Source organism: Lytechinus pictus, chromosome 9, assembly GCF_037042905.1.
Source record: "Lytechinus pictus isolate F3 Inbred chromosome 9, Lp3.0, whole genome shotgun sequence".
Taxonomy (NCBI): domain Eukaryota; kingdom Metazoa; phylum Echinodermata; class Echinoidea; order Temnopleuroida; family Toxopneustidae; genus Lytechinus; species Lytechinus pictus.
This window is the reverse complement of record NC_087253.1, coordinates 19,585,410-19,729,588: the sequence shown is the minus strand read 5'-3', so window position 1 is coordinate 19,729,588 and position 144,179 is coordinate 19,585,410. Positions and strand designations below refer to the sequence as shown.

At 36.6% G+C, this 144,179-nt stretch overlaps 7 protein-coding genes across 9 annotated transcripts; 4 read left to right on the top strand and 3 right to left on the bottom strand.

Moving 5' to 3' along the window:
* Positions 1 to 16,212: 16,212 nt before the first annotated feature.
* LOC135155436 (mucin-2-like) lies at positions 16,213 to 30,126 on the bottom strand. The gene is made up of 4 exons (XM_064104390.1): positions 29,973 to 30,126; positions 28,406 to 28,428; positions 21,493 to 21,683; positions 16,213 to 20,068 (listed from the first exon to the last, which is right to left on the bottom strand). Exons 1-4 carry the CDS (start codon positions 30,124 to 30,126, stop codon positions 19,069 to 19,071), a joined length of 1,368 nt encoding a protein of 455 aa, XP_063960460.1. The 3' UTR covers positions 16,213 to 19,068.
* A 10,511-nt stretch (positions 30,127 to 40,637) lies between these two features.
* LOC129283892 (uncharacterized) lies at positions 40,638 to 57,085 on the top strand. Its single transcript, XM_064104389.1, has 8 exons — positions 40,638 to 40,865; positions 46,266 to 46,578; positions 49,525 to 49,691; positions 50,963 to 51,199; positions 51,466 to 51,663; positions 53,877 to 54,038; positions 54,787 to 55,091; positions 56,905 to 57,085. Exons 1-8 carry the CDS (start codon positions 40,638 to 40,640, stop codon positions 57,083 to 57,085), a joined length of 1,791 nt encoding a protein of 596 aa, XP_063960459.1.
* Positions 57,086 to 64,151: 7,066 nt separating this feature from the next.
* Positions 64,152 to 71,143, top strand: LOC135155525 (uncharacterized). The gene is made up of 5 exons (XM_064104890.1): positions 64,152 to 64,295; positions 64,965 to 65,237; positions 67,890 to 68,221; positions 68,760 to 69,162; positions 69,533 to 71,143. The coding sequence occupies exons 1-3, from the start codon at positions 64,260 to 64,262 to the stop codon at positions 68,049 to 68,051; spliced, it is 471 nt and encodes a 156-aa protein (XP_063960960.1). The 5' UTR covers positions 64,152 to 64,259; the 3' UTR covers positions 68,052 to 68,221; positions 68,760 to 69,162; positions 69,533 to 71,143.
* Positions 71,144 to 77,987: 6,844 nt separating this feature from the next.
* Positions 77,988 to 84,547, top strand: LOC135155435 (uncharacterized). Its single transcript, XM_064104388.1, has 5 exons — positions 77,988 to 78,167; positions 79,313 to 79,393; positions 81,556 to 81,628; positions 83,602 to 84,476; positions 84,533 to 84,547. The coding sequence occupies exons 1-5, from the start codon at positions 77,988 to 77,990 to the stop codon at positions 84,545 to 84,547; spliced, it is 1,224 nt and encodes a 407-aa protein (XP_063960458.1).
* Positions 84,544 to 87,223, bottom strand: LOC135155434 (mucin-2-like). The gene is made up of 4 exons (XM_064104387.1): positions 86,606 to 87,223; positions 85,950 to 86,508; positions 84,770 to 84,951; positions 84,544 to 84,687 (listed from the first exon to the last, which is right to left on the bottom strand). The coding sequence occupies exons 1-4, from the start codon at positions 87,221 to 87,223 to the stop codon at positions 84,544 to 84,546; spliced, it is 1,503 nt and encodes a 500-aa protein (XP_063960457.1).
* Positions 87,222 to 92,007, top strand: LOC135155433 (protein qua-1-like). Its single transcript, XM_064104386.1, has 2 exons — positions 87,222 to 88,008; positions 91,961 to 92,007. The coding sequence occupies exons 1-2, from the start codon at positions 87,222 to 87,224 to the stop codon at positions 92,005 to 92,007; spliced, it is 834 nt and encodes a 277-aa protein (XP_063960456.1).
* Positions 92,008 to 113,724: 21,717 nt separating this feature from the next.
* On the bottom strand, positions 113,725 to 127,792 carry LOC129268703 (RWD domain-containing protein 3-like). Of its 3 annotated transcripts, XR_010294674.1 has the most exons (6): positions 127,549 to 127,783; positions 118,449 to 118,757; positions 117,898 to 118,067; positions 116,202 to 116,311; positions 115,138 to 115,644; positions 113,881 to 115,076 (listed from the first exon to the last, which is right to left on the bottom strand). XR_010294674.1 is itself a non-coding variant. In XM_064104889.1 (5 exons), exons 1-5 carry the CDS (start codon positions 127,655 to 127,657, stop codon positions 115,506 to 115,508), a joined length of 837 nt encoding a protein of 278 aa, XP_063960959.1. In that variant the 5' UTR covers positions 127,658 to 127,792; the 3' UTR covers positions 113,725 to 115,505. The 3 variants fall into 3 exon arrangements, 2 of the variants coding, with proteins under 2 accessions (XP_063960959.1, XP_054762199.2); XM_064104889.1 differs by having other exon boundaries at positions 113,725 to 115,644; positions 127,549 to 127,792; XM_054906224.2 differs by having other exon boundaries at positions 114,335 to 115,644; positions 117,898 to 118,061; positions 127,549 to 127,775.
* Positions 127,793 to 144,179: the final 16,387 nt, after the last annotated feature.

Genomic DNA, 144,179 nt, shown 5'->3' with positions numbered 1-144,179 from the left:
ATTTCCAATGTTATCATGACAAACAATTTTAATGAGATAGTGGCATTGTAGAAAAAACAAATTTATAAGCACGAAATGGCACCAGATAAATCATCAAACATACAGCGCAGCGTTCGGGACTGGTGAGTGGTACGGCTCTCTTGGAGTTTTCGCCCCGACGAATTCGGCGAAAACGCTACCATTGCGCCGTGCGAATGTTCAATCTGCGGCTCTCAATCAGAGACTTGAATGTCTCTTTTTGCATTATCGAAAATGTATCATAGACTTTGTTTGATTTGTTTACAAGTAAGTTGCATATCCGTCGTGATAATTAGGACAATCCATGATGTCTTCTTCTAATTCTGTAAAAATTACCTCTTCAAAGTGCCTGTGTCAGAAAATTGCCGGAAATCGTAAAAACTTGCCTAAAATGTCTCTTTTTGAAAGTTCATCCATGGTCTGGAAAAAAATGTTATAATTTATGTAGACGTATACCGTAAACAAATACATCCTCGATCACTGAAATGAAGTGTTTGCTAAGCTTTTATATCTCAGACCGCGTTACCATGGCAACTTGGGAAAACCTTTATTTTTTACTAATAAAATTCTGGTTTTGAGGGTCATTTTAGGGACATAAAACTAACCATATTTTGAAGTATTGGGTTTAAATTTCACATAAAACTGAATTATCTATGTTTATACTTTCGTATATGAATATTCATATTTCTTGTAGAATCTTAGTTTTTGATTGGTCAATGTTTCAGTCATGGATAATAACTGAGCGTTAAAAAATCTGAAAATGCGCATTTTATCGGCAACCAACAAGCAAGATGGCGGAACACATTAAGTTGGCGCTATGCACGTACGTGTATGCTAGCCGGCCTACGTTTATTTCATGGCGTTGTAGAACGATGACTTCCGGCGTGCTATCGTAGCTCGGGTTCACACCGGCAGAGATAGCGCGATCTAGCGCGCGCTAGACCGCGCTATCTCTCGTGGACCACCCCCAAGAGGTGCTCCAGTGGCACGCCGTTTTGGCTCGCCGTGGCTCGCTGTTGGGCGGACCGAAACGACGTTGTACCTTCCACACCGCAGAGATAGCGCGATCTAGCGCGCGCTAGATCGCGCTATCTCTGCCGGTCTGAACAGGCTCTATGTAAGGCAAGAACTACTCTTCCATGTACTCCAATACATATTATGGCTAAAATGTCATTTTCCCCAAAAGTTTTACTTCAAATTATATTTTTCTTTCATGAGGACATTAAACAATATACTACCTGGGTTATATTTAGATTACTGCCCCAGGGGAATGGGTACTTGAGAGAAAACCACGAATCCCTGATAATAAAGTACATGGCCTATGGGAAAGTTGTCCTTGCCCCTTGTCATAATTTACTTACCCAGTTGCCAATTTGAAATGTACATACTATTAGTGATCCCAATTTTAAAGCAGCTATAACTTTCTTATTGCTTGTCCGATTTCTTTCAAACTTTCACCATTCTATTTAATTTATTTTTCTCCTTCCCAACAAAACATTTTATGGCCAAGGCTGGATTCCCCTTTAAGAACTCAGGCAGCGTCGATTTTTCTTGACTGGCGCCGATTTATAACCAAATGGCGCTGGTTATTCTTGATTGGCGCCAGTTATATGCAGGCAGCGCACTGCTGATTATTTTTAAGAGGCGAAGTTGTTGGAAAAGGGGTGTTAAAAGAAAAGATAAGGAAGATGATATGATTGTGCTTTGCTGGGGGATAGTCTTTCCTTTACTGTTGCTAATATTATATCAGTGTATAATTTTTTTAAGCGGCGCCTTTCTTTTCTTTCCTTTATTTTCATTTTTTTAAGCAGCGCCTTTTCTTTCTTTTACTTTTCTTTTATTTTTTTTTGAGCGGCGCCTTCCGCGAGGCGGAAATCCCAGGGGGGACAGGGGGGTCGCGTCCCCCCTACCCAAAATAGTAGGGGGGACATAATATCAAATGTCCCCCCTACTATTTTTGGTCTTTTATGATGGAGCAAAATACATCACTTTACAATCGAAATAATACATGTATTTTGGACTAAATGACCTTTTTTTTTTTGGTCCTCATCAGAGGTATTTATTACATTAAAATCAATAATCAAACACATACAATATATACTGTACAATTAGTTTCATATTTCACAACCTTTTGATTTCATTATACTGTTTTTCTGATATTTTTATCATGTTACTCTTTTACATTGAAATCAATAAACAAACACAAACAATACATACAATTAGTTTCACATTTCACAGGCTTTTGATTTCGTTGTACTGTTTTTCTGTTAGTTTTATCTTATTACTCTTTTCAAGAAATCTTAAATTAATGACTAATTCTCTCTTGAAATCTGACAACATAGAAAAATAGCTGAATTTTTTTGAAGTGAACTGAGCCAACATATAGACTCTATAAATCGTATATTGTGCGAAAACCAAAATTACATTAAGAAAAGCCATGTTTTCATTTTCAACATCGTGGCCAATCGATAATGTTTTCTCATTAATCTGAATATTCACATTAAACTGGATCTTGATGAAATACCGTAGTTTTTTGCCAAAATAAATTCACATGTGGGCAATGCAACAAAATATGATCTAGAGTTTCAATTTGTTTACAATGGTTACAAGTCATGTCTGATGTGATATTCCATCGAACTAAATTCTCTTTATACGGCAAAATCCGATGCAGCAATTTGAAATTATATTGTTTAACTCTGTTATTAAATAGTTTTCCAAACTTAAATTTTAGCAATTTGCTCCAATCATAATCTTCTGCAAGTGATAAACTGTCTTGCCAAAAATTTAACACCGTTGGGTGTAAATTCTTTTTTATATCTACAAAATATGTGTAGAATTGTTTTGTTTTTGATATTGTAATGTCAATTGAGTCACCGGTTTTAATTTGAATAAATTTATCGTTTTGCGTTCGTTGATCATCTTGATTTTCAAGCTGAGCAGTGTTCAACTTATCGAACCAATATTTTGGAAAAGCAGTTTTAATTTTAGCATATTGAAATAAGATACAAAGAGAATTCATCGACAGTAAGTCTGTAATACTTTTAGAGTTTTTCCATGAACCATTTTCAATTAAATGGTGTACTTTAACTATACCCTCATCGTACCATTTTCTGAAATACAGTAACTTGTTTTCATGTTTTATATTTGAATTATTCCATATGATTTCATTTTCAAATTGAGTTACTTCGAATATATTAAGATAGTGAAGTTCAGCCCATGAAGTTAGTAGGTCTGTATAAAATGTAGGTAATGAATATTTTTTGCATAATTTGATCATGTAAATGACCTTACATTTTGGGTGAAGACCTTTTTTTTTTTTTTTTTTTTTGCTTGTTAAATTTTCTAGGCCCTGGTCCCCCTACCTTTGGGGACAGATTTCCGCCCATGCCGCCTCGCATTCCTCACTTCCCCGGCGAAGAAAAAAATGTACCCTTTCGCACTGACATTTCTTCCCCGGCGAAAGTCAACGGGCGATTGCAGAACAAACGAAAGAAAATTGTAAACATGTCTTACCTATTACAAAAAGGTATCAAAAATTAATTACAACATATTTTGGAAGTATTACGATAAAAACAAACAATATCACCTTGTTTTTATATTTTAGCGCATTTTATACATGTAAAAAGTGCTTTTTAATAAATATTGTAGCAAAAAAAAATTATGTTCAAGGGTATCTACTTGGCCATAGCATTCAGCTGAGCTTGCAACTATCACGCGCGGAATCTCGGTACAGGGGACTTCGGGAGAAAAAAAAAATGACTTCTGACGTCATTAAAGAGGAGAAGTTCTCCGGTTTGCTTTCATACTGGCCTTTTCACCGGCGAACTTCGCCGGTGAAACAGTTTCGCCGGCGAAGTTCTCCACCTCTAGAGGTGGAGAAGTTCGCCGGCGAACTTCACCGGTGAAGTTCTCCTGTGTACCTTTCATACTGGACACTTTCCCCTTCGCTGGCGAACTCCGCCGGGGAAGTTCGCCGGTGAAAAGCGCAATATGAAAGGGGGGTATAAGCATGGACCTATTACGAATGGACATTCAACGAATCCCCTCCTTTGACACAAAGACCGTCGCCGCTAATCCTTTTATAAACAGAGCGCTGGCAGCTGACACCCATCAAGCCGGTCGTAAAAAACGCTCTCACCATGCTCTCACTGATGGACAGCGGAAATCAATTGTACGCTGCTCCTACACATTGCGATGTTGTTCGTTCACTTTATCAACAGCAACGCACAGCAGCGAACGTTAGCGCTATGAAAATGATAGCAGAAACAAGAAAACAGGCGTGCATAAACGTATTTTTTACGTACATCGCTAACAACCGGAAATGAAATGCATTGACATCACCTTGCAGATCCGTATATCTATGGCAAAAAAGCACTTGAAATTCGACGAAAAAATCTGCGGAAAAACGTTAAAATTTCATCTTTTTCGGACAGTATTGATGTCGATAGTAGCGCTTACCTTCGGTCAGAAGTTGATTTTCATTTGGGCATAAAATTCCACAGGATTGATGAAATTTAACAGGATTTTTTTGATGGACAGACGACAATCGCACATTATAGACAGCCTAAAATAATGTACTGAAAAACCGGATATGAATTGCGCATTGCATTCTAGGTAATGTAGGGACTTTCCCTTTTGGCAATCGGGGCTAAAACATGACCGCCTTTGGTCGAAAGAGGGCCAGTGATCGATCGGTGACGATCAATGGGCGAAAGGAGCTTGTGTAAACAATCGCCCCGGGCGGTGGTCGTAAAAACCGCGTAAAGAGAAAGTTAAGGGTTAGACAGCGATTTTGACAGCTGGAAACAGGTGGTGGTCATAAAATACTCTCGTTGAATGTCCATTCGTAATAGGTCCATGGTATAAGGGAGAGATCAGTGTGATTTCCCCGTCCTAATAACGTGTAGTCTCTCTTACGCAGACCCTTATTTCTACTTTCAATCGAAGTTGGATGTAATGTGTTATTTGTGACATGAATCACATGATAAAAATTACGTATTTCGTATGGTTAATATATTGTGTATTTATATCTGTATATTTTTGCACAGATGAGGTCTCATCAGGTCGGTAGATCATGGACTGTTCCTGGACGTGAAATATTGGAAGAAAGTCATTACCCTTGATGAATGAAATATAAGCATGGAGAATTGAAATGGATTATTAACCCACACCCTCCTCATTCCCCTCCATGTTATTTAGGCCTACTACATCATGACGTATTTAGTTTATCCCATTTAAACCATGGTTTAACTTTTGCTGTCAACATGTACCATTTATATAGTTTCGTATCAAGTATCACCACCGTATGCATATTATGACAGTGCTATTTGTTGTTTTATGTTTGGACATGTTTGCAATGAATGTAAACAATATATGTATACCCAAAAGACGTATGCGATATCCCGTTTGAAGGGAATGAAGAGCGCCATCTATGTCATAAACGTCAGTAATAACATGTGCTTTATTGATGATGGTATTCCTTTTTTATCATATATAATGGAGGTCGAGTAGCGGGATGATTTTGGAATGAAAAGGGGAAAGGTTATTCACCCCAATTGAATGGTTATCTGGAATGAAATAAATATTTTATTACGTTTTTTTCCGTTTACGACATAGAAGGACATAAGTAGTATTGTTTATATTTGATCAGGTATCCTGTGCTGGAAATAGTTTGGGGACACATAACATTAAATGTCCCACCTAATATTTATTTGAAGGGGTAGTCCATTAGCTGTATTCCTATAAATCAACATAAATATTTAATAATCTCATACGCCTTATATAAATAGTTCGAGCGCGAAGCGCGAGCTAATTTTGTATTTGAAATTTTAACATTCTGTGCAATGTTTGTGAGCCTGAACGAATCGTGTATATATGCAACTAAATAATTACTGCGAAGCGTGAACAGAAATTTTAAATATACGTTTTGATCTGATCGAAAAGGAACCATGCACCTGTCAAGGACGTCTTGCAGTTAGCCATGAATGCGTTGCATATTTCAACAATCAAATAGAAGTACATTTTTACCTAAAGAAGGGAAATTCTAAGCTTTTTTGTAAACGTAAACAGGATATGTATATCACTGAACTATTGATGCGAGGGCGAAGCGCGAGAGTAAAAAAAAGAGATTTAGACTAAAACGGGACACATCATTCATGTTTTGTAAATAATGAAAAGGATGAGTAATTTGGGATCTTTCTAGATTAATAACATGAATAATGCGAGCGCGGATCCAGGGCGAAGTTCCCGGGTCCCTCTAGGAGTGGGGAAAATAAAAAAAGGGAAAAGAGAGGAGAAAAAAAGGAGGAATAGAGGAGGAAGACAAATGAAAAAAATAAGGTGAGAAGAAGACTTGGAAAATACAAAAAAAATAAGAATCTTTCATATCACTATATGAATTTTTCGCTCGCACTTGCATGTTTGATATCGAGATACAAATAATCCTCAATGGGCTGATATGGAGCTTAAAATATCACGTTGCTTGATTTACAAATTGATTTTTTTTAATGTGCAGCCGTAGTCCGTTTATGGTCTGATCGAGTATCAATGCAGCTCGCGCTACGCGCTCGCATTATTTGTCAAGTACCCAATCTCTAGTCTTCGTATTTACAATAAATTCTCAAAATATTCTTATTCAGGTCTGATTGTCAAAACATATCAGCTCTGATTGTCAAAACCTATCAGCTAGCGCTGCGCGCTCACATTTCGATTGGTTAGTTATTTATCTCTATAACAAACTATTTAAAATCCCTTTTCATGACAATTTATTTAAAAAAAAATCGGTTCGTGATTTGCGCTCGCATTAATTGTTAAAGATATATCAACCAATGCCTTCTATTCATAAATAGAAAAATACTTAGAATATCCAGTTTTCAGAAATTGATATTAACAAATTTCTCGCTCTTATTGGGCTTATTAGAGTAATAAATAAGATAATAACAATAACATTTCATGAATTGCTAATAACTATATTGTCTTTTTTTATAATTGAAAGAATTTTCATCTCGCGCTTGGGGACACTTAATAGGTAGATAATTTCTATTTTCATATGACAAAATGTCCTTAGAATGTTCCCGTCCTAGGTCAGAATAATTTCCGAAAAATATCCGCTCGAGCTTCGCGCTTGAATCATTTATTGAGTGCGATCCACATCCAGTCAGTTTCATTTTCAGTGTTTGAAATAGTTTTCAGATTAGAATTCTGCTCGCACTTCCCGCTCGCATTACGTAGGAAGATGCCTAATTACCCATCTTCACGCCTTACAAAACGTGAACTAGTGTCCCGTTTTTAGCTCTAAATCTTAATTTTCCCCATCGCGCTTATCTATTCAGTTCAGGATTAATGCTTAGAATGTCAATTTTCTTGTTGGAATGTCAAAAATGTTCAGCCCGCACTTCGCGCTCGCATTATTCCATTCTTGAAATAGGCCATCATAATTATATAGGCCTATGTATCGTCTTCATGGCTACTACAATCAGAACAGGTCCCTTGTTTATCAGGCCAGAATATATATGAAAAAAAAATCTGCTCGTGCTTCGTATTTGCAGTATAGTTATTAGTTAGATGTTTTATTTTCAGGACAAAATATGACATTTACGAAAATTTTTAACTCGCGCATCACTCGCACTATATTGAATAGTACGTATAGGATTATACATTTCAAGGGTCGCGGAAGCGAGGGGGGGCTCCAGCCCCTGCTTTTTTCCATAACCGTGTTCAAAAAAGTAAAAATGACCATTTGATTGTGATTTTTTGCATGGTCACCCCCCCCCCCCAAAAAAAAACATTTGACTCAGCCCCCCTCACTTTGAAAACCATTCTGCGGCCCCTGCATTTATGTTGTTTTATAAGAATAAAGCTGACTGTTAGGTCTACACCTTCAAAGAAAGAAACAAACAAAAATCAACTCAGAGCGGTCGATCGTGGAAAATAATGGGTGAAAAATTCCCCCCCCCCCCATATATTCGTGATATTGGCCGCGAAATTGATCTGCCTCTGCTATCATGTTAGCTCGTTCCATTCTTATTTCCTGTTTCCCTTGCCTCATTTGTTCTTTCTTTTCCTTTACTTGTTATCCTCTTTTTTTTACCTTTCCCTTTCTTCTTTTCTCCCTTTTCCCACTTCCAAATTAATTTCCCTTCCCCAATGCATGCGCTGAAATATGACGTGAAAGACATGAACACATCGTACACGCAAAACTGTGTATGAACAGAATGCATAGAGTTGGATAAAGCGTGAGAGAATGTCAGGCCGAAGCGCCGAGCTGAGCGAGCGTGACCAATGTCCATCGCATCGCATCGCATGCAGCATGCAGTATAATGTATCTCGCAGTTTCAAGAACCATGAACCAATCTTGTCGCACGTGGAAATTTGTAGCCAAAATTTTGACAGACTCATCTCTAATACGTTTTCATGAACGTCAAAATAAACTACTGTAACATGTGAACTACAGGTTGGAGGGACAGCATAAGGGGTAAGTTAGTCCACATTTTTTTAAATAATTATGTAACCCATCTAACAAAAATTCAACGGTTTCCTGTGCTCCTCGCCGAACTCGCTGGGGGAGAAACTCGACGGAGGCCATGCTAAAACTAAGAACAATGATCGACGAGCGGGTACACGGAATTAGCAGACTACGCTCGCAGGGATATTTCGGTTTGCTAAAAGTGGAACGGCTAGTGATCAACTAACAGGGGGAAAAATCAGTCGTGGACGAAAGTGGGCGCTATATAAGTGCGCATAAATTCAGCGAACTGTCTTTGAAATTCAGCCGAGGAGAATGATTTTATTTCTCGGAGTTTATTTAAAATTTAATATTTCCAAGAAGAAATTCTGTCAATTTCGCATTGAATCATCATCAGCAATCGTTATTCAATAGGAAAGATCCATTCAACTGGAATTTTTGTATCCTTTACCAACACTATCCACGAGCTTTAATGTTCTGTGTTGATAAGAAATACGTCACTCAAAATCGGAGTAAAACATGTATATTTGGTTCATAAATTGTTTCGGTTTCTCAAATTTTGCGGTCCTTTTTGGAGAGATTTCCGCCCTTGGTAATCTGTATTTGACCTTGAGCGTTGTTATTATAAAAACGAATCGATAGTTGTTTCGGTTGCTGTAAGCATGACATAGAATTATTTATGTTTTGTGTAAGTTATATTGTTCTTCCATCTTAAATTGTATTTAATCAGGGCTTAATACATGGTTTATTGTCAATATATCCAAGACGTAATAAAATGATTGTCTTGTCCTACATCAGTAACCTTTATCAATGATAATGTCATTAGTTTCTGGTCTTTTTTTGTTGTTGAATTTATACCCCTTGCTCTAATGGGAATTATTATTGAAAATATGTAATATCTTTTATTTTTCCCATACTACAAAAAATATTTTTAATACATTTTTAATAAAATTTTATCCCTTCTCAAAAATGCTATTAATGCCCGGTATTAATGGAAGATATTGATTGCACTATGAACACGAGCAGGAATTGCTCTCGTACTTACTCTCAATAAAACGAGAGCCACTTCTCGCTAAAAAGTGTCTCATTTTTAACTATTTCTAACGGATTTTTATCTCAAAATTTTCGAGAGCAAAGTAAGTTTTTATGATCCTCCAGAAGGCCACACCTAGCATCTGTCTCAAATTTAATGGCCGTTTGGCCCTGAATGGCCCAAGCGAATCACTTCGCTGATGGGATTTACGATCCTACAGGGAATATCCGTTCCCTCTCGATTGTGGCCACTTATGCGCTTATTCTCAGTCCCAGCCTTTCACGAAAAAAATAAATACAGGCTTATAGTGAATTTTATATCTAGTTTTTTTAGTTTAAAAATAAAACAGAGCTTTTGGTAGAGCATGCGTTTTGGATGAAAAACGAGTTGACATGGCGGTGTTCTGTAACATTCTTTGGCAGTAAAGAAGGTGAACTATACAATTGGGATAATGATGTTAAATCATTAGTCCACAAAATGGAATTATGATATAGCTACATCGCATTTGTGTTTTTTTTCTGAAAGGCCCAGAATTATGTGACACTGTCAAACAGGAAAAAAGAAAGTGTTGATATAGTGACTGTTCCAACCTCATTATTTTTTTAATTAACTGGGAAAACTCCAACAGCATCTTCATCATAATTTTCTTCGAACCTATCACAGCATGACTTAAAAAATATTTTATAAATCTTAAAAGTTATCATAAATTTGTCACATTTAATATCTATACATATTGAAGTTTAAGTATGGATCACAGTAGTAGGCCTAATCCATGATTTTTACCTTTCCATTCATATTCCTGCATTCCATTCTTTTTTTACTTATAGTTAATGCAAAATTTGTTCAATTCAAATCAACATTTATTTTCGTCCATTTCATTACATCTTTCGGAAACATTAATTCATACAAAAATCAATTTGTTATGAAGAATATAAATATGTATATGTTGGGTTTAAAGAAGAAGGCGTATATACCCTAAACACTGAGACTTGTGGCGGGATAAGCCTATAGACAAAAATACAATAAACACACAATACAAATGAATGGGCAGAGAAAAGAAGAGAAGGAAAGGGAACAAGAGAGGGAGACGTGAGCGGGGAGGCGGGCATGAATTACTAAATAAAATAGAATGCTCAACAAATGTATCGGGGGGGGGGGGGCAAAGTATAATTGCCGCAACAATTGCCCATGGTTCATGATAATTAATGTCACAATACATTGTGACATAATGAGTGTATGTCACGTTTGTAATCCTTGCAAAATGATGAGGGACTTGGGACGATACTTGACGTTACTTATTGTTTCGATAACAGTACTGTTCTGTGCTATTTTTCACAGATCCCTGTAGAAAGCGTAATGGCAATAACGGGTTAAAAGCAACGTTACAGATGGTTTTTCTTCAGTTGCTGTATATTGGAAAAAATAGATAGAATGCAAAGTTAACCCAATGTAATGGTTTTGTTTTTGTTTCTAATGTGCAGACTGCATTCATCGCAATGGCTGAACACTCACCATTCGCAGCGAATTAAAGGAGAATGAAACTCTTGGAGCAATTTAGCTTTTGTGAAAGCAGAAAAATCAAAGAATAAGATCAACAACAGTTTGAGTAAAATAGGACTAGCAATAGAAGAGTTATGAGCATTTGAATGTCGAGATCACTAATGCTATGGAGATCCTCCCATTGGCAATGCGACCAAGATCTATGATGTCACAGATGAACAACTCTCCCCTTTTGGACACTGAAAATATACCCCAAAACATCTCTTTTTGCTCATTCTAATCATATGACAAACGATTCATCAATGATATAATGTTGTGAAACCTCTGTACTTGTCCTCTCATAAAGAGAACACCTCACCTTGTGATAGACTCTATAAAAGTGAGAATATAAGTGAAATAAGTACTAAAGTAATGAGGGAGTTGTACGTGTGTGACATCACAGATCTTGGTCGCATTGCCAATTGGAGGATCTACATGGCATTAGTGATCTCAATATTCAAATGCTCATAACTTTCTTATTCATTCAATCTTCCTCAAACTTTCAACAATACGTTTCTTTGATTTTTCTCTTTGATATGGATTCAGCTGGTTTCAAGGGTTTCATTCTCCTTTAAGTTGAAACGTGAAGAATAGATATGAAAAATGAAACTTTTAAACGAGACAACATTCTCCCAGACAACATCCTAAAGAATAATAATTCCTACTTTCACCTTTTCATTTTATTTTGCATTTCGAACATACAAATCAATTTTAAACAAAATCAACAAAATGAATGAGAGTACAGATGCAAATCATCGGGTTATAGCAAAGCAAACCAAATACAATAATCTTATATCACCATTTTCAAAAGGGAATGAAAGCGTTCAAAATGAGAGCAATATAAAAACAGCTAAGAAATAAACTGACTTTTAGAACACCAATCCCTCGAACTGAACGCGAATATGAAAGGAACCTAAATAGACTGTAAGCAGATAGTAAATGTCTGGTCATGGATAAATGGGGTGGGGGCTCCACTAAAGAGATAATATGATACATCAGAATAATCAGACAGCAATTATGAAATATGCCTAATCAAGGAGGCACAATCGCACAAGTCATACTTAAAAGATCTCTCTTTTACTGATAGGAAGGGAATATGGGGGGGGGGGGGTAGTGAGTGTAAAGAGCATGTGAAAGTGTTTTACGAGTTCTTGTCAGGTGATACATTTTCTAGAAATATATTGTTAAAAGCGTAGGGTAATTCTTGGTGGTTATACCTGAGTATACATCGCAAGATTCGATCGATAAATGCCCTTAATTTTAGGACATTGTTTCAATAAAAGAGACTGTTTGAAGAATGTCTAATATCAAACATACTTATGATCTGCACAGGTTTTTTTATATTTTTTTTTATTAATAATGATTTAACATACACGTTGCACTAATATTACGAGTATTAAGTAATGAGATGGAGTAGAACTGAGGATGAATATAGGCCAAATGATTTGTACGTGGGGGCGTAGTCCATTTGAGTTTGCTTATTACATGCATGTATACCAACACTTCTATTATGGAGGATCTATATCCCCATGAATATGGACACTAAAGGGGAATCCAGCCTTGGTCATAAAATGTCGCGGTAGAAAGGAGAAAATAAATTAAACAGAACGGTGAACGTTTGAAAGGAGTTGGAGAAGCAGTTCGTCCGCTATTCAACATGTTCAACTTTCACCTATATTTATTTTGGTTTGATTCCCCTTAAATACCAGTAGGATCCATAAATAGCGACATCAGTCAACTGGCGACTGCTTTATGAGATCAGATATTTAATAAAACCCTAGGTAAAGATAATCTTATCACTTCCTTTTAAGTCAATGAGTAGGCATGCTTCCCTAATAAGCCCTTTAGGTCATTATGTGTTATGATTAATTGAATTGAACATATCTACGCTTTGCTAATTTGTAATCATAATGTTTAAGGGTTTGCACCGAAAACTAGTCAATAATGTCACATTGTTAGTAACATATTACTTTTAAGGACAAGTCCATCCCAACAAAAAGTTAATTTGAATAAAAACAGAAAAATCCAACAAGCATAACACTGAAAATTTCATCAAAATCGGATGTAAAATAAGAAAGTTATGACATTTTAAAGTTTCGCTTTATAATTTCACAAAACAGTTATATGCACATCCTGGTTGGTATGCAAATAGAGACTGATGATGGCATCCACTCAGCATTTATTTTGTATTTTATTATATGAAATTTTCTAATTTTCTCATCGTCAAGTGAAACAATTATTAATTCCTCCCTGAACACATGGAATTAGCTTTGTGTAATACTGACTGGGCTTACTCTAAGCAAGTTAAGACTAACAACGTGACGTCTAACCATCCAAGAGTGATTTGTTCCTAAATCTTTTACCCCGATAATTGTATGGGTTCTTTTATGAGGAACGATGGGAAACGAATTGGGTATCCGCGAATTTTGGCATTTTTATAATCTTTTGACAAACGCAAACTCAAAATGCGTAAGGCCAGGAATTTTAGATATTCAGTGAAATGTAATAGTTCATTGCCCCGAAAACGATTTGAAAGAATAGGCGAGATGAAGAATGAAACAAACAATTACAGTTTTTTGGCAAAATATCATATGTGATAGCGAGGCACCCGCATGCTATAATATGCAACGGGCTAATGTCTGTCATTTTTACGTATATTATATACATATATTACATAGATTATGTAGGTTCGAATCAGTGATAGGTCAATACGCCATCACGTGATCATAGCTGCGAGGATCGCATTTTGTATATTCGATGTTTTGACGTCACCTCAGTGAATATAACTGCGTCGTATTTTCAATTGCGGCGTTATATTCACTAAGGTGACGTCACTCGCTGCTTACAAGTTGCGTAATCATGTAGTTTATTTGATGTACGCGCTAGTGTTAATGCGTCGATTGCATGAAGAACGCGCTTGATGTATTTTCCAATTTTTTTCTATTATGACGTAGACGGATCAGAGCTGTAGCAAGAATTTCGGGTTGGGGCCAGATGATGAAGGCAATCTCTGATGGCGAATCCATATAGACTATATAATATAACAGATATTGCCTGGTCTGTCGTTTTAATAAATTACATTTCATCTCCCCTCCGAAGCTATATTTTTCCCTCGGGAGAATATTTTCCCTCAGCGCTGCGCGCTTCGGGCAAAATATAATCCCTTGGGAAAAATATAACTCCGTCGGGGAGAGGAAATGTTATATTCAAACTCTAGGTAGGCAATATCTGTATAATATTTGGAGGGGTTGGGTGAGACAGGCCCCATATGGGCCAGATGTATAACCATCCCCCTTTCGTTCTTTTTTTCTTTTCTCCCCCCCCCCCTCCTCTCTCTTTCTCTCTCCCTCTCTCTATACTAATTGAGGCCATGGGTGCGATCTGCACCCGTTGGGCCGGTCATCATGAAGCTGTTCGTAAGCTAACTTAGTCTAGATTCTATCCTTTGGTGTGTAATACCCCTTTCATATTACCCTCTTCATTTTTCACCGGTGAACTTCACCGGCGAACTTCTCCGCCTCGCATTCCTCACTTCCCCGGCGAAGAAAAAAATGTACCCTTTCGCACTGACATTTCTTCCCCGGCGAAAGGTCAACGGGCGATTGCAGAACAAACGAAAGAAAATTGTAAACATTACTTCTAACCTATTACAAAAAGGTATCAAAAAAATTAATTACAACATATTTTGGAAGTATTACGATAAAAACAAACAATATCACCTTGTTTTTATATCTTAGCGCATTTTATACATGTAAAAAGTGCTTTTTAATAAATATTGTTAGTAAAAAAAAAAAATGTTCGAGGGAATCTACTTGGCCATAGCATTCAGCTGAGCTTGCAACTATCGCGCGCGGAATCTCGGTGCAGGGGACTTTGGGAGAGAAAAAAATTGACCTCTGACGTCATTAAAGAGGAGAAGTTCTCCGGTTTGCTTTCATACTGGCCTTTTCACCGGCGAACTTCACCGGTGAAACAGTTTCGCCGGCGAAGTTCTCCACCTCTAGAGGTGGAGAAGTTCACCGGCGAACTTCACCGGTGAAGTTCTCCTGTGTACCTTTCATACTGGACACTTTCCCCTTCGCTGGCGAACTTCGCCGGTGAAGTTCGCCGGTGAAAGGCGCAATATGAAAGGGGTATTATTTCTCTCCTCTTCCTCCTCTGCAGGCGCGCTATTCCCATTGATAGCGATATCCACTCTTACACATCCCCCAAAAGAGGGGATATTGCGATCAATGGGGGTACTGGGCTGCAGAGGAGGCAGATCACGGATAGATTCTAGGCTAAAGCTAACTTGAAATACTACCATGACGACTGGCGACAGTGTCAATCGTTCTTTGAGTAATAGTAAAATTCACAAAGCAAAATGCTGAAGATTTGATCAACAATCGGATAACAAATAACGAAGTTATTGAATTTTAAAGATTTGCATTATTTCGGTAGGCATGTCTTTATGAATATTCATTAGGTGGGCTGATGATGTCACATCCCCATTTGTTTTTTTTTGTATTTTATCATATCAAATTAGGTTTAGTCAATGTTTTCCTACCAAGAACTAAAATAATTGGATTGACAACTGATTAAGTGCATCAGTTATTTATTGCCACAACTTAATTCATCATAATGGAGACACATCATTGGCACATGAATGAAAAAATGAAACATTTATGATTTCATGTATTTTACGATAAGAAAAAGGAAAGTGGGGATGTGACGTCATCAGCCCACATGTGCATATAAGTGCTTCAATAACTTCGTTATTTGTTATCCGATTTTGATGAAAATTTTTCAGCATTTTGCTTTATGAATTTAACTTTATTTATTTAGATATAAATATTTTCAGCCCGGACCATCCCTTTAACCTACGAACAGCTTTATAAACACCAACCAGGTTTAAACTAAAAAATGATGAACACACAACAAGACCCCCAACAAACACTCGCACACACACTACCAAAACTACCACTTCCGACAACCGTCAAACGCTCTCCAACATCGATAAACCATGCATGGAAATGAGAGTTTCCCGGGAGAACAATAAAATTGATGCCACCAATTGGAAATTTAAATGTTCGGTCCATAGGATCACGAATCTTCATGGCACAATCATCATAATCATGGACTTATACACGGTACAGTAAAGGTCTACGAGCTTGGCATATTCAAAATATATACAAAGTTGGTTTTAATAATCGATCTTTCATTCATTACAATATCATTTGCGTTTGGTCTTTCTTTATAACAAAAAATCATGAACAAAAAATATGAATATCATGAACAATGAAAAGTTAAAAATAAATTGTAAAAAAATACAAAGATTTACATTTTCTTTCCTGATTGGCATTTTTGTTCTGTACCTGTTTAAATCACATGTACATGCATGTGGAATATAAAGGGAATCAGTGGTCTTGTGGTCTAAAAGCTGTCAGCTCTTCTTAACAAGCCCACCCTAACATTATCAAAAAAAAAACTATTCAGAGAACAAATCATAGAGGCATAATTCTGAAAATTTCAATCAGGTATAAAGTGAGACATTTATGAAATTTCAAATCTTATTTTACTTTCACATCCTGGCCAGTGACGTCACTCATTATTTGCTTGGCATTTTGTAACATGAAATATGGATTAATTCAAAGGGGAAGTTCAACCAGACAAACAATATTGTTAGAATATCAACAACAAAAAAAGAATACAAAATGTTGCTGATTTTTCGTAGACAAATCCATCAAAGTATCAAAAAATGTTATTAGAATTTTAGTCATTCGATTTGACGTCATGTGCGAGCAGCATTCCGGCAAGCGAATGGTAAAAAATCAATGAATGTCATTTTCTCAGAAAATTAAAAATGGTTTTCAGTGCACCTTTTGTATATCAATAGACAAATTATTTCACAATCATGAAAAGAAAACAAAAATATGCCATCAGGATACATTAAAAAAATGAAATTCATGCATTAGATATTAGATAACATGTGGGGCACCTTTTCGTTTAACGTTTTCGTAGAATAAAGAACGTACAATTGTAATAAACTTCTTAATCGTTAACAGATTTCCCTCAAACCTTCACCAATAGTCATTATGACTTTTATGCTATCTTTACAACAAACTTTTCTTCGGTTTGAACTTCCCCTTTCATTTGTTCTCACTGTGAAACAATCACTGATCGTAAATGTGCAATGGCCATTCGTAGCAACCAACCAACCTATATGATTAAATTTTTAGTTTTCGGATAAGAATACCAAAGGAATAGCCAATGTGTGTTATCCATTCAAATCAGCTTTTTGTTTGGTTTGACCAGTCCTATTAAGTACAATACTTTTAATCACTACCCGACATTACATATATCAGCTCTGTGCTCTTTTCATAAGAAAACGTTTGATTTGATTAATTATTTTTTTTCTGCATCAATAACAGTCGTATACATCTCAATTTTCATTACTTAGCAAACATAATGTGTTGGTAATTGATTTTGATATGAATCATAAAAAACTAAATAAAAGTCATTCTAAACAAATATGATCTACTACCAAAAATAAAAAAAATATAACATTTACAGTTTGCAGGAGAAGGATTGTCATTATAAGCAGATTGCTTGAAAAAATGAGAACCCCGGAATAAAACTCATTAAATTAATAAACACATTTATATAGCAGAATGGAAATGTTATTTTGTTCAGCGTGTATATAAACGCGACGCAAGATAATCCACCAGCCGAGTCTGCATCCGCTAGCGGGTCTGCACCGTGAGCCGATGCAGCGTGTGAACACAGTTAATAAAGTATAATTACGTATTATTTTTATGGAGTTGTCATCGCTTGACCCAGCAATTTTTTTTTAAATCTATTTTTCATTGGACCGAACTTAGCCTTAACAAAAAGTTGTTGTTCTGAATGAATAAGAGAAAAATTATGCAAATTTAATCGAAATCGGATGTAAAATGCGAAAATGTTGACGCTTTGAAATCTCACCTATGAACAAATAGACATTCATATGCACGTCCAGGTCAGTATGCAAATGTGAAACCAATGACATCAGCAAGTCACAATATTCATTTTGTTTATTTTATTGTGAGATATGTGGAATATCTTAATTTTCTCCTTGAATAATATACGGTGCGTATTATGTGCCATATAATATGTTTCCTAATTATGAAATCTGAAATATATGACAAGTACATATATACTTAAATGAAATACAAAAGAGAGTGTGTGATCTCACCGATTTCCTTAATTATTATTCTGATCTTAACGTGCAAACCATTATCAACAAATATGCAAGAAGATAAAAGTCCATAACCTTTTTCATTTTAATCCTATATTGCTTGACATTATTTTTCAATTCATTAACATAATTTTTGGGGGCTGGGAAAGAATTGTCTTTTAAAGCAAAAGCTTGTCATACGCAATTGACACAAAAGTTACTATATGAAATATTCTCATTTAGTTCAAGGTACATTTTTCTAAATCTTTAAAAACAAAACTAAATGATATCATTATTTACCCGACATGTCATACATAATTACACATGTCCAATAACAGCAACAAGAAAATAAATTAAAAAGAGAGAAGTAAGAAAACCCGAGAACAGCATAAACCGAAATTACAGTATACTATGCAATCATTAAAAAAGAAAACAACTTGATATGCAGTGATATTCTCTTGGTGTATACACAAACTAATCATTTACCACATGCTTGACAATTTAATTTTTAACATGATCTGAGCATGGAGCTATTGGATCATGTGGGTAGGGTTTTATGATCAGGGGCCCGCAACACAAAGCTTAGCAATGATCGTAGAACAGTTTTCTACGATTGATTGCATTGACTACAATGTACACATTCAATCTTGTAAATCGAGTGTAGGATTAATCGCTAACCTTTCTGTTACGGACCGATGTGATATTTCTTGATTAAAATTATGTGGGATACTATCTTTTCATAGGTCTAGACGTTTTTTGGGGAAGCGGATGCGCTTCCCTCCCTTTTCTTCAAATTTATTTTGGGGGGTCATGTCTTCCTCAGTGTATACCCAAAAGCGGGAGGCTGGGAGGAGAGGAGATGTTGGTGGGTCCGAAGACGGGGTGCCTGGTGAGGTTAGTTGGTGATATGGCGGGTGTGGAAGTAGTGCGTGAGCGTGGTGAGGTATGGGTGAATATACTGGTAGATAGGACGGGTGTGGAAGGAGTGCGTGAGCGTGGTGAGGTATGGGTGAGTGCACTGCGTGATATGGCGGATGTGGAAGGAGTGCGTGTGCGTGGTGAGGTATGCGTGAATGTACTGCGCGTTGCGACGGGTGTGGAAGGAGTGCGTGAGAGTGGTGAGGCATGGGTGAATGTATTGCGTGATGTCGCGATTGTGGAAGGAGTGTGTGTGCGTGGTGAAGTATGCGTGAATGTTCTGCGCGTTGCGGCGGGTGTGGAAGTAGTGCGTGAGCGCGGTGAGGTATGGGTGAATATACTGGTAGATAGGACGGGTGTGGATGGAGTGCGTACGGGTGTGCGTGGTGAGGTATGAGTGAACTTACTGCGTGATGTCGCGGGTGTGGAATGAGTGCGTGTGCGTGGTGAGGTATGCGTGAATGTACTGCGTGTTGCGGCGGGTGTGGAGGAAGTGTGTGATGACGTATGGGTGAATGAACTGCGTGCTGTGGTGGGTGTGGAAGGAGTGCGTGCGAGTGGTGGGGCATGGGTGAATGAAGTGGTTGATGAGACGGATGTGTAGGGGGTGCGATGTGGGGCGAATCTGGACTTTACCGGTGTTGAGGTTGTGGATGGATTGCGTGGTTGGGCGAGGTTAGAAGATATATGGTTGTATGTGAAGTGATCGCCGGACCAGGTAAATGACGAGGGGGAGAAAGGGGAGGCCGATGTGAAGGGAGCTCGAGCGGATTGATTCATTGATCCGTCCCATGTTGGTGAAGATTGGGTTGAGTTTCTGTTTGAAGCTCCATGATCATGATGATAATTCCTAGGATATGAATCCCGGGGCTGGTGCTCCTCTGACAACGGTCTTTTGGTTCTGCGTAATAATCGAAGGGGGAAAAAGACATCTTTTATTTGTTATCTTGCATAATAGACTTAATATACAAATTGAAAAAAGTAGCTTCACTCAAGGTCCCCTAAAGCTGTCATCTATTCTGAATCATGAGAGGTTGAACAAAAATGCCTCCACCGGTAATCGAACCTATAGACCACGGAGGCGGGACGCAAAGATGCGAGACCGAGTTCAATTAACCGCAGGCAAATTTCCAACCTTTTTATTTATTATATATTTTTTGGTGCAGATGAGTTAAATGAACAGCTAGTGAGAAGCTGCGTGCCAAAGTTAGATCCCAGCTAAAACAAGCCTGAATACATGCACAACATTCATCAGAAATCGGACATTACATTGAAGGAAATTAGATAAATGCAAACAACATGTGGCAACTCTGTCGTTAAATGGATCATTTCATATTTTACCTCATGAAGTATCTTATCAATTGCACTCATTAAAGTCCTTATTTGTGTAATATATGTACAGTGCGTCCCACAAAAAGGAAACCAGTTTTCAGAGACAGATTTCACAATTGATGTTTGTACTATGGATTTGATATTAAATGGTAAGAGTGGAATGTCATCTGCAATATGAGACCAACTTCTTAGCAAATCGTTTGCGCATGGCAGATAACTTACAATGATTATTGAGGCATGTCAGAAACGATTTGCGCGGAAACCGCTCTATAATAAATCCCAATACACTCTCATTTCAGGGATCAGTGATAGAAACTTTTCCAAACAAAAATACATGAGCCACTCGTCGAAAAAGCATGGTCGTCGTATCAAGAACCATTCTTGTTCAACATTTCTGCGCAACCTGATTTTGACATTAAAATTTCAAACTCGTCTTGCTCATTAATGCGTGAAGTGTTCTTATCATATTAGGTATAAAAAAGAGAAATAATTTGATTGTATGATGATGCAGATAAAACATCATAATTCATTTCCCTCTGAAGAAAAACAAAACATGGGAATCCCGGTTTTCTTGGACGCACTGTATATAAGTGTATTCAACTTTATGTTTGAAATAACATTTTCAAGTGGATATGTTTCCAAATTATTCACAAATTGAGTATTGACTGTTGGAATGCGTATAAATTCTTAACAATAAATGATCTGTTTAATTGGTACTTGGTAGGATTCACTCCCCTCAAGCAGTTGCATGAACTAAACCCCGTGTATAATTATTAAATTACCCTTGACAAGACTACACAGTAACAACGAGTAATATTAATTAAAATGGCAAGTCCAGCTGGAATAAAGTTGACTATAAACCTCAATTCATAAAGAAAAATCAAATTGGCGTATAATACTGCAAATTTCATAAAAAGCGAATTATCATATTTCAAATTTTCGCTTATTTCACAAAACAGTTTACCAAAACAATTGATAATTTGAAATACCCACCTTTCTCCCTTTCTGTTCGTAGTATACTTCTGATTAGTTACATGTTTTCGGACATCATTCGTGAGCTCTCTGTAAGCTGGTGTCCAAATCGAAATATGGAGATGCTCTGATAACTCATGAACAACATCGTTAAACGCAATTGTACCCGCTGTCTTTATACCTCGGTGTCTAACCACACGCCTTATAAGGCTCTGTAGAAATATATAGAAATGGGCACTTATTATTACAAGTGGCAGCTCTACAATCTACCTACCAAAAATGTCTACTTATTTACCGACAATTAGATGGGTGCTCCAGGCTGAAAATAATACGATAGATATCAAAGATCTATGAGAGAAAATCAGAGAAGCAAGATTCTTAAAAGTTTATCTAAATCGGATGAAGAATAATGAATTTTAAAGTTTTGCAATATTTTGAAGAGACAGTTCTATGCGTGTCCTGATGATACCATATATCCATACTTCTTATTTTGTAATATACAGTATAATAGGAAATTCTAACTACTAATTTTTCCTTTAATCATGGTAGTTCCAGCGTTACGGAAATAACATTTTTTTAGGGGGGTTGGGGACTGAAGCTCCCCCCCCCAAAAAAAAAGTCGACGACAAAGATAAAATATGTAGGCCCTATATGTATAGATTAATCCAGTATATCATTCATGTCCTGACGTCCTCTAGATTCAAAGTTCTTGAATTCGAAAATATTCTCGCTCGGTCGCTAAACGCTCCCTGGCAACACCCCCCCCCCCCATCTGAATACATCATACAATAGTGCTCAATTAAAGCGCGGGTATATGAATTCAAAGATCTCCTACAATACAGTGCGTATAAAAAAAACGGGACAGATTTGAAGTCTATACAATTTTTGTTTTAAAATTATGATGTCTATATTTTGGTGCTAATAGGTGCTCTGAAGTCTTATCTTTCAAATGTCATTTAAAAAAATGTAGTTTCGTTCATGCTTGAGCGAACACGGAATGTTTTTGTCTGGGGTTATAAAGGAGGCTTGCGCCAAATTGGCATAATTTCCTTGAATGCTTTAGCGCCTATATGGCCGCTCAGCTACAGCCGGTGTAATAATAATATACCAAGTATATTTTAGCGCCTTGAGCACATATCAATGTGGATTTGGCGCTTTAGAAATACTCTATATTATTATTATTGTAATAAAATGAGAAATATGATGATCGGACTTATTGCTAATCAGTAGATTTCCCCTTAACCTTTTCATTATCTTTGCCATAATTTTCAAATTATGCGGTCAAAAATAATTTTCACATCTATTTATTTGCTTAAATTGTCCTGTTGTTGTTTCTTTTTCATATGTTCTCTTTAGCTTTGAATATTCCTTCTTCAAGCAAAAATAATTTTTATTTACCGAAGTATGGAAGAGCATGTATTTTTTTTCGAATCCTTTCATTGTGTGCTACAAAGATTATGGTGCCTTTGAACAGTGCCATATAGATGGGCGGGGGCTCGGGGATGCTCCCCTCCTGCTCAATTAAAAAAAAATAATGACCAAAAAGTGGAAAGGAAATAAAAGGAAAGATAGAAAGTAAAATATATTATTTTCTGAATATTATGTCAAAATCTATCACAAAATTTGATATTGTAATAAAAAGTGGGAATATTTGCGTGCGCGCTTCGCTCGCTTACAACGTTTTAATACATTTCCCCCGATCTGCCACATCTAGCTCCTTCAAAATTGACTCAATACACCATTGCCATTGAAAGACATGAATCCCTTCCTGTTTGTCCTGTCAAGCATATTCAAACTTGTTCAAGGAATCAATAGCCCTTGAAAATGGATTTATGTCTTTTAAAGGTACCAAAACATAATTTGTTTCACATAATAAAAGGATTTGAATAATTACAAGTTTTCCCAATTATTAATGCAAATCTTCTTGCTCGGGTAAATAAATAAATTTGTAAATGCAATTTGACAGCATAATGAGAAAATTATGGCACAGATAATGAAAAGGTTAAGAGGAACTCATTAGCAAGAAGTCTGATCATCATATTACTTATATTCTGCCATTCTGGCGCAAGCCTCTTTTTGCACCCCCGACAAAAACGTCATGTGTTCACTCAAGCATGAACAAAATTACTTTTTTTAAATGGCATGTCAAAGATGAGATTTCAGAGCATCTATTTACATCAAATTATAGATATCATAATTTGAAATAAATTTTAATAGACTTTTAAAAATTGTCCCGTTTTTTTAATACGCACTGTATAGTAGACTGCCTACCATTTTTTTATTAACCTCCCTGTATATGTTGCCACCCACGAATATAACAATAATGCCATACACATAATAGATTTGAAGTTTTAACTCTAAACCTGACTGTTTTGTCAAAAGCGCTCCGATTTTTTTGTCATTCTTTGATAGTTTTGTTTTCATTAAATAGAAAATGGCCCTGTCGCTAAATACTCTTTGACTGACGCTAAACTCAATTAAGTCATAATAGTTTAGAGTCAGAAATGTCGATCTATGTTATGGAAAGTAAGAAGAGGTAAAAGCAGTGTTCTAAATATTTGAAAAATATTTTAATGCAGAATTTGGCATGTAAAGCACAGCGAAAAATTTAAAATTGTATATGTTCAAGATTTTTGATACAGGTTTTCCCTTCCAATTTAGTTGAAATTTCATCCGATTTAATGATGGAACGAATTAAATGACCTACAATATCAACGTTCAAAAAGTCAAATACTTAATTTAATTTAATTTCATTGGCCTACGATGTCATGGGTAACTTATACTGAAACATGTAAAAAGACCGATCCAATTCAAACAGCTCAAGTGTTTTCGAATTCGCACTGAAATCCTCTTTGCGAACGTTTAGGAATTCAAATTTATGAATATGCAATCATGTACAGGATATGGGCAGTGTTTTTCGTTGTTGGTTGTATTTTAACTGCATTCAAATCAATCATGATGATTGCGAAAATGTAATTTGCTTTATTTACCATTCATTTAAATTTATCATTTTGCCTGAGAAAATGTCATCGGAGAAAGTCTGTTAACCTCCATAAGTTTCGATAGTCTATGGTCAATATCATGTATCTAAACTACTTCTGCATATGAATTACAACTATTTTTCTTAAGAAAAATTAATTAAAATACCACCTTAAGTCGCCCATCACTCACCAATTACATATCAAGGGCCGCGGAAAAGGGGATGCATGGGTGCGGTGGGCTTCAGGCTTCCCCCTCACCCACTTACAAAACGGTTCCCCTGCATATCTTGTATGTATAGTATTTTTATTCCGGTTTGATGGTTTTATAGCGCTTTCAGATGTTTTGAAATTGATTCCTATTTTTTATTTTGCCGCATCTCCAATATTTTCATGGCGATCGCCCCCTGCCCCATGATAGAAGTAACATATAGAATGATTTGACTCTATTCTCTACAATACTCTAATGTGTAGACTTTTGTGTTATACAGGGCAGTGATCATTGGGTCACATTTTTGGCAGCCTATATGCATGCTGATTTAATATTTAAAATAAAAATATCTCAAAATGTAATACATTACAATTTTTGTGTACCCATTATTGCTTAACGTAACTCTCCACTAGTCATGCTAGTAAACAGCTTTTATTCTTAAGGACAGTAATATATATTGTTCATCATCGTGATCATGTTCATCGATCATTCAATCTGACTTATTGAACCATGATAGAACGTTTTCTTCCGCAGTTGGTCACGTAAAAAATAAATGCAGTCTTTACAAGTGTCAGAAATGTGTTTTCAGACATTTGATTTATTTATTTTGCTTCAAAGTCAGTTTCGAAGTAGTAGAAGCAGGTATAGCAGTGATGTGATTCAGCTTTATTTTTCAACGGACTTTTCTTCTTAATTTTACATACACAAGACAAACAATTGCGTGAATATACTGCTAAAGGTCAAATCCACCTAAAAATATGGGATTTAGCCAATAGAGAAATCACACCAACATTAATGCTAGAAATAAACTTTTTGTTGGGGTAGACTTGTCCTTTAAAAAAGATATCACGCACACATCAGTGTAGATGCTTCTTATTTGTGGAATAAAAATTGGAATACAATATGCATTTTTCATATTGCTAATGTCTTGAAAGTAAATATTCCAAATTGATGTTGAAGATGTACTCCAAGGTAGAAATGATATTATTTTAAGAGTAAAATCTCCTTAAAGTATACATGTACATTACTGTGTGTGTATATATATATATATATATATATACAGTGCGTCCCCCAAAAAAACTATACACTTTTGAAATGGCTGCCAAATAAAAGTATATCACTTTGGGGAGATAGACTTATATATATGGAAAGCCAATAAAGTCATATTCATGCTTGAGTGAGCACTATACCCACTTAAACAAAGGGTATGAAAATTAGGGTGGGCAAGAATTAGCCTTTTGGTTTCTTTCAGTTTTTGAGAGGCGAGTCCCTGCGAACTTGCAAACCGAGGGTGTTGTGATGAAGTAATGGTCATTCATCATCAATTTAAATTGTTAGAACAAATTTCATGAATTATCAAATTGATTGATTGATTTTATTCGTCAAGAATATCACAAAAGGTTACAATGAAATTGAAGAATACCTTGACAGGATAGCCCATGAAAGCCGAAAGGCTTATTTCCAATGGGGTCCTATAGTTAGTATAAAATATTAACATATTGTAACAAAAAGTATAAACTACAACAAGTACTGGAATATGGTTTAAAAAACACATACATACATATCCATCAGTCAAACAATATGCAAACATCTGAAGCAAACAACAATTTTCCTAATATGTGAAACAAGATTATATTTTAACATACCCTAATGTATACGTTATCTACAATACTAGAAACCAACTGTACAAAATGTTTGATTTTAATGTTAATAGTGCTCTCGAGTAGCTTCCAGTTTTAGGTGCTTCTTTAATGCACTCTTAGATTGAGAAAATATTTTAACTGCTTTTACTTTATTAGGAAGAGCATTCCAAGATTGGATGCCATTAAAATAAAAAGTGTTCCCTATATGTCCTTCACGTTTTGGTAACACAAAATTGAAATTACTATTTCGAGTACCGTACCTATGGATATTTGATACACGGGTGAAATTATTTGCTATATAATGATCTAATGTATCCGAATAGAATATTTTGTGCACGTGGTGTAGTACTAATTGTTGTGATCTGTGATCTACATGAAGTAATCCTGCCTTTTTCAAGTTCATTACATCCGACATGTGCTCTTGGTCCTAAAACATTTATGTATCTCACAATTTTATTTTGAATTATTCTTAGCTTTTTCTTATCCGTAACACCCAGACTACCGTACCAAGCCGCATTAGCATAGTCGAATAGACATTGTATTAAAGCAAAGCATAAAATACGTCTAGACTTCATATTCAAACAGGTTTGATATCTATACAAAAATTTCAAGCGCGAATTTGCCTTTTTGACGATTGAGTCTACCAAACCCGTCCATGATAGGTTACTTGTCAAATTAATTCCTAAATATTTCACTGAATCTTTTCTGTCAATTACCTGATTATTGTATGAAACCTTGAAATCGTTTGTATATCTTAACTTTCGTTTCGAACAAAATATAATGCTTTCTGTTTTCCCAACGTGTAAACTAAGCTTGTTGTCAGACATCCATTCAATGCAATTTGCCAAATCTGCACTGAGTTTTTTATCAATTATCTTGGGATTTGTATCCGAATATAGCAAGACACTATCATCAGCATATAAAATTAATTTAGATTCGTTAATACAAGTACACATATCATTGATGTATGACATAAAAAGAATGGGGCCTAAAATGCTTCCTTGAGGGACTCCGCATTTAATAGGCAGTGAGTCAGAAATAACCGTCTGCATGGTAACTACCTGATGACGGTTAGATAAATATGATCTAAACCATTTCACACTTGCAGAGTCTAAACCCATCACTTCTAATTTCTTCAAAAGTATGTTATGATTTACAGTATCAAAGGCTTTTTGTAAGTCTAGGAGAACCATTCCAACCATGCGCCCATGTGAAATTTCGTTCCTGATAAAATATGTTAAATGTATTAAACAAGTTTCAGTGGAATATCCGTTACGAAAGCCGGACTGAAATTTATATATTAGCTTGGTTTCTTGAAAGTATTTCTCCACTTGAGCATGAACAGATTTTTCCAAGATTTTCGACACTACACTTAATACACTTATAGGCCTATAATTACTAACGTCAGTTTTATCTTTCTTTTTATGTAGTGGGGTAACTTTTGCAAATTTCATATCATCAGGAAAGGTAGAAGACATAAGAGATAAATTGATAACATAATTCAAAGGTTTGTACAAATTTCCTTCCCCATCTTTTAGAAATCTTGCAGGTATCATATCTAGACCAGTACTTTTTGATATTTTCAACCTATTTAGTTCATCTAAAACAAATTTTTCTGTAACAGGGGAAAAACGAAAACTACTTTTTGAAATACCCTTTTCTTCATAAAACTTTTGAAATTGGTCACTTTCTGCATGAAATTTGTTTGTATTTACTGGTAATTTACAAACTAGCTTGTCGGCCACAGTCGTAAAGTAACGATTAAACTCATTTGCAATTTTAGCCTTATCATGACTTAATTCACCTTGCACGTTAATAACCGTTTTTTGATCAGATTTCCTTTTACTTTTTAGACCTAAACCTTTCAAATTCTTCCACAATTTTCTAGAGTCATGTTTGTTTTCTTCGATTTGTTCTTGAAAGTATTCGTTTTTGGCACTTCTTACCTTTCTTTGAACTAAATTCCTTAAAACTTTATATTTTCTTTCAAGGTCTAAATTGCCAGTATTCCTTTTCATACTTTTATAAGCTACATTTCTCTCTTTAATTAAAACAATAATTTCATGGTTCATCCATTTTTCAGTTGATTGCTTAATTCTTACCTCTTTCAGAGGTGCGCTCATATCTATAATTGATAAGAACATAGATTTAAAATTTGCCCAAGCCATATTTACATCGTTACATTCAGTTACCTTGGACCAGTCTGATCGGGATAAATTTAAGTTGAAATCGTCTACATTATAACCTTTTAATCTCCTGATGGATACAGTTCTGTGGTGCCCAAATACGGGCCTAACAATCTTTCTTGAACAATAAATTAATAAATGATCACTTATACCTAGGTCAATAACACCACTTTGACTAATATGCTCTACTTTATTAGATAATATGTGATCTATCAGGGAGGAAGATGTCTGAGTTGTACGTGTGGGCAGCTTTACAAGTTGGCTCAAACCACTTAGATTAAGTATATTCTCATATTTCTGGGATAAAGGAGACTTTTTCGAAAGGCAAATATTCATGTCCCCTAAGACTATAATCTCCTCATCTTTTTTAAATTTTTCTATAGTGTCAGAGAGTGATTCAATGAAATTATTATCTTTAGGGGGTCTGTAAAGAGCACCCAGTGTAATGGGCTTTGTCCGAGGCAATAGAATATTGATCCACAATGATTCAATATTTCTTGAAGTCAAGTCTTCTCTTGTATTAAATGCAATGTCGTTTCTTATGTACAGACAAACACCACCACATAGCCCACATTCACGATCTTTACGTAATATACAGTATCCATCTATGCATACTTCTTCATCATTTACAGATGAGTTTAACCATGTTTCAGTGATGGCAATAATAGCTATTTTACGTTTAGAAAAAAGAAGCCGAAATTCGGATATTTTATTCAATATTGATCTCACGTTTAAATGAATGAAATGCAACCCTTTTGTTTCAAACTTTTCTTCAAAGGACTCATACACTGTTGTTTTATCAGAAGATGGGGTATTATTTACATGTTCAGTGGGAGGCAAAGGCGGTTCGGTATGACCAACAATTGTTTGAATGGGGTGCAAGAATAAGGAATCACAAAAAGGCGGTAGAGAGCATGTTAAGCAAGCCCAACATTCATTAGGGCTGAAATATAATCTTGTGTATTCCTGGTCACTTATGCCTTCACATTTGGAATGGTGCCACTTATTACAAGTAGAACACAGGAGGCCAGTTTGGTTTTTCTTCACAGGCTTTTGACATTTTCTACATGGAAATTTATAATTTGGACCAGGATTTGTTTCCACATCCCCAGATAATAACAAAAGATAACGAAAATTGTTACTAGGTTGACATAATTCGGCTTGAAAGGTTGCTACAGAGTTATGATAGTACAAAATAGGCGAACGGAAATATTTCAAACGCTTTATCGCTGGAAGACTAACATACTGAGAAATTGTGTTGACATTATGAGAACATATTATAGAAATTAAAAAATAAAGTACCAATACATTCATCTCAGTGTAGTCCCACACCGACAAACAGTGTTTAACAAAAGAAACAAAATACAAAGACAATCAAACGTGGATAAAAAGAAACTCGATTAAAAACGTAAACTTAACTACGATGCTACAAACTACAATACTGCATAAAAGTCTAGTATTCAGTCATGGAGTCCCTCAGTACTAGTGTTGTTTTCTTCAGCCTCGATCTCTAGTAGTAGGTCCATGGGCACCCCTGGCAGCCAGACCTCCACCCTCCAGCTTTCATCTATCCTCCTGTCTGTCCTGCTCCTCCTAGATTCTCCTCCAGCACGAGACTGGAAACGGATCAACTCCATGATGACGATGAGACAGCAGCCCGGGAGGCCACTTCCATTCACGAGTGGATACCATGCGCGACCATGGGGTCTCGAAAAGCACCCTAAAACACGTAATTTCCATATTCTGAAAATGCACCCCTTAACACGTAATGGCGTGTGAAACCATACCCTTAACAAGTATTGGAAACAAAACGATACTCTTGGCAAATAATCCTTGATATGATCCCCTAAACAAGTACAGGAATGTTTTATTGTTACGGGTCCTTCGGTCGTCGGCTTTACCTTATTTGGTTTAGTACGACCCCATCTTCTACACCTCGCGCAAATCGGACTCTAAACACGAAGTGTTGGGGCAAAATGGACATCCTTTATAAAACATTTTAATTTTGTTTTATCATTCCCGCAAATTCAACCCTAAACACGTAATTTTACTAGCGAAATAGACACCCTTTTTTCATTATTTTTGTGTTTTTGACACCCTTATCACGTTACGTACGTAACGTGCCCTATCGTGAAAAGGACATCCTTTTTACGTGTTTTTTTGGTCGCGCATGGTATCCAATCGTCAATGTAAGTGGCCCCCCCGGGGACAGCAGCAAATATACAGAAAATTTCCCCGAAAATTCCAATATTAAAAATGTCATGGATGTAATGGGACAATACAAAGACTGTTCTGAAGTGAGACTAGTAGTAATTGATGGACATAGTCCTGGCTGGTTGACAGATTGTTGACAGGTGGCAGCAATAAAAGAGAGTTTGAGAAGGTAGCGCTCGAAGGAAATTGAGAAGAGGAAAGTTACCTGAATGTGAAAGTGGATCACATTATACTCCTAAAAAGTACTATGGGTGGCAGTGGCGTACCGTGGGTCACGGCATTGGGGGGGGGGGGGGCACCAACAAAAAAATTGGGTCACTTAATGAGCACGCGAATCGCGCTTAGTTGCCAGGTATACTGACCTATAAGTAATAGTGACATTTTAAGGACAGTGCCATTAAAGCGGATATGTATCTCACTGATCATATAATGCGCGCGCGAAGCGCGAGCTGAAATTTTTTTATATTCAGAACTAAAAAGGGACATTATAAGCAAATTTTTGTAATCATGATACATACCTGTCTTGCTAAACAAACAGTATATACATGTCTCACCATAATCATCTAATGCGAGTGCCAAGCTTGCGTATGCTGATTTCGTTAGAATTACATCTAAACACATGAGGCACTTTTTGTAGTCGTTGTAATCATGATTATCATACGCATCTCACTAATCAAATATTGCGAGCGCGAGCTGAAAATTTAGGAGATTCAGACCTTAAGAGAAGCATTCTAAGATTTGTTTGCTGGAATTCACGAAGACCATACATATTTCACTAATCAAATGATGCGAGCGCGAAGCGCGAGCTGAAATTTTTGTATATTTTGACCCTGAACAGGGCTATTTTAAGGGCTATTTTTTTAAGGAATCCATTAAGAGTACACATATCTCACCATAGTCATCTAATGCGAGTGCCAAGTGCATGCTGATGTTACTAGAATTACATCTAAACACATGAAGCACTTTTTGTAGTCATTGTAATCATGATTATTATACGCATCTCACTAATCAAATATTGCGAGCGCGAAGCGCGAGCTGGAAATTTACTTAATTCAGAACTAAAGAGGGGAATTCTAATGCTTGTTGGTAGGAATTCACGAAGACCATGCGTATTTCGCTAACCAAATGATGCGAGCGCGAAGCGCAAGCTGAAAATGTTTGATTTCCAGATTAAAAAAAGTTACATTTTAAGGACTGATTTTAGGAATTCATGAAGAGCAGACATATCTCAGCTATCCAGTAATGCGATCGTAAGCACGGACAGGAAGTGTTTTATATTAAGACCTTAAAATGGGGCAACCACTTTAAGTAGTCATGAAAAAGAAGCATATGTAACTACATAAAACAATAATAATTCGAAGTGCGAGGAAATATATTTGGTGTATATTGACTTGAAAACGGGAGGTTTTAGTACAACGGGATTATATATCTCGTTAAACAGCCGATGCGAGCGCCAGGAACAATGAAGACATAGGCCCTGAGCAAATTATGTTTCATAAAGTTATGATTTTTTAAAAGTAATATAACATAACATAATCATAATATAACATTATAATGAACAATAATTTCTTATTTCCCACTACGTTTCTTTCCCTTTCTCCCTCTTTTTCTCCTTTTCCCCGTTTTTTTTTTGCCAGCCGATTGGGGGGGGGGGGGGGCACGTGCCCCCCCATGCCCCCCGTAGTTACGCCACTGATGGGTGGGACAACAGTAAGCACAGTGTTAGATGAATCACACAAAATGTCTCCAGACAAAATCAGGAAAATAATCAAAGTCCATTCATGATCATGTTACAAAAGATCTCAAAAAGTCTCCAAGAGACCTATATTAAAAATATGTAGCACAATTACATGATGACCGATGTATCAAACAGGTCCAAGGAAGAAAACTAGAAGAGCACACAGAGAGCCATGATAGCCGCCACTTTCAAAAACTTTGAAAATTGAAATTCCATGCATGAGTGAGCGTGAATTGCAATCTTTAGTGCAGCATTTCATTTTAACTTTACAATGTGGGTCTCAGCAGTGTGTTCATTAGAGTCAGGAGAATAGGGATAAGAAACGACTTCAGTGGGTGAAGTAAGCTGATGGGAAAAGGGTCAACAGAACGTTTAGCCTCCCTCCTACAGGTCCGTCCCTCCTCCTCCTCCTCCTCCTGTTGAGATTGAGACTGATTGCCATTACATGTACGCATTAAGTGCAGAGCGGACTGTCAATTTGATAAATAAATTCTGAAAATTAGGTCATCAACGTTTACCTATCAACCATTCAATCAACAATCTGTGAGTAAATCATATCAATCAATGTGATCAATCAAATATTCACCTTTTCAATAGATCATTTCATAAATTATCATATTTAGTCAAGTTCTTAATAATAATACCCGTCAACCATATTAAGTCACTTGGCATTTAAGTTTTCAATACCGTCCAGGAGAAAGAAAGGGGGTGGAGGGCGGGAGTGAGTACATGACATGTTATTACCATCACATTACTCTGACTCTCACAAGCGCACTTGCTAAGATCCACACAATAAGCTAAAAATGCTACACTTAAATTATAAATCCTGTTTACTCATGCATTAGGTTTCAATTTAGTAACCCATGAAATTTATTTAAGAAACCAAAAATGATCTCAATTCATCAGTAATTTAGTATAACTCTCTTAACTTTGCAAGTTTCAAAGTAATCACCTCTAAAAATCTGGAAGGCTAATTCCTGCTCACCCTAGCAAAGGCTAGTCTCTTAATGGATGGAGTGAAAGGGGTATAGAGAGAGAGGGGGGGGGGGGGGGAGTGTTCTGTTGACCCATAACCCGTCAACCTACTTCCACCACCAAATACATTACTAATATCCATTTGAAAAAGTGAAAAATTGTATTTCATGTTCACTCATGCATTAAATTTCAATTTAATAATTCGTGAAATTTGTTCTAAAAACCTAAATTGATAATGCTTGGTCATTGATTTATCAAAACACCCTCAACTTTGCAAGTTCCAAGGAAATCGCATCTCAAAAGCCGAAAGAAACTGGAAGGCTAATTCCTGCCCACCCTAATTTTCATACCCTTTTTTTCAGTGGGCAGTGCTCGCTCAAGCATGAATAGTTTTCAAACTTATTGGTGTCATTTGAAAGTTGACTTTATTGGCTTCCATATATGTAAGTGTTTTCCCCAAAAGTGATATATTTTTTTATTTGCCAGCCATTTCAAAAGTGTACAGTTTTTTTTGGGGACGCACTGTATATATCATTCCAGTATGTCCTTTACCTTCATGACCTTGTATGAATATGTGTTATATCTCTGCTACAAGTGGCTCGGCCAAATGTCTCTAACGCAATGGTGATGACAATGTTCGTAACGCCCTTTTTTCAATGAATTGTGAAAAAAACCCAATTATTTGCAACAAAACATTGGAACCAAAATACACCGTGCTATAAAAACGTGTATACGGAGATTGCATTCCAAGGACGGTGGAAGTAAAAAAAGTTAGTAGAACAGTGTATTTTTCAGAATTTTTTTTATATCCTTCCAAAATGAGATGTCAAAATAGGCCTAATCATATCATAAAATTATCACATGAGAAGCATAATGGTGACAGATTTTTCTTTGTCAGAAGGAATACATGCACAATATACTGACTGTTACGGCAATGTCTTCTGAAGAACCCCCCCCCCCTTTTTTTTTCTTTGGGTGAAATATTTCTTTCCGGGATTGGACTTTTTTCTCTCCTCGTTAAATCTTGTTGAAGTAACCCTTCCTGAATACTTTTCAATTTCTATCACTATTTTCCTTTTTTCATCCTTGGGTATTATTTCCTATGGAATTGCCCATAAGATCATCATGTTTCATTGCTGACACATATTATAGGCCCCATTATCAAAGGGATACAGCCTGTAAGCCCTATATGCTTGAGTGGAATATCAAATATTAAGAAGGTAATACAGGTCCTATCAAAGGGCTAGCCCATCTAAATAAAATATTTATTTGTTATTAAAATCCACCAAAGAAAATACCGAAAATTTTTATCACACTAGGTTGAAAATGAAAGGGTTAAGATAATTAAGATTCGCGTAATTTCTCAAAATATTCTATGCACATCCTAATCAATGACGTCATCCACTCAATATTTCTTTTGTATTTTTCATCCAATATATTTAGTATGATTTTTTATTTTTTTAAATAAATTTCTCCTACATTAGCCTACATAGCGCATAATTTGTCTGTGTATATATTAAAGCAAAAAAAATTAAATTCATTACTTGCTTGTTCGCTTTTTCTTTATCAAGATGCAAGAGGGTGTGATATCGTCGAGCTGTCATATTCATAAGGACACTCATAGAACTGTTTCTGAAGAAACTTGTAACTTTTTTTCGATATTATTCCATATGACGATATTTCAAGTATTTTGATTGTCTGATTTGGATCTATGCATTCAACTCATATTATTTGTAGCCCGGACTACCCATTTAATTGTCCTTTTTACACTGCGGCTTGCAGTGGCGTACCTAGGATTTTCCACAGGGGGGCAAAATCGGCCGCCAAAAAATTTGACAAGCAAAAAAAAAAAAGGTCTTCAATAAAAAAATGAACGTTTTCGCACCAGATAAAAATTGACAAGCAAAAAAAAAAAAAAAAAAAAAAAAAAGGTCTTCAAGCTCATCGGGGGGGGGGGGGGGCAATAAAGGTCTTCAAGCTCGTCAGGGGGGGGGGCAAAACAGGTATTTTAAGCTCGTCAGGGGGGGGCAGGTATATGTCTTTTGTATGGGTTGTGGCTCGTCAGGGGGGGCCCCCTGCCCCCCCTCCGTAGGTACGCTAGAGGCGGCTTGTAAAAGTCGACTACACTAAAAACCCCACCTGTCCTACCCCGTCCAGTCGCCGCCACTTTCCATCCTTGAGATCCCAAAGTGTGTCGTAAATTGTCTCTTACTATTCAGACCCAAGGCCAGAATGAATTTGGCGCTGATTTTTTTTATTAAGGTGAGGGCCGAAATTTCGCACCCTCATTCATTGATTTGGAGCGATATTTTAGCATAATAGCTCCATGATTCTTGTATGGTTTTGAACGATTCCAGGATTGCAAACATTAAGCTTTTTCCAGCTAGAGTAATTTCGAGTACACTAATAACAACTATATTCTTACATTCATATTTACCAGCGCCAGACACATAAAGAACTTCAGAATGAAGTGTGGGGGGTAGAGATAATTCTGTGTTTGCGTTCATACTATCAAAACATGTCATACAATCCTACAATCCAAGAACATGCAAAACATAGGTATTAATTTCTTGACAAGTTTTGATAATATCAAAATGATATAATAATAAAGTGAGGTGAAATAATGTGATTTCGCTTCAAGTGTTAACATAATATTATAATGCCTTGGACGGTTGGTAATGATTTCTGGCAAACCCATAAAAATTATCCAAGAATGCCTTCTTATATGACAACTAAACATAGTTTCCATTGTGATTTTTTTTATCTACATTTGCCCACTCACAGTAAAACAAGTTCATTATGTGAGGATTATTTCTTCTAAATTTGGAAAGAGCTAGATAATAATAATGATATGATAATTAGAAAATGGAATTAACATGGCGTTTTATAATAGGTGTATTATCCTGTCAAACCTGCTCGTGTTGCATTATGAGGGCTTCTCAGGGATGAAATCCCCTTATCATGTCTCTCAACCGTGGACAAGGGGACGCTCATTGTCATAATTTTTATGATTTTATCTCGTTAAAGTATGAAACGACAGAAAATGTGAATGTATTTATAATATTCGTTGTGATATAAATGGAACTAAAATGACCGACTTTAAAGGACTGAAGTGTTAGCTTGCATAATTTTAGGAAACTTGTCATTGCTATGTCATTTTAATAATACAGTCGCCCAATCCTTCCCGCTCTATTTCTTATTTATTTTCTGTAGGCCTACTGAGGAATCACATCAATAAGACAGCGTTGTTATATAACGACTTAGTTTAAGTTTAACAATATTCTAAAGATTTAAATGAAATCATTTCGTAACAGATATCACAACATCATCAATCAGACGTAAAGACATTAGGAGTGTAATATTGCATTAATGTTATCAAAACATTATTTAGAAGGGATTTAAAACCAACAGAATTAAATCTAACAAAACCTCGGGTTTTAGCTGGGAGTTGGAATCAACTGCACTGTCTAAATGTAGGCCTAAACATGTGCATTGTAAAGCATCATACATTCATAAATTCTTTCTAATAAAGAAGACATGATTCTACTTAAAAGACATTTGTATGATAGAATTATAATCGATATAATACAATCAAGTACACTCTAAAAAATGAAGTGCTGATTTAGCAATACCAAAGGCCTTGTATAGTGACTGCTCTTTAAGAGCTGATTTTCTAGTTCAAATTTAAATAACCAAATCAACACTTAAAGTGCAGTCACTATACAAGCCCATTAAGTGCTAAGTTAGCACTTCGTTTTTTTAGAGTGTATAAAGGCATTTCATCATTTAATTTAGACTAAAATAAGTCATATGTAGTGACACTTTAATAAAGGTCAAAAGTATTTATTAAAAAAGATACACATTCGAAGGCTAAAATGAAAATCGGTGAACTGATGATACTACAGACAGTCATGACAGTATTGAATGTGCGGAATATATCTTATTCCTTTACTATCTTACAGGTATTTTCTTAGATCAGGTACAGGAATAATAAGCTTCTCCATAAGAACTACTCTGTTACAGTCATCCACTTCTCGAATGTTTTATATCTTTTTACATATATGTATGTCCCTACATGCCCTAGTTGGTAACTGCTTTGTTAACTTGTAGTTAATTTGTAAGTTTTCTTGTGTTATGAATAAAGGCCTACACTCTTAACAACTGGCCGCGCACACACACCCACACGCACACACCCAAACATAAAATATGATAACTGATCCACTTACCAGATATGATTTCCTTTGGCAGGATATCTCACTGCGTTTGCCTCTTTTGGCAGGAACGTGGTTATCCATATAGATTCAGTAGTAAGAATGATCGAGCTTAACTCACGGCGTCGCGGATCACTTACATGACTTAACTGATCATTGCAGGGCAGTACTGGGCAGAGGGACGGATCGAAAGGAGTGGATGGGCGTGCACTATTTTTAACGTGTGTGGTTGGTCAGAAGCCAATCACATTGCTTTGGTTCTATCCTGTGTTTGAATTACGGTCTACTGAGGTGAAAGTGTCCTTGACTTTTAAAGGCCAAGCCTATGACCAGTAGGTCTAATACCAATTTTTTTTTTATGAAGTGATTTGTTTTTATTTTAACCAACTGGTTATCATTATGGTGAGTGGACGAATTGACAATAAGACAATGTGGATAGTGGACATGCTGATGGTACACCGATAGTAGACGAGTTGGCAGTTGGAAGAATTGACTTTAGACCAATTGAAAATAAACAACTATAATTTTCAATGCAAAACTTTTATCTATCCGAAGAAAGCAAATGAGAAAAACATAGTTTGTTCTTACAAGAACATACGAAAAAACACCGGAATGTACGGTATAGGCCTAAATATACCGTTATGTTAATTCCTTGGTCAACTCGGTATATATATTTATGCATACATACATACATTGTAGATACATTGATGTATATATATATATATATATATATATATATATATATATATATATATATATATATGTATATATTGTAAAGAAATGGATGAAGAGAACAATGGTAGGCGTAGCTTAAATCAAGGTTCCCCAGAGCTATCTACCCTTTGGAAAAATTGGTGATGCCGAAAAAATGTATCCGCCGGGAATCGAACCCGGGCCCCCAGCTTTGAACGCCGGTGCCTTAACCACTAGACCACAGAGACGGGTAAGTGGCTAGGGCGACTCCGATCCGATTGACCGTCAGATAGACAGATTTTCGATACTACACCAATTATAATTTCCTTTGTCGGGTGAAGGTGGGTTTTGAACAATGACAAGCCGCCATGCCTCAGCTGGATCAAAGCTATTGCTTTGATACAGTACACGTATGGGAGAAAGTATACAAATGTGTAAAGTTATACATGTACAACAGCATTGGCAACTCTTTTTTTATTTAAATATTGTAAAGAAATGGATGAAGAGAACAATGGTATATTATATATATATATATGTATATATATATATATATATCCACTGTTTCAATATTATGAAAATCCTTTGTGGCATCCAAGTTTGATGAAATGTTTTATACCTGTTTAAACTCTCTTTCTGTACTCCCGGCCGGAAATGATATGATTTGAATAGACAGAGAGAAATCAGGCAAGCCAAAAAAAAAATATTTCATCGACATCAAATGAATACTATTTGGAAAAACAGCTCTATGCGTGACCTTATCAATATGCAATGAGCAACCCAATGATGTCATATATATATTTATACTATTTAATTACTGAATTTCTCCTTCTGAATTTAAAAGATAGGTTACTAGTAACTGCCGATTTAATGAGTAAGATTATCAATGTTATTTAACCTTAATTTACCCGAGGAATGCAAATTAAAAAAATCATGGTTAGTTATTCTATGAACATAAGAAAGAGAAAGTGGGATGTAAAATTCGTTAGCATTCATCAAATTTTGAGGACTTTTTGTTTGTTTTGATGTTCTGATTTATCATATCTGGTCTGCATTCAAATCATACTACATTCGGCACGGAGTACCGCTTTAAAGCTCTGATTGTACCAAGAGACCACTAGATGAATTTGTTTATCCACGAAAAATGAATCATATACCCCATCATATCTGCCCTTTTCAAAAATCTTTTTAAGAGGGTCTTCTTCGATTTGTGAAAAAAATATTGCCATTTCGCGTCTACCCTAGCACAACAGAAAAGCTTGCTCCATTATTTTGAACGGATGACTATCAAATGAAATGGAATTTTTGCCTTTGACAAGAGCTTGTGACACCTATAACTGACTATTTCTGTTTCTATCAAAAACCCGGATTTAAATCTAATATCGGCCCTCAATTTGTTGAGCCTTTTCAATTATCTCAACTGTGTTACTTTCTTGAATGATAGTAATTATGATTATGATAACAACAATAATGATAATGAAATTAATAATGATGATTATGATAACAACAATGATGATGATAATATTAATAGTGATAACACTATCAATAACAGCAACAAGAATAACGATTATATTTATCAATATGAGCTTTTGTATTGCGCCTTCATACATCATGAAATATTTCGATTAAAAATAAATCAGTAGCAGGAGATGGATTGATATTGTAAGTGAGAAAATGCTCGAAAATATGACGAACCAAAAATATATTAATCATAATCATATTATGAGCAGAATGGAAGAATACGAATTATCAAAGTATCAATGAAGTATAATAAAAAAAAAAGAACATCAAACAAACCAGTACTATAATGAATAATTAAGAAGAAAAACAATAATGGTGAAAATGAAAAATTATTGCAAAGCGGAGAACAAATTAAATGCAAAATAGGGATACTAGTTCTGGAAAGGCCAGCTGAGTTGAACCTGTACTAAAAGCAATAGATGAAATATTGATGCGAAATTGCCCCTTGGAATTCTGATATTACTTTTAGAAACGGCCCCTTCTCAGACATGCCAGTGAAATGTTTTAAATTATATGCCACCTAACTAGCCAGGGTCATCGATATACAAAATTATCGAAAGATTGTTAAATTGTTTGAATTTACAGCCCCTACCTACTGACAGATTTAGAGTTTGGTCAGATGGATGAATGCGGGAATGACAAAAGTCATACAGCAACCAAGCTGGTGGACCTCTCCCGCTCTCCGATCAGACACAAGTACAGGAGTTGGTCATACTGTCAAGACGCGATTAAACAAAACAATTAATTACAAATTACAAATAAAATTAAAAGAGACCTGCATTCAGCAAAACTATCAGTAATGGAAAATGAAGAAAGAGTGATTTGCTTATGCCGAGAGTGTAAAAGAGAAAGATATGTAAGCCAAAGAACGGCAAGGCGACATTCCTCACTAAAACGCAAAATCGATGATGATCAAGGAGAAGTACCCAATCGCCCATCTTTGGAAAGTAACATCTTCAATGGATCTGATCACACGTTGAAGCAGGCGATTGCGATGGTGATGAAAATTTATTCGGATTTTCCACAGGTAAGTACTTACCACGGGGAGCTATTATTCCCCTACCTCAATATTTTGGCTATATCTGAAGTGAGAAATTCTTGAGCTGCGCCGATCTTAGAATTTTAATACTTTCAAGTCTCGAGGAACTTTCGAGATCAAATTGTGACTCCTGCAGTTTTTTGTTACAAATTAGCTAGGCCTATGTCAGATAGCTCAAATAGCTATAAAAAAAAAAAGAAAGTGGTATCATGTTCAAAGTCAGGAATTGGAAATGAAATTTCAGTTGAAATTCACAAATGAATTATTACTATGTCTACTTGGTGTCGAAAATCTGTCTATCTGACGGTCAATTGGATCGGGGTCGCCCTAGTCACTAACCCGTCTCTGTGGTCTAGTGGTTAAGGCACCGGCGTTCAATTATGGTTGTGTAGTAAGAGGAGGAAGTTCATGTTGGTGTGACTGTAAGGGGAGCACATGTGTGCTCTTCTAGTTTTCTTCCTTGGACTTGTTTGATACTTCGGTCATCATGTAATTGTGCTACATATTTTTATACAGGTCTCTTGGAGACTTTTGGAGATCTTTTTGTAACATGATCGTGAATGGACTTTGATTATTTTCCTGATTTTGTCTGGATATATTTAGTGTGATTCATCTAGCACTGTGCTCACTGTTGTCCCACCCATAGTACTTTCTGGGAGTATAATGTGATTCACTTTCACATTCAGGTCACTTTCCTCTTCTGTATTTCTTTGGAGCGCTACCTTCTCAAACTCTCTTTTATTGCTGCCACCTGTCAACTATCTGTCAGCCGGTCAGGGCTCTGTACATCAATCACTTCTAGTCTCTCTTCAGAACAGTCTTTGTATTGTCCCATTATATCCATGACATTTTTAATATTGAAATTGTCTGTATATCTGCTGCTGTCTCATCGTCGTCATGGAGCTGATCCGTATCCAGTCTCGTGGAGGAGAATCTATAGATGAGCAGGACAGACGGGAGGACAGATGAAAGCTGGAGGGGAGAAGTCTGGCTGCAAGGGGTGCCATAGGATCGAGGCTGAAGTAGACGACACTGAGTGAGGGACTCTATGACTGAAGAATAGGAACTTTTATGCAGTATTGTAGTTTGTAGCATCGTAGTTAAGTTTACATCTTTAATCGAGTTTCTTTTTATCCATGTTTAATTGTCTTTGTATTTTGTTTCTTTTTGTTAAACACTGTTTGTTGGTGTGGGACTACACTGAGATGAATGTATTGGTACTTTATTTTTTAATTTCTATAATATGTTCTCATAATGTCAACACAATTTCTCAGTATGTTAGTCTTCCAGCGATAAAGCGTTTAAAATATTTCCGTTCGCCTATTTTGTACTATCATAACTCTGTAGCAACCTTTCAAGCCGAATTATGTCAACCTAGTAACCATTTTTGTTATCTTTTGTTATTATCTGGGGATGTGGAAACAAATCCTGGTCCAAATGATAAATTTCCATGTAGATGTCAAAAGCCTGTAAAGAAAAACCAAACGGGCCTCCTGTGTTCTACTTGTAATAAGTGGCACCATTCCAAATGTGAAGGCATAAGTGAACAGGAGTACACAAGATTATATTACAACCCTAATATATGTTGGACTTGTTTAACATGCTCTTTACGGCCTTTTTGTGATTCCTTATTCTTGCACCCCATTCAAACAAATGTTGGTCATACCGAACCGCTTTTGCCTCCCACTGAACATGTAAATAATACCCCACCTTCTGATAAAACAACAGTGTATAAGTCCTTTGAAGGAAAGTTTGAGACAAAAGGGTTGCATTTCATTGATTTAAACGTGAGATCAATATTGAATAAGATATCCGAACTTCGGCTTCTTTTTTCTAAACGTAAAATAGCTATTATTGCCATCACTGAAACATGGTTAAACTCATCTGTAAATGATGAAGAAGTATGTATAGATGGATACTGTATATTACGTAAAGATCGTGAATGTGGGCTAGGTGGTGGTGTTTGTCTCTACATAAGAAACGACATTGCATTTAATATAAGAGAAGACTTGACTTCAAGAAATATTGAATCATTGTGGATCGATATTCTATTGCCTCGGACAAAGTCCATTACACTGGGTGCTCTTTATAGACCCCCTAAAGATAATACATTCATTGAATCACTCTCTGACACTTTAGAGAAATTTAAAAAGATGAGGAAATTATAGTCTTAGGGGACATGAATATTTGCCTTTCGAAAAAGTCTCCTTTATCCCAGAAATATGAGAATATAATTAATCTAAGTGGTTTAAGCCAACTTGTAAAGCTGCCCACACGTACAACTCAGACATCTTCATCCCTGATAGATCACATATTATGTAGTAAAGTAGAGCATATTAGTCAAAGTGGTGTTATTGACCTAGGTATAAGTGATCATTTATTAATTTATTGTTCAAGAAAGATTGTTAGGCCCGTATTTGGGCACCACAGAACTGTATCCATCAGGAGATTAAAAGGTTATAATGTAGATGATTTCAACTTAAAGTTATCCCGATCAGACTGGTCCAAGGTAACTGAATGTAACGATGTAAATATGGCTTGGGCAAATTTTAAATCTATATTTTTATCAATTATAGATATAAGCGCACCTCTAAAAGAGGTAAGAATTAAGCAATCAACTGAAAAATGGATGAACCATGAAATTATTGTTTTAATCAAAGAGAGAAATGTAGCTTATAAAAGTATGAAAAGGAATACTGGCAATTTAGACCTTGAAAGAAAATATAAAGTTTTAAGGAATTTAGTAAAAAGTGCCAAAAACGAATACTTTCAAGAACAAATCGAAGAAAACAAACATGACTCTAGAAAATTGTGGAAGAATTTGAAAGGTTTAGGTCTAAAAAGTAAAGGGAAATCTGATCAAAAAACGGTTATCAATCATGTCAATGTACAAGGTGAATTAAGTCATGATAAGGCTAAAATTGCAAATGGGTTTAATCGTTACTTTACGACTGTGGCCGACAAGCTAGTTTGTAAATTACCAGTAAATACAAACAAATGTCATGCAGAAAGTGACCAATTTCAAAAGTTTTATGAAGAAAAGGGTATTTCAAAAGGTAGTTTTCATTTTTCCCCTGTTACAGAAAAATTTGTTTTAGGTGAACTAAATAAGTTGAAAATATCAAAAAGTACTGGTCTAGATATGATACCTGCAAGATTTTTAAAAGATGGGCAAGAAATTTGTACAAACCTTTGAATTATGTTATCAATTTATTTCTTATGTCTTCTACCTTTCCTGATGATATGAAATTTGCAAAAGTTACCCCGCTACATAAAAAGAAAGATAAAACTGACGTTAGTAATTATAGGCCTATAAGTGTATTAAGTGTAGTGTCAAAAATCTTGGAAAAATCTGTTCATGCTCAAGTGGAGAAATACTTTCAAGAAACCAAGCTAATATATAAATTTCAGTCCGGCTTTCGTAACGGATATTCCACTGAAACTTGTTTAATACATTTAACAGATTTTATCAGGAACGAAATTTCACATGGGCGCATGGTTGGAATGGTTCTCCTAGACTTACAAAAAGCCTTTGATACTGTAAATCATAAAATACTTTTAAAGAAATTAGAAGTGATGGGTTTAGACTCTGCTTGTGTGACATGGTTTAGATCATATTTATCTAACCGTCATCAAGTAGTTACCATGCAGACGGTTCTTTCTGATTCACTGCCTATTAAATGCGGAGTCCCTCAAGGAAGAATTTTAGGCCCCATTCTTTTTATGTCTTACATCAATGATACTGTATGTGTACTTGTATTAACGAATCTAAATTAATTTGATATGCTGATGATAGTGTCCTGCTATATTCAGATACAAATCCCAAGATAATTGATAAAAAACTTAGTGCAGATCTGGCAAATTGCATTGAATGGATGTCTGACAACAAGCCTAGTTTACACGTTGGGAAAACAGAAAGCATTTTATTTTGTTCGAAACGAAAGTTAAGATATACACACGATTTCAAGGTTTCATATAATAATCAGGTAATTGACAGAAAAGATTCAGTGAAATATTTGGGAATTAATTTAACAAGTAACCTATCATGGACGGGTTTGGTAGACTCAATCGTCAAAAAGGCAAATTCACGCTTGAAATTTTTGTATAGATATCAAACCTGTTTGAATATGAAGTCTAGACGTATTTTATGCTTTGCTTTAATACAATGTCTATTCGACTATGCTAATGCGGCTTGGTTCGGTAGTCTGGGTGTTTAATACGGATAAGAAAAAGCTAAGAATAATTCAAAATAAAATTGTGAGATACATAAATGTTTTAGGACCAAGAGCACATGTCGGATGTAAAGAACTTGAAAATGCAGGATTACTTCATGTAGATCACAGATCACAACAATTAGTATTACACCACGTGCATAAAATATTCTATTCGGATACATTAGATCATTATATAGCAAATAATTTCACCCGTGTATCAAATATCCATAGGTACGGTACTCGAAATAGTAATTTTAATTTTGTATTACCAAAACGTGAAGGACATATAGGGAACACTTTTTATTTTAATGGCATCCAATCTTGGAATGCTCTTCCCAATCAAGTAAAAGCAGTTAAAATATTTTCTCAATTTAAGAGTGCATTAAAGAAGCACCTAAAACTGGAAGCTACCCGAGAGCAATATAACCAGTAAAAATCAAACATTTTGTACAGTTGGTTTCTAGTATTGTAGATAATGTAGGGTATGTTGAAATATAATCTTGTTTCATATATTAGGAGGATTGTTGTTTGCTTCAGATGTTTGCATATTATTTGACTGATGGATATGTATGTATGTATTTCATTATTATTGTTTTAAAACCATATTCCAGTACTTGTCGTAGTTTATACTTTTTGTTACAATATGATAATGTTTTATACTAACTATAGGACCCCATTGGAAATAAGCCTTTCGGCTTTCATTTGCTATCCTGTCAAGGTATTCTTCAATTTTATTGTAATCTCCTGTGATATTCTTGACGAATAAAATCAATCAATCAATCAAAGCTGGGGGCCCGGGTTCGATTCCCGGCAGAGACACTTTTTCGGCATCACCAATTTTTCCAAAGGGTAGATAGCTCTGGGGAACCTTGATTTAAGCTACGCCTACCATGAAATATTTCTTCCTTTATTTAGTATCATTTAATTGTATAAAGGGTTTCACTTAATGGTCATTAATTGAGATAGATATAATAATTACAGCATTTGTTAATCATTCAAACAAAAACGATGAGAAAGTAAGAAAATTTAATTGACTGCAGATGGAAGGCGACAGATATAACTTTTAGATATAAAAAGAGTAAAACATTTTCAAGATAATTTTGAAAACATGTTCATTATTGTATAAGCCCTGATCTTTATTTTGTTAAACGTTTTTCTTTTATCATACATATAGGTGAGTCAAGCAGCAATTACCTCGTTTCTTCAAGTTCTCAAGGAACTTTTCCCAGCAGGAAATCTAGTTCCCGAGTCTTACCGAGCTGCGCACACGATGATCAAGAGTCAGCTTACTCCTGTTCAAGAGTTTCATGTCTGTCCCAACGACCACGATATTTTCACTGGCGAGCTTTCGAATGTCGAAAACTGCCCAACATGTGGTACTTGCAGATACAACAGTGATGGAACACCAGTCAAAAAGTTCCAATACTTGCCCCTGATACCAAGGCTCCAAAGGTGGAGTCTGGTGCCCAAACTAAGAGATCTTTTAAGTACACCCATCCCTGATCATGCTGGCGCAGCAAACATTATGGTGACCGATATAACGCAGTCTCAAATTTGGGATACCCTACTGCCGGGAGATGATAGTGATGGTTTTCAGCTAGGATTTGCCTTGAGTATAGACGGGATAGGACCATATAATGCCCAGCATGTAATTTGCCCATCTCAAATGGCATGATCTGCGCTGAAATATATAGATGTATGTGAATAAATTTGAATATAATCATTTTCATTTAAAGATTCATTTAATAGATATAGATGTATCCCGAAAAAGGGGTCTGCAATTCAAAAAAGTTAGTTTCGCACTTGCAATAATTGCATATTGAGATACATATTTGGTTTTTCAAAAACGTGTTTAAACTGTTTGGATTTTTCAGATCGAAATATCCCCCTTTTTCAGCTCGTGCTTCGCGGTAATTTAATTTTAATTAATTGTTAAGGATTTCCCGCTTTTGCCCTACATCGCTGAAAAAACAACAACTCGTTCTCCAAGCTCCTTCTTAATTAAAAAGCGCTTTTATTGTTAAGTTTATATGTCTGGTCATGGATGGAAATCCCAGGGGCAGGAGGACGTGTATCCCCCACTATAAAATGAGTGCACAAGAAAGGGGAAAGAAAAAAAATGAAAAGAAGGGAAAAAAGAGGAGAGAAGACGAGGAAACATAAGACTTTGTTTGTCAAATAATCTCTTCGTGTATAAAGTTCTCAAAATGTCCCTTTTCAAGTATGATTATCAAAACTATCAGCTCTCACATTTTATTGATGTGTTATGTATACATATATCAATTCTAACCACCTACTAAACAGTAGTTTCTTTTTTGTAATCCCTTACTCATGACATATTATCGACAATTTTGGCTAGCAATTTGCACTCGCACTATTTTTTTAAATAGAAAATTGGGCCGATCCTCTTCATAATTACTAAATTGCTTAAAATGTCACAGCTCAACGTTGTTGGGTCAAACACACTTTTCAACCCCGAGAGGATAATTATGTGTCCAACAAATATTCGGCATTTCTTTTTGGCATTTTTATTTATCCAGTGTGATGAAATTGTTTCCCCATTCTAAAAGATTTGCTGCTCCTTTTCTAACTTTAATTACTTACCAAGCATTGGGTAAAATACTGCCTCAAATTGTTTGGAAACATATAATTGCTCTCGTGATGGTTAAAATGCTACCCATTTTTTTAAAGAGTAATTGGCCCCAAATAGTAGGTGACATATGCCAATATATGCAAGACATAATTTGTGTAATACAAGAGCAAAGAGAGAAGTAGTTTACGTATTGAAATATGCATTATCTGAACCTATTCCCATTAATTTTCAGCAATAATTTATTGATGCTTGCCAGTTTATAAACCAAAATGATTTTGTCAATTCTATTTTGTTTATGAGATTTCCTTTAAATTCTATTTTGACAGAACACATACTCCATGACACCAGTATTACTTTCTATTCTGAACCTACCAGCTGAACTTCGCAATAAGTTTGGATTCCTATTCCTTTCAACCATCATACCAGGTAATCTATATACATAGTGTTTGAACAATTAACATGGTAAAGCGGCAAAGACCCATTTAGATATATTAAAACAAGCTGATATTTTTAGGTAAAGTCAACCCCAGGAAATTGTTGATTAGAATCAATAGAGAAAAGATAAGATATGAATTATGCTTTCACTAAGTATTTTGAGACACGACTGAAAGAGAATGAAATTATTTGGAAATCAGGATTACTCTTTTTATGGATATTTATCGGTTTATTGCCATTTCGTCTACTGCCTTTTCCCCCACTATCGCATGGTCTGACGTCATTTCGTCTACCATTAGTTAGTCAACTATCAACATAGTCCAATAACCATTTCGTCTAATAGCCAGTTGGTCTAATAGCCGTTTTCTTTATTATCATTTAATCTAATTGTATTTTTTTCAATTGGTCCAATATCCACTTTGTCCAATACGTTTATTACCTTTCGCGAGGATGCAGAGCGGGTACAGCGGACGTATAACGGATGATAACGGACATGGAACGTTTGTTGTTCGCATATGTTGCGGATTTAGATAGTACACGGCGGAAAGTTCATACGTTCTGAAAGTTTTATGCAGCCCAAATCTTTTTGCGCTGTTGAAATAATAGTGCATGATGGATAGAGCGTATGAAGCAGGTATGCAATAAGTACACAACGGATGCATAGCGTTTCCCAACGGATGGCAATATTTTTTCCCCGTTTTACATCCGCTTTGCATCCGTAAGCGCAGTGGGCCAGGACCTTTAGCTAGTTCTGTCCATTTCTGTAGTGGATGAAAACGGTTGGAAATTTTGCTCGTTTGCTGTGTCCTTTATGAATACGTTTTGCGTGCCTTGGTTAGTGGGACCTGACCTTTGATGGTAAAAATTATGGAGGGGCGACCTCGAAAGCACAGCTTGTATGATGCAGACCCCCTATAGGCAAACATAATAGTTGTGATCAACTCGAGAAAAAAAAACCTGAACAAGTCATAGAGCGATAAAGAAATTTTGGAGTTATACATCATACAAAAAGAGACAAAGAGATAATGAATAGCAGTTCTAACAAAGTTTATTTCCAAGTATACAAAGCTCAAACTGTGAGGCGTGAGCTTTATATCCCTGACGAAGGCGTGAGGTCTGCATCGAAAATTTAGAGTATACTTTGAAATAACTTAGTCACGTTTGTTGGAACTACAATGCATTACCTCTTTGTCTTTTTTTTTGGTCTCATTTGTGCCCAACACGCGGAATGTAATCGTGTAATGTAAATATTGATTTTTCATAGTCTGCACTCTATCTATACTTGATTATGTAGCCCTATCACTAATTAAATGTATTGTAAATCATATTCTCTTGACAATTTGCTACACCACCGATTCTGATAAATCTAAGTTCATCATGTTTATATGACTTTGTTTTACTCCAGGCAAAGCAGCTCCCAATGATATAAATCCTTATCTTCACCCACTCGTAGAAGAGCTGAAAGTCCTCGATGAGGGCATCCTCATCGATGACAAAGAAGCAACCACCCCGGCAACTACTCTGAAAGGGAGGTTAATGGTAGGAATCTACGATACCCCAGGAAGAGCAAAAGTCACAAAAGCCGTCGGAGGAAATTCCAAAAAAACATGCGTGTTGGCAGTGTGACCAAGAAGGTATGTAAAAGAAGAAATTTGTACTATTATCGCGAGGAAATATTTGTGAAAGGTCAACACATTTTTTCCATATTGTTCTTGTCACGTTCCGGAGATAAAACTAAAGGTTTTCTATTGCAGCAGAACTATGTGTTGACACCTACTTAATTCTTAATGAAACAGTTTTCTATTGCAGCAGAAATATGTGTTGACACCTACTTAATTCTTAATGAAAAAGTTTTCTATTGCAGCAGAAATATTTGTTGACATGCACCTACTTAATTCAATTGTGATTAAAATGAATAATAATGCTAAAAAAAATGGCTCTGCCGGGAATCGAACCCGGGCCCCAGCTTTGAACGCCGGTGCCTTAACCACTAGACCACAGAGACGGGATAGTGGCTAGGGCGACCCCGATCCGATTGACCGTCAGATTTTCGACACCATACCAATTATAATTTCCTTTGTCGGGTGAAGGTGACAAGCCGCCATGCCTATATATATATTGAAAACGAAAAAAATTGTAAAATTTTCACAATTTTCCATTGAGTTTCTTTGGCCATCTACTAATCGGCACCATTGCTTCAAAATGACAAACGTGGTGGACAGGACAACTCGCTTCTGGTTTTGCTTTCATTTCATTTATTTTTCAATGATCTTATTTTCTTGTTGCATTTTCTAAATGCAGCCCGAGTCTTTGTGACCCCCTGAATAATGTTATGAGCAATGTATTTTCTCACGAGACATAATGAGCTCGAGATAAACAGCAGTTGAATCCCAAAACCTGACATTTAAAGAAATGTGTCTTTTTAAACTCTCCTAACACTCTCATGTTCCACCAAATTTTGATGAAAATTTAATTTTGTGATTATCTATGTCTTGTTTTTCCCCTTTATTTTAATTGATTTGTCCTATGCATGGGTTTGCTTTAATAAACATGATTATTGCTCTCAATCACTAACATTTTTTTTTATTTATTTAGTTAAACCACATGTTGGTTTTTGCAGCGCAATTGCAAGGTATAATTATATTCATTCGTCAAAACTGTCGAAAGCGGAATCTACCCAGTTACCTTACCATTTTTACATTTTGAGCTCTCTTTTATCATTTGTATAATAATTATTTTTTTCTAATTACTCACGGATAGTTAATAATTGATTGATCAATGCATTCCAATATTTTAGCGTTACCAATTGTGAAGATATCTTTTTTTTAATTTTCAAATGAAAGGTAGTTGTAAAGAAGGTAATATCTCTGCTCACGGAGCACCAGTCTGCGAAGATGATAAAGGCCGAGGGAAAAAGAAGAAAAATTAGTAAGGAAGTTCCTGTCGTGCACCTTACGAAGGAAGAGCGTCGTGTTGCAGACACCCGCATTCTCAACATAAGAACTCCTAAGCACCTTGTCTTCAACCCCAAACCATTCTTCTCCTCTTATGTTTATATGAGGAGTGCAGACTATAGAAAGGTGAGGATAACCACTTTATGAAATCCATCGTCATTAATGATATAAAAAGAAATTGCCATATATGCATTTTTGTGATAATAATTTTCAGAATAACTTTATGTTGCAGTTTTCCATATTGGAATCTCCGTGCGTTTCTCTAATGAATTACATCCTTTTACTTAAAAAAAACATCTTTTACCATTGTAATGCCGAAAATTCGTTAACAAATCATAATTTCCTCCTATTAAAGCCTCTTCATTTACTATCTTTTACCAACATGACCAAAGCTTGCTACAGAGGGAATATTGAAGTACGCCTTGAGGGGAATGCTTGGTGAACGTCAACGCAAAACTTTATTTGCACTATGCGACAGCATTCGTGACTTGTGTTCCGGTAAATGTGACGACGAAACCATAGATGCAATGGACACTAAACTACAAGAAGTACTTGCAAGAGTGGAAAGAGATTTCCCCCGAGGCCTGCAGGTAAATGATGTAAAAAAATAATTTCAATGTTAATTGCAACGCAGATATTGCAACGTTTTGTGGAAGTTTGTTCACAATATAACGATGGGAAAATAATATATTTGATAGATTATGTAAAAAAAATATTTAAAAAAAGAACCATGGAATGGCGGTACATCCTCATTTGCGTACTGACCAGAATGTGCATAACTCTTGTGAAATTAATCGAAACTTAATTATGTCATAACTTTCTTTTTTGCTCCTGATTTTCTTTTTTGTATTGAATGTTCATTGTTATAGTAAATTGTTTGATTTTGTTCTCTATTTATTCGAATCATTTTATTCTATTGGGGTTGATTTGCCCCTTTACATAATGCGATATAATGAATTTCAATGATATTTTGGCGGGGAGGGATCGGTTTGTTTTGGAATATAGTAAGATCTGATGCAGCATTATGTTGCAAACTCTGAAAAGTGAGTGAATATAGTTAATTTTCTTACTGAGTTCTTTAAGCCACCCCCTAACCATGCTAACCCTTTACAACAAGGACGTGGCGTGTTCTGAACCAGAAGTCATTTGCCTTGTGTTTCAGTGAGTGATTCTACTATTGTGACGTTCCCTAAATTACAGGTGACTTTTGTTCACCGGGAGTTAATTTGGAATCAGGTACTTCTCATGATAAAAAATAGCAAGGCATACGACATTTATTAAACAATTCCCCGGGGGGTAAACATGATACTGCAAAATTTTAAATCGATGTTCCTAGATCTGGGTGTTGGCTCTGTTGATAGAGTGTCAGTCTCACAACCGGAAGGTCGGGAGTTCAAATCCCGGCTGCGTCAGACTATACACACGTATTTAAAGGCCTGGTCACACCGCCCGAGCGTCGTTGGAGCGATCGTGGAGCGGAGAGAAAAAAATCATCACCGCTCGCTACCGTTCACCATTTTCGATTTCGATTGTTTTTTTTTTCTCGATTTTTTCCCCAATATTGTGAGCGAAATTCGACCCTCTCTCCCTATATACCGCTCCACGACCGCTCGTCGATCTGGCATGGAACGGGGGCTGCCGGGCCCACGATCAATTTGGCAACATTAATTTTCGGAATATTTATATTCTCAGATGAATCAAATAAATATTTTTATAATTGTGATTATTATGATAATATATATTTTGATTATATGCATAAAGGGCCAGGATAGATATTTTTATGGTCTAGTTTTTTTCTGGGAGGGCTACAGTCCCCAAACCCCCTCCTATAACCGCGCCTGGTTCTAGGTATGTGTTGCTTAATATTCAATGAACAAACTGATGGTGTCATATCCCCTCTTGTTATATTTGTATTTTTTTTTCAATTTGGTTAAGTAATTTATTACACGAAATCGGGTTTATTCAAATTTTGTCATCCAAGAATTAAAAATATTGGATTTACATTTCATTATAATGGAGACGTATCACACTTATTTATAAGAAAATATGAAATGATTAAAATTTCATTTAAGAAAGAAGATAGTACGAACATGGCCTCATCAGCCCACCTCGATTAATATTGATGACGACACGTCGACGTGCAAATAACTGTGGGACAAAATATTGTTCATGTTTTTAATTCAATAACTTCGTTATCATTTATCCCATTTGATGAAAGTTTTAACATTTGCCTCCCTTAATTTGACTTGTTTATAATTATTTTCAACATGGAGTGCCCTTCTAATATCTAACACATCCAAAACAAATCCGACAATTTTATTCTTAATATACCGTCATTACTTTGCAGTTTGCAAATAAGATGTTATTCAATTCAGCTATTTTCCCTCCTCTGTTGGATTTTCTTTAGTATTCTTGATTGGTTTTACGTGTGAAGAAGATTCTGTCAGGATCAGAGGATCGGGCTTCTTTTTATTTTTTTGCATTACTCCATGTGCATCCATTTTAAAGAAGGTTTCAGCAGCATCTGTCTGCCTGTTACGATAATTTTGCATGGGAGCATCTATATTTTATTTTACTTGTTATGTTTCAAAAGGACGTGTAGATATGAATTAAAACAAAATCAATATGATATGAGCCTACATACTTTTAAAAATGCGAATGTGTCCATGATCACTTTTATGCTAGCATGACCATGATGGTATCCCACATTGCACCAAGTTCGCCCAAGAAAAACAGTTAAACCTTTCCCTTTAGAATATGTTGAAGGTTTACACGTTGGCATTTTCTGTTCTTTATTCACCAGACGATTTGTTTCCATCTGATGCATCACTTTCCCGATGCCCTTAGACAACTTGGTCCTACAGTGGGATGGTGGATGTACCCTTACGAGAGGATGTTGGGAAACATTTCTCAAGGGATCAGAAATCGCAAAACACCAGAAGCAAATGCAGTAGAGAACTATCGCGTAAGAATAAGACTTCATTTTCACTCATTTGATCTGTTAAATAAACATTGGGAAATAATAAGAATAATAAGATGTAATGTATGGGAAATATTTCCTATTTCATATTTTAATATAATATTGAAAATCATGCGTTTGATTTATTTATTATCTCTCGACCGTGAGAAAACAGTCTCCCCCCATATGAATCTTTTCAGATCCATTTAGTAATGTTGAATATTAATCATGAAGGGATGGAAAGGGGAAAGTATTATTTGTACTTGGAATTATGGTTCTTTATACTCAGTCGCTCATTTACCAAAAAATGCATTGAAAAGCGAGTGTATTCGTAATGAAAGGAGAGCGCTTGTGTAAATATTTTATTCATTTTTAATGGTTCGATAGTCCGAAGAAGTCCTTCACCTTGTTCACTACTTCTTGCGAAAAATGCCCGAAAAGAATAAAAAAGAAAGGATACTCTCTAACTCTCATGTATTTGTGTTTAGCTCCTAATATTAATTGCAAATGGTGTGATTACTTTATTAAATCAATTTTGAGATTTCTATTATCTGAAATGAATATAAGTGTGCAAGCAAGTTCAATATTTTGCGTTATATAGACACAGTGATGCCGAAATGTATTTCTGCCAGCCGATGATTTTATTATTGAAGTGTTAGGCCTAATCATTCAAATACATCTGAGGCATGAGTTTGTATAATAATTAAATTTGTGCACTTTGTGTATGCCCTTTCACTCAAAACTCTTTTGTCAGATTTCAGAATTCGTGAAGATTTGCGAAATGACAGGTGAAATGCCTCAGCTAACCGACTCATCCGCTCCACAAACACAAACAAAAATCGTCACCACGTCATCAAAGGAGGTGGTGAATACAACCACAGATTCTTCCGTAGTGTGCCTGGTAGAAGTAGGACGAAATAATGAGCACCAGACACACTTCGGACGAATAGAAGTCGTGTCGGGGGAGGAGGCGTATGTCGCTCGGTACGCAGACATCCGGCTAGACACAGAGACAGACCTGAGGTATGCGCCGCTACCCCAAACGAACAAAAGGAAATCGTGGGTTCGCCTCTCGGCAATACCACCGCCCCGGGGGGGCCACTTCCATTCACGAGTGGATACCATGCGCGACCATGAGGTCTCGAAAAGCACCCTAAACACGTAATTTCCATATTCTGAAAATGCACCCCTTAACAAGTATTGGCGTGTGAAACCCTACCCTTAACAAGTATTGGAAACAAAACGATACTCTTGGCAAATATTCCCTGAAATGAACCCCTAAACAAGTACAGGAAGGTTTTATTTTTACGGATCCTTCGGTCGTCGGCTTTACCTTATTTGGTTTAGTTCGACCCCACTCACCTCGCGCAAATCGGACTCTAAACACGAAGTGTTGGGGCAAAATGGACATCCTTTATAAAACATTTTGATTTTGTTTATCATTCCCGCAAATTTGACCCTAAACACGTAATTTTCCTAGCGAAATAGACACCCTTTTTTCATTATTTTTGTGTTTTTGACACCCTTATCACGTTACGTACGTAACGTGCCCTATCGTGAAAAGGACATCCTTATTACGTGTTTTTTTGGTCGCGCATGGTATCCACTCGTCAATGTAAGTGGCCCCCCCGGGACCACCGCCCATCATTACGGCGGTGGAAGAAGACAAAATATGGTTTTTGAACCCCAAATGTTAAGAGAATTTTTCTGTTCAACTTCTGGGGTTCTAAGACTATTCATTTCATGTGTTGCAATATCTTTCTAATCACATGCCATGTTGTCATTTCTGCAATCCCATTGTCTATTTTCTAAGACTAAGACTAAATTATGTTAAACAAATAAACAAATTTACAACAAAATGCTGAAAATTGCAATAACAAAATAAATGAAAGTGATATTTTGTGTGTTTTGCGCATCTTCATGAATATGCATTAACCAGGTTGGCTGATGATGTCACATACCCACTATCCCTATAAGGCTATATGATATCATGATTATCCTATTTTGAATGTCTATATGATATGTCTCTTTATGTTGAAATAAGTTATCTAGCTGTCCATTCATCTTTGTATTAGTTCGTGTATGATGAAAGTACGTTTTCCTATATTGAAATACAAAAGAATAAAATATTCGTGAAGACATCACTAGCACCCTTTCACCGGAATAATGCAAAGCGTAAAAATGCTATAACGTTGTTATTTCTAGTCCGATTTTGATCAAATTTTCAGTGTTTTTTTTGTTTGTCTGCTTTTTCTTTATTTCTTCAAACCATAAAATTGTCATCCTGGAGTACCTCTTTTCCTTTAAAATATCCATGTTTTCAATTATTATATTATTATTGGTATTTTTACTTTTCGTCTTCTTTTTCTTCAAAATACTTCTTGTTATGATGATGATGTCTATTATTATTATTATTATTTTCAATACTGCTTAATTTATTGATTTTATTTGTCAGGTAAAATATAGCAAGTACAAGAATAATGTGAAGTATACAAAAATACCTTGACAGGATAGTTTATGAAAGCCGTAATGGCTTATTTCCAATGGGGTCGTAACATAAGTAATTGATGACAAAGTACATTTATGAAAAACACCTATAAAAATCTACAAACTACATCCATTAAGTCTAAACCAATGAATTAACAAGATGAATTGTGAAACTTAATAAATAAAAAAATATGAAATAAGTGTGACATCAAAACCTTTATGCAATCAATGTTAGAAGTATTAAGAATAAAACTGTCTCTTTGCAATCCTACTTACAGGTTAATCCGGTTGATGTAATTTCAATTTGTGAAACTTGGTTAGACGATGACTTTAATTCTTGTGAGTTAGGGCTACCTGATAATTATTGTATTTTCCGTAATGATAGAACAAACACAAGAGGTGGAGGCGTTCTTATTTCTGTTCGATCACATCTCCTACCACAACGCCTACTGGATCTTGAATCACCTGATATCGAGATGGTCATATGTGAAATAACTCTAAAGAAGAAGATGAAATGGAATGTTTGCTCAGTCTATAGACCTCCCAATTCTATATGGTGGCCCTGAAGGGACATCGCATATAGACCAAATCGCGAATATTCACGACGAAATTCACGACGTCGCCAATTTCGTCGTGAATTTTGTCGTCAATTTGAATATTCACGACGAAATTCACGAAGTCGCCAATTTCGTCGCCAATTTGAATATTGACGACGAAATTCACGACGAAATTCACGACGAAATTCGCGACATCGTGAATTTCGTCGCGAATTATTCACGACGTCGTGAATTGTGTCGCCAATTTCGTCGTGAATCTTTTCCCCTAACAACCATGGTCCAATAACCATTTGGTCCAGTCGATCATCACTTCGTCTTATCATCAGTTTGCGTCTATGACCATTTCGTCTCATAACTACAGTAGTTGGTCTAATATCAATCTTATTTTCCTTAATTTTGCCCAATTAACACTTAGTTCAATTAGACCAAATGGCATATGGAATAAATAACAATTAATTGGACCACCTTGGTTATTAGACGAAATGGCAGTTAGACCATGTGGATAATGGACGAACTGATGGTAGACCAAATGATAGCAGACGAATACGCGAGTTGACATTAGACCAATTGAAAATAAACTATTGAAACGACAGAACGATGTCCACTGTTATCCATATGCATAGGCGGATCCATGGGTAGAGGGGCCGAGCCCCCCCCCCCCCCCCCCCTATTGGCGGAGCAAACAACATGAAAAGGGGGGAAAGAAAGAAATTAAAAAAGAGGGAAAATAGAGGAGAAAAAAAAGAAGAGGAGGAAGACGAGTGAAAAAAATAAGATGAGGGGAAGACGTGGAAATAAAAAGAATCTTTCATGTCACTATATCAAATTTCGCTCGCGCCGCATTGCCTGTTAGGTATTCCAGGGGCGGATCCAGCCTATTGTGTTTGTATAGGCCTCCATGCATGCATTGCCATATAATCATTCCATGTCATCATTTTCCAGTAGCAGACTTTTCCCTGGGTCAGCACATTCCATTCCATACCCTATCTCATTTGTTCCCATGGTTACCCCTCACCACCGTGTAGAGAGTTATATAATACCCTGGACCCTGCGCGTGGTACCACATGTTTCATATGTATGAATAAATCACTTGTTCTTTGACCAGCAGAGAGAGCAGTCATGTGTGTATAGTGTTTGTGACTACAGTGTTATAGTAATAGACTTGTTGAACACAACACATCCTTCGCCAAAAGGGGGGGGGGGGGCGAGATCATTTTTCAGCCATATTTTCCCCGATCGGCCGCTCGAAGATGATTTTTGGTTTCTGTGAAGGGGTAGTCTTCTTAGCTTTATTCTAATAAATCAACATAAATATATAATATCATAATCTTTATTTATATAATGTGAGCGCGAAGCGCGAGCTAATTCTTTTTGGAAACCTTATGTATTTTTCATAAAATTTTAACATTCTGGGCAATGTTTGTTTTCCTAAAAAAGATGTGTATGCAAATACATAATTACTACGAACGCGAAGCGCGAGCAGAAATGAAATGGTGGAAAAGTTACATGTTAAAGACTGCATGCAGTTAGTCATGAAGACGTTATATATTTTAAACATCAAATAATGCGAGCGCGATGCGCGAGCTGAATTTTTTTTTTACCTAAAAAATGAAAATTCTAAGGACTTTTTGTAACTTAAACAGAATAGGTATATAATAAACAATTGATGCGAGCGCGGAGCGCGAGCTAAAAACTTTTGACATTTTTACTTCCATGTCTTCCCTCATCTTATTTTATTCACTCGTCTCCTCCTCTTCCTTTTTTCTACTCTCTTTTCCCTCCTTTTTTTATTTCTTTCCTTTTTTTTTCTCCGCCAATAGGGGGGCGGGGGGGGGGGGGAGGGGGCGGCCCCTCGGCCCCCCTCCCCCTGGATCCGCCTATATGCATATGGATAGCAGTGGACATCGTTCTGTCGTTTAAATGGTTTATTTTCAATTGGTCTAATGCCAACTCGCGTATTCGTCTGCTATCATTTGGTCTACCATCAGTTCGTCCACTATCCACATGGTCTAACTGCCATTTCGTCTAATAACCAAGTTGTTCCAATTGCCATTTATTACATATGCCATTTGGTCTAATTGAACTAAGTGTTAATTGGGCGAAATTAAGGAAAATAAAATTGATATTAGACCAACTATATGAGACGAAATGGTCATAGACGAACTGGTGATAAGACGAAGTGATGATCGACTGGACCAAATGGTTATTGGACCATGGTTGTTAGGGGAAAAGTTAATGGACAGAATTGCATTAGACTAAATGAATGTAGACCCTGTTGTGAGTGGAGGAATTAGCAGCAGACGAATTGGTTTCAACCCGCATACCGCCCAGGCAAGCAAAACAAATTCACGACGAAATTGGCGACGAAATTCACGACGTCGTGAATTTCGTCTTGAATAATTCGCGACGAAATTGGCGACGAAATTCACGATGTCGCGAATTTCGTCGTGAATTTCGTCGTCAATATTCCAATTGGCGACGAAATTGGCGACGTCGTGAAAAATTCGCGACGAAATTGGCGACGAAATTCACGATGTCGTGAATTTCGTCGCCAATTTGGTCGTGAATATTCAAATTGACGACGAAATTCACCACGAAATTGGCGACGTCGTGAATTTCGTCGCCAATTTCGTCGTGAATATTCGCGATTTGGTCTATATGCGATGTCCCTTCAGGGCCACCATAGAGAAGAGGGGAGGGACAGAGAAGTGCAGAGTACATGACATAGAAAGAAAGCGGGCAGCAGGAGCAGGTACTTTGGCTAATTGTAATTTTAAGAAGAAAAAGGTAATAACAAATAATATACATATGAGCGCATATAATGCACATATACACAAAAGCCGAGTATAAATAATCAGTTGTTCAGCATTTAAACCTGTTTGCAACGAGTATTGCAAAATTGTCATTTTTTCAGTTTGCGATTAAAAATATTTATATTAGGGGATTCTTTAAAATCTTGAGGCAGAGAGTTCCAGCAGGCAGGCCCGGAAAGACAAATTAATTATTTGCAAATAAAGTTCTTGTTAAAGAAAGGTGATAATGTTGTCGTTGCCTTGTTGGATTAGAAGAGATATTTGTCACTTAATTTGAAAATGTAATTAAAAAAAAAATAACATGTCAGTATGTGATCTAAAGTGTGTTTGAAAAATTATTCTTAGAGTTTTTTTCTGGAGAAGTAATATTATATTTAGTTGTGTTTGTATTGCACATCCCTAGGCAATATGGTAGAATAAGGGTGTAGTACAATGTTAACAAAGTGCGAGAAGGGAGAAAATGTTTAAGATTATTAATAATTCCAATGTTTCTAGAAATTGCTTTACATTACTATTGATATGAGGCTTCCAGGATAATTTGTTGTCAAAAACATGAATAAGGACACCAAAGAATCTGGCAGTGGAAACATTATTAAAGGGATGGTCGGGGCAGGGACCCTCTCACGTCCCTGGTCCGGGCTGTAAGTATAAATAGAGTAGAATTCACTGAGTAAAATGCCGAGAATTTCATCAAAATCGGGTAACAATGTGGAAGAGCCGTGGTGTAGTGGTTCTGACTCTCGCCTTATAAACAGAGGGTCGTGTGATCGAATCCCACCGCGGTCTAGCGTTCTTTGGCAAGGCGTTAATCCACACTTTGCCCCTCTCGACCCAGGTGCTAAATGGGTACCCGGTAGGATGCGAAAGATATTGTTTGTTTGATTTTGTCAGTGCCATAATGTGGCTGCGACGAATGCAAGGAATGCTTCCCAATGACGGGGGTAATAATATGTTGTAACTCGCTTTGGGCCATTCGGGGGAAAAGCGCTTTATAAAAATTGGCAATTATTATTATTATTATTGTTATAAAATTGACTATTAAATAACAAAGTCATTGAATTTTAAAATTTAGAAATATTTTGTGAAACAGTCTTCATGAATATTCATTAGGTGGGCTGATGATGTCACATCTCCAATTGTTCTTTTATATGGAATTAGGTTTATTCAATTTTTGTCCTCCAAGAACTACAATTGGATTGACAACTGATTTAGTGCATTATATATTTATTGCTGCAAATTAGTTCATTATAAGGGAGACATATTATTCACACAAGTATGAAATAATGAAAAAAATATGATTTTATGTAAGAACATAAGAAAACGGAAAGTGGAAATGTGACATAATCAGCCCACCTAATGAATATTCATGACAACTGTGTTCACAAAATATTGCTAAACTTTAAAGGAGAATGAAACCCTTGAAACCAGCTGAATCCATATCAAAGAGAAAATCAAAGAAACATATTGTTGAAAGTTTGAGGAAGATTGAATGAATAATAAGAAAGTTATGAGCATTCGAATATTGAGATCACTAGTGCCATGTAGATCCTCCCAACGGCAATGCGACCAAGATCTGTGATATCACACACGTACAACTCCCTCATTACTTTAGTACTTATTTCACTTATATTCTCACTTTTATAGAGTCTATCACAAGGTGAGGTGTTCTCTTTATGAGATGACAAGTACAGAGGTTTCACAACATTATATCATTGATGAATCGTTTGTCATATGATTAGAATGAGCAAAAAGAGATGTTTTGGGGTATATTTTCAGTGTCCAAATGGGAGAGTTGTACGTGTGTGACATCACATATCTTGGTCGCATTGCCAATGGGAGGATCTCCATAGCATTAGTGATCTCGACATTCAAATGCTCATAACTCTTTTATTGCTAGTCCTATTTTACTCAAAGTTTTGTTGATCTTATTCTTTGATTTTTCTGCTTTCACAAAAGCTAACTTGCTCCAAGAGTTTCATTCTCCTTTAAACTTCAATAACAGTATTATTTGTTATCAGATTTTGAAGAAATTTCCGGTATTTTTCTCAGTTAATTCTACTCTATGTATTAAGAAATAAATATTTTGAGCCCGGACCATCCCAATTGGAGATGTGACATCATCAACCCACCTAATAAATATTCATGAGACTTTCACAAAATATTGCATAATTTTAAAATTCAATGACTTTGTTATTTGTTATCCGATTTTGATGAAATTCTCTGCATTTTACTTAGTGAATTCTACCTTTATTAAGATATACGTACTATCAGCCCGGACCATCCCTTTAACTGATATGAAGTATTTTTGTAAGAAAAAATAAAAGAATATTTCACCCGCTTCCACAAAATAATATGCCAGTATAAGAGCACATCGCTTACATTTACGCCAATGTATGCAAGGGTGTTTTGATTGGTTCATGATCAAAGTTATATTATCTAAAGGTCAATGGAATCATAAAGTGCATATGTGGAGTCGTTAAAAACACAAATATTAATAATAATACAAAACTTTTTTGCGGTCGTGGACTAAATTTTGCACAATATTATGTACCCGGCAACATGTAAATAATAAGAATCTGAAATGATTAAGATTCACAATATAAAAAAATGGATACAATACAAATCGAGATGAAATGAATTAGAAAATTATATCATGATTGACTGCAAAAGCGAGCGACTGCAGAAGAAATTTCGTTTTTAGAATGCAAAATTAGGCAAATGAAAACATTTTGACTGCATTAAATTAATTCGCGCGTTATTATTTTAACATTAATCAATTTATATCTTTTTATCAGTAAAATACATTTCTCTGCACAAGGTGTGTAATGATTATCTCTACTGAAATTGCTATTGGTAGTTTCTGGTGGGCAATGCTTGCATTGCCGACTTGGATGTGGATGTTATACATCCACGTTCTGCATATGCACATGTCCAGTCCTTCTGGCAGTGGTCAAGCCCCAAGCATGGAGCGAAATGGGTCAAGGTGTTTAACTAGTCTGCAGGCACAGACCCTGATTGGAACTTTGATCAATAAGTGTGCCTCCACGCAAAGACTAGCACATACAAAACTTGCTGTTCCAATACTGAGCGAGAGAGCCTTCAGTACACAAGGCATGAGTAGGCTGCACATTCAGACCCTTAACTCGAGTGAAGGGTTTGCCCAGCAGACTAGTGTTTAACCCCTAGCTCAAACTACACAGTCTGAAGAAGATGAAATGACTATTTGTATGCTGATCATGATTCATGGGCCCATGGTCAGACCATAAATAGCTCTATGGTCATAACATGGACCCCACATTGGACAAAATAAAGTTCAGGGGCCCGTAACACAAAGCTTAGCAATGATCGTAGAACGTTTTTCTACGATTGATTCCATTGACTACAATGTACGATCGATTGTGAAAATCAAGCGTACGATTAATTGCTAACCTTTGTGTTACGGGACCCTGATCTACAGGCGAATAAACACCTGTTCTTCATGACTTTCTCTATGGATATTGCCATCCTCCATAATGGTTCGGCCATCTGGCACAAACTTACAATAATGTGAACAATGTATGGATTAATATTTTCATTGAACAACCCATCATGCTTTCTCTCTCTCTCTTTCTCTCTCTCTCTCTATCATCTTTACACATGTATGCGTGTATTTTCTACTGTGAAACGATGGATATAACCCCGGGATATAACTCAATATTTCGCGCGTAATGTGACTGTCAGTGGTGGCGGGAACTTCCTCACTGGAAAACAACATGAGGGATAGTCATTTGCCAGGACTGTTCTGCTTTTCAGTTGATCAATAACACAATCCTCGACCTCTACGCCCGAAATGAAAACAGCCACACGATTTCCTACCCTCGAAAGAGGGGATAGCGCGATCGCTGGAGATGGCGCGCAGGGGAAAATAAAGCAAGGGGAGAGAAATAACAAGTACACCGACGTCTAGAATCTAGACTAGTAATGGCACCGAGGAGTACGCCGTTCTGATTGACAGGGTAAGTCGACCAATCGGAATCGAGAGCGAGGGAGACTGGGCTCAGTGGGCGGAATATCAGTGACGGGGAACTTGCCAAGATTCACTAGCTGGACTCATGTGACTATTCAGGGGGTGTGTGTATATATATGCGTGTTCTGGGGATGTAGTGTGTTATGTGATTGGTAGTCGTATCGTACCAAATAACAACAGTCCAGCAGACTATTCAGGGGGTGTGTGTATGCGTGTTCTGGGGATGTAGTGTGTTGTGTGATTGGTAGTCGTATCGTACCAAATAACAACAGTCCAGCAGGTGGACTACTATGCTCCCTGCCATGGGACGGGCAAGCGAGGAAAGGCTTGGACGTGGGACACAGGAATTAGTGGGAAGCAGAATATGTCCATTATCGATGGAATAGACTCTCATCGTAAAGTAAGTATGGATGATCCTGATCGTGATCGGTATATTAACGCTCATGCTCTCACATGGGCCGTTGTAAACTCGTAAGATGCGTGGTAATTATGTCATGCACACCGCGTTGCTGTGTTGACGACATCTAGGACATCGTAGTTTGGAGTTAGCCCACGCAGTCCTACTTGTGTACCTAGGGCGGTTCCATGATTCGGCAGGGGGGGGGGGGGGGTGTCGGGTGCTTTTTTTGTTATATAAATAAATATTGACACGAATAAAAAACTTGAAAGAAATCCTTAACTGGTATTCAATTTGAAGGGGGACATCTTGTGTTAAGGCGTTTTTACATTAATAACTTTGCTTATCGAAAGGGAGGGTGAAGGTCCGAACCCCCTTGACCCCTAGATCCGTCGATCTGCCCCGATGAGTGCCTCCACACACATACACAGTAAAAATAACGCACCTCTTCCACATTTGATTTCATATTCCATTATTTTTTTCTAATTACACGTTTGTTGATGGCAGATGGGGTTAAGCCCTCCCACAAAATCCGATGTTATGACAATATGTGAAACATGTTTCAGAATTAAATTTAAAGCGGCAAACTATCTTTACACATAAATCTAAACCACTATAAATCGCAAGTATTAATTAAGATTTCCTTATTCGTACTTGTCCTCATTTTGGTAGGTAGCCTACTTCTTTGGAGATAGCCAGCCCCGACCTGTGGTTCAGGGATCGGTGAGGCTTCCACGGGGTCCCGTCCAGGTCCAGCTTGTCTTCAATAGTACATCGGGTGGAACTTGCCACCACATCGATGAGGAACTCAAGTACTTCAAGTGGCGCCGAAATCCTGACACCGTAGTGGTTGCAGCAGGTACTAACAACATAGGGCAATCTTTGAGGTCAGCCTGCCAAGAACTTCGAGAATTACTGCGGACATCGCTTTCTCTGTCGGATCGAGTGAGTTCCCACCTTATCTTAAATTATTTGTTCATTACATTATGGGTACATAGGTTTATAGGCTTTCGTAGACGATGAAAATCTTCCATTAGCATTAGGTTCTTGTAATGTCAGATAATGGTTCATTTTTATATGAGAGAGGCGAAATTCTGCCCATCATCGCGAGTACTTTGTTGTTGATGCCCCGAAATTGATAATGCTTTAAAAACGAAGTCTTAAAAAAAATCTGAGTGGTTACTGCGATGCGAATACCCTATTTCTCGTACAAATTTTGTAGGTAAGTCGTGGACATACATGTGTCCAACATATTTGTGAAAACTTGTAGTGCGAGTACGAATTTTGATTAGCTGACCTGGTACTACAACTGTTATTATTATCCGAAAATCGATATGTCTTAAACACTTTGTGCAATCATGGATTTAAATAAATGTAATCTTGTTCGGTCCAAATTCGGGATTAGGACACCCAAATTATCATTCTATTAATTGCAAGGTGTTTATGTCTTTTGAATTTAAGGTGCGATCTTCAAAATGAACTTTTTTTTTTTTTTTGGGGGGGGGTACTGAAATATTGTCAATGTGTGCTTGTTTTATTTCAATATTAACACACAGATAGCAGTAGATGGACATTGCAGGTACCTATAGACATAAAATTACATTCGAATGTATCTTTTTAAGATGTTTTGATACCTCATGATTCAATTAATATAAGATGTTAAAGTGGTTAGACTTTGTGTGTTTTGTAATGCAAATGACAAATGATGGAATGTGATCATTGTACTTTATATAAGAGAGTGTTCCTTATGAAGATGAAGCTATATGTAAGTGGATGGGTGGTTATGGCGTGCACGAAGAGCAAGTTTATTGTTTTTCTACAATTGAAAATGAGACACGAAAGGAAGACAACCGCATACAGTCAGTCCGCAAGCCCTGAAAAAGTAGCTTCTTTTATCCAAGTGATATTCATGACTAGAGGGTTTTTGCATAGTTAATGAGCTTGGTGCGAACCAAAACACCTCTATTTATTCGGCCATTGCTGCTCTAAATATTGACCAAATTTCATGTTTTTGGTATCTTTTGTAAAAGAAGAATCATTCTTTCAGGTCATGTGTTTGGATTTTTAAAAGAATGTTGTAATATAGGAAAAACTTTTGATCTAAAACATGAAAAAAAAAATTCATGCAACAAAAGTTGTTGTTTTCACACTTAATTTCTGTTTGGGCACAAATGATTTTTAGATCATGATAAAGCTGAAGATCTAAGCTTTAATATGATATAATTTTTATAAGAAGATGTATTTTAGATGGGTCAGCAGCCAGCTTTTCATAGGCCAAGTACATTTTGCAGCTCAAAAACAAGAATACTGCGGTCTGCATGATTGGTCATAGAGACCACACACCCACGCAAATTCCAATGTTCCCCACACTGGGCCTCTGCAAGGTCACACTCACCATGTGGTAATCTCTTCAAATTACCCGCGCCTGTTTGTTTTAAAAACAGTATTATGCCAATCAGAACTCTGGATTTTATGTTACTCAGAAATTTCAGAAATCTCGTCTTGCATCTTGATGGAAAAAGCTGGCTGCTGACCCATCTAAAAGATGCCACATATCAAGAGTGACATGTAAGAAAGTATAGAGTTTGAGCTTTCTGATGATATAAATAATGTTGGTGCCTAAAACACAAAATGTTGCACAATTTGCAAGTGAAAACAGAGGAAGAAAATTATGTTTGATGCATCTTTTCAGGTAAAAAATTCACTTATTTATCAAAATATTTCATTCAAAAGAAATGACCAATATAAAAGAGTAACATTTACTCTTGTCCATGGTACAAAAATAATCAATATTACTCAAGGAGAAAGTGGTTAATTCTTTTAGAAAGAAAGTCTCACAATTCACGAGATTTTGCAGGGACATGAATTCAGCCACGAGAGGACTTGGATAAATCTTGCTCATTTGCTCATTAACACAGGGGCTTGCGGATTGACCATAACAATGTAATATAACTTTCTCAAAGGAAATACTCTCCTGTGAGATCAAGTGCGACCTGAAAGGGATGACCCGGCCGAGAATACTGATAGTACTTCACCGTATAAATAACAAAATAATATCATTCACAATCTTCTTTATTGACAATCATTTGATATTAACCTCAGAGCACTTGCCCCAAATATGTTTCCACACCTTCCAAGCGGGCACTTCTATCATACTTCCAAACTATACCACACCATTGCCCTGGGCAAGGCGTTGTATCTACATTGCCTATTTCTACAACTTGTAGGAAATGGGTACCTGGTAGGAATAATTGCGATCGATGATCGAACGTCCGATCAGGATTAAAGCCGAAGTAATAGCATGCAGCGCTTAATTTTCTTTGTTAAACTCTACCTGGGTGATGCATATATGTTTTCAATGAATAGTGTTAAAGTGCATAGTTGTAGATTCACAAACGACTTGTACACGTATTCATATACTTCAAGTACACTAATTGAGCAAATAAAGGAGTAGATTTAATTATATATATATATATATATATATATATATATATATATATATATATATATATATATATATATATATATATAGGCGCGATATTCCATCCCCGTTAGGTACTCAATGAATGAAATTAATTCTGTATAATTATCTTGCAGGTTGTATGCGTTAGCATTGCTCCTCGACTCGATCGAAAAGGTGATTTGGTCCAAACATACAATACTGCATTCGCTGCCGTTTGCGAAGAAGAAGGGACAACGTGGTTTGGTGTTACCGGTTCCTTCCCAACGTCGGAAAAGAAGCTTTGGGCTCGTGATTGATTGCATCTAGCTAAGCGAGTGCACCGGTATACCCCGGTTCCTCCATGAGGTTTATGCTAAATTGATTAGTGTTTTGTGGCCTGAGACAGCAAGTGATGTCAATTCATCATTTGACATACCATCCACATCTTCTTTCCCGCCGTTACCAAGAACAAGAAATACTTTGAATGGTTAGATATTGAAATTTCTTTTCAATTTGTATTATCCACTCTTTGATAGATCTTGTTATGTTTCATGATGTCAATTATAAACAAAAGTACAGGTATATAATCTTGAATTAATTGCAAACATGACTAAAAAAATAAGAGGGAAAATTTTTTAATTTCTAAAAGAATGTGGTATTAGCTTCATCACCGAAGCACGCGGCCCCCGCTTGACGAATAATTTTAATTGTATGGTGCTATATATGTTTTCTCGTGGTAAATGTAAATGTCACAAATTGTTACATTAACAATAAATTTATTTTACCGCAAAGCCTAAGCCGCAATTAGCATCACTAATATTACCTCTCTATATGTCTCTATATGCTTTGAAGACTGAATAAGCAAGCCGCCACCCTCTTTACATCACGTGTAACATTGGTTTTAGAAAACATACAATTTGACATAAAGATCATAGTACAATATTGTCTGTTACTAAAGATAATTATCATGATCGGTCTTATTCATCTCTATTTACGTATTCCTACATGTTATTGCTTTTAATTAGTTCTCCGTGACGGTTCTTCCGAAAAATCTTCAACAACTCTACCACGTCAAGAAGTGGATGCTCCTTCGCGTCTAAGGACCTATGCTTATATCTCGATGAATCCTCGTTGGCGAAACGTGGCTCGACCAAAAAGAGGGAACCGTAGTCGCCAAGTCGGTGATGATTCCAAACCATCCGTCCTCACGGGGAGGATCCGTCAACGAGATGGGCAACTCTCTAATCGATCTAACCCTACGAGAAGGTACCGTGAAAGAGATGGGAGACATTCTAACCAATCCTTCTTTAGGAGAAAGAACTGTCATCGTCAATGTAAACCACCCAACCGAACCATCCATCCAAGACACAATCGTCGACAAGATGGGAATGCGACTGGATATTCGAAAGCCATTTAGGAATATCTTGTGTGAGTTTATTACTTCGTTAATGGAAAAACCAAGTAGAGCAGCATATATATATTATCAATTTAACCCAAACAGTATCATTACGTCGATATAAATGTATGATTTTCCACAAAATGTTCAGAATTACGTCATAAAAGACAGCTATGTTGTACAATCAAGAAGCAACTGATAAGACCTGTTGGCTTGACAACAATAACATTAATAATGTGATTTGTAACTCAAAATGTGGGTAATAACATAATTATCTTGTCTTTGGAAGTAATTTCATCTGTCACGGACTGAAAATTTGCTTCATTTTTTTGTACACTTGCCTTCAGTGTAAAACAACAAGAATGGTTTGAAGAATGATTTATCAATGTTCTTTTTTTCCAGCACACTCGATCATATAACCGGGCGATCCGCATGTGGCCATCCTTCATGTGAAACTTTATGTTTCATACCGTAGAGTAAGGCAGAATGGTATTAGTCTGCTATGCAGACTCTGAATGGCTCGTGAAGTGGGATCTGCAGCTGGTTTGCGAAGCAAACCAGCCTGAAAGGGCGAGCGAAGCGAGCCATTTCAGAGTCTGCTTCTTCTTTGGAAATCTTGTTCCCACGGTCAAAATAAGTCCCACCCACCCAAAATTTCAGAGAGCTTTCATTGGATAACTTCATCTGTCTGTAAACCAAATTTTATGACCACTGAGGAGTATAGATAATCCCCTACTTCAACCACAGAGCCATGAGCAGGGTTATTATGTAATACCCTCGCTCAGGCCATCAGACAGTGTTTACATATGACATTCCACTGAGCAGCTGCGTGTATGGCCAAAACCTTGCTCCATGGCCCAAAATAGTGGATGGTTTTATCATAGCTTCAATTCAATCTTTATTTCGCAAATAGGATAAAAATACAAGGAAACATCAAATAATGTGATTAGATAATAAAAATAAATTGCGTGGCTTCCCATGAAGGTAATAAGAAACATGTGAGGCTCGCCAAAACATAGTAAAAACAAAACAACATTAATACAAAACAGAATATCATATCATTATAGTTAATAGTGTATATAAAAAGGAGAAAAAAACACGAGTTGAGGGGGGTAGATACGTTACAAGTATGCATTGATATCATGTGTGAGAATTAATAATAATTTACTAGAAAATTTGAATACTGTTTTCTAAAAGAATATATAAATTGTGAATTAGTTATTATTTGGGGAATCTCATTCCATTGTTTGTGACCTACATAACTCAGCTTCGTGACTATAGACCTAATAGACCATAAATGAAATTTATTGGAAGAACGGGTATTATGGTTATGAACTTGATTATTGCATTGAAAAAGATCTGAAAACTACATGGGTAACAACTACCTCTTCTTGAACTTATAGATAAATATTGTGAGTTCTCGCTTATTAAATAAAGGTGCGGATGGTGCTATTAGAATAGGTAATTATTCTTAAACATTTCTTTTGAATATTGAGTCCAATTCATATGAGGTTACATTGGTATTGCAATATTTTAAATAAGAGAAAATCATGGAATGGTATAAAGTTATCAGATTTTTATGAAGCAAACTAAGCTTAAGTTTGTAAATTAAACCAGTATTCCTTAAAACATTTATCATATGGTACTTAAAACCCAAAATATCAAACTCAAAAAACACCATTCTCATAAAATTCAGAACTTAAATATTAAATATGATAGTTTACAAAATGAAAATCTTAAATTTCACGATTGTAAGTTTGTAAACTATCATACTTTTAATCAAACAGGATAGCTATGTTTTATTTTGTTCCTGTTTGGAATTAACTTCTAACCATAGTTTCTTGATTGGACCTTGTATTTGTAGTCACTTCTCCATGCTACTGTATTCAACCTGTTTTACTGTTATGTTAGCTCAGTTTGATATTAATTAGCCTTAATTAGCCTTGTGTAAGTTGTCATGCCCAGCAACATTCGTTCACCTTTGTATTAAAAGTGTTTTTATGCCAGCCATAATATGTGATAATCAGGTACTTTCAAACTCAAAAGTATGCTGAATGAAAATGTTGGCAATTTTTTTATATAAACCTAAATCGGATCTATTTGATTTAAATCAGATTTTTTTAAATTTCAATCTGATTTTTTCTAACAAATTTTTTTTAACAAAGTGCAAACACCCAAAATATAACCCTTCACACTGACATCAATTTTAAAATTATGCATTTCACCACCAAAATTATTCTTAACTATTTCATAATCAAATCCAGTCAAAATATAATTTATAGAAAATATTAAAGCCATAAAGAAGCTGACATTTTCTGCTGTGTCTAAAGTACATGTAGAGAGCTTCTACTTATTGGTTCAAAGGAACTGTCTTGGTACAGCTAATGCTGCAAACATGCAAAGTTGGTGCTCATTTTCAAAGCTCTTGGTATTTAATGAGGATCAGTTTATTTGGAAGAATTCCATAGATTCAAGTTCTCCAAAGAGATATATTTTTTAAATTTTATTTTCAGGTCAAGGATTGAAGATCATACATGTTAAAGAAAACTGCATTTATCTTTTGTTTGTTTCAACCCCAAGTTGTTCTTTTAGCCACAGTTGGAACGACTGTTTCAAAGCATTGGCTTTCAAAGCTTTCACCGACTGCATTTATTTTTGTTTGTATCAACCTTAAAGGAATGGACCGGGCTGAAAATATTCAGATCTAAATAAATAGAGTAAAATGATGAAAATTTCACCAAAATTGGATGACAAATAACAAAGTTATTGTATTTTAAAGTTTATCAGTATTTTGTGAAAACAGTTATATTTACATCGTCATGAATGTTCATTTGGTGGGTTGATGATGTCACATCCCCTCTTTCCTTTTTCTTATAACATGAAATCATAATTGTTTCATTTTTTTTATACATGTGTAAATAATGTGTCTCCATTATGATGAAATAAGTTGCGGCAATAAATAACTAATGTACTTAATTAGTTGCCAATTCAATTGTTTTTAGTTCTTGGTAAATTCCTTTTTAATAAACCTAATTTCACATAATCATAATCAAAAGAACAAGTGGAGCTATGCCATCATAAGCCCAACTAACGGATATTCATGAAGACATGCCTAGAAATGTTTTACCGGAATAATCGAAAAGAAATCTTTAAAATTCAATAACTTTGTTATTTGTTATCCGATTTTGATCAAATTTCAGTATTTTACTTTGTGAATTTTACTTTATTTATTGATACATGTATCATAATTTCTCCAGCCTGGACAATTCCTTTAAGTTCTTCTTTGAGCCATAGTTGGAACTATTTGACTGTTTCAAAGCATTGGCTTGCAAAGTTTTGACAAACTTGCAAGTTGATTTAAATGATTTCGTTTACAATAAACTGGAAAACTAGTATTTTAGCAGCAGTTTTGCTAAAATAAGAAAACGGGTTCCCTTATACTACTGTGTCGGCCTATTTATTTGAATACAGGAACATGTAAAGGAATAGCAGGGGCGGATCCAGCTTTCGCCAATAGGGGGGGCCGAAAAATATTTTCATCAACATTTTTCTAGATTGGCCGCTATAATCTGATTTTTTGTTGGTTTTTCAGGGGGTAGTCCTAACTAAAGACTGAAGTTTTAAGTATATGTTAATTTTTATTGTTATAAACAAGATAAGGTATCTCATGTGGTCTCAATATATAATGCGAGCGCAAGCGCGAGCTTAAATTCTTTGATATTTTACGTTTATAGACTTGAAGTTTCTGAGGAGATTTTATAATCATGAAAAAAATATAAGTATCCAAATGAACAATGCGAGCGCGAAGCGCGAGCCGAAATTTTATTATAATAACGTGAAAAGGGACTCAATTAGGACCGTTTTTTAGTGATTAATGAAGAGGATACAAGTATCACCAATTAAATAATGAGAGTGCGAAGCGCGAGCTCAAAAATTTTGATATTCCGACCTGAAAACTGGACAGTCTAAGCGCGTTTTTATTCAAATAAAGAACAAGCTGTGTGTCTCAAACAATTAAATGCGAGTGCGAAGCACGAGCTTAATTTTTTGATATACTGACATGATAAAGGAGCATTTTGAAAAATTTTGGTAAGAATTTCCAAAGAGGATAGGTAAGTCACAAATCAAACAATGCGAGCGCGCAGCGGGAGCTGAAAATTTTGATATATATAAACAATTTGTGTAAATCAAACAAAATAATGAAAGCTTGATGTGCGAGCTAAAATATTGTATGCAAATTGATTTCAGAACTGGATATATAAGTGCCATTTAATCCTCTTGAATGGGATTCATTACACAGGCAATGCGAGCGCGAAGCGCGAGCGAATTTTTTTATATAAAGTCTATTTTCCAATTCTTCCCCTCACCTTTTTCTTGTTTCCCTTCGGCCGGGATCGGGCTGGCCGTTACGAGGCTGTAAATTACACCTCATGGGTATGATACCTCTTTCTTACTTTTATTTCTGTACACTTTTTCTGCAGGTTGTCAAAAAATAGGGGGGGGGGGGGCCGGCTCGGCCCCCTCCTGGATCCGCGCCTGAATAGAAATGTTAAAATATCGGTGTATTGGGTAAGCAGGGACGTTGCCGATTTTTACTTTTATTGTACTCAATTCAAAATATTCACTTAAAAATGTACAAACATAAATCATTTTGGCAAAGGGCACTAAAATGTATAGTTGTTATGATTTAGTCATGTTAGTGCCCTTTGCCAAGAACATTCATACATATTTTAAAATAAATGTACATGTACTTAATTACTGAACCTTTTTCAGTGAACTGGCTGAATGAAGCACAATCCTACTCAGAATGTTTGAACAGGCTTTTTCTAGTATAGGATCCATGGTTATAACCCATCCTGGCAAAAATCTATCATGTTGAGATTCAGCCTAATAAGTTCAGAGTTCCTTTACTTTCTTGAAAACTGCCCTCTAAAACACTTTTGAATTTTGACATAAAGAAACAAGAAATTTGTTTTCCTATTAACAAAGTCTACTCATACATACAAGTTGAGTAGGGGTCGCATATAATGTAGGCTACATGTTCATCTTTGGTTTTGCAAGATTGACTTGATTTCATTGATTTGATTTCAATTGTTCTGAGTAGATATGAAGGATTTATTCCTGTTCTCATGATATAAAGTTGGTAAAATCTTTCTCTTTTTAATTTAAAAAGTAAAACTGCCACAAACAATAAAAAATCCCAAATAATTTGTACATGTTTCAATGGAAGTGATTTAAAGGAAAAGTCATGCACCCCAACAAAAAGCTGCTTTGAATAGTAAGAGAAAATCAGACAAGCATAACGCTGAAAATTTCATCAAAATCCGATCTAAAAGAAGAAAGTAATGACGTTTAAAATTTTTGCTTAATTTCACAAAACCGTGGTTATATGCAAATCCTTGTCGGTATGCAAATTAGGGCGATGACATCACTCATTTTTTTTTGTATTTTATTATGTGAAATATGAAATATTTTTATGAAAAAAAATCATTCCTCCCTGACCATGTGGGATTACATTGTTTTAACATTTTGTAGTTCAAACAAGAGGGTCCTATTTGTTAAATTCGTAAAAATTGAAATGTTGTATAATTCAAACAGTAAAGTGAGTGACATCATCGACTCTCTAATTTTCATATCACTGAATTGTCATTATAACTGGGGGCCGTTTCATAAAGCTGTTCACAAGTTAAGAGCGACTTAAAGAACGACTGGTGAACACTTCTTACGCGATAAACCATCGCCAATGTATATACAATTTACCACAAGAAAGGATCTCAAATCGTTCTTAAAGTCGCTCTTAACTTACGAACAGCTTTATAAAACACCCATCTGTTTTGTGAAAAATAAGCGAAACTTTAAAATGTTATCATAAACTATTTTACATCCGATTTTGATGTAGTTTCCAGCGTTATTCTTGTTTGATTTTTCTCTATGTTTATTCAATTAAACTCTTTTTTTTTCTGGGGTGGATATGACCTTTAAATCAATGATTTGAAAAAAATGATCACAGTGATTTAAATCGCGATTTAAATCGCGATTAAAATCAATGTGATTTAAATCAGCCAATCCTGCTGAATGAACTGAATATGAAAACAATTAGCTTTGTCAACACATGCAATGTCGATGCCAAAGATGTGAAAGTTGCATATTGGTATATGCCCGGGAGCTATATGCCTTGATGCTTTACTCATTAGTGCAAACTGCTTACATGTACTATGCCCCATTGCTTTGAAGGATAATTATTTTGTTTCAAAATATTAATTTGTTGGATTTGAATTGTGGAAAGTAGGTAATTTTTTGTTGTTGTCTGTTAAATATGTGCTTACCAGTTATATTGGCTGTAGTGCACTAGCGTACCTACGGGGGGGGGGGGCAATCTGCCCCCCCCCCCCCTGACGAGCCACAACCCATACAAAAGACATATCCCTCCCCCCCCCTGACGAGCTTGAAAGACCTTTATTGCCCCCCCCCCCCCTGACAAACTTGAAGGCCTTTTTCTTTTTTTTTGCATGTCAATATTTTTTCTGGTACGAAAACCTTTATTTTCGATTGAGGACCTTTTCTTTCTTTTTTTTTTTGCTTGTCAAAGTTTTTGGCGGGCAAATTTTCCCCTCCTGTGGAAAATCCTAGGTACGCCACTGCTGTAGTGTATGCTACTTCTTCTTAAAAAAAATGCATTTCATAGGCGGATCCAGGGTGGGCCCGAGGTGTCCGGTGTGATGATGAACAGTGTATATTTCAGGGGCCGTGGAAATGGTTTTCAAAGTAGGGGGGGGGGGCTGGGCTGATGACGCAAAAAATCACAATCATATGGTCATTTTTACGATTATGTACACGGCTTTGAAAGTGGGGTCACACCCCCCCCCCCCCCCACTTCCGCGGCCCCTGTATTTCATGTGCAATGTGGATGTCTGAATCTCATCTGTAAATGAAATATATATAATTTATCTTTATTTGATATTAGCCATAAAACAAAACATCAAAACATTCACAATAGGCTTAATGAAGAAGGAAACATTGAAGTCGAAAGAATAGAATTATAAAGAAAATGTGAAACTAAATGCTAATGGCAGGGCAAACAAAACTTAATTTATTAAGATGTAAGAAGAAGGAACGGAAAAGAAGAAAAGAGACAAAGAGAAAGAGAAAGAAAAGATAACAAGAAGGAAAGGAAGGGGAAGAAATAAAAAGGGTATAAGAAAGGAGAACAAGTCATATCTTATGTGAGTAGTACATAAGGTTAATGTTGCACGCTAAAATTTAATATAATTTCTTATTTTGTACTTTAGAAAACGGTTTGGTTCATTAAAGGTCAAGTCTACCTCAGAAAAATGTTGATTTGAATCAATAGAGAAAGATCAGACAAGCACAATGCTGAAAATTTCATCAAAATCGGATGTAAAATAAGAAAGTTATGACATTTCCAAGTTTCGCTTATTTTTAAAAAAATAGTTATATGAACGAGCCAGTTACATCCAAATGAGAGAGTCGATGATGTCACTCACTCAATATTTCTTTTGTTTTTTATTGTTTGAATTACACAATATTTCAATTTTTACGAATTTGATGATTAGGACCTCTTTGCCTGAAGCATAAAATGTTAAACGTGTTCAGGGAGGAATGAAACTTCATTTCACCATGACAATGACAAGAAAATAAAAATATTTCACATTTCATATAATAAAATACAAAAGAAATAGTGAGTGAGTGATGTCATCAGTTCCCTCATTTGCATACCGACCGAGATGTGCATATCAAACTGTTTTGTGAAATGAAGCGAAACTTTTAAATGTCACAACTTTCTTATTTTACATCCGATTTTGATGAAATTTTCAGTGTTATGCTTGTTGAATTTTTCTCTTTTTATTCAAATCAAGTTTTGTTGGGGTGGACTTGTCCTTTAATCAATCAGTTCCATTATATTGTAGAAATGATAAAGATACACGTAGGATGATAAATAACATTATAAAAAAACAGGACATTGGAGGAAAGGAAGAAGAATGAGAGAGCAAATGAAATAAAAATGAAAATAAAATTAGAAAAAATAAGAAAGGAGGAGGAAGGGAAAGAATGAAAGAAAGAAAGAGAGAGAGAGAGAAAGAGATAAAAATGAAAAAAAGGAAGGAAAAAATGAATGAATGAAAGAAAGAAAAAGGAAGAAAGGAAAGGAAAGATAGGAAGATATAAAGAGAAAAAGAAGAGAGAAAAAAGAAAGAAAACAAAAGAGAAGAAAAGAGGAAAAGAAAAAAAAATCAAGAAGAATGAAAAGAGGAAAAAAGAAAAAAAGGAAAGAAAGGAAGAGAAAGAAAGAAAAAGACAAGGTTTATTCCATGTCACTTATAAAAGACCCGGGGGGGGGGGGTGATCAGGGCATCTTCTACACATTCATATACTGTATTAGTTCCATACACGTTCCTTGCTGTAACAAAAAATGTTTCAAAATATGCCCTATGCTATTATAACCATGAGCTATTACAGACTTTGGTATCATCATGGACCTATCATCCAAACCATTTCATCTCCTGACTACTCAAGTACATTCATATATGTATCTATGCATGTATATGTGTATGTAGCAAGCCCCAAAAGTGAAAGAGGAGTATACCCTATTTGTTTAAATTCCACAAGATAAGAAATGGTCAGAACAGCTGGATCCTAATCCCTCTCTTGCCCCTACTTCCACAAATCTGCTGTCAATCATGGTATCTACTGGCAACGGAGGGTTTCAGCAAGCTCCGCCTTGTGTACACGTTTCGTGTACATTGGTCAAACATGTTGTAGACCCAGATCTGCAGGCTCTAGTAGACCTAGTCTGCTATGCAGACTCCTTGAATCAGCTGTGATACACACACTGCAGATGTGGGTCTACAGTTGTAGACTAGAATGGTATCGGAGTGATATCATACTGAAACGCCGGCCATCATCACGCTACTCCACGGAGCAAGATAGAGAGAAGAGTGGCAGAAGACGTCGGGGTCACAAGACTGTCCCTAGTAAACTCCCTCAGACGAACGAAAACATCGACGTGATTATACAAGTAATTACATATATATATATATATATATATCGACGTGCTTATTCAAATAATTACATATATACATATATTACAAAAAAATACATATATATTGCAGTCCCCAAATAAGGCGTTCTTCTCTCTGTGCGAATCATTGATGATTGTGTTATTGCTTTATTTGTTCCTGTCGCGTTTTATCCGCGTCCCAGGGTGGGGGCAGGCATATAATTAGCTGTACACACGCGCGTTAAAATTATTTTCAAACACCTCCCCTTAAAAGAGTTCTCCTCTGTGTGCAACCCACCCCCCTAAACAATTTTTGGAGGCTTTCTTCGCAAATACTATCCCCCAAACAAGTCGTTGCCGGAATACGACCTCGAGGTAAGAAGCGGTGGGCAAAACCAAAAGCATACCCTCTACACGTTTGGCTACTCTTGGAAAAAATGGTTTAAATTTATCCCCAAAAATACGTCGGGCAGAGCGATCAACATTGACCATTATTATTTTAGCCCACCCCTGTCATTTCTTAAAAGGTTCGCGTCCATAACTGAAATAACAACCCGTATACACTCTTTTTTTTTTCAAGAATACATTTGAGTGCCCCAACCCCTGGTGACGCATACCAATTACCCAGTCTGCGAGTGGAAATAACGATTGTCTCATGAATGAAACTAACCATATTCCAATGTATTTTATAATGTCCATGGTAAACCTCGAGAGGACATTTTAAGGATCCCTCTACCAAAAAAATAATTCATGAGTATTACATATCAGGTTGGAAATAGAGGCGTCTGCTAAAAAACGTAGCTAAATAAATAATCAAATAGATTGAAGTAAATAAATATTCAATATAATATGAAACTCACCATTGAAATCGTTTTCTTCTGTACCCATCATTTCCTGATTTCAAATGTTTGAATTATTTCATATTGGCCAATTTCAGTTGATATGTGTTTAAATTCGCATAATTTCCCTTTCTTGCTCCTGGACGTTTATTTGAAATCATTGTTTGGTAATGGTTACTGCCCGTAAGGATGGAAAACCCTAGTTCTTCTTTTTTTCGAGTAATCGTTATAATTATCGATGTACCACAACTTAAGTGCGGTATAAGACTATGCTGCGATGACATTAACATGTTAATAATGTGTGTCGCGTTTGTTATGCCATAGGAATTAGAATTCGAACCCAATCTGAGTGATGGAAGAGACATTTACCTCAAGTCCTCTGCAAAGAAACGCAAGAACAGCACGGTGAGTTGTGGAAACAAGTACACCGTCTTTTCATAATTCTAATTGTTAGTTATTTAAATGTATGTAATATTTAGTACCAGATTTGCATGGGTTCTTTGCATAATGAATGAAATCCACTGTATTGCAACGGTATAAATTCCTAATTGTTTTGAGAAATAGTTCCATATTGCTTATATTATTTAGATTGATAACTTAAATATTAAATATTATGGGAAATGATGGTAACCCCTTCTGCAAGGTCCTTTTCAGATCAAGTTGTTTGGAAATTAATACAACAGCGGCAAAATTTGTAGGGGCGCTTCATACATGGGTATGAATTGGCGCTGTTGTATTGTTAGAGGCATACAATTAAACCATTTAATGACAAACAAGTACATGCAGTAGCACATGTGTTGATCAACCATGAGTTTTACTTGAGGATTCCCACAAATATATAAATGGAATGAATCTAGTGTGGGTTAGAAGCATTTTTGCCCATTGCATAGCCAAACAAAAACCCGGGTCGGTCAAAAGCGGTTAGTTCCAGTATGGACCATCTCAAAAAATACATATAATTATCGTGGACACCAACCTTAACTTGTCGGCGCTAATGCAGTTTCGCACCGGTCGATTACCAGCACACCTCATCACCAATACTTGTTCCCAAATGTCATGACAAATCTCTCGGTCAATTTTGATGTCAATATATCCACCACTTTTCAAAATATCGTGATCGGGAATGGGTGTATTTCGGCTTTGATCTCAACGTCGACGTTGTTGATCTACACGGCGTAGACATCACTTCGCGGATCGCTTGGATTCATCGTGCACCGTAATGTTGATATGAACTGAAGTTAGCAGCCAAATCATGCGAACATGTGGCGAACAAACTGCCAGAATGCCGCAATGCGAATCTATGTTCGCATGATTTGGTTGCTAACTTCAGTTCATATCAACATTACGGTGCACGGTAAATCCAAGCGATCCGCGAAGCATTGTCTACGCCGTGTAGGCCTAGATCAACGACGTTGAGATCGAAGCCGAAATACAGGCCTACAGCCATTCCTGATCACGATATTTTGAAAAGTGGTGGATATATTGACATCGAAATGTGACTTAAAGACTTGTCATGACATTTGGGAACAAGTATTGGTGATGAGGTATGCTGGTAATCGGCCGGTGCGAAACTGCATTAGCGCTAACTTGTCTACCATGGTGATTCTAGTCACATTACATGGAACAATTTTCACATTTGTTGTCTTTTTTTTCCATGGGGGGGAGTTGCATCCACGATTCGGATCTTCTTATAGAGGTTTTATTGAAAAAAATATTCATTTCTGATCAAAATTCAAATTTTATGCATAATTGCATCTGAGCATCTCTTGCTAAGAGCCGTTCAATTGTCGGGTGGGAGATGTTCACCCTTTTGCGAAAAACAATGCCATCTTCTTCGTACAGCTTTCAATCGTGAATGATTTTGTTTATATAAAATTGTGAAGGGAACACGAATATTGTAAACCAGTAAGCAGATAATCGATCGCTTAATGTCATCGCCTGGAAGTGGGAGGTGATAACGATGATAAATGTCTTGCCAATGACTGTTGGGTGGAGGGAAGTTCAAGAACTATAACCAAGCTAACATAGAGGGCACACGACTCCCACTCTCTTTTCAAACGCAAACTCCTGTTCTGGTTGTAGGTGTGTAAGTAAAGTGTACCTGAGAGCTGAAAACCCATAAATAAGTATTATTAATGACATGCACCCGAAATCTTCACATTTTGTTACTTCATCTTATGCCTTCAAATACTGGTTTTTTTTAATGGGGATTCATCACTACCTACTTCGCGTTTCAGCTAGTGTGTACCTCCAGCTGTTGCTTCCTACATGATCATAAATAGGGAATAAAATTCGTTTTCGCTATGATGGTTATGGACGACCCAGCACATTCAACCTTTGAGTGACGTTGTTTTTCAATCTAGGATGTCCGTATTCCCTTTTCGGCATTTGAATTAAGCTTTATGACGATTTCAATCGGTGTCCGGTACCGTATCATTCATTAAAATGTGTAGTTGGTTTGTGTCGGTCTTCACACTGTTTCTACCATGGTTCTTTAGAATACAGCCAACTGAATTTATTTGTAGGGAATATTTCTTTTGTATCCTTATTTCATATTTACATTGCAGACCAAGGTTCCTTCACAATGTCTTCAAGAAGATGTGTCAAATGCGGGGTCTCCAAGAGAACACTATGATGACGGTGAATACAATTATTCACTTTTTTATGCGAATAATTTCTGACATATGATGATGATCCACAGCATTTATATTGCGCCATTTATCTGTTAAAAACATTCAAAGGCGCAGGCTCATCCAATAGGTTAATCACTACACATCTGCCGAAATAAGTGAGAGACTGTTTAAAGAGTTCTATGTGCTCTGTTAAGTTTGATACATTGACGAGGTTCTTGGGGAGAAAGTCTGGCTGGAGGAATCGTAAAATTGTTATACATACTGGATATCATCAGTATTTATCGATTCATTTCAGACGCTCAATGCACTTTTACAGTTTATCCTTGTGACGTTTCTCCCCTCCACCCCTCTTGTGCTTTTCTAATAGCTCTTGTTACAACCGATAAGGTCACACCAACGCATAATGACGCAGCAACGCCTAATGTCGCAGATTGCGACAATAAGCCAAGAGCGTCTGACGCATAATGTCGCAGTCAACGCATAATGTCGTAGTTTTTTTTCTAACGCATGACGTCACATTTCGTAACGCATAATGTCGTAGCAATTTGTCAACGCATAATGTCACATGTCGCAACGCATAATGTCTCAGCGGTATTTTCTCCAGGGCTCGAGCTACATATAAGATATGAAATATGCTTTCACTATGTATTTTCAGACTCGAGAAAGAGGGGAATCAAGTAATTTGGAAATCAGGATAACTCTTTGTATGGATACGTATCGGTTTATTGCCATTTCGTCTATTGCCTTTTCCCCCGTTATCGCATGGTATGATATCATTTCGTCCATCATTAGTCAACTATCAACATACATGTAGTTCAATAACCATTTCGTCTAATTACCATCTTGTTCAATAGCCAGTTGGTCTAATAGCCGTTTCGTTTATTATCAGCTAGTCTAATTGATTTTTTTTCCAATTAGTCCAGTATCCACTTTGTCCAATATCATTACGTCTTTTACCTTTTGATCTAATAGCCAGTTGGTCTATTAACCACTTGGTGTGCTCTCATTTTATCAATGTTCCATTTGGTCTAATTTCAGTTGGTTTGCTATCGCTTTGTCTAAGCCCATTTCTGCTATAATTGTTTGGTATCGTTGCCATGGGTCCAATCACCAATAGGTCCAATCACCTGTTCTAGGACAATTACCTCCCGGACAATCATCTTCCGGACAACTACTCCTGACAATTACCCCCCGAGGACAATATCCCCTCGACAACTACTCCCGGGACAATTATTTCCTGACAATTATCCCTTTTGAGGACAATTACCCACGAGGACAATAACCTCCCGGACAACTGCCCCCCGGAAAATTACTGATTATCCTGAAGAAAATACAGCTGTGATATTATGCGTTGCGACATGTGACATTATGCGTTGGCAAATTGCTACGACATTATGCGTTGCGTCATGTGACGTTATGCGTTAGAAAAAATACCACTTTATCCGTCGGACGCTCTTGGCATAATGTCGCAATCTATGACATTATGCGTTGCTGCGACATTATGCGTTGGTGCGACCTTATTGGTTGTAACAGCTCTCACCGTGATTACGATTTATCTAAATGATTACTTTACAATCACGTTGTCCTTATACTTATATTTTGTTGGTCCGTGTTATTAATGATGATATTTCTGTTGTAAATTTTAATATTAATACTAATCATACCGACGACATACTACTCTACAAATATATGTATACTAACTTGAATTAAAGCATGACATATGAATGTCAATACTGTTCATACAAATATGAAAATGTGAATATCCGGATTATGAAACTACACTAAATGAAAATTATATTTGCCTTGACCTTGAAATAAACCAATGGTAACGGTAACAATATTAACCCCATAAAGTAACTTGTCTATGCATCACGTAGCTTGATGCATGTACAATGTATTGTGGTTATGACTTTGTATTTATATTCAACCTATGTGATGAGAGTGATACATCCAATGGTGAACCTTCTTTTTCTATCACAGAGTATAATGGTCTTAGTTATCGTACAATCAAATATGGAGGAGGCAGGAAACGAGGTAGAGAAACCAACAACGAGAACATCGCGATGAAGATAAGTAAGCATGTTCCTATCGACACTGTTGATAACCATTTCACAACATTGCCCCCAAAAATTTTAAACAAAATTCTGAATGAAGTAAACAGGAAGGTGTTTCCGAGAGGGAGACGATATTTGCGCTTGATATGGTCAGAGAATAGGGGAAACGTCAGATCTGAGGCAATGGAATCGATCCGCGCGAAAAATAAACATGAAACCGACAAAGCAACTGAACAGGGTGAACAGCACCGACCACAGGTTAATATTGTCTCTGGTGAAGACGAACAGATGGAAGATGATGAAGAGCAAGGTGAAGTGATTGTTGAGGGGGGACAGGATGGGAATGGTTCGGAGGAAGCGCGTGATGCTCATGAACTTGAAGTTGACGATGCAGGTAGATATTTTTGCAGCAATGGTAATGGGATAGCTGTTGGCGAAAATAGCGATTCAGGGAAAGATGATGAGGAGGAACCGATGGAAGTGGAAGAGCAAGTTGAAGTGATTGTTGATGGGAGGCATGATGGGTATGGTTTTGTGGAAGCACACGGTACACAAGAACTTGAGGTGGTCATTGCTGATAAACATTATAGCAGCAATGGCAATGAGAGAGTTGTTAATGACTCCGGCTCACAGGGGAGACATGTAGACGAGGATATGAATAATGTTAGAGTTATTGAGGTTCAAACGACCAGTTCTCAGGTAGGAGTTAATGTCGATGATGTATATAAAAGTGGAGTTATTGAGAAAGATGGGCATGGTGTACATTCGAATGTGAGTGACAGGGGAGGTGGTATCAATGAGGTGAGTGAATGTAAAGTTGTTGAGAAACATGGACGTGTTTCTTATGTTCCTGGAAGTCTCAGTGGATCTAGTACATATGATGCGAATGAATGCGGGGTGACTGAGAGACATGGGTGTGGTGGCGATGCGACAGGTAATGTGACGGGACATATTGTGGATGGCAATAATGAATGCGGAGATATTGAAAAGGATGGGTGTGGCGGTGATTGGACTGGCAGCGTAAGGGAAACAAGTAATGATGATATGAATGATTGTGGAGTGATTGAGAAAGATGGATGTGGCGGTGAGTGTACTGGTAGACTCGGGGGGTTTAATGCCGATGATGCTATTGATGAAGTTGGATTCATTGGGAAAGATGGGCGTGGTGTTTTTTCGACAGTGAGTGTCAGCGGACGTGAAACAAGTGATGTGATCGAACGTGAAGTTGTTGAGGAAAAAATAGGTGCTGTTGTTGCGACTGGTAGTCTGAGTGAACCTAGTACCGATGATGGGAGTGAATTCCGGGTGACTGAGAGAGATGGGTGTGGTGGCGATGCGACTGGTAATATTGTCCTTGGCAATAATGCATGTGAAAATATTGAGAAAGATGTGTGTGGTGGTGAGTCGACTGGTAATGCGGAAGGACCTAATAATTATGATACGAATGATTGTGTTGTGCTTGAGAAAGATGGGCACGGTGTTGGTGCAAATGGTAGTGTCATGGGACTTAATGCAGATGAAGCGAATGAATGTGCACAAGTTTATCAAGGTGGTTGTGGTGTTGATGCGAGTAGTAGTCACGCGGGTGCAACGGCCGATGATATGAATGAATGCTCGAATTACGAGGAAGTTAAGAATAATGATGAGTCGGAGATATTTGGATATAAATGCTTGGCAAATGAGACAACGGCACAATTGCAAGAAAACACACAAGGTAACATTACAGCATCCTAGGGTAATATAATGGTTTTGGAGGCGGACAAAGATGTAGTGGGCGGTAATGAAGTGGGAAACGTTCCGGGGCTCGAACAGGGTACTACAGATACATACTTCTTAAGAAAGGAAATAAAAGAAAAAAAGATTAAGTGACAATTGGGAAACGTCGCCAATAAAAAAGAAACAGAAACTCTATTGTATTTGTAGAAATCCTTATAGAAGGAACGAGGAAAGGTCCATGATCCAGTGCCAAAGCTGTAAGGAGTGGTACCATATCGACTGCATAAATACTGACGCCCAGGTAAATTACCGGTATTGGAAATTCATATGTGGCATAAACAACGAGCGTGGAATAACATGCAATTCAGGTGTGAGAGTTTTAGAAAAAGAGAATAATAATGGCAAGACAAAAGGACATTTACGTGTTGATGGTGATGCTAGTGCAACTGTGGGTGATGGGATTAACTATGGTACAGTTGGTGGTAATGAAAATGGTGGAGGTGTAAGTAGCGTTGATGGCGAGGCTGCCGATGAATTAGGGTTCAATGGTTATGATGCCTTGGCTAGCCAGGTTGCTGGAAGTAACGGTGAAGGTGTTGGTGAGATTGACAGTATCGGTAGTAGAGGAGCAGGGTGTGGTGGTAGTGGAGTGATTGGCAAGGGTAGTGGTGATAATGGTGGGTGTGGTGGTGAATGGAGCAGGGAGGATGGGAATGACGAGGAGGTGAGGGAAGAACGTAGGAGCGACGAGGATGGGAGTGACAGTGATGGGAGTGACGAAGATGTGAGGATCGAGAAAGGGAGTGACGCTAATGTGGGTTTCGTGCACGGGAGTGTCGAGGATGGAAGTGACAATGGAGGGGGTGAGGATAATGGGAGTGGCGAAGATGGGAGTGCCAATGAAGGGAGTGACGAGGATAGGAGTGCCGATGAAGGGAGTGACAAGGATAGGAGTGCCAATGAAGGGAGTGAGGAGGATAGGAGTGCCGATGGAGGGAGTGACGGTAATGGGAGTGACGACGATGGTAGTGACGAGGATGGGAGTGACGGTAATGTGAGTGACGATGATGGTAATGACGGTAATGTGAGTGACGATGATGGGAGTGACTGTGATGGCCTTGACGACGATGGTAGTGACGGTAATGTGAGTGACGATGATGGAAATGACGAGGATTGGGAGTGACGGTAATGTGAGTGACGATGATGGTAATGACGGTAATGGGAGTGACGATGATGGTAGTGACGGTAATGTGAGTGACGATGATGGAAATGACGAGGATTGGGAGTGACGGTAATGTGAGTGACGATGATGGTAATGACGAGGATGGGAGTGACGGTAATGGGAGTGACATGTACGGGGATGTAGTGGATGGAAGTGACGAGGGTGGGAGTGCCGATGATGGGAGTGACGAGGATGGGAGTGACGGTGATGGCCGTGACGATGATGGGAGTGACGAGGATGGGAGTGACGGTGATGGCCGTGACGATGATGGGAGTGACGAGGATGGGAGTGACGGTAATGTGAGTGACGATGATGGTAATGACGAGGATGGGAGTGACGGTAATGGGAGTGACATGTGCGGGGATGTAGTGGATGGAAGTGACGAGGATAGGAGTGCCGATGGAGGGAGTGACGGTAATGGGATTGCCGATGATGGGAGTGACGAGGATGGGAGTGACGGTGATGGCCGTAACGATGATGGGAGTGACGAGGATGGGAGTGACGGTGATGGCCGTGACGATGATGGGAGTGACGAGGATGGGAGTGACGGTAATGTGAGTGACGATGATGGTAATGACGAGGATGGGAGTGACGGTAATGTGAGTGACATGTGCGGGGATGTAGTGGATGGAAGTGACGAGGGTGGGAGTGCCGATGATGGGAGTGACGAGGATAGGAGTGCAGATGAAGGGAGTGAGGAGGATAGGAGTGCCAATGAAGGGAGTGAGGAGGATAGGAGTGCCGATGGACGGAGTGACGGTAATGGGATTGCCGATGATGGGAGTGACGAGTATGGGAGTGACGGTGATGGCCGTGACGATGAAGGGAGTAACGAGGATGGGAGTGACGGTAATGGGAGTGACGATGATGGTAATGACGAGGATGGGAGTGACGGTAATGGGAGTGACATGTACGGGGATGTAGTGGATGGAAGTGACGAGGGTGGGAGTGCCGATGATGGGAGTGACGAGGATGTGAGTGACGAGGATGGGAGTGACATGGATGGGAGTGACGTGGATGGGAGCGATCATGTTAGGAGTGACGAGGGTGGGAAGGATGGTGACAGGAGGAACAATGATGGGAGTGGTGGTGATGTGACTGACGTGCCTGGAGAAAGTATTGGTGGATTAAGTGACGATGAGTTATTGAGTAATGCTGCAGTTGATGGCGATGATGGGTGTATTAGTGGATCGTGCGATTGGAGAGGTGCTTGTAGTAGGATTGATGCTGACCTGAACGATGATTTTCTTGGTGACAATGAATGTGATTCCGGCGAAAATTTGAATGATGGTGATTCAATTTACAGTCCGGAGAGAGATGATCAGAGAGAGCATGACAATAGCAGTGACGATGCTCGTGACATTCATGGTTTTTACACGTATAACCTTCCAAGCGGTAATTTGTATTTCAATGTTGATCGCTCCGATTGGGATAGCTTACGAGGCAACCAACGTGGCCGTCATTTTTCGCGAGAGTGGGTTACAATTTTTTCGCGGGGAATTAGAACGGTTAATAAACGTTGTTGCATTCAATTCAAGACACATACGGTTAGGGCACTGGCAACTAGGGGCGGAACCGGTAGGTTATTTTTTTTGGCCAAGGTTATTGTAATTTTAAAGATTGTGGGGTAACATGCGAAGTAACGATGATGTCGGAAGACAGTCTCTTGGCAGAAGTAAAATTTCGAGGGGAACCACGACATGCAAGAAACAAGATTAGAGCGAGGTATGTTCGCAATATAGATAGAGGAAAGTAACGCAATAATTTGCGATACAAACCTCCTCGACGTGAATACCTCGACAGTATAAGGGACCTCACTCGGGAGGAATTTGATAGCGGTGTGCGAGATAGGGCGCCAAATAAACCCGTCTTTCAAAAAAAATTATTCCCAGTACAGAGATGTCCTACGTCCTGGTAATTGTGAATTTCAGAGCCTATTAGATATTGCTAAAAGGCAAAAAAGTCAAGAATCAGAAGAAGATGCTGTTTTGCAATTTTGTAGCATATACCCTCCATGCATTATGTTATGGACCTGTTGGTCTATAGATATATATCATACTTTATATACAAAAGACATTGTTTACTTGGATGCAACCGGTTCTGTGGTAAGCAAAAACTCCTTATTGTCGGATAAACAGTATTTAATATACAATTTGGTGGTTCGTCATCCCAGGAAAGGTGGAACACCTGTTGCCGTGGGAACATTCATTAGTAGCTCCCACACAGCAAATGCAATTTCCTTTTTTTTTTGTTCTTTTCGCCAAGCCGAAGCAAAACAATATTCTTATTCTCAACGTAAACAACCAACCTTGATTATGATTGATGGGAGTTTGACCCTTCTAATTGCTGCACTCCGTTCTTTCAACACTGAGACTCGCATTTCCTATATGAATCGGTGTCATAGAATACTCACAGGTGTGGCGAACAGGTTTGATTTGAACCTTTCCACAGTACACTTGTGCTCCAGCCATATTATGAAAACGGCCTCGCATTTATGTAAGAACCAATACAAAAAAACATTACAGGAGTGCAATGCATTGGATTGGTGGACTGTTGCGCTGTACAAATTTAAGACAAGTATCAGTACTAATAAAGGCAATCGCAGTTGTTACACTTTCGCAATACGTCACGGATCATGTTCGACAACAACATGAAAAAATAAACGACATGCTTCGTGACGATGAAGTCAACGTCCCAAATACGCATGACGAGTTTGATTCAATACCCCATCAGTTTTTGCACTTGACTTCTTCCAGTCACTCAAGTTCTCCCTTTTCTGACCTAGTTGATCTTTGCGTAGAAGATATTAGCGAATATATCAGCAGTTCACCATCCGAAACCCAAATTATGAATACTTATTACAGCCGCACGTTTTTTGAGAGCATGAAACGTCAACTATTGTGCAAAATACACCTGTGGTCAAGCCTCATGCTCGGCGATTTATCCCGCCATGGAGGAACGAGCGATGTCCATTTGTTTTATTATCATTACCAAACGTTTCATTCCAAAGTTATCAACCAGACCAGAGATGCCCAGAATATTTATAAAGACAATAGAACACAGGGAACAATGGGAAAAAAACATGCAAGAGACAAAAATAATTCTTCTCAATGGAAAGAGGGTTAAAAGACTCGATGAAATTACAGGTTTATATAAGCAAGATGTTGTCCCTCTTCAAAGAGAGTTTCATGATAACTTGAAGATAAAGGGTAATCCGAATAAAAGAAATAGTAGCGACATTCCCACAGAAACCTGGGCCAAACGTACCAGGAAAAGTAATTATAATATAGAGGGTGAATACACAAGCCCTTTAACAAAAAACCAATGCCCTTTGGAAGAAATCAACCCAAGGGAAAGAAAGCAACTAACGGCATGACGGACAAAACGAAGCAGGAAAGTCAGGGTCGTTCTCGTCACCCGCACACCGTTGGTAGAGGCATTCACAATACTGGTGCCGATTGCTGGTTCATTGCCAGCATTCAGGCCATAGCGGTGCTTATGGATATGCATGACTTGCAGAGTATGAATTTTCCCGAAAATTCTTTAAATGACAAGCTAGTGAAATTACTCTGCAGTTTGAAATACCCGGTTGCATTGCATCCACTATCGGTAGAAGACATACAGGATACACTGTCTGCTTGTCGACAGAGGATGGGCAGCAGACGTGGTGCCCAAGAGGATGCCTCAGAATTAATGCATATCGTCCTGGTCCCCTTCTTAGAAAACTTTGAAAAATATTCCACCATATTTAATCTCTTAAAGAAAAAAATTTGCCATAGATGTTCCCATGTCTCGACAGAAGTAGTAGAACTCAAATTAGTGTGGGCTAACATTGAATCGCAAATACATCAAAATTATCAACGTAGTTTGATAGACTGCATAAGACATGCATATTCTGACTATAGAAATTTGGAAATATGTGGACAATGCCAGAACTCTGGTGTACACAAGACTGTAGCATTCGCTACAATTCCCGAAGTATTAGTTATCCATGTTAATCGATACAGCACTGATGCAAACACCATGAGATCTTTGAATTTGGTAGATATAGCTGATTTCTTAGATTTAGGAGAAATTTTGCATGAATCATGTCCACGTTCAAGTTCAAAATATAAATTAAGAAGTATTATTGTTCATACCGGTGGTGGCTCGATGGAACGCGGTCATTACATGACGTACAACCGGTACAAATTGATAGAACTCAATGACCATGAAGTTAGACATATGCACTTACACATGTTTCGATCCTTTGTCAATCACAATGCTTACGTCATATTCTACAGTAGAACAGACGATAGCGCAGAAGATTTTCAAGGCGAGCAGACCGATTCACGCACCCATACAGATTAAAGATGTCGCGGACACATTGTCCACGGTGACAGATGTGGACTTTTTTAACAGCAATGCTTTATTATTTGATAATCGGGGCCTGTCTCATGTATAGTGATTTAATCAGTGTACTATATTATCAAAGACCAGAAATTATTCCATTTCTGCATGGTTTAATGTCTAATATAATGATCGACATTTACCTATCCATAATGGTTAACATAATGAACCATGAAGACCTGGGCATTAAGTTCGGAATATATCCATCATCGATTAATACCTTTGACAGAACGAATGTGCATCCAATAACTATCGAAAATTATCACTATCGAATTTTGAGCGAAACCATGTTTACGACAGGACGGGTTGCAGATATGATATTTTTGCCATTAATTAACGAATCACATTTCAGATTGCTTGTTCTTGACAACAACAACTCTGTATTGCGTTTGTACGACCCGTTATGTCACGGGGTTCATCATAATGATGGTAGGCTCGTCTCCACCTTAGACAAAGTTTTCCTATTGGGATTTACACATGGTCATTGGACACATCGACCTACACTGCCAAGGAACAGAGATGGGTCTTTCAAAATTGTTGCCGTTGATTGTCCAACCCTATTAGATTCTATTAGTTGTGGCGTCTTGGTGTGTCTGTACGGCAAGGCGTTATATACGAACGGTGATGTCAGTGAAATTGATGTTAGGCCGTCTGTATTGAACTCTGAAGCGCGAAAAGAAATTGTCAATACCATCGTTACTTTCGCAGACAGGCGAAGCGATCTAGTACAAGCTATATACGATGCGTCTCAATTCAAGACAATTTAATATAGTACTAAACATATTACGTAGTCCCAATTTACGAACATTGTTGATGGATTATCTTGATGTCAAGTTTCAGATATGTATTTTCTTGTCCAGAATTTTGTTATGAAAAATGTTGCAAAAACCAATAAATGAAATGAAATGAAATGAAATAGCTGTAAAAAACCTTAGCAGCCTTTTTTTTTATCTCGTAGTCCGTGTTAATATTGAGCAAGGTGGCAAACGCAAAAAGAGACGTTAGCATATAGTGCTCCTACACAATTTATTTACCGCTTGATATGAATATATGAGGTTTAGTGGTTGCATCCTTAAAATTAATCCATGAGGGCGCCTCTTTGGAAATGTTCGCCATATTTTGAGAGAATTTCAATATGCGTGCATGTAGTTTGAAATATGCATTCGATGGCCACAAAATTCATGTCACATTACAGAAAAATGAAACCTTTTGAATAAGTAGGCTTGTGTCGAAACAGAAAAATTAAAAGAATAAGATCAAATAAAGTTTGAGAGAAATCGGACAAATGCTGATCACCAATGCTATGAAGATCCTCCCGTTGGCAATGCGATAATGATGTGTGATGTCACACGTGAACAAGTTTCCCTTTCATGGACTATAAAATACACTCCAAATGTCTCGTTCTGCTTTTTCTTGTTGTGGTACCAACTCTTTTTTGCACTAAGTTTCTATCGTGTAAAGTGTGTTTACATTTCCTTTTTCATTTCATTCTTGTTTCTTCCCACTTTTCCCAAGCGCGACAATGATTAACAAAATGAAAATCAAGCCTAAGCCATGTCATGTAAATCACATCTCAGTGTAATGCACATATCGTCACGATAGCCTCATTGGGTAAGGTAGTTGGATGGGGCGCAGAGCACTCTTAGAAGAGTATTGGGCAAGGAAACAAGTCAAAAAGATAAAAGATATCTTCAGATCAATTTTACTAGCTAAATTCTAGTGTTCTTCATGATAATGGACTATTTGTATTCGCTCAACTATTTTTTTTGCAGGTGTTTCTGCATTTATTGAAAATTCAATATATGAAACACTGTAATCATAATGAATATAAAGAAATACAAAAATAAATGAAATAATTACCAATTGTGACGATTACGTGATAGAAGAATACTTTACATAGATATACATGTAAGCAACAATATATAAAATGAAATGCAGTGGCCAGCTATCATAAGCAAAATGCTTGAGAGAATAGCAGCCAGAGGAAGGCAGCTACATGAAAACCATTGTAGAGAAAAATTCACGGGTCTATAATAATGATGTCACATAATTATTTGAAATGTTAAGAAAAAAAGGGGGAGAGGGTAAAGGGGTCAGGTGAAGTGGTGCAGACGTGGGTGCACGTGCAGGTGAGATTTTTACAAATACTTTGATACAAGAAACCTCTTTAACAAAGCTTTAAAGGAAAAAAATAGATGTAGCTTGTTTGATGTTATTCGGCAAAGTGTTCCAAACTTCAGGACCGTGATGACGCATTGTTTTGTGAGCAATTATTATTTTTGGATTTGTTAGGTGAAAGTCAGATGAATGTCGTGTAGGGTATGAATGTATGTCTCTGTTGTAAACACAAATATTACGGAAGGATGCTGGAATAGTGTTGTTGGAAAATTTATACATGAAAATGGCAGTTTGATAAGTGTGAATATCGTAAATTTTCAATGTCTTAAAATAATGAAATAATGGATCAGTATGGGCGAGATAATGAGACTGATAACAAATACGAAGAGCTTTCTTTTGAAGGCGTAATATTGAGTCTATTTTTATTTTGTTACTATTTCCCCATGCTATGTTACATTAAGAAATGTGTGACAAAATAAAGGAGTTATAAAGCATTAGTAATGATCTTTGAGATAGATAATATTTCAATTTGTACAAGATGCCTATGGCCCTTGCAATCATCATGCTAATATTACGAATATGACTACTCCATGTTACGTTAGAATCGATCAATACACCTACAAATTTTGTTTCCTGTTTTTTGTTAATGGGCATATCATTGATATAAATGATATCGCGAAATACTTGTTTAGAATTAATATGATTAAAGTACATGAAGTTTGTTTTATTTATGTTAAGGGAGAGTCTATTTGATTTAAACCATAATGAAAATTTTTTTAATTCTTGATTTAGAGTTGCAACTAGAATGTTTAAGTTCTGATGTGAATAAAATATGTTAGTGTCGTCTGCGAATAAAACATATGTAAGTAAAGGTGATGCATTTACAATATCATTCATATATATTAAAAATAATAAGGGACCTAGGATTGAACCCTGAGGTACTCCACATTTAACGGGACATGTATGGGATGACTTGGATTTAAAATTAACAAATTGACGTCTATTAATTAAATAGTCTGTAAACCAAGAATGTACAATACCTCTAATTCCATATGTCTTTAATTTACATAACAATATATGATGATTCATGGTATCGAATGCCTTCGATAGATCCATGAAAACCCCAACAGTGTGCTCTTTTTTGGAAAGTGAATCTGTTATTTTATCATATAATTGTAAGATTGCATAGTCAGTTGAGTGATTTTTCCTAAAGCCGTATTGGTTGGGAATTAATAATTGATTTGTGTCCAGAAAAGAATATAGTCGTTTATAAACAATTTTTTCAAGTATTTTGAATATGCTTGGTAGTAATGAAATAGGGCGGTATTTAGCAATTTGGCAAGGGTCTTCTCTTTTGTATATGGGGATTATTTTTGCAAGTTTAAGTTGATCCGGGAAAATTCCCTTTAAGAGAGATAAATTGAAAATATGTACAAGGGGAGAAGCCACAAAATGAATAATTTGTTTTAGTAAATATACACTGATACCATCATGGCCACAAGATTTAGTAGATTTCAAGGATCGGACGATTTCTAAAATTTCATGAAGATTAGTAGGATTAAAAAATAAAGAATGTTTGGCATTGTTATGTAAATATGTAGAAAAGTTGTTGGTATTAGTGACAATGCTAGATGCGAGGTTAGGACCAACATTGGCGAAAAAAAAGAATTAAATGCTTCAGCAATTTCGGAAGGGTTTTTCGTTGTATGTCCGTTTAAAAGGAAATCAACATTGTTAAGATCATCTGTTTTCTTACCTAACATTTCGTTTACTGTGTGCCATAATGTTTGATTATTATCTTTATTGTTTTAAATTTTGTTCGAAAAGTACGATTTGCTTGCCAAACGGATTATTGACGTTAATTTATTACGATATTTTTTGTATTTGTTTTTATGTTCTTGAGTAGGTGATTTTAGTGATATTTTATATGATCTATTACGAGTGAGTATTGATTTAATTATGCCTTGAGTGATCCATGGTTGTTTATTCTTCTTTTTACTTAGTTTAATTTTTATCAGAGGTACATTTTTTTCATAGTAATGAATAAGTTTATTTAAAAATACATCATATGATTTATTAACATTGTCTTCTCTATATACATCTTCCCAACTCTCTGCACTCAAATCAGTTTTTAAAGTTTCTATGTTACGTTTAGTCTCTTTTCGTCGGGTAATATTTTCTATATTTTGTTGTTTTTGTAAATGTCCATTATCTTTACAAATTGTGAATATGGTTTAATGGTCTGGAATGTCGTAGTAAATTATTCCATTGTTATTATAATTATCTAATAGACCTACATTGGAAAATATATTATCAATGATTGTTTGTGTTGTACTTGTTATCCGCGTTGGTCTGTTAATGAGAGATTTAAATGAAAAAGATGAAAACAAGTTAATAAACTGTTGGCCCAGTGGAGTATGAGGCATAGATATATCTATATTGAAATCGCCCATGAGATAAGTTTCCTTGTTTTCGTGTGATATAAATTCTAGACAAGATTCCAATTTATCCATAAATATGTTGGCGATATTATTTGGTGGTCTGTAGATTACGCCGACTATCTTATTTTTATTTTTTTCATCAATGATTTCTATGAATAAGGATTCTATACCTTGGAGTTGAGTATCATGTCTTATTTTAAAATTTAGATCATTGTGAATATAAAAAGCGACACCTCCTCCAGTTCGACGAATACGATCACTATGTTTAAATGTATAATTGTCAATGTTGAAAATGGATGGGGTGGTTGAGTGTACCCAGGTAACAATACAGCGTTGGACCAACGTTGGATCAACGTTGGGAAATGTTTTCCCAACGTTGCCTCAACGTTGGCAGGCAAACGTTGCATCATCGATAGAAGTGCACGCGCATACATCGTCAGACCAACAACATTTCCAACGTCAGTTCAACGTTGTCCAGCAACAATGTTTCAACGTTGTCTGGCAACGTTGATCCAATGTTGGCTAAATAGTCAAATACAACATTGCTACAACGTTGGTAAGCAACGTTGCATCATCGATAGAAGTGCACGTCCATACATCGTCAGACCAACAACATTTCCAACGTCAGTTCAACGTTGTCCACTATCAATGCTCCAACGTTGGTATAATGTCGGCTGAGCCATCAATAACAGCGTTGCTGCAACGTTGATGGGCAACGTTGGAGCAGTGATGGACGTGCACGTGCATACATCGTCAGTCCAACTATGTTTACAACGTTGGTTCAACGCTGTCCAGCAACAATGCTCCAACGTTGTCTGGCAACATTGCTCCAACATTGTTACAACGTTGTCACAACGTTGCTCCAACATTGCTCCAACGTTATTCCAGCGTACGGCAGTAATTAACAAAACATTAATTGGTTTCAAGGTGAAGTCCACCATTACAACTCTACACTCTAATCTTTATCATCATGTCTTATAGAGCAACTTTGCTATACTTGGCAGAATACAGATAATATCATTTTCCACACTTAACCTTGAACATTTCACTTAGAATAATATGTTTTGATTATAAATGATATGGTAATGGAGCCACATACTTTTCTGAAACTTTTCATGGTGGAAATATTGAATAAACATAAATAAATAATTATTATAGCAATATTACCTAAAATTTTGGTCATTTACTGATGTAATGACTATTCATGAGTGCATAATTATTATGTCCAGATGAGGCAGGTATGGCAGCGTTGGTCCAATGTAGGTCCAACGTTGAGTGACGTTGATCCAACGTTGGTATAATGTTGGTCCAATGTTGATGGAAAGTTGATTCAACTTTAGTCCAATGTTAGTCCAACGTTGGCGTAAACGTTGATTCAATGTTTGTCTAATATCGGTTAAATGTTGTTGTAACGTTGATTCTTTGTTGGTCTAATTTTAAACAAATCCAACGATGCGCCATCTCCATCAAACAGTTTTCAACACTGTGCCATCATCATCTGTAACCTGTTCATGATTCTATCAAAAAACATTACAACTATTATTACAGCTATTCATTTCTTTTCATTCTTTCTGTTACAAGTCTCTTCAGATAATTAAGAGAAATCAAGAGAATTACGTGTGATATTTATTGAGGCCTTTGTAGCATTCAAACTTTTTTGGCATCCTCTTTTTCTCAAACAAGACTAATACCAAAAAAAAAACATATGCATATGTAATAAGAATTAAGATGTATTACATTTTCTTGCGAGTTGCAATCTCTGTTTCTGTCTACAATTGTTTAATGACTCGGTATGCAATGCCAATTGCAACGTCAGTAATCATCACAAAAACTCACATGTGTAATTGCAGTCTCTCAGTATGTACAAAATCTAAAAAGGAGGTCGCGTAACTTGGCCTCATTCAGAGTAACGTAGCTACTGCCTCTTTTTGATTAAGATAGAAGTCAACTGATATCTCAATATACATGGCCATATGGCCTAGTCTCGCTCGTGCCATAACTATTAAATGATATTTCAGCGTCAAGTGTAGCATGCCTCACATAGCAACTACAGGTTTGACTGCAGTTGGAAAACACTCGGTCCAGGCTAGGCCAGGCAGGACCGACCAGGTCAATTCAAGGCAGCGTATAATAAATAAGGCAGGAATGCCAGGTAGCAAGTCATTGGGTGATTTCAAGTACGGTGTACGGTGTTGAGAGCGTGAAAGGGCTGCTGAACTGAGCTCCAACACCAAGCGTAATATTATTTTTCATTGAAATGTATTAAAACTCCGATGATTTGCTCTCATCTTAAATGTAAAAGATAATTTTACGGAGATGGTTCGTCGTGTTCGCCCCCTGTTCGTGAGCTACAGTTCATCAACACCAACACTGAACTTTAAATCACGATTCTCCCAATCCCTGGGGGCCGGTGTTGCTGAATGGGGAAATTGCATGTAGATCATCAACACCATGCAGCCACAGTGCAGTGTTGGGTTCAGCAGATGACAATCAACACCAGCCTTCAACACAAACTGCCGGAAATACACCATATTTTTCGAGGTCAATCTCAACACCAGCCTGATTCAAGTACGGTGTTGTCACATCACCAACACCAGATTTCAACACTGTACTTGAAATTATTGAAATCACCCAATGACTGTTGCCTTGCCCTTGGTATCGTGGCAACAATGACCCTAGCATGCAGGTCCCCCAAGCCCATCTACCCTCCAAGTGGGGTTGAAAAGTGACTTACGGTTGCGGAGTTAGGTGTCATCAGAGAGCCTTGCATGTAAATTTCAACGTTAACCTGAAAATGACCTTTGACTTTACCATGTGACCTCTGACTGCAGCATAACATGCAGGCCCCCAAGTCCATCTACCATCCAAGTTTGGTTGAAAAGTGACTTACGGTTGCGGAGTTAGCTGTCGTAAGAGAGTCTTGCATGTAAACTTTAACGTTGACCTGAAATTACCTTTGACCTTACCATGTGACCTCCGACTGCAGCATAACATGCAGGTCCCCCAAGTCCATCTACCATCTAGGTTTGGTTGAAAAGTGACTTACGGTTGCGGAGTGAGGTGTTATTGGTGAGTCTTGCATGTAAATTTTAACGTTAACCTGAAAATGACCTTTGACTTTACCATGTGACCTCTGACTGCAGCATAACATGCAGGCCCCCAAGTCCATCTACCATCCAAGTTTGGTTGAAAAGTGACTTACGGTTGCGGAGTTAGCTGTCGTAAGAGAGTCTTGCATGTAAACTTTAACGTTGTCCTGAAAAATGACCTTGAATTCACCATGTGACCTCCGACTGCAGCATAACATGCAGGTCCCCCAAGTACAGCTACCATCCAGGTTTGGTTGAAAAGTGACTTACGGTTGCGGAGTGAGGTGTTATCGGAGAGTCTTGCATGTAAATTTCAACGTTAACCTGAAAATGACCTTTGACCTTGCCATGTGACCTCTGACTGCAGCATAACATGCAGGCCCCCAAGTCCATCTACCATCCAAGTTTGGTTGAAAAGTGCCTTACGGTTGCGGAGTTAGGTGTCATCAGAGAGTCTTGCATGTAAATTTTAACGTTAACCTGAAAATGACCTTTGACTTAACCACGTGACCTCTGACTGCAGCATAACATGCAGGCCCCCAAGTCCATCTACCATCCAAGTTTGGTTGAAAAGTGACTTACGGTTGCGGAGTTAGCTGTCGTAAGAGAGTCTTGCATGTAAAATTTAACGTTGTCCTGAAAAATGACCTTGAATTCACCATGTGACCTCCGACTGCAGCATAAAATGCAGGTCCCCAAAGTACAGCTACCATCCAAGTTTGGTTGAAAAGTGACTTACGGTTGTGGAGTTAAGTGTCATAAGGTTTGTGACGGGCGGACGACGTTTGGGTCCCTCTGTCTCGCCTTCACCTCTGGAGGGCGAGACAAAAGCTCTTGCTACCATAGCAACAACATCTTTGCTATATTTCCACAAAAATATTGTTACCATGGCAACGAAGTCTCCGCCCACACCAAAATCAATAGGCTTTTTCGCTATACCATACTCAACCGTCATGCCAAATGTGAAGACAATTGGAGAATAAATGCAGCCGATAGAGCGCTCACAAGAAAATTTCTGCGGCGGACGCGGCGGCGGCGCGACGAGGCCGAATTCATGAATCAACCATGATGAAATTTGGGATCAATTGTGACATGAAATCATATTTCATATACATATTTGATTTTAATGTTGAAAAAAAATTGGGGTCAACGGACTTCCTGCAGAGCTATAATGAATTTGGTAGAGCCATGTTTTTGCAGACAGGTAACCCTACCTAATTAAAACCTCTATCTATATTGCATTCGCTTCCGATTGGATTTGATATCACAACTGTCATTGTGTGATTCTATCTATATTCATATTTTTAATATTTTGGATAATTTGATTAATCCTCATGTTCTAAATATGTACTGTTACTGTGGCTGTATAAACGTTTGTTAAAATTTCAAGTACAATAAATTAGTAAAACCTCATACTCGCGTGTGCATCACTGGTCCTGATTCCAGCACGAGGGATGCTAAAATAAGACTTTTCGGTTAATATCACTCCTCTTTCTTGTGCATGTCGTGGTTGCCTTGTTGAATTAAACATGGGATTTACACTTCGTGAAAAAAAGTAACTTCGTCAAAAATGGGAACAAATTAGGAGCCAACCCTAAATTTTTAAGAAATTAAACCCTAAATTTTCATTCGGCATTCCATTACATGTATTTATTTTGAATGATACTGTCGTCATGTGTACAAAGTCTGATTCATAGTTTCAAAGAAAGACTGGTAGAGTCTAACGGAAAAAAGTGCCCGAAATGCGACAACAAAATGAATGGTCGATGTTCTTTTCTAAGAGATCAATGAAAACACGCGTCTTTTTGGTCACATTATTGCCACTGACGTAGCATGTGACATTACCGTTCTATTTATTGTAGCTATGTTCCTTTCAATTTCTTTAAAATGCATGTATTATTGTTATTATGTACCTATGTAACTATATTCATACGCATGTATGTATGTACACATACACATATAAATATATTTATTTAGATGAACATACATATACAGTGCGTATAAAAAAAAATTACACTTTGAAAAAGACCTGGGAATAAAAAAAATATACAGCATGTGGGTAATTTTTTCCACATATAATCTTGGGTTAGGGTCTCATCTATCCAATGAAAGTAAACGTTTTGACAGAAAATTACACTTGAGTGAGCAATGCCCATTTTCGTAAAGCTCGCAGAAATCTGTTTGCGCAGAAATGCTCGTTTTCACGCTGTGTGAAGGGGAAAGGGCGAAATCAAACTTACTCTGCGAAACATTTCTCATACATTTCTCTTGCATTTTTGTGCAGTTGAAATAAAACGGATACATTCAAGAATTTTATAAGAATTTTGCCACCCTAAATGAAATTTCAACACTTAGTAAGCACATCCTTTACCCGTTTTGTGCCAGCTGGATCTGAGGACATAACTGAATCTGAACCAACTATCAGACATCTCCAGCATTTTTTTCACTAATTTTTTTTCCATTTAAAGTGGGTTTACGTTTCATTTTTAATTCAATACTTGGTTCTCCACACTTTTCCCAAGCTTGACAATGATTAATAAAATGAAAATCAAGCCTTAGCCATTTCATGTAATTTACAGCTCATTGTAAAGCAAATATCGTTACGATGGTCTCGGTGTGTGGGGTGGGGTGCAATGCACTCTTCGAAGTGTTTTGGACAAGGAAGCTAGTTGAAAAAAGTAAAAGTAAATTTCACGTGTTTTTCATGATTAAGGTATACTTTTATTCCCATAACTATTTCAAAGTTCTGCGCAAATCATTTTTCAATAACTTTACAAAAGTAAGTGGTGCTCACCCAAGCGGATATATTTTTTGACAGTTTTATCGTCATGTGCTTTAATGGATCTGTACCAATGTTAAAATGTGGAAAATGTTCAGAATATTGCAAATTAATAATTTCACTGGAGTATTTCTAAGTGTAAACTTTTTTGATACGCACTGCATATATAATGCATTTTTATGAATGTAAGTATACATATATATATTGGTGTGTACGTACAAGATAAGCGATCCCTATATTGATATTTATTAATTATTTTTTTATTTTTTTTTATTTTTTTTATTCTGTGTATTGAAGTGATGGTTCATAAATTACGAAAAGACAATCTGATTGAAGGAATTAAATTTGGAGATAAAGAAATTAAATTAGCACTTCATGCAGATGGCAATGACAGTTCTTGCTCGTGATGTAAATCAGTTGATAAACTAATAGTTTTATGTGCAGATTTTGAAGAACTTTCTGGATTAAAAATCATTAATGACAAAACTAAAGTATTAAAATTAGGTTAATGTCAACATTTGGATTATGACTTCTTCTTCGGCAAGATCGTTGATTTTCTTTAAGCTTTAGGAGTATTTTTCACCTTAGATGTGCATAAGAAAGAAGATCTAAATTACAAAGAAATCGTAAGCAAAGTTAAAACACTTGAACTTTTGGAAGCTAATGGATATAACGCTTATGGGGAAGATTCAACTGTTGAGCAGTTGAAGGTGCATATATATTCTGAAGTCCTCTTCCAAGCGTCTCTTACTCCTGTTCCTAAGTGGGTTTATGAAACATTGGATGAATTAACGTTAGATTTTTATGGAAAGGTAAGAAAGACAAAATTAAAAGGAATACAATGTTTTAGACTGTAAGCAAGGAGGATTAAATATGTTAAACTTCCCTGTGCAGGTAAAGGCACAGCGTATAATGTGGAATAAAAGACTTTTATAAAAAGATGAAGATATGAGATTAAAAGTACTTTAATTTTGCCACTACAACATTTGGGTGGAGATTTCATATTGTCATGTGACTATATACCAGTTTTTTTTTAAAGTAACAGTTTCCAAATTTGACATGGACTTACTAGGAGAGTGGGTAAATATAAGACATATTATAAATACAGAGTTTGGGAAAGTGGTGATTTATAATAATAAGCGTATTTGATATAAAGGAAATTGTATATTTCATAAGATTCTATACGATAAAGAGGTTTATAAATTGCATCATATTTTGAATAATAACGGTAAACTAAAATGTGATACACATTTTTCTCAATTTCAATTTAGATGCAAATGATGTTGGAAAGATGAAGCATATTTATGCATGTTTACCCATTGGTTGGAAGAACAATATTGAAAGAAATGCAAAGCATACTTCTGGAAGTGATTTCACTTTGGGTGAGAAAACGACTATTTTAATGTTTTTAAAATCAAAAGAAATATACGAACAGCTGTTGTATAAACATGAAATTGAATCTTCTTTTGTCGACAGAATTAGAAGGAATAAGGAAATATAAAGTATATTTTCAGACTAAGATATTCCGTTTTAGTCTTGGTTCGAACAATTTATGTTCATTTTGGGAAAAGGAAGAAGAAACGTATGAACATCTATTTTGAATTTTTAAAATCTATTTTGGATCTGTGTGCAAGAATTTTGAAAGAAATGAATTTAGTGTGCAGGAAATTCTTTTCGGGAAGCAGGAGAAAAGAAAAGGTGGATATCAATTAATTAATCATGTCGTGATTGTAGTAAAAAATGTATTTTTTTTTTTACCGAGTAATGAAAAATAAAACCTTCATTGATTGAAATAAAAAAAATAGTATTAGGGGGATCAAAGAGAAGAAAAGAAATTAGCAACAAAAGGGGGACCCTTACAATCCATTTCTCAAAATGGCACATCTTAAATGTTAGACAATTTATTGTAGCCCAGAGCTAGTTTTCCACCGGATAGGGGATGGGGTGTCTGGGGGAGGGTGGGGGGGGGGGGTATAGTGTCCAGGGCTGAATTTTTTGTTGAGTTTGAATTTATTTGAGTGAAGAGGCCGAGATGATGGGTTTTGAAAAAGAAATAAGCTGATGCCTTCAATTCGTTTAGGTTTTATTAATGATCTATTTTTTTTGTATGTAGAAAATGTCTCTTATATGTTTTTATTAGACACTGAAAAAAAATCAATATGTTGAATTTATTGTAGGAGTTTCTTCCTCATGCATATAACTGTCATGAATGTTATTTTTAATTATGTATCGGAAGATGTCTGACATTTCTGTTTTATTGTAACATTCATGAAAAAATGTTGAATTTATGACTTGTCAAGGTATTTGTAAAGACATCAAAGTTCTATTTGTTATATATATTTTAGTTTGTATATGGATTGAATCGCACGATACGTGACGATATAGTGAAGCGTACGTTCTTCCAATATGTGGAGTTTCATTTTTGTGGTATCTTAAAGGACAAGTCCACCCCACCAAAACTTGATTTGAATAAAAAGAGAAAAATTCAAAACGCACAACACTGAAAATTTCATCTAAGTCAGATGTAAAATAAGAAAGTTATGGCATTTTAGACTTTCGCTTCATTTCACAAACAGTTATATGCACATCACGGTCGTTATGATAATGAGGAACGGATGACATCACTCAATGGTTATTTCTTGTGTATTTTATTATATTAAATTATGAAATATTGATATTTTCTCGTCACTGCCATGTGAAATGAAGTATCAATCCTCCCTGAACACGCGGAATTCCATTACTTAAACATTTTGTGCTTCAGGCAAGGAGGTCCTAATCGTCTAATTCACCAAAATTGAGTTATTGTCTAATTCAAACAGTAAACTCAAAAAAATAGTGAGTGAGTGACATCATCGACTCTCGCATTTAAATGTAACCGGCTCGTTCATAACTATATTTTTAAAAGTAACTAAAACTTTGAAAGAGCACAACTTTCTTGTCTTACATCCAATTTACATGAACTTTTTCAGCATTGTGCTTGTCTGATTTTTCTATATAGATTCAAATCAACATTTTACTAGGGTGGACTTGACCTTTAATGAGTACATCATTAAATGCTTTGGTATATTTCTCCTTAGTTTTGCGCGCTTTTGGTGGAAAAGAATCTACAAATCATTAATAACTGAATCCAATTACAAAGCATTACATAAATTTCTCTCTCAATATTGGCCAATAAAAAAAATATTATTATACAAAAAAAGCAGCATGTAGATACTTTGTAATGGAGAAGATTTAAGTCTTAATGGTATTTGCCAATATGCGAATGCCGAATGCAATAACACTTGCATTGATATGCCATTTTCTTCCCTTTGTATTCATTTACGCCGATGATATACCATGTACTGCGCTGTTAAGGAAATTCGTTTATATCAATGTTTTTTTGCAAGACAATACCGAATTTTGTTATGAAATGTCGTTGTAAAAAGCGATATATACATATACATATATATATATATATATATATATATATATATATATATATATATATATATATATATATATATATATATATATATATATAATATGTATATATACAGTGGGTATCAAACAAGTTAACACTTTGAAAAAGCCCTGGGAAGTGAGAAATATAAAACATGTGGGATTTTTTTTTCACTTATAATCTGGGGTTTTGGTCTCATCTATCTACTGAAAGTAAAAGTTTTGACAGAATGGTACACTGTCTTGAGTGAGCACTGTCCATTTTTGTAAAGATCGCAGAAATCTGTTTGTTTGCCCAGAACTTCTCGTTTTCACGCTGTGGCAGGGGGAAAGGGCGAAATCAAACTTTCCCTCCGAAACATTTCTAATACATTTCCCCTTCACTTTTAGTCAGTAGAAATAAAACGGATACATTAAAGTATTTCGTTACCATTTTGCCACCCAAATTGAAATTTTACCATTTAGTAAGCACAATCTTAACCCTTTTTTGTCAGCTGGATCTGAGGACATAATAGAATCCGCACAAAATTTTATATTAGACATCTCCAGCATTTTCTTAAAATAGTTTTTATCATTTAAAGTGGGTTTACGTTTCATTTTTTCATTTAATCCTTGTTTCTCCACACTTTTCTAAAGCTTGGCAATAATTAACTAAATGAAAACACAGCCCTAGCCATTCCATTAAATCACAGCTCAGTGTAAAGCAAAAAACGTCTCTATAGCCTCGGTGTGTGGGGTATAGGGTGGGCGCAATGCACTCTTTGAAGTGTTTTGGGCAAGGAAATAAGTTCAAAAAGTTAAAATATGTATTGAAATCAATTTTACTAGCTAAATTACACGGGTTCTTCATGATTATAAGGTCTACTTTTATTTGCATAACTATTTCAAAGTTTTGCGCAAATCATTTTTTCACTAACTTCAAAAGTAAGCGGTGCTCACTCAAACGGAAACATTTTCCGACAGTTATATCGTCATTTTCTTAAATGGATCTGTCATAATGTTAAAATGTTAAAAAATCTTCAGGATATTAGAAATGTGTAATTTTAAAGGATCTTTTCAAAGTTTTTTTTTATAAGCACTGTATATAATATATATATATATATATATGTGTGTAATTTTAGGTACATGCATCTACATGGATATGTATCCTGTTCATTTCAAATATTAGCAAACCTGGACACACTACAATGTCACGGTATACGCGGACCGAGAAAAAAACATGTGTTATCTAATTATGATTGTTTGTAAGTAGATAAGTTTCTTTTTGCTGATTTCAAATTTGTAATTTCGTGAAGCAATCACCTGAAGAGCACAGCATGGATAATTAATTTATAACGCAATGTAATCTTGCGACATGACGATCGAACCATTGAAATAAATTAGTGGAAAATGAATAATTTAAGAGTTTATTTCAACACCACAAAAACAAAAAATAACAGAATTTATACTCGTTCATTGTGATCACTTTTCTGGTATAAATTCACTTTTACTGAACCTACGCTGTATAAATTGAACGTATCTATTGTTACTACTATGTATTGGGAGATGTACATAATTATAACAAATAAATCAATATGTGTGAGTGTGTGTGTGTAAGTAATTAGTTTTTATTTGAAGTATAGTACCAAAGATAAAGACAAGTGTATAGTTCAATTCAGTATCATTTTCATTCAGATAGATGCTACCTGAATAACGCATTGAGTATTCTGTGTGCTTCAGATTAAATCTTTTCATGTTTTTCTGATATTAAAGGAGACAAAATAAATGTAAATAAGACAATAAGCGTCGCACTAAATCATTGTATGACGGAACTCTATGTTTGTGGCATTATTTTGTGTGAAATTACGGGGGAAGAGGCGTCATATCCGTGGGATAAGATAACATAATTACAGAATCAACTACTTTCCTCATCCAGAGGCGAGTGTATGGTCACACAACACGATGCATTTTTTGTAATAACAAAAGGGGAAAATTCACATTGTTTAAAAGTGGCGAGTGATCGATATGGCTCTTAACTAATCTCAAATGGTTGAAAACCTTTAGCAGCAGAAACACAAAAATAATGAATTGTTTAAGAATGTGTTCAAAGAAAGGCATGCATCAAACAACCATGGTCCGCATGGATAAGGATGAATGAGGAATGTTGACTCCCTTTTTGAAAGTGCCGTCCATTAAAGACCCATGCTAATAATTAAGGCACACGAGTCATAATTAATCAGGCCGAAATAGCGTTTTATACCATTTTCAAAGTGCCCCCAATAGGTTCAGTCAACTTTAAAGAAGCTGAAACTTAAGGAATACCAAGTTCGAATGATTTCCGAGCAATACAGGCGGAACAAACATTTTTAATGAACGGGTTTATTGACAGGCGTCCATTAAAGAACCATGCTAATTACGGCACACCGGTCGTAATCAGGCCGAAATGGGCGTTTTATGCCATTTTCAAAGTGCCCCCAATAAGTTCAGCCAACTTTAAAGAAACTGAAACTTAAGGAATACCAAGTTCGAATGAATCCCGAGCGATACAGGTGGGACAAAAACATTTTAATGAAGGGGTTAATTGACAGGCGTCCATTAAAGACCCATGCTAATTACGGCACACGAGTCGTAATCAGGCCGAAATGGGCGTTTTATGCCATTTTCAAAGTGCCCCCAATAAGTTCAGTCAACTTTAAAAAAGCTGAAACTTAAGGAATACCAAGTTCCAAAGAATCCCAAGCGATACAGGCGGGACAAAAATTTTTAATGAAGGGGTTAATTGACAGGCGTCCATTAAAGACCCATGCTAATTACGGCACACGAGTCGTAATCAGGCCGAAATGGGCGTTTTATGCCATTTATAAAAGTGCCCCCAATAAGTTCAGTCAACTTTAAAAAAGCTGAAACTCCAGGAATACCCAGTTCCAAAGGATCGCAAACGATACAGGCGGGTCTAAAGGGGATTCCCGAAATTCCTGGATCCCATTAGTGACGCGCTTCATATTACATGTAATATAAGAGCGTACGTAGACGGCGGTATTCCACAATGGAGCAACTACGAAAATTACACTACCAGGAGCGAAATACCACAATCATGTAAAAACACACACAAAATGTATTTTGAATGGAAACGTGAAAAATAATACCATTATAATAATGCAGGGGCGTGTCCGGAATTTTTTTCAACCATAAAACTATTTTCCCCGATCTGCCACTCCAAGTTAATTTTGGTTCGTTTCTTTGAAGGTGTTGTCTTTGTAGCGTAATGAGCCAAACATTTTGAGGGGGTTCGATATGGAATTTTGACATTTACTCACAGAATCAAAGTTTGTGATAGACTTTGACGTAACATTTGTAAAATTATAGGCCGATATTTTTTACTTATTCCTTTTCTTTTCTCCCCATTTTCTGGGGAGGGGGGGGGGGGGGGCAAAACGCCGATGTCATAAGAGTCATTTCCTATCTTTGTTCTTAGAAAACAACTTTAAAAAAGCGCGATCTTAACATTTTTTTAACTTCATGTTTTTTGTTCTCAAAATTTAATATTCTGGGAAATGTTTGTGAACCTGAAGAACATGCGTATGTAGAAAGATAATTAGAGCGCGAAGCGCAAGGAGACATTATTTAATATCGGTTCTGCACTGTAAAAACTGTGGTGTTAATACTGACACCAGTTGGTGTTAATAGAGGACCACACCCTGAGGTGTTAAAATTACACCCTAGAGATTGAACATAACACCAAAGAGTGAAAATGTAACAACCAAAGGTGTTGTAATAACACCTACAGGTGTTAAACTAACACTGTCAATTTAACACCGGTGTAAAATAGCTGGTGTGGTCCTCTATGTACACCTGTTAACACCACAGTTTTTGCTGTGTGGCTTGATCGAAAAAGGACCTGTGAAGGTGCAGTTAGTTTAGTTAGTCATAAGACGATACATGTTTCAACTTTTAGATAAATTTTTTTTTTGACATTCTGCCCTAAAAAATTGACATTCTAAGCACTTTTCGAAATAAACGGTAAATTAGGTGAAAAATAAAACAATTATTGATGCGAGCGCGAAAAATTTGTGATTTCAGACCTAAAAATGGGACACTTTCTTCATGTTTGTTAAATCATGAAAAGGGATGGGTACTTTGGTATCATCAAACAATAATGCGAGCGCCAACGGGATAATTTTAGCACGTTTTGAATAATGATCAAGCTGCGTATAACTCAAATAACAAGACATTAGTGTGCGCGTGTTTTAGAGTTAGAAAGCATCTGGTAATTCTGCATACATAGCATTTGTTTCTCATAAAAATCAATATTGTAAGCGCAAAGTGCGAGCGGAAAATATTTGATATTCCGGTATGAAAAGGGTGAATTTAAGCACTATCTAAACAACTGTGTAGGGAAATTGTTAAGTGTATGTGGATAGTGCACTTAAAAACGCGAATGCGAAACGCGAGCTGATATCTCTATCATTGTTTTTACCTAGAATCTGGACGGTCTAGCCATAAGGACATTTAATTTGGTCATCATTATGAAAATGATGACTATCTTCCTTTACCTCATCCTAAGCGCGAAGTGTCGATATTCCTTTCTGAAGAGGGGACAATTTAGTTATTAGAAATCAAATTGTAATAAGCCTAATGAGTGAGTGAAATTTGTTGACATAATTATGAGACAAGAAAACTGGATGCTTTAAGCACTTTTGTAATCATGAATATATTTGTGAGTTGATATATTTCTAACTATTAATGCGAGCGCAAGTCGCGAGACGATTTCCTTTTGATAAACGTAATAAAAGTGGGATTTCAAGTAGTTTGTTACATAATTTAATAGTACATTTTTTTCATGCTTTGTGTATTTTTATAATTCTATTTTGATACTGTTATGTTTTAAGTTGTTTTTTATGTAAAAGTTCTGTACAATTCAGCTCTTGCTGCGAACAGTCTTTGAATAAAATACCAATATTATTATAGAATATAAAGAATATTTTGAAATAAACTAAGACAATATGTAGGCCTACTTGGCAAATCAAATAATGCGAGGACATAGCACAAAAAGTTGCAAATGATATTCACATCATAAAACGAACATTTTACAGAGCACTCTTGACAAAAGTTAATTTGTAAATCAAACAAAATAATAAAAGCTCGATGTCCAAGATGAAACATGCTTCGTATATTGACTGCAAAACCAGACATTTAAAGCAATATATTATATCAGCCTATTTAGCAAGATATGTATCTCAACGAACAGGCAATGCGAGCGCGAGTGAAAATTTATTGACATTAAATTTTGAATCATTTTCCAAGTCTTCCCTTACCTTATCTTATTCACTCGTCTCCTTCCTCTTATTTTTCTTCTCTTTTTTTTCCTCCTTTCTTTTCCCTTCTTTTCTTTTTTTCTTTCTTTCCCCCTTTTTTTTGGTTTTTTTTTGGCTCCGCCAATAGGGGGGGGGGGGGTGGGGCTCGGTTCTCCTCGCCCCTTATCCGACTATGAAAATTGTGCAACTATACGGGACAATTAAAGTTATGAGGTCACGTTACTTTATTATTACTTATTAGTTTTATTGCAATTACAATCACGAGCATAATCACAATTTTATCATGTCTTTTGTATAATGGACTGACATCAGGAAGCAAAAATGGATTAGAAGGGGTATTATTGGGCCTTCCATTATTCATATAATTTTCCTGGGTAGGTCCAATTAATTCGTATTACATACACATTTCAATAGCACATTATATTCTGTACATTTTTTAAACTTCTCTTATCTACCAAATAACAGTCAAAGAAAATCCTGCTTATCCGCATTTACATATTTATCAGTATTATAAGGGTTGAGATTTCAACACATTTCCCCATTGACGACATATTTTTTTAAATTTAATTCTAAAGTTTAGCAATATTCTATGAAAATGGTGAAATGCATGTCATCATGAATATTTTATAGGTGGGTTGACATGGGCGGAAATCTGCCCCCAAAGGTAGGGGGGCGAGGGCCTGTAAAATTTGACTAGCAAAAAAAAAAAGTAAGGTTATCACCCTAAATTTAAGGTCATTTTAACCCTAACAAAATTTGACAAGCCCCCCCCCCCCATAAAAAAAGGTTTTCACCCAAAATGTAAGGTCATTTAGTTTAAAATATATGTATCATTTCGTTTGTAAAGTGATGTATTTGTTTCCATCATGAAAGACCAAAATTTGATATTGTGTCCCCCTATTTTTGGTAGGGGGACACGTCCCCCTGTCTCCTCTGGGATTTCCGCCCATGTGGGTTGAAAATGTCGCATCCCAACTATCCTGTTTCTTGTGTTATTACATGGAATCAAAATTGTTTCATTTTTTTCATACCAGTGTGAATGATATGTCTCCCTTATAATGAAATAAGATGCAGCAAAGAATATCTAATGGACTTAATCAGTTGTCAATTCAACTGTTTTTGGTTCTTCAAGGGAAAATAATGAATAAACCTAATTCTATATAAAATTCAAAAGAACAAGTGGGGATATGACATCATCAGTTTGCTCATTGAATATTAATGAAGACATGCTTAAAACTGTTTCACCGGAATAATGCTAATCTTTAAAATGCAATAACTTTGATATTCCTTGTCGGATTTTTATCAAATCTTTATTCTTATGTTCGTCTGATTTTTCTTTATCTTTTCAAACCATATTACATTCAGTGCGGAATTTCAGATCATAATATAAAAAAAATTCTGCTCGCGCTTCGCGCTCACATTATTAATGTCAAAATATATCCGATTACCCATCATTTTCTTGATTTACAAAACATGAATAAAATGTCCCGTTTTTAGGTCTGAAATCTCATTTTTATTTCCGCTCGAGCTTCGCGCTCGCATCAATTGTATAGTTATATACCTATCTTCTTCATGATTAGAAAAGTGCTTAGAATGTCTCGTTTTTGGGTCTGAAATCTCAATTTTGTTTCCGCTCGCGCTTCGCGCTCGCATCAATTGTATAATTATATACCTATCTTCTTCATGATTAGAAAAGTGCTTAGAACGTCTCGTTTTTTGGCCTGAAATTTCAATTTTGTTTCCGCTCGCGCTTCGCGCTCACATTATTAATGTCAAAATATATCCGATTACCCATCATTTTCTTGATTTACAAAACATGAATAAAATGTCCCGTTTTTAGGTCTGAAATCTCATTTTTATTTCAGCTCGAGCTTCGCGCTCGCATCAATTGTATAGTTATATACCTATCTTCTTCATGATTAGAAAAGTGCTTAGAATGTCTCGTTTTTGGGTCTGAAATCTCAATTTTGTTTCCGCTCGCGCTTTGCGCTCGCATCAATTGTATAATTATATACCTATCTTCTTCATGATTAGAAAAGTGCTTAGAACGTCTCGTTTTTTGGCCTGAAATTTCAATTTTGTTTCCGCTCGCGCTTCGCGCTCGCATCAATTGTATATTTATATACATATCCTGTTCATGATTACAAAAAGTGCTTAGAATGTTATGAAGGTAATTCAACAAATACCCCCAACTTGGCCAAAGTTCATTGACCCTAAATGACCTTTGACCTTGGTCATGTGACCTGAAACTCAGGCAGGATGTTCAGTAATACCCTTAACCTTATGTCCATATACTTTCTAAGTTATGATGTCATTTCAAAAACTTAACCTTAGGTTAAGATTTGATGTTGACGCCGCCGCCATCGCCGCCGCCGCCGTCGGAAAAGCGGCGCCTATAGTCTCGCTCTGCTATGCAGGCGAGACAAAAACGCCTCGCGTTCGTAGTTGCATACACATCTTTTTTTCAGGATAACAGACATTGCCCAGAATGTTCAAATTTTAGGAAAAAATACATAAGATTTCCAAAAAATTTAGCTCACGCTTCGCGCTCGCATTATATAAATAAGGATTATAATGATATTATATATTCATGTTGGTTTATAAGAATAAAGCTAAGAAGTGACTATTAGGACTACTCTTTCAAAGAAACCAAAAATCATCTTCGAGCGGCCGATCGGGGAAAATATGGCTGAAAAAAAATATGGGCCCCCCTATTGGCGAAGGCTTGATCCGCCCCTGTTATTTGACTTTTGAAATATGTAACGTCTTTATGGCTAAGTTCAAGCAGTCCTTAACAGGTTCCTTTTCGATCAATTTAAAATGTATATAAAAATTTTCTGCTCGCGCTTTGCGCTCGCATTATTAATGTGAGGAAGATCCTCAATTACTTATCCTTTAAATGGTTTACAAAACATGAATAGAGTGTCTCGTTCAGCAGGTCTAAATCTCGAAATTTTCAGCTCGCGCTTCGCGCTCGCATCAATTGTTTAGTTATATACCTATTAATAATAGCTGGATTCTGTTTAGGTTACAAAAAGTGCTCAGAATTTCCATTCTTAAGGTAAAAAAATGCCTCGCGTTCGTAGTTGCATCCACATCTTTTTTTCAGGTTAACAGACATTGCACAGAATGTTCAAATTTTAGGAAAAAAATACATAAGATTTCCAAAAAAAATTAGCTCGTGCTTCGCGCTCGCATTATATAAATAAGGATTATAATGATATTATATATTCATGTTGGTTTATAAGAATAAAGCTAAGAAGTGACTATTAGGACTACCCTTTCAAAGAAACCAAAAATCATCTTCGAGCAGCCGATCGGGGGAAATATGGCTGAAAAAAAATCTGGGCCCCCCTATTAGCGAAGGCTGGATCCGCCCCTGTATATCCGTGCCGAAGCCTTCATTTATTTTTTTTTTCATTTTGGGGGGTTTTCAATTCTGTTTGGAAACAAATCAGGGAAAGACAATTAAAAAATATCGCCCAATGGTATGGGCTGCCCCGTTTTTACTTTCTCGATTTCTAATTTTTCTCCCCATTTCCCTCTCCTTTTTGTTTTGTTTTCCCTTCCATTTCCCTTCATTATATCCTTCTACTCTTACATTCCCTCGTATCATCTCTCCATTTTCCACTTCCTTTTCCTCCCTTTCCCTTCTTCTCTATCTCCACTCCTTCCTTTTCCTCTCTCTTTCCTTTCACCCTTTTCCTTAATTTTTTTTTAATCTTTTCAAGGCTCCTCTAGGCCCCCTCGATGGATCTGCGGCGGGGGGGGGGGGGGGCGACCATCCCCGGCTATAAAATTTTCTAGTAGGCAAGATGAAAAATGGGGGGAGCAGAGCTAGAAAAAAAGATGAAGGGATTTAAAATAGGTGTGTCAAGAGAGGGGGTCATGGTCGTTAAATACGTACTACCCATTGTGAGATAAATTAGTTTTCTACCCCAGTTATTCAATAGGGAGAAAAAAAGATATAAAGTCCTGTTTCTCCTGCCCCCACCCCACCCCCTTATCAATATACCCTGACCCCACACATAATTTACAATCATGCATCTCTCTCTCTCACTCTTGTTATCTCTTCCACCTGTTCTCTTACCTATTCCTCCCCTACATGTTGTACGGTGGCGTAACGAGCCAAACATTTTAACGAGAACAGATGCGGCATGAGGAGCAAGATTTCTAAAAAGTTGTGAGCGAGCGGAGCAAGCAACTAAAAATTTTAATTTGACCTTTTTAACTCAAAATATATTTTGTGATAGATTCTGAAATACTATTCACAAAATGTTATTCATTTCACTCTTTACTGTTTTCTCTTTTCTTCCTTGTTTTATTGGTCTGGGGGTATGATTTTTTGTGTAGGGGTGCTGATATAAATTTGATGAGCAAAAAATAAAACAAAAGGGGGGGGGTTATCACTACAAAATGGAGGCCATTTAGGTTCTGAGAAATTTGAACAAGAAAAAATGGGGGGTTCCACTACAAAATGAAGGTCATTTGGAATATATTTATCAATTTTTCCACACCTTCCTGAATTCCTGGGGCCCATTGCATAAAACTTTTGCCATAAAATACTCGGGCAATTTTTTTGCCAGAATTTTTAAATGTATAATTATCAATAGCATAATTTTATTTGCCAGAGTTTTTGTTTATTTGCCAGAATTATTTTATGGCACAAGTTTAATGCAACGGGCCCCAGGGTGGTGCTGCCTATGAACAATAATACATGCAGCACCTCCAGCACCTCCGCTTCCTCAAGGCCATGGAGCGGAGCAAGCAACTGAAAATTTTGACCTGTTTAATACAAAATATATTTTGTGACAGATTTTGACATACTATTTCAAAAATGTTATTTTATTTCACCCATTACCCATTTCTGTTCTCTCTTTTCTTCTTTGTTTCTTGGTCTTGCAGGGGGGGGGGGGTGGGTGATGGGCCCCTACGCCCCCCCCCCCCCCCCCCCATCTGCACGGCAGTGGTGGAATGCAAAATCAGTACAGGCATGCAAACAAACCTTCCACAAAAATATTTTAAACAAAATTGTCATTTCCTCTGTATGATAGTAACAAGAGTACCATAAACAGAAAAAATCAAACTTTCTTTTAATAAAATTAATTTATTGTTCTTTTACCAAACAGTCACAGGCAGTGTGTCCAGGCACCGTTATAGTGATGACTTAAAGCACTATCCCTAGAGTGATTTCCATGTTTTTGAGTGACTCCACAGTTCAAATCTACTGTTGGTGCACGTCCTCAGTAAACATGTGTCCTTCTGAGTGACCTTGTAATCAGCTGATCATGTAAATGGGCAAGAGTACCAGGAAGAGATCATTGGTGTCCTGGAGATGACCTTGTCATCTAATGGCACCCTGCAATGGATGTCTACACAGTGGTTGAAGATGTTCGTCATAAAGTTGTGATAAATTCAGCGAATCAAAATACTTTCTCAGTTCCTGGACACTTCCCATCTCTGAAACCTCGAAGGATGAAAACCTGTGGAAATGAAAGTGAATGTTTGGTACTCATAAAACAGTATTGCTACAACAAATGATAGCATGCACATATCAGAACCCGACAAGAGTCACTAAAAATCAATAAATAATCAGTTAATAGGGGGTACATATTCTGTCATGCAAAGACAATCCAAGAACTTAAGTCTGTGATTGATTCAGGTAAAATGACCAAAAGTCAGTCACGCCAACGAAACCTAGGCTACAGTCATAGACCCTGATTGAAAATTTGATCAACATGTGGGTCTTGACACAAGACTAGGACAAATACACCTTGCCGTTTGATGGACCTACTCTGCACAAGTCACATCCATTCACTTTAGGCTGCATAATCAAACCACTTTCTTTGAGTGAAGGGTGAATACAAATTATTAATTTATAACTCTGCTATTCCTTGAAGGATCTTTACCAATATTATTTTTTATATTTTCCTGCTTTAAAAAAAACCCCAAAATATCAAGGTTAACTTTTCTTTTATAACAACTTTCAGATTATGGCCCCCTTATTGAGTAAATAACAAAATTGATGTCCAGAACAAACCTGTGTTTATCAGTAGGCTTATCACTCAGCACACTCATCATTTTCTCCTTGCACGCCTTCCCACTTGAATCCACATCAACCTTCTGTGTTTTCAGTCGAAGAATAAATTCCTATGAAAGAGCAGATCAGGAAATAAATTTGCAAGCATGGAGGAGGTAGGCACTTCCCTGAGTGGTCAGGCCTAAAAGCATTTTTTGTGAAACCCCATCTCAATCAAAGTTAACCCACCTTTTCAAATTGAACGAATGATGTAATGAGATTATTATCAATAATTATTTAATTGCTGTATATCATCTACTCTATATCTTTAATTGTCTTAGTGTCATTATACCAGGCCATGGGCGGAAATCCCAGGGGGACGCGTCCCCCTACTAAGAATAGTAGGGGGGACAGAATATCAAATGTCCCTCCTACTATTTTTGGTCTTTTATGATGGAAAGAAATACATCATTCAAACTCGAAATCAAACACATATTTTGGACGAAATGACCTTACTTTCGGGGTGATGACCTACTTTTTTTCCCTTTTTTTTTTGCTTGTCATATTTCTTTTGGTCGAAATGACCTTACAATAAAAATTTTTCCAACCAATGGTCCCCCTACCTTTGGGGAGAGATCTCTTCCCTTGTACCAGTTACAGTTGTAACAAGAACACGCTTGATTGCTCAGTACGTGGAGCAGTGGTTTGACCATTTCGCATTAAGGTGACCCGGAGGGCGTTTCACAAAGATTTAAGTATGACTTAGAGTCGCACTTAAATATCAAATGTCCCTCCTACTATTTTTGGTCTTTTATGATGGAAAGAAATACATCATTCAAACTCGAAATCAAACACATATTTTGGACGAAATGACCTTACTTTTGGGGTGATAATCTACTTTTTTCCTCTTTTTTTTTGCTTGTCAATGCGTACATGATATGCAACGCGCAATATTATTGATCAATACGCAGCAGTGCCCGTCTTCTTGGCATGATCTGACCAATGCAGTGATGTCTTTTATACCGCACGCAACTATGCATTTAAGTGCGACTCTAAGCTCTGGGCTGTTGCAAGAAAATATTTGCAATCAATCGCAAATATTCTATTGCAATTTTACAATTGATTGATCACTTTAAACTATAACAAATCAGATTACACTCCTTGTTTCATGGAGCAGATTAGCAATCAGTTGCAAATTTGCAATTAATTGCACAGCATATGCATGATTTCGGGAACAAAAATAGGCTTGCAATTGATCGTAAGTTCCTTGCAACGCCCCATAAGTCATACTTAAATCTTTGTGAAACATCCCCCTAGGTTAGATTCTCACTTGTTACATATTAGTGTCCTTTGGTAATTAAAGCATATCAGGTCCATTAAAGAGGAACATAAGCCTGTGGACAGGTGCCTTGGCCGAGTGGTTTAAGGCGCCTGACTAGACATTTGAAAGTCTGGGGTTCAATTCCCGGCCTTGACACCTCTGCCCTTAAGCAGTGCATTAAATCGACAGTGCTCTTTTATCCTAATATACTCAAAAAATTGACAAAGCTACATGCATTTTTGGAAACTTTGTGTGCACTTGTTTCTTTTTAAAACTATAAGACTTTGGTCCAGTCTGGTTACCAGCTTGCTTGAAAGCAGTCATGGTTTTGTGGCAATTAGAAATAAATTACCTCCACCGAAACATTTTTTTATTTTTATTATTTTTAATACTGACCTTGACTCTTGCCTGATGACCCTCAAGAAGGATTAAGATGAGTCTCTCAACGAAGATTATCCTTCCCATGATGCCTAGCTCTTCACACCAGCTTGTCAATGTCTTGATGTAGCGACCCTTAGCCCTCATGTGATCAAGCCGCAGCAATGAAGTCACACAAGTCCCTAGGCCTAGGAGATAAAACCAGTTCACAAATAAACAAAGTATTTGTTATATAGTTTTATCTTTCTAAAAGTATTAGTTCAGTTATTTTTGCTTTCTCTCCTAGAGGGGTTGTGGTTAAGTACATTTAACAGCAAGGTATTCAAACAGTGGCAATATCAATTGCTAAGATGCCTAGACCTACAAAATCATCACTCTATTTTCTTTTGTGTGTGTGTGTGCGGGGAGGGGCAGGGGGTCACTGTTATATGACCAATCTTTACAGACACTCAGGCATATCTTTTTGCCTTTGCCAAAATATCTACATTGATGGAAGAATACTAAGGACTGATGGCAAAATAGGAACTTTTAACCCGACAATATAAAAATTATAAGAAACACTTATTCACCTTGGCTTTCAGGAGTCATTTCCTGCTGGTTCTCATAATTTGCATACTCCTTGAAATGAAGGCGGATCCACTCTACGATCTCCATTGCCATTGGTTCACCACAAAGATACGCATTTGCATATTCAATAAGGCTGGTCTTCATTTTATCAGCAGCTTTCCTGGTCAGGAGGTCAGAGGTCAAACTGATATCTGGCAAGGATTTAGGGTAGCATGGACCTGGTGCAAAGGTGATGGCTATGGTTGAGCCAAGGTTGGGAGATTGTTCATTGTTTGATGAATCTGATACGGTGATTGTGTATCGAGCTGACCCTGAAAATAGAAATGTCATAAAACAATATCATAACTTAAAATATTAAAAGGTTTTGCTGTTTTCTGCGTGAGAAGATTGCTTCTAGACAATAGACTGAATTATACCATGTCTGTCTTTAGTTTTGGTAAATCCCCAAAATGTGGCTATGACCTAATCAGTTCATTACCAGATTGTGTATGCCCTAAAATAATTATGATTATCCCTGCAATACAGAATGAGAAGAGGACCAGAGATTCCAGACTTATATAATAGTGCATGGAATTTACTGGCTTAATTGACAAGGATATGTTCTTCTCGTCTATTACTGTTGAGGCAACCCGAGATCACCCATTTAAACTCTTCAACAAAAGAAATAGACTGGATGTAAGAGCAAATGCCTTCGGAGCCAGAATAGTGCATGACTGGAACTTGCTACCAAATAGAGTTGTCTCTGCTCCATCTGTAAACTCCTTCAAAGCCGGGCTTGATAAGTTCTGGAATTAAGAATGGTACAGTCACCCTTGGGAATGATTTGATTTGACAAAAATGATTGCAAGTGCTTGAGCTTGGACGAAAGCTAGACCTGGAAACTTGGCTGCAGCTTTCTGCATATTTCCAGTACATCCGGTATAAGTAATGAAGTGGAGGATATGATATGAAAATATGTTTTATTTGATAGATTATACGATTTTACATGAAAATGTACTTTGATCGGGTGCCCGATCATAATAAAAAATGCATGGTTTTTCTACACTGTAAAAACTGACACCAGTTGGTTTCAATAGAGGACCACACCCTGAGGTGTTATAATTACATCCTAGAGATTGAACATAACACCAGAGTGTAAATGTAACAACCAAAGGTCTTGTAAACTAACTTTGTCAATTAACACCGGTTTAAAATAACTGGTGTGGTCCTCTTTGTATACCGTGTAACACCACAATTTTTGCTCTGTATAATATAAAACCTATAAAGCATGCTCTGTGCTGTAGATAATGTAGCTCTTTGATATCCACTCCCTAAATTTGTAAGATCATTTGTGGTAGGGTCCATGGTAAGATTTTCAAATAGCCCTTTTTAAACGAAAACAAAAATATAACTGATAGAGGGCGCTACATATATTTGGTTTGAATATTTGACAGAGAATTGGCATTACAAGTTTAAGATTAAGATAATGTTAGATGATAATCAAGTAGTTCACATCATAGACCTTTACCAAGGCTAATGATGGGCTTTAAAGTATATGAAAGAAATGTATTGCAAAACTATGGTGACAGAAGGAGCGCATATGAATAGGATTTATAATACATTAGTACTACTACAAGGCAAGATCTTATTTTTGCATTAGTGATAACTTTCAACAACAAAAATTAATCAAATCTAAAAGGTAAACAGTATTATCAACTTGTAGAAATCTGATTTTAATTTGAAGGAGTACTTTTAGAATGCAACGCAACGTGATTGTCCACTGTTAGAGCTCATCTTCGAGATGAAATCTGATTTTAATTTGAAGGAGTACTTTTAGAATGCAACGCAACGTGATTGTCCACTGTTAGAGCTCGTCTTAGAGATGAGCTACAGCTAGAGCCCACTTGTTCAACCACCCTGCCTATGGTGAATCTGTTGATCTATGTAGTACACAACACACACTTTAAAAATTCTTCAAAATATCACTTGTGTAACAAAAAATATTTATTTCAATATAGTTGTGATTTATTTTTCATTAGTAACTTGGGGATCATTTTTATTCACCATGCAGAGCACTAAAAAATATAAATTTTGAGCATATTTTGTACAGGCCCTCTATTGGTGGAAAGTATAGTTGCAAGAAAATTGTCATTCAACAATCTCTAATTTTAATCTAATTTAGAAAAAAAAATTCATTCAATTTACTTCAGAGCCAAGTTATATGATGAATAGTTGTAATGGAAACAGAGATTGTAAAAATCTCAAGCACTTTTCCCCAAGAACAAGGACTAAAGGGAGAAAAGCCAAACATTGCCAACCTTATTTTACCACACAGGGAGTCCTAACAGAGGACAAGGTTAAACCCAAGGTTAGTACCGGTATACTAATACAAACCTCGCAATACGTGTGAGTGGGTTAAACTTTGTTCATTGAATGAATGACAGAGCCCTTGGAAATTAAAGATTATAGAAAACTGAGAACTAGAAGTTCCAACTCAGAACGAGACATCTGCTAGATAAATTATAATTATAGTTTGGCAAAAAAAAAACAAGTGTTGCCCAACATTGTTCCCAATGATCTGTCCCTTCATGGAATCATCAGCTCCCTCATCAAATGATAAATGCAGATTCACTTGACAATGACAGCTTCGAAAATACCCCCTCACAGGGACCTGGGAAGCGGGGGTGCTGGGGGTGCTGAAGCACCCCCATACATTTTCCTGGGGGTGCTGCGTGTATTATTTTCCATAGGAAGCACCCCCACGAAATCAGGTTCCCTTTGTATTTTTTTATATATGTTATGATGTACATAATTATCACATCCGACAATCGCAAATTATTTACATAGTCTTTCACATATTCCAATAACATCCCTCCTATAACGCGACTCCGATACAGACGTGGTCGCGCGCGATACGTGATAACCATAGTTTGGTTTACACACTACTCGATAGCAGGGGAGGGACATGGGTGTGGTTAGACTTGAAACTTCTAGGTTTTATGTCGATTCAAGTGTGTGCGCGCCCGACCGCCCGTGTTTTGTATAAACAATTACAAGACAGACAATAGAAATAAAATTTCAGTCTTTTTCGCCCTGCCCCATGGCCCTGGGAAGCGGGGGTGCTGGGGGTGCTGCATGTGTTGTTTTCCATAGGCAGCACCTCCTGGAAATTTAGTGGTAAGTTGATAAATGACAGAAATGTAATGAAAATGAACGACGTTTTGTAGAACCCCCCCCCCCCCCCACTTCAGAATTATCCGACACAGTACTTAAAATAATGTTTAAATTCACCCTTTTTCAGATCGGACTATCAAATATTTTCTGCTCGCGCTTCGCGCTCGCATTATTGATTTTTGTAATAAAAAAATGTATTTACAATGCCCAGATACTGGGTCTAACTCTAAACACGCGCACGCATGTTTATTCAGATACGCAGCTTGTTTTGGGGCTACTCCGGGCTGAAAATATTTATATCAAATACAATTTTATGAAAATCTGATAACAAATAGTTGAGTTATTTCATTCTAAAGTTTAGCAATATTTTATGAAAATGGTGATATGCATGTCGTCATGAATATTTAACAGGTGGGTTGACATGTGCGGAAATCTGTCCCCAAAGGTACGGGGACCAAGGCCTGGAAAATATGACAAGCAAAAAAAAAAGAAAAAAAGTTTATTACCCAAAATGTAAGATCATTTAGTCCAAAAGGTATTATTTCGATTGTGAAGTGATGTATTTTTCTCCATGAAAGACCAAAAGTAGTAGGGGGAATTTGATATTGTGTCCCCCTACTATTTTGGAAGGGGACACATCCCCCCTGTCCCCTCTGGGATTTCTGCCCATGTGTGTTGAAGATGTCACATCCCCACTATCCTGTTTCTTGTGTTATTACATTGAATCAAAATTGTTTCATTTTTTCATACCAGTGTGAATGATTTGTCCCCCGTATAATGAAATAAGTTGCAGTAAAGAATATCTAATAGACTAAATCAGTTGTCAATTTAATTGTTTTTGGTTCTTGAAGGGAATTCTTGGTAGAAAAAATTGAATAAACCTACATTGTAATTTGATATTTTAAAAAATTCAAAAGAACAAGTGGGGATATGACATCACCAGTTTGCTCATTGAATATTAATGAAGACATGCTTAAAACTGTTTCACCGGAATAATGCTAATCTTTAAAATGCAATAACTTTGATATTCTTTGTCGGATTTTGATCAAATCTTTATTCTTATGTTCGTCTGATTTTTCTTTATCTGTTCAAACCATATTACATTCAGTGTGAAGTTTCAGATCAGAATATCAAAAAATTTCTGCTCGCGCTTTGCGCTCACTTGATTTACAAAACATGAATAGAATGTCCCAATTATAGGTCTGAAATCTCAATTTTGTTTCCTGTGTCCTGTTTTTAGGTCTGAAATCTCATTTTCATTTCCGCTCGCGCTTCGCACTCGCATCAATTGTATAATTATATACCTATCCTCTTCATTATAAGAAAAGTGCTTAGAATGTCTCGTTTTTTTGTCTGAAATCTCAATTTTGTTTCCGCTCGTGCTTTGCGCTCGCATCAATTGTTTAGTTATATACCTATCCTGTTCATGATTAGAAAAGTGCTTAAGATGTCCTGTTTTAGGTCTGAAATCTCGTTTTTATTTCCGCTCGCGCTTTGCGTTCGCATCAATTGTATAATTATATACTTATCCTCTTCATGATTGCAAAAAGTGCTTAGTTTGTCCAGTATTTAGGTCGGAAAGTCAATTTTTTTCAGCTCGCGCTTCGCGCTCGCATTATTTGATTGTTGATATATGTATCGTCTTAATGGGTAACTGCAAACAGTCCTTATAACACTTCCCTTTCGATCAGACCAGAGCGTATATAAAATATATCTGCTCGCACTGATCACCTTCGCAGATATTATTTGTTACATACGCATCTTGTTCAGGACCGTGACAAACATTGCTCAAAATGTTCAATTTTCAGGACAAAATACATGAAATTCCCCCCCAAAAAAAAAAATAGCTCGCGCTTTGCGCTCTAATTATATATCCATGTTCCTTTATAAAAAGAAAGCTAAGAAGTGACAGTCATATAGATGTTTATATATATATATATATATATATATATATATATATATATATATATATATATATGTATATATGTGTGTGTGGGGGGAGGTTGGTGGGTGTGTGTGTGTTATTATGGAAAACTCAATTGTGTCCCCTCCTCCCCCTCCATCTTTGAGGAGAGATATCAGCACCCCCACTGAAAAAATCGTTCCCAGGTCCCTGCCCCCTCACTCCTCATAATGTGCATCCAATTCTAATTTCATCTTCGACATGAAGTTCGAGATGCTGAGCCCCATCCACCCACTCATCCTACGAACGAGGTTATAATATAACCTCGTTCTCGGCAGCATACAGTGCTATTGTGCAAATATACATTGCTCATTTTCCCCCCATCCGTCATTCAAAGTATCACAAACTCATGCAATTTTATAAATGTGATACTTAGCCTAACATCTTTTCAAAAGAAGATCATTCCTACTGACCTTACAACATTAAAAAAATGAATAAAAACTCACCGAAATTTATGCGTGATGGCGATTGATCCTCTGGGTTGCTACTATGGTGTTCAACAGTGACAAATCGAAAAAGAAAAAAAATCTCACGAAACCAGAGAGGTTTATCCACCCGTTTGGACGAAACTCAGCTCGTGATGCATTCTGGTAAGGAAGTCTCGATAGCCTCTTTCAAGACAAATTGGCAATCTTGTTTCGTCTCGATAAACATATTTAAAGAATAAGAGTAAATGACATTATTTCCTGGGGATATATAAATTAATCATCATAGGTCCTTTCACCATACAACATAGTTTATTAAAGAAGGAAGTACGCTGATGGTGCTACAACTGTTCATTCGAGGTGGAAGTATCAAAATAGGAGGGGGGGGGAATATCTACACCCTCATATATGTAATGGTAATTGAGTATTTCCTAGTCTTTTCACTACTAACAGTGGCGTTACAGACAGGGCAGGGGACAGCCCCCCCCCCCCCCTGTGACGGATTTGGCCAAGAAAAAAAGGAGAAGGGGAAAGGGGGAAAGGGAAAGAATGAGAAGAAAAAGAACTTGAGGGGGGGGGGGGCAAGAAAGGAAAATGGAAAGGGTAAAAGAGAAAAGTAGATGAAGGGAAAGAAAGAATATAGATAAAAAGTCAAACGCGAGGAAAGAGTGAAAAGGAAGGAAAGGAGAACATAATGTGAGAAACTCATCCCGAAATGCTAATACATGCGTGAGAAAGGGGAAAGAATTAAGAGATAGCAAAATGGAATCTATAATTTAAAAAAAAGAGAAACAGGAAATAATGGTAGAATGGAAAGGCTATAGGACGAACAAGAAATCAAAAAAATTGTGAAAGAAAAGAAAAGGGAAAGTGTAATATATTATGCTATGTTCTATTACTACTTAAGATTTTTATGGAAAGGGAACAAAATTTTCTTGATATTAAATTTTACTAAGAAATATTTGCCGCACTCTAAAGGCTGTGTCCCTTTTGGATTTTTTTCCCCTTTGCTTTTCAAATTTATCTGGAATAATTTGTTCTCCATTTTGGTTGTGAAAAACTTTTTTTTTTTTGGGGGGGGGGGGGCTTTGCATATTTAATTCGCCGCCCCCATTCAAAAAATAGTTCCCAGGGCCCTGTCAATTATAGCCAAGATTTTTCTGGAAATAAGGTTAAAATATTTGACCCAAATCCCCTCCATTTGGATGCGTTTTTTTTTTTTTGCTTGTATTTTTTTTCCTCAAGAAAATCGCTTGCTTCCTTCCTTCCTTTCCTCCATTCTTTTTTCTTTCTTTCTTCCTGTTTTTTTTTCTTTTTCTTTTTAGGGGGAACTATTCCCTCTATCTAAAATTTAGGGGGACGTGTCCCCTCTCGCCCCCCCCCCCACTTCCGCCACCCGTCACAAAAATATAATTCTGATGTACAAAAATAGTGGAAAAAAAATTTAGTGTCAGGTGATAAAAAGACTACCTTCGCAGGAACAGGCTTCACTGGAAACGGGTATTGATCAGAAGCATGAATAATCCAGCTCTGTGGTCGCGCTCCCATTAGCTTTCTTTTATTCAGCACAAGAGGCGTTACAGCACTCTACATAGGATTCTATGGACAGACGAGGATAAAGAAGAATTTCCTGACAATTTTAAACGATTTAAGAAAGAAATCATAGAAGAAGGGTAATATTTCTTGGATGTGAAGTTACAACAGAGCTACAGTGGAACCAAAATCTTTGTTTCGTTGTTGACAATCATTGGTAAATCCAACTCTTTTGCTCTTTTCTTCATAAGTTAAAAAATTGCCAGGAAGCAGGCCTAAACACCGTACAGTCCCATCCCCTACCTTTTGCTGTATGGCGAATGGTCGGGGATGACGAGTGCATCCACCCATGGGTTCATTTCATCTTGCGTGTGAAGGAATATCATTCATATGCACGCGACACACACGACACATGCAAATATATAATGGGCTTTTGCCCAAATAAAACATATCACATAATTTGGGATTTTCACATTCTGCTATAACACTTACCGAACCATTTAGATCCTTTGGCGACTTCTTGAAGTTTCTTTTAAAAAATATGTATTTTTCCTTGATCTTCAGTGAAGATTTCACGGAGATAAAAATTGATCAGCGACGATATCAATTTTTGGCCAAAAGAGGGCGCGCGATTTATATTCATACCAAAGACACGACAAGGGAAAGACTAGGCACCTAATCTATTTTACATGCAAATCAACGCAAGGCATTACACGAACTAAAGTCCGTGAAGTGTCCAATCTTTTCATTGTATAGACTTTGATATACCATATTATTGTTGTTCGTTAAAGCTCGTACTGCTGGTTTCGTTCCAGGCACGTATATTTCTTTTTTTTTTTTTTATTAGTCATCGTTTTAACTTATTTGCAAAAAAGTGTTATCATCGCCAATAATAATCTTGAATTATGTTTTTGAAGGTATTTCATTTATTGGTGCCCATAATTAGCCAATTAATCATAAGAACTGCGCATTCAAAGAATTTGGACACGGTTATAAAATTACCGAGGAGCTGATTCAAGGTTGTGAAATTTATTCGTGCCACCAACGGGCTTCCTTGTATTTCCATAGAAGAGACAAGCGAAGTCACTTTCCAGGCCGAGGTAAGCGAATTTGCTCTTTTTGTACTATTATTATTTCCAAATAATGACTAATTTTTTTTTTAGTGTATTGCTACTTACCGGAAAGAGCCCCGGTGGGTAGCGAGAAGGAGTTCCGGCAAATATTACTTCAGTTCAGCAATGAAGCGGTGTTTGCCGACTACTTCGAAATCCAGGGTCAAACGCGGTCCAGCGTACGAGGTTAGTCAGTTAGTATAGTGAGTGATTGTATTACCGACCGGCCTTGTATTACCGAACGTGCGCATCATACGCATCAGAAAATAATTCCATACGCTCAAAATTTTGCAACATCCTTTCAAAGAGAACTTGAATAGAAAGATGATGAAAAATTGTCTAAAACACAATTTCAAAGTCTTAATATTCGAAAAACAATAAGATATGGTCAAAATAGCGCATCAGTGACTTTGTTGTTTTCTCAACTTTTCCCATAGAAAACACACGTTCGGTAATACGATACCTTTTTCAAGTGACCAAAATATTTCACATGCGAAGAGGGGTCCGATTGGAAGCTAATATCGTAAAAAGGAAAAACGATTTCGGCCAAATTTTTACATATTTATATTTTGTAGGTAATTGTGTATTCATGGTGAAAGTTTGGTGAATTTTATGAGAATAGTGTGTTTGATATGATTGAATTCATGAAAAGTGTTCGGTAATACGATCCACTACCATATAGCCAGGCGTTGCAACATCCTCTTTAGAGTTGTGAACTTGCGATCAACTGGAGCTGACTGCCTGAGCTCTCGTCTCGAGCTCTTGCAGTCTAACTTAGTCTCACTTGCATGACTTGGCCTGTTGGAGCAAAGGCGAAGACCGAGTCTTGCATTGCATGGAACGGGCCGCCGCGCGCCTGGCGCGGTCGGCCGGCGGGGAGCTGGCTCGAGAGGCGCAGGACGCTCCAAATACATACCTGCTTCTGCATTCAAATCATGGAGTGTGAATTCTCCGCTTTGACAAAAGACAGATTCTAGAACTTGAAGCTCATCTGTTACTGAATTACAGCTTAAGTCAGAATTCATACTGCTGACAGTTGTCCGATCGCAAACTCTCGACGAGTTGTACTTGAATTAACTAAAAAGTTGAAATGATGCTACCACTATTTTAGACTCATTTCCCATCTCTGATGTTTACGCACGTGACGAGTCACATGATCCGGAGAGGTAACTTGTAGGTTAATGACCCCCCCCCCCCCGAGAATTCGAGAGTGAAACTGTAATTCTTGTAACATGAGAACACCGGAAATCTCAACATTCTTTTTTTTTTGGGGGGGGGGGCACATATGAAACTTTAAATTATTTCCAATTTATTTTTGTGATTATTTTTATCTACGTTTTGGATAAAATGTAAAAAATTATACTTAATGTATTAAAAATAATACAAACATAAAAACATAAAAAGGGAAAACGGAAAGAAAGAAAACGGGAAAGGAAGGAAAGAAGAACATTTTTTGTGCGCCTCCATAGAGGTAGCCTCTTTCATTTAGGGCTCTGTTCATTTTGTTGGATTGACTGTATCTGCCAACCTGTACTGCGCTTTGAAACCCCGGGGGGGGGGGCACTCAGTATATAATGCATAGTGGGTATGTGCCGCGGAGGGGACCCCATTTTTACACTCAAATTTCCGTTCCGAGGCATAGCATTTTTGTCTTATTGAGAAAAAGAACATAGAAAGCCGCTCCAGAGCATAGCATTTTCTTTTTCTCGAGATAAAAAGAAGAAAAAAAATCCGCTCCAGGGCTTCGCATATTTTCCGTTACGCCGTTCCGGTCGCAATTTTGGTGAAAAGCGGCCGCAGTTCGCTGTCTGACCATCGCCTATCCGCTAGCGCGCCCGTCAGTCGTGCCGCCGGGCTAGCTGCATGTACGTTCCATAGGGATGCATACGCACTCGCACACAGGCGACCCGTTCCAAGGACCCCCGTTTTCACAAACATTTGTAGTTCCAAAGCTCGTTCCGAGGACCCTCCTTTTTACAATGAGCCCGCTCCAAGGCCCCCGTTTTTTGTCTCGCCCGCGGCACACCCCTACCACTTTTTTGGTCGAGTGCCCCCCCCCCCGGGTTTGAAACACCAGTATAAAGCGCCCTACAAATGTTATTATTATTATTATGTGAGAAAGAACGATTCTCCCCGACATACAAATGCATTATCATGATTAGGGAAATAAATTAAAGATGGCAAAAAGGCAAACAAAAGCGGGAAATGAATGTAGAATGGAATGAGCCAAAATCTAAATTGTAAAATATAAGGAAAAGGGAGTAATAACACTACCGGGCTGCCGAGGACTGAAGATAACGATCGGGAAGAAAGATGGATGGTATATAGCAGGCATAATGTCGTATGAATTAAAGTCTATCATATAACTTGCTAAATCTCCAGAGCTATACCGGGGGCTCTGTCCAAGAGTCAAGACCCCGTGCAGTGGGGGCTCTTCCAGGGGCCGCGGAAGCGGGGGGGGGGGGGGGCTGGGGGGGCTTCAGCCTCCCCCCCCCACTTTTTTCAAAAACCATGTACAAAAACGTAAAAATGACCATACGATTGTGATTTTATGCATGGTCAGCCCCCCCCCCCCCCCCCCCCACTTTGAAAACCGTTCCGCGGCCCCTGATCATGGGGATTTTGCGGCTCCTTGGGGTTCGAGGGCTCTTTTGATGATTTTTCTTTTAAATATTGCTAAACCTTTGTTTCTTATCAGATTTCGATGAAGTTTTCATTGGATTTATGAGCTCTAACATTGCAATTAATCATGGAGATTTTCCAGGGCTCCTTTTATTGAGCTCGCGAGGGCTCTTTTGTGCATTTAGGGGTGAAATCACTGGTAAATTGCCAATTCGTCCATTGCCAACTCGTCCACTCACCATATGGTCTTATTTAGTCTACTCTAATGCCATTCCGCCCAACAACATTTCATCTAACAACCATTTGGTCCGATCACCACTTTAATTGTCTAATCACCATTTTTTCTATGACCATTTCGTCTCATAACAAGTTGGTTTGACATAGGCCCTATCCGTTTAGTTTAATTCATTTTTCCCAATTAACACTTACATGACTTAGGGGCCTATAGTTCAATTATGACCAAATGGTATGTGGAGTAAATGGCTATTGCTCGCAGTGGCGTACCGTGGGTCACGGCATGGGGGGGGGGGGCACCAACAACAAATTTGAGTCACTAAGTGGGCGCGCGAAGCGCGCTCAATTGCCAAGTAGGCCTATTCTGACCTAAAAGAGAAATTTTAAGGATTGTGCCATTAAACGGATATGTATCTCACTGATCAATGCGAGCGCGAAGCGCGAGCTGAAATTTTTGTATATTCTGACCTAAAAAAAGAGACAATATAATTTTTACTATCATGATACGTACCTGTCTCACTAAACAAACAATGCGAGCGCGAAGCGCGAGCTGAAATTTTTGTGTGTGCATAATTGACCCCAAACAGGGACATAACTCAGTTTTTAAAAATTCATGAAGAGCACACGTATCTCACCATAGCCATCTAATGCGTGTGCCAAATGCTTGCTTATTTTGTTAGAATTACATTTAAACACTTGAAACACTTTTTTTAGACATTGCAATCATGAACATAGTACGTATATCACTAATCAAATATTGCGAGCGCGAAGCGCGAGCTGAAATTTTTTTAAATTCAAATCTGAAGAGGGGCATTCTAATGCTTGCTCGTAGGAATTCACTAAGACCATAAGTATTTTACTATACAATTGATGCGAGCGCGAAGCACGAGCTGAAAATTTTCGATATTCAGACTAGAAAAATTGACATTTTACTGAAGAATTGTTTTTTGGAATTCATGAAGAGCTAACATATCTTACCAATCCAATAACGCGAACGTAAGTATGGATTGGAAATGTTTTATATTCAGACCTTAAAAGGGGGCAACCACTTTAGGTAATCATGAAAAGGAAGCATGATATCATGCCACTATATAAATCAATGATAACTGGAACTATAATATAGGCCTATTTGGTATTTATTGAGTTGAAAACGGGATGTTTTAGTACAAAAGGAATTAAACAGACAATGCGAGCACCAGGACTGAAGAACACATAGGCCCTAAGCAAATTATGTTTCATAAAGTTATGAAAAATATTTCTTAATAATGTAATATATAATATGACATAGTACAATATAATATACAATAATTTACGCTTTTCTTTCTTTCTATATACGCCATGCATGCATACCCCTCAACATTTCTAGCTCATTACGCCACAGACTGCTTACGTGCCACAAATTTCCATAATCATAGGTTAATTATTACCATACTATACTCAGTAGATAGCCAATTAAGCTTCAGCTTACTGATAACCGGTGCAATTCCACACTTCACATTTTTAGCGCTATTTAATGTGCATGGATATTTCAATATAGGCCTAGAACTTTTCACAGAAGGTTCTGAGTAACTTCCTTATTCTTCTGTCGATAGAAAACTGATACCTTTTTGTTATTTAGGTAAGGTTTACAACAATTAACATTCGCTTGCCATCGCCAGCACTCACTTTCGGATTGGCCAAGGACTTACTGTGGTTTGGCTAGTGTGGAAAAACTTCGGTACTGTGTCAATTGAAATGTAAGATATTATTTCATACCTTACTTGTCTCAATACTGTGAATCGATATGTTTTGATCCAGGCCTGTAGCCAGAATTTTGGGAAGGGGGGGGGGGAGGAGGGGTTCCGATTTCGCCTGCTTGAGGGCCAGAAAAAGATCATCCACATTTTCCTTGATTGGCTGATAAAGGCTTAGTAAAGACAGGGTTTTTTTTTAGTGAGCGATTAAGTACATCTTAACTTTATTCTTACAAGCAAAACAATGCAGGCCTATCTCATAAACAAAGATGAATTATAGGCCTTATGAGAGCACAAGCTCAAAGTTTTTGATATTTTATGTATTCAGACCTGAAAAATGAACATTCTGAGCGATTTTTGTATTCATAATCAAGACGAGTAGGCCTATCTAACTTAACAATGGGAGCTCAAAGCACGAGCTTTATTTCAAATATACGCCTATTGAAAAGGACCTGTTTATGATTGTTTGCAGCTATAGTCCCTCCGTTCAGATAATTTTATCTTCAATATTTGCTATGAAATGTTATAGAACTGTCAGTATGTATTATTTTGAGTATGTATTATTTTGAACATGTATTTACACTGTACTTGGATTATGTCTTTTGTTTGAACGGAAATAAATAAATAAATCTAATGCGAGCGCGAACCGCGAGCGGAAATTAATAGGCTACATGCATATAGTAGGCCTGACAGCCTTAAAACTAAACATTCTACGCATTGTTTGTAAATCATGGAATGATCAGCAGGAGAGTTTAACTAAACAATTGATGCAATCGCGAACTGAAAATCTTTGACATCCCTACCTGATAACTGTACAGCTTAAGCAATTTTCAAACTTAATTTTCAATTAAAAACAAAGAATTCGAGCGCGAAGCGCGCGAGGTGAAATTTATGTCGATTAAGACCTAAAGAAGGGACATTTAAGAACCTTTTTTCTAATGATTACCACGAAGATTATTTAATTAGTATGCGAACGCGAAGCGCGAGTTGAATTAATTAAACATTTCGGTCAGAAAAAAATTGATGATTTAATCAAGTTTTTAATGTTTGCCGTGGCCGAGTGGTCTAAGGCGCCCGACTATACATGGAAAGTCCGGGGTTCGATCCCCGGCCGTGGCACATTTAACCGTGAGCAAAGCATTAAATCGACAATGTTCTTTTATCCTGCATTCAAATAAATGGAAATGCTATCCTTCCTATTATTGGTAACTAGGTATGCACTTTTTTGAAAAAAAGAAAGAAAGAAGAAGGAGAGGTGCCCAATAAACAATCTTTGCGAACGAAAAACTTGAACTGATTTTTTTTTCAGATTTAGACCTAAAACGGGACGTCTATTAACTTTTTGTAATCATAGAAAGGATGAAGATAGGTATCATGCTCAATAAATTACCGGAGTGCGAAGCGCGAGCTGAACACGAAGCCCTGTTTAACAGGATCATTATGAAAAGAAAGATAATGATGCTGCGAGAGCAAAGAGTGAGTTTTTTTTTTTTTTTTTTTTTTTTTTGGGGGGGGGGTAGCTCTATAGTAGATCCATGGTTAGACAAAAAAAAAACATTAACAGAATGAGTATTTAACTGGACAATATTAATATGCCTGCAAATCGCTGAAAATATTTATATACTGGCCTGAGAAATGGTAGATTACAAAGACTGGTTTCCATTTTCTTCCCCCTTTTTGCTGTTTGCAAACAACGGGCTTCTGCGGAACCCAGTCGAGGGAACTCCCCCCCCCCCCCCCCTCGGCTACGGGTCTGCATGAGATCCTTTTATATGGCCGTTACTTCCATATTCAAAGTCAGCTAGTCACAAATGGAGTTTGATAATATTTGTATTCTTTATTATTTTATCGACAGGAATCTGATGTAACTTTTGCCTATTTTCCTGTAAAATTGCAATTGGACATTGACTACACACATGGCAACCTTAACTACCATTGTGGCTGTCGTTGGATCAGCTGGAACAATCGCGGCAAGCTTAGCTGCCATCATAACAAATTTCCGATTCACTACCGTTCGGAATCAAACAATATTCCCCATAGTTGCTACGGTTGATGGTCAAAAAGCAGACATCGGAAGTTTTAGTGAAAAACGTTTCAGGGTGAAAAATTTCCCACCAATTTACATCAGAGTTTGGAGGAAAGACATCAAAAATCCCGACGAAGATTCAAGAGATGATTGCGATCGTAATAATTGGGACGTCGTAGAGCATGATGGAGGACTATGTCTAATCCCGCAATAAGAGATTAAAAAGAAGAGGAATTATACATCATGAACGTGGGGACTGACATGGTCAACCCATATATTACATATTTATGAATGAATAACAATTTTCATAAAATCTTTCCGAACTTTAAAATTCATATACTTTATTATCTTTAAAGAAATTTTCAGCATTTTGCTCAATAGAGTTTAAAATTACTCTAATTGTTTAGGTTTTACTATTTTTAGCCCGGAGTAGCCCTTTAAACTAAAAACATCAGCTGGACAACTGAAGATATTGGCAAAATTGAAATGCCAAAAGGTGTCATAATACATCCTTCGGATTAATATTCCCAATTTCGATATCTCCAGGCAATGCAGTATCTATTATAATTTTTGAGGTTTATCCATTTTAACAAACTACATATTCGATTCAATTCAAAGAATTCTTTATTGGCATAAAAATGCACATAAAAAGTATTTTTAAAATGTTTTCCGATTTACAAACAAACATATTCAATGAATAAAAATATACATTTTAAAACAATCATTCAACAACCAAAAAACAAACAAACAAACATACTGAGGTAGGACCAGGAATTAATACATGTAGGCACAGAAAGCTAATCAGTTCCTTCAATTCACTTTCAATTAAAAAGGTTACATCCCTTTCATCCCTCATTGTAATGAGTTCCCTAATTTGCTCAACCTTGCGATCTACATTAGCTAAGTTGCATTGAACCTTATTCCACTGCATATTTACCTGTCTAGGGTCCATCATAATTATAGTTTCTATTCAAGTAGTTGATATTCCCTCCAAGCACAGAGGATGAACCAAACTGACTCATTTTTGTTACATATGATACTATAAAGACTTTTATCAGCCTTAAGAGATGACAAGACAAAATTTAAGTATTTTCTATGAAACCACAATTTTATGCACATATTATTTAAAGTTTACAATGCGCCCTTTCCAGGTCAAGAAAGAAACTTATTATTCATTTTTGAAAATATTATGAAGATAATTTCTATTTGTCATTTGTATGTAAACACAATTCATGTCACATTATTGTGTCTCATAGAAGTATTGAGCCTGTATAACTTACACAGTAGCTTAGAACATAATTATACATGTAATTTGGATGTGATTAATGTAATATATCAATGGCTTAAAAGTCCACCCCAGAAAAAAGTTGATTTGAAGAAAAAAGAGATCAAAAAATAAAAAACATGTAACACTGTAAAATCGGGTGTAAAATAAGAAAGTTATGACATTTTAAGATTTCGCTTATTTTTCACAAAACAGTTAAATGCACAACCCAGTGATATGCACATGACAGAGTCGATGGTCTCCCTCACCTACTATTTCTTTTGCTTTTTGTTGTTTGAAATTAACAATATTTACAGATTTGACAATAAGGACCCTCTTGCTAGAACCACAAATGTTAAAACAATGATAATTACACATGTTTAAGGAAAAATAAAACTTTATTTCACATGACAACGAGGTGAAAATTAGAATATTTCATATTCCATATAATGAAATACAAAAGAAATAGTGAACGGATGATGTCATCAGTCCCCTCATTTGCATACCAACCAGGATGTGAATATAACTATTACAAGAAATTAAACAAAACTTTAAAATGTCATGACTTTCTTATTTTAAGTCCGATTTTAATGAAATTTTCAGTGTCATGCTTGTCTGATTTTTCTTCTTTTTTCTTTTTATTCAAACCAACTTTTTGTTGAGGTTGATTTGTCCTTTTATTATCGTGGTCAGGGGTACACTTCAGAATGAAATTGAAATCATTCAGACAGATAAAAAACCCATACAAATCGGACAAGGAATTATAGTTATTGTATTTTTAAGATTTGCATTTTTCGATGAAACAGTTGTCTTCATTAATAATCAATGAGCAAACGGATGATGCCATATCCTTCCTTTTTGGTATTTTATTACACAGTGTTACATGCAACTGTATTTATTCAACTTTAACCTCTGGAAATTAGAAAAATTGTATGACATATTAATTGCTGTAACTTATATTATTATAAGGGAGACTATCATACATCACATGTATAAAAATATAAAATAGTATTATTATGATTTAATAAGAAGAAGGACAATTGGGATGTGACATCATCAGCTCACCTAATGAATATTCATGATAATGTGCATATAACCGTTAAAAAATACATATACTTCAAAATTCAACAAATTCGTTATTTGTTATTGGACATTGATGAAATTTCTGAATTTTGCTAATGATCTCATTATCATGTTTTAATGAAACTAAAACATTTAATCACATGTTTACGTATGCATAGTAACATTGAGCCTAAATAACTCAGAAACTACCTTGTAACATAATGATCAAACTTTGATTAATCTAATGTCTCAATAGCTTATACCGCTGTTCTTTAAGTATCTTCTTTATCGCTTACCATTTGTAGCAACTTTTAGCCAATGTACTTCCCATGTTTGTTTTTCTGATAATAATGCCATTATAATTTTTTTAAGAGATTCAATTTCGTATCACATGTTGACGTATTCATAAAAATATCAATACTGAGCCTGTAGAAATTACTCATTAGTATGGAACATAATAATTAGGCTTCAATTAATCTAATATCTCAATGAATTACACATGGACTATATCACCTTGTTCTCAAATTCCATATCGCTTACCATTTCTAGCAACCTTTAGCCATTGTATGTACATGTTTGTGGTTTTTCTGATAACCATGCCATTATCATTTTTCCATGAAATTCAATTTCTCAATTTCACGTTACATTTGTACGTATTCATTGAAATATTGAGATTGTATTACCTATCAAGAAGCTTGGAAAAAATTGTCTGGTTTAAAGTAGTATAAATATCTCAATGACTTAAAGGAAACCAAAACCCAAGAAAGAAGCAATCTTATTAGAAAGAATAAAATAAGAAGAACAATTAAAAAAAAGTTTCATCAAAATCGGTTATGAAATAAGCAAGTTATGGACGTTTAAAAAGTCTTGTGGTATTTTTAAATTTCTATGGGGATCCTCAAATTGGCAAACGTGCTTCAAAATGACTGATTTTGTGGACAACCCTCCATTTGTTTTGTACACACATTTTCAGATTTTCCTCATTATCTTTCAAATTGCAGTCATGGGAAAATATAATTCACACCACATGTGAAGAATGTAAAATTAAGGGCAAAATCTAAAAATATGTGTACAGAGCAAATGGAAAGTTGTCCACAAATACAGCCATTTTGAAGCACGTTTGCCAATTTGAGGATCCCGGCCCATAAAAAGTACAACAAGACTTTTTAAACGTCCATAACTTGCTTATTTCATAAACTTTTTTTAAATAATTGTTCCTCTCATTTTACTCTTTTCAATAAGATTGCTTCTCTTCTTGGTAGTCAAGTAGAACAACAACATGACCGTCAAGTTGGGTATATATATGCAATTTTTTAAATGAAAATTGTAGTATAGGGTGTCTACCTCAAGAATCCGAAGGGGGCCACTTGGCCTTTTTTTTATTGACGTCATAGGCCACGCTCACTTTTTTACATACCTCTTAAATATGACTTTCATATTTTACGAAATAAACATGTCATGTTTGGTATCAAATTAAAGCTAATTAAAAGTCAAATGCAAATATATGGACAGGGCATTTAGATCACACTTATGTCAGTTAAAGGTCATTTAAGGTCATAAAAGGTCAAATTACATTTCAAATGTAAGTAATACATATAAGGCGAAAAAATATAATGTTTTGAATACAAATAAGTTAGGTATTATATGCATTTTTGCTGAAAGTGGAGTTGAGGGTGCGCATATTAAGAATCTGATGGGTGCGACCTTGGCATCTTGAGGAATTTTATTTATGTGACGTCATAAAGCACACAAACTTTCTTACATTCCTCTTAATTATTAATTTTCTTTTGAGCGGAATAAACATATCATGTTTGATATCAAATTATAGCAAATGCAAAATCAAATCCACAATATGGATCACAAGGCATTTATATTGCTTTCAGACAAATTAAAGGTCATTTAAGGTCATGAAAGGTCAAGTAAAGACACAAATGTAAACAATGCAACATAATTTATAATGCGGACTATCTCATGTTTGGAATACAAACAAATTGAGCATTAAATGTATTTTTGGCTAATAGTTATGTTGAGGATGTGTATATTTAGAATCTGACAGGGGCTACTTTGATACCCTTGGGGCAACGTCATTTTCTGACATCATAGACCACACCATCCTTTTCATATAGGTCAACCTCTTAATTATGATTTACAGTATTTCTTTTATAGTGTACGGAATAAACATATCATGTTTGATATCAAATTAAAGCTTGTGGAAAATGGAGTGTACATTTATACAAAAATAAATCACATGCCATACAAGGTCACCTTTAGGTCATTCCAGCTCATAAAAGGTCTAATGAAGGCGGGAGTTTATCAGCACTTTAAAAAGTGTAAATTCCTCAACAATCTTGACTGCATGTCTCTGCCTTAGCTGTATACTTCGTCATGTTCGTTTCACACTTGCAGTATGAATTATGAAATACATGATTCGACGGCTTGGCAGCAACTGCATTAAGCCTCATGGAACAGGGTGACACTGACTTGCACCTGCAAGGGGAGCAACCACTGTGTCATGAACAAGTACGGGTAGGCCTAATGTCCTGTTCCATGTACTATCAGTTATCTTCTGAAGATGTCATGGGAGTAGAGCATATATAATTTTTTCTCTGACAACACTGACATAAATTTATGTTCTACCAGACTGTTCTCCTTTTAGGGTTTACAAGTCTTCTGCATACTGATGGAAAAGTGATCGATATTAAAATTATGGTATTGAAACTAGGAGAAAAAAAGCTGGCTGTGCCGCACAGACAATATATCAGGTTGGGATATCATATTGTGTCAATCTGGCAATATAAAGACTTCCACTCTGAACTTGCTTAATCCTCTTCCAGACTAATTTGCCTCTCTTGAATCTCGATTGCATGTTAAGTTATACTTGTGTTTAGAATGGCACAATACGATGCACCAAAGTGACAAATGCTAGCCCTAGAATATGCATGGTGGCCCCGATATTAATCCACATGGAACAAGTTCTGACAAAACCATGATGGGAGATATCCACTGTGCTATGAACAGGTTCAAGAATGCCCTCCTAACTTATACTTTCCATCCATACATGAAATGTTAGTTGCAGGGGAGTCTTTCGGATAAGATTTTCTCCGGATAAAGATCTTGGAGAAGAGCACATTTGACACGCCCTTTTGGATAGGCTTGGGTAGGCTCTTAATCTTTACATTTATTATTAGTTAAGAAAGAGATAAAGTTTGAATACTACAGCTTTAATTGATCCTGATTCCTGTCCAATTCTTCTATATCAGGCTCTGTAGAGTAAGCAGTAAGTTCAGAGCGAAAGTATTTCCCTTTCCAAATTAACACAACATGGTATCCCAACCTAATGAAAGGAATTGTCTATGCACAGCCAGCTTTTTTCTCCTAGTTTCAATACCATATAATATCGATCACTTTTCCATCAGTATGCAGAAGACTTGTAAACCCTAAAAGGAGAACAGTCTGGTAGAACATAAATGTATGTCAGTGTTGTCAGAGAAAAATTATATATGCTCTACTCCCATGACATCTTCAGAAGATAACTGATAGTACGTGGAACAAGACATTAGGCCTACCCGTACTTGTTTATGACACAGTGTGTTCTAGATCAGAGAAGTCATAATTAAGAGGTTGTCCTCTATGAAAAGGATGGTGTGGTTTATGACGTCAGAAAATGACGTTGCCCCAAGGGTACCCAAGTAGCCCCTGTCCGATTCTTAAAATACACATCCTCAACATAATCTAAAGCCCAAAATGCATATGGTACCCAACTTGTTTGTATTCCATTCATGAGATACTCCGCATTATATGGTGCAATGATTAAATTTTGTGACCTTATTTGACCTTACTTGACCTTTAATTGCCCTGAATGCGTTCTAAATGCCTTGTGATTCAGATATGTTGATTTGATTTTGCATTTGTACTAATTTGATATCACACATGAAATGTTTATTCCATTCAATAGAAAAGTAGTAATTTAGAGGAATGTAAGAAAATTTGCTTGGTTTATGACGTCAGAAAAGTAAATATTCCTCAAGATGCCTAGGTCGCACCCATCGGATTCACAATACGCACACCCTCAACTTATAACTTTCAGCACAAAATGCACATAATTCCTAACTTATTTGTATTTCAAAACATGATATTTTTTCGCCTTATAGGTATTACTTATTTACTATTACTGCTGCTACTGCTACATACTACTACTACTACAACTACTGCTACCACTTCTACTACCACTACTACTACTACTATTACTACTACTACTACTACTACTACTACTACTACTACTACTACTACTACTACTACTACTACTACTATTACTAACACTTCTACTACTATTACAACAACAACTACTACTACTGCTGCTGCTACTACTACTACTACTACTATATACTACTACTACTACAACAACTACTACTACTTCTACTACTACTACTACTACTACTACTACTACTACTACTACTACTACTACTACTATTACTAACACTTCTACTACTATTACAACAACAAGTACTACTACTACTATTACTACTGCTACTATTAGGCCTGCTACTACTACTCTTAATGATGACAATAATAATGCTTATCAGAATCTACCTCATATCTTTATGTTGCGACATTCGTATTGTGCGTCGTACAAACTAACAGACTGCAAGAAATAAGCCTACTGTTGAACAGTAAAGTTATGGAAACTTGCGCTTGAAATCTTTATTTTCATAGCAACATTTCTACTTAACTTAGTAAATAAAACTTGGTGCTTCCAGAATCTATGGAATAACAATTGTAATAATAAGAAGACGACTAGTATAGTGGTGTTGGTAGTCGATCCTGGGGGGGGGGGGGGGGGGGCAGGGGGCGATCGCCCATCCAATGAAGATATTGGGGGGGGCAAACATATCGTTTTGCCCCCCAATAATTCCGCATGTGCAAAAAACTGTAATGTTACACAGAAATTAGGAAGCGAGAATGAGATACACAACTCGTTCTTTATTTAAAATCGTGCTCAAAATGTCCGTTTTTTCAGATTGGAATATAAAAAGAATGCAGCTCGCACTTCGCCTTGCATCATTTCTGTAGCAAAAACTCATACTTTTCATGAATAATTAGGTGATTAGAATGTCCCATTTTCAGCTATAAACCTCAAAAGAACTCCCGCGTCGATTTGCAATAATCTTTTGTTGGATATATATCTTGTTCTTTACTAAAAACTTCCCTTAAACTGTCAATTTTTTTCAGATCGAAACATCAAAATTTTGAGCTCGCGCTTCGCGCTCACATCTATTGTTCTTTTAGTTACCCATCTTAGTCATTGTAGCATAAGGTGCCGTGGCCGAGTGGTCTAAGGCGCCTGGCTATACATGGAAAGTCCGGGATTCGATCGCGGCATTTATCGCGGCACCTAAGCCAGTGAGCAAGCTAAGGCATTTAATCTACAATGATTTTTTATCCTGCTTTCAAATAAATAGAAATGCTATATGCATTATTGGGAACTAGGTGTAAATCATTGGTACCAAAAATGCTTAGAATACCAAGCTTTCAGGTAAGAATATAAAGAAATGTTAGCTCGCTCTCGACACTCGCATTTTCTGTTTAGTGATATATGAATCCCCATAAATTACTAAACAGTCCTAAACAGGTACCTTTTTCCTGTTTCCATGTCAGTATAGTAAAAAATTTCAGCTCGCGCTTCGCGCTCGCATTTATTTGTTGGTGAGATATGTGTCTCTATCTCATGAGTTATATATATATATATATATATATATATATATATATATATATATATATATGCATACAGGCCTATGTGTGTGTGTGGGTGGGTGTTTGTTTGTTTTGTGTGATCGAGCACCTTTGGAACGTTGATTCATGGTTTTGCCCCCCCCCCCTATCTGAAAAATGGATCGATGCGCCCCTGGTGGTAGTAGTAACGGTTCTATGGACATACCAAATCTTTTTTTTTTTCATGATAAATTATTTTACTTATCAGGCACATGCACTAAATGAATTGACCCTAAATAACCTAAACTGGTGGTTATAAGCTGCATGTAGAAATATTCATAATTGGATGGTCTCGAGCATAAATTGAATCGAATCTTTAAGTAATGAAAAATAAGTAAAAGTAATATAAGTGCATAAATAGTTTTGTTAGTCCCAACTCTATCGTACCATGCTTTCTCCCTTCTGAACATGCAGACTTTGTACTAATTATCTATAATGACAAAGTGATCGGAGAAGTATTTATTTTGATTTCATCGAGTGCCATAAACACTTTGAGTTGTTATCTTGTAAACGTGATAATACGAACCCTAAATTGGTTTGTTGTTCGTGGACATTTCCTTACGTCATTGAGATGTATTTGTGATACCTTAATTGGTTTATTCTTGCACGTCATGACAAGAACCAAGAATATTTAAAATCAATATTAACATGTACTTTGGCATATTACCTAGAATACAGTGCATAAATGATTATGGAGTTTTATCTATTACAAAAGTACCTTCATCAAGATTATTGCACTTCATAAATGTGTACTAATCTTAAGAGAGCAGTTTTGAGAAAGTTCGAGTAGGATAATGATTATAAGTTCGAGAAACATTATTATTAATCGCTGGAGAAATATATTCATTGAACGTTCAAAGTGTTCATACATGGCGGACACACCTACAATCGCTTGCAATCATTTATGTTTGCTTTATATCTTAAAGGTATCATGTTTTGAAATTGGGCAAAACATTGTTTGAAAATGTGAAAACCCTCAATATTTTACCATTTTTTAATTACCATTTTCAAATTTCGACACACTCTCACATTACAAGAAAATAGGATAAGTTTGAATGATGTATCTATTTGTGATGTTATGTGTCACATTTGCTCCCAAACCGATAAAAAGAACAAAATAATACAGAACAAAACTAAAAACTAAATACGAATTTAAAAAAACGAAAAAAAAAAAACAGGACGACAAGAAAGAGAAATAAACATAAATAGAAACAAGACGAATTGCGACCAAAAAGAGAGAATAAATCAAAATGATAAAGACAAATAAAGATAACTTGATGTCTGAGAGGAGAAAATAAGGCGCGGGAATTAGTTATGAAGACCTCTGTACAGATTTAAGTAAGAAGTTATTCAGCTTTCTTTTAAAAGAATATAGGAAAGGGCTGTTTTTATGTTATGGTCGAGGGAGTTCCAAAATCTAGGGCCATCGAACATAAATTTACTCTTTGAAAAATGAAGTTCTAAAACGGGGTTTCTAAAACGGGATTGCCTTAGTCTGCTATGCAGACTCTGAATGGCTCGTGAGGTGGGTGCTGCTGGTTTGCAAAGCAAACCAGCCTGAAAGGGCGAGCGAAGCGAGCCATTTCACATCTGCAGCCTCAGTAGACCTAGTCTGCTATGCAGTCTCCTTGAATCTGCTGTGGTACACACAATGCAGATGTGGGTCTACATTTGTAGACTAAGATTGCCTAGTAGGGTTATTATGAAAAGACCGAATGGATTCAGAGGAAACATAGAATCAAATACACGTGGAAGGGTATTTTTGTCAAATTGTCCTAAATGAAATAAGTATACGTCGGGTGCCCGATCAAAACAAAATATCTGTGTATTTTTCAAGAGTTCATGTAAAATACCTTCTCAAGCATGGAATGGGCTGGTTAATTCAGGATGTGATTTTTTCAGTAGATTTATCAAATCCAATTACTAAATATGTAAAATAAGTGCTGAAAGGGCTGTTTTATGAATAAAACATTATTTCCCAATTTATAAAGTTTTAAGAATTTCAAAGGAAAAATTCCAAGATATTATGATCGACATTCATGAAATACAAATCAGGTGAAACAGCGCGATAAGCTATATTGTGCGCAATACTAAATTCCTTAATCGTTTAAAGATGATTATGCTAGATTCTATTTAAAGGGGATTGAAACCTTTGGAACAAGTATGCTTTTTTCTAAACAGAAAAATCAAAGAATAAGAACAAAGAAAGTTTTAGAAAAATCAGACAAATAATGAGAAAGTTATGACCATTTGAATATTGCAATCACTAATGATATGGAGATCTTCCAATTGGCAATGCGACAAGGATGTGTGATGTCACATGTGAACAACTTTCCCTTTGATGGACTATAAAATACACCCAAAATGTCTGTTTTTGCTTTTCCTTATGATGATACAAACTATTTATCCATGATGTATTCTTTAAATATCTGTTTACATGCCCTCCTATAGAAAGAACACATGATCTACTGATAGATGTGATAAAAGAGGCAGTTTAACAGAAATATATACTAAAGCATATGGGGAGAGTTGTTCACAAGTGACATCACACATCTTTATCGCACTGCCAATGTGAGGATCTCCATAGCATTAATGATCGCAATATTCAAATGCTCATAACTTTCTCATTATTTGTCCGATTTTTCTCAATCTTTCGTTGATCTATTTCTTTGATTTTTCTTTTTTCACACAAGCTATCTTGTTCCAAATGTTTTATTCTCCTTTAACTTTAAGTCTGAATATACATGTATATATATGTATGCACGTGATCTTTATCATTACAAGAATTATGATAAGATCACAGTTAATGCCATCAAAATGGATTTCGATTATCTAAT

Excerpts from the sequence above, each read along its gene's own strand:
- LOC135155436 (XM_064104390.1), bottom strand. The coding sequence starts at position 30,126 with ATGGAGTTGATCCGTTTCCAGTCTCGTGCTGGAGGAGAATCTAGGAGG. Across the intron at positions 28,429-29,972 it reads GGCTGAAGAAAACAACACTA|ATATGAGCGCACCTCTGAAA; the intron begins GTACTGAGGGAC and ends TATCAATTATAG. Across the intron at positions 21,684-28,405 it reads TGAGCGCACCTCTGAAAGAG|AGCCTTATAAGGCGTGTGGT; the intron begins GTAAGAATTAAG and ends ATATTTCTACAG.
- LOC129283892 (XM_064104389.1), top strand. The coding sequence starts at position 40,638 with ATGGAAAATGAAGAAAGAGTGATTTGCTTATGCCGAGAGTGTAAAAGA. Across the intron at positions 49,692-50,962 it reads ATACCCCAGGAAGAGCAAAA|GTAGTTGTAAAGAAGGTAAT; the intron begins GTCACAAAAGCC and ends TTCAAATGAAAG. Across the intron at positions 51,664-53,876 it reads ATTTCCCCCGAGGCCTGCAG|ACGATTTGTTTCCATCTGAT; the intron begins GTAAATGATGTA and ends TTTATTCACCAG.
- LOC135155525 (XM_064104890.1), top strand. The coding sequence starts at position 64,260 with ATGTCCATTATCGATGGAATAGACTCTCATCGTAAA. Across the intron at positions 64,296-64,964 it reads GAATAGACTCTCATCGTAAA|GTAGCCTACTTCTTTGGAGA; the intron begins GTAAGTATGGAT and ends TCATTTTGGTAG. Across the intron at positions 65,238-67,889 it reads CGCTTTCTCTGTCGGATCGA|GTTGTATGCGTTAGCATTGC; the intron begins GTGAGTTCCCAC and ends ATTATCTTGCAG.
- LOC135155435 (XM_064104388.1), top strand. The coding sequence starts at position 77,988 with ATGTGGGTCTACAGTTGTAGACTAGAATGGTATCGGAGTGATATCATA. Across the intron at positions 78,168-79,312 it reads ACATCGACGTGATTATACAA|GAATTAGAATTCGAACCCAA; the intron begins GTAATTACATAT and ends GTTATGCCATAG. Across the intron at positions 79,394-81,555 it reads AGAAACGCAAGAACAGCACG|ACCAAGGTTCCTTCACAATG; the intron begins GTGAGTTGTGGA and ends TTTACATTGCAG.
- LOC135155433 (XM_064104386.1), top strand. The coding sequence starts at position 87,222 with ATGTGCGGGGATGTAGTGGATGGAAGTGACGAGGGTGGGAGTGCCGAT. Across the intron at positions 88,009-91,960 it reads CACGTATAACCTTCCAAGCG|TCCGTGTTAATATTGAGCAA; the intron begins GTAATTTGTATT and ends TTTATCTCGTAG.
- LOC135155434 (XM_064104387.1), bottom strand. The coding sequence starts at position 87,223 with ATGTCACTCACATTACCGTCACTCCCATCCTCGTCATTACCATCATCG. Across the intron at positions 86,509-86,605 it reads TCATCGTCACTCCCATTACC|GCCATCACAGTCACTCCCAT; the intron begins GTCATTACCATC and ends ATCGTCGTCAAG. Across the intron at positions 84,688-84,769 it reads TAAACCCCCCGAGTCTACCA|TCCAATCACCGCCACACCCA; the intron begins GTACACTCACCG and ends TTACGCTGCCAG.
- LOC129268703 (XM_064104889.1), bottom strand. The coding sequence starts at position 127,657 with ATGAATTCTGACTTAAGCTGTAATTCAGTAACAGATGAGCTTCAAGTT. Across the intron at positions 118,758-127,548 it reads TGATTTGAATGCAGAAGCAG|GGTCAGCTCGATACACAATC; the intron begins GTATGTATTTGG and ends TTCTATTTTCAG. Across the intron at positions 115,645-116,201 it reads AAGCCTACTGATAAACACAG|GTTTTCATCCTTCGAGGTTT; the intron begins GTTTGTTCTGGA and ends TCATTTCCACAG.